Source organism: Patella vulgata, chromosome 3 (assembly GCF_932274485.2).
Source record: "Patella vulgata chromosome 3, xgPatVulg1.2, whole genome shotgun sequence".
NCBI classification, from domain to species: domain Eukaryota; kingdom Metazoa; phylum Mollusca; class Gastropoda; family Patellidae; genus Patella; species Patella vulgata.
In genome coordinates, this window is record NC_065881.2 from 25,314,858 (window position 1) to 25,459,036 (window position 144,179).

The 144,179-nt window shown below is 37.1% G+C and overlaps 1 protein-coding gene across 1 annotated transcript; it reads left to right on the forward strand.

Annotated features, from left to right (window-relative positions):
• The first annotated feature begins 22,193 nt into the window (after positions 1 to 22,193).
• On the forward strand, positions 22,194 to 107,411 carry LOC126814781 (thyrotropin-releasing hormone receptor). The gene is made up of 6 exons (XM_056099683.1): positions 22,194 to 22,737; positions 32,807 to 32,823; positions 40,598 to 40,619; positions 91,732 to 91,757; positions 94,848 to 95,070; positions 106,787 to 107,411. The coding sequence occupies exons 1-6, from the start codon at positions 22,209 to 22,211 to the stop codon at positions 106,885 to 106,887; spliced, it is 918 nt and encodes a 305-aa protein (XP_055955658.1). The 5' UTR covers positions 22,194 to 22,208; the 3' UTR covers positions 106,888 to 107,411.
• Positions 107,412 to 144,179: the final 36,768 nt, after the last annotated feature.

Genomic DNA, 144,179 nt, shown 5'->3' on the forward strand with positions numbered 1-144,179 from the left:
TAAATCGATATTATCGATGCCGTAGATTAATTCATAAACACTTCAGCATAAAAGCTTCTTTGGAATATTATGTTTCATTTAATCATTTAATTGAAAATTTTAGTTAGTTCATATTATAGAATCTTATTATTGTCGACATTTTATTTATTTATTATTATCGTGGACTCATATATATATGACGTCACAAGCCATTCAGATTATATCCATAATGATGAACAGTTATTGCCTATTCACAGAGTTCAGTCTTTAGTTATTATCGAAGATTTACACTGTTACAATAAACTTGTTTTTTTTCCCAAAAAGAACATATTCGGTCTTTTCGTCGTTCAGTTTGGGGAAACTGATTTCCATCCATGTACGAACGTCACAAATATACTTTTCAATGTGATATTTAGATGTATTGAAGTCTCCAGTCAGACAGAGTTTGAACGACAGATACAACTGCGGGTCACCCGCGTAATTTGGAAATGTTTCTCAATAAATTTAGACAATGGGGTGGTGTATATGGTAAACAAAACTGGGCCTAAAACTGGGCCATGGGGTACATAGAACCTCAGATGTATATAACGACAGATTGGGAACGGGTTGTCAAATTAGACTTAAGTAGATTGACAGCTAAAACCCGTTACACCAAATTCACCAGAAAGTCGTGAGGAGAGCACCTTGTGATCAACAGTATTAAATGCTGTCGTAAGATTTAACAGCAACAGTAACACACAACTTTGATTATCATTGGACAGGAAAATGCGATTTTGTACTTTTAACAATGCAGTTTCTATAATGTGATATTGACGGTAAGCGCTTTCGTAGGTGCTGAGAATACAAAATTCAGATATATATATAACTAATCAATTGTTTTGCGATGCATTGGATAATGGCCTATAGTTCTTGATTTGGTTTAAATCAAGCGCGAGTTTGTAGATATCCGGAAATGTTCCAGATCTAAACAAAGGGTTTATGATGTCATAAATCTGTGTTGGAAATGGATCCAAGACACATGATTTTGTTGCCATGGATTTGATGACACGAGAAATATCGTCCGGCGACAATAATTCCGTTGACTTTCTTGGTCGTCAACGGAATTATTATCAAATACATTATTCCTCGTATTACGAATTTAACTTTCAAAATATTCAAAGAATAGAGTTGACATTTTCAAATTATTAACTTGAGGGTGATATGTTGACTCCATGGTTGTGCTCAAGAAGGTCATTTACAACCCTGTAAAGTTCTTTAATATCGGGGGGGGGGGGGGTCATGGTGGCTAAGTGGGTAAGACGCTGGCTTGCTAGACTGGAGGTCGGGTGTATGATTCCTGCATTGGCCGAGAAAGTTAATCCAGATTTTCCGGCGTGGTTCTCCCTTGTCAGTGATGCAGGACGGAGGGCCTGTGACAAGGACAGCTGTCTAGTCGTTCGGATGGGACGGAAAACCGAGGTCCCGTGTACACATTGGCGTGAAGTAGACCATAGTGCCGCTGCCCGGGCAAAATTTCCCTCATAGCACACTGTATGATGGCGTATGCCCGTCTTCATTTTCCCAGAAAATGAGCAGAAAAGTAGGACGTTAAACCCCATTTCATTTCATGTCCTTAATATCGTGTTCAGAGACGTTAAATAAAACCCGCATACTCTATGTATAATTCCAACTAGCATGTACAAGGGATTTCGTTTTATACCCGACAAAGAGTAGAGTCATTTGTTCGGTCTTGTTGGTTTTCTCCGAGTATTCCCTCAAGCGCTTTCTTTAAATAAAATGAACCATATGTTAGTCCCAAAATGACCTACTTTATGTCAAGTAGGTGTGAAGTACTTAATTGGTGACTATCCAATCAGTTGATTAATTAGTACTCCCCTCTTTCCTTCGTACCGTCCCATTTCGCCTACATCCCATTTCGACTACAGCTTATAACAACAGATTATATGGTCTGGTGGGTTTTTTACCCCTACTTATATACCCTCTCTATTGTTAACGTTAAGGCAACGTTGTCAAGAAAAAAGAAAATCCACAACACGCTCTAATGCAATCGAGGGAATTCTTGAACGAAAAATGGTCATCGCATGTGAAAATATACATGGGCGGGTCTCACGATCCAACATTACCAAAACTGCATTAGGTGTGGTCATACCCGAATTGAACATTAATATATCGAAAAAGCTACCAGATGGATGCTCAATCTATACAGCAGAACTAAAGGCAATATCCACAGCTCTTGAGTGGCTCGTGTCATCCACCGTTCAAAAAGCAGTCATTGTGTCAGACTCTCTTAGCAGCATAAAGTCAATAATACATGACAAATTTATTCCCTCCGAAACAAAAATAAAACCGTAGAATTTACATGGATACCATCCCATGTTGGCAAAGCAGATAATGAGTCCGCAGACAATCTGGCTCGCAAAGGACTCCGCCTCTGCGAGACTGAATACTTAAAATATAGCGTTCAGGAATTTAACAGCATCGTCAAAACTAAATTTAAATCAGAATGGAAAATTGAGTTGGCCAAGCAAATACTTTTAGATTCAATTTAAACAACGATCTGGTTGGAGATTAATCACCCATCGCGCAAAATTTGTGGGTTAATCACAAGATTAAGAACTAAGGATTAAATTACCGACCATAAATTTAACCCAGTGAAGTGCGAATGTTGCCACAATTTGACCGTTAATCATGCCATCATTGCGTGCAATAAATTGGACAAGAAAAGACTCCCTGTACGAGGTTTAATGGAAAATGTCAAACTTCAATATACCCTCCAACATGTACCCCCCCCCCCCCCTAGGAATATGTCATATAAAATTTATAAAGGTATCTTAAAATTCATAGCAGAATTGGGAATTAACTGTTAAGTTAGTTGCGTTAAAAGTGCACTAGTTAAAGAAAGATAACTGGTTGTGTAGACCAGGTTGGCCCCTAGCCACCTGGATGCTTTAATAATATCAGAATAAATTACCGTTAAGATAGGGAACTACATATGTAGTTACAAAGAAAGAAACTATTGTTGTAGGACAGAATGGCGGTTCAGCCTGCTGCATGATTTAATATAATAATATACTAAGGACAAATAATGACAAAATAAAGGAATAGGTACCTACACAACCATTATTAACAGTGCGAATGTGGCCATAATGTGGCCATAATTTGACCGTTAATCATGTCATCTTAGCAGAATCGGGAATTAACTGTTAAGTTAGTTGCGTTAAAAGAGCACTAGTCAAAGAAAGATAACTGGTTGTTAAGATAGGGAACTACATATCTAGTTACAAAGAAAGGAAATATCCTCTTGGAGCCCTACGTCCACAACTGAGGACAAACAAACAATAAAATTGACCCCACTTGCCTTTGTAACTTAATCATACAGAGTCTAAAAACCTACTGTCCCCGTAAGTGGACCCTCCTAATGTGCCTTTTGGAACTATCAAGGGAGGTGATCTGAGAACTCTTCATACTGGAGGTAGAGAGGACAATGGCGGATGTTGCTGAAGTAAACAGCATGCTCACTTCATCGGGTATGTTTTTGATTTCATTAAAATTCTGAATTATCACAGAAAATTTGATGTGACTGAAATACTTTTGAACAAAGGGGGTTTCTGAAAACATTCATAGGAATCTCTATCAATTTTCTATTTAAGTGAATTTTGTATTCAAAATTTATGTCCCCATCGAGGGACATTGGGTTTCACTTCAGAATTTTATTGTCCTTATCTGTGGACATCAGGTCATATTGAATTCTCATGGTCGTTGCTATAATATGCATGTACATGATGTTTATCCTTTGTTCCAAAGATCATCATATCTTAATTTATGCTACAAATTTGTGTGTTTCAGGGAGGCCAAAAAGACATGCAAAGCGGCTGAATACAGAAGATGTCCTGCAGATGCTTAATGATTCAGATATCAGTTTATCTGATGGTGACATGTCAGAGGCTGAAAGCTTTGATGACTCTGATGGCGACCCTACATTTGAGCTTTCAGCAAATGACTCATCTTCATAGTCAGAACGGGAACCTGTGGATCTTCTACAGAGGAAAGACGTCTAGCAAAATGCAGTTCCTGGACTTCCGAATGACAGTGGGAGAATTCCTCGCGTACAGTGAAGATGCTGCTGCACCTGCAGCTCCTATGCCAGATGAACCTCCCCGGAAAAGCGTCCCAATACCTCCACAAGCAGCCAGAAAAGCTGGTGCAAAGCATTTGCCGAGATTTGTGGATTTGAAGAATGCTGCTCGTTGCAGACATCCTGGGTGCAAGACGGGGAAGTCTTGTGTAATGTGTACAGAGTGCAAGGTGTTCCTCTGCATGCGTGAATGTTTTGAAAACTTTCACCTGTGACTTGATTCCTGTAGTTGGGAAAACAGTGCCTCAACGTTTTGACACTTGTCAGTTTTGAACTTACATTTAAAGTTTGTTCCAGGAGACCCTTTGTTCTCCTATAATTTGTATCCAAGACAATCATGGTTTGCGTGTCCAAGGCAGAATACAGCATCGGCTGTCGGTTCTATTGTGCTCAATCAAACTATCTTTTAGTATTAAAAGGTTCATGTTTCTATCTTTGTTGTGTTTTTATTAAGAGAAACTGTATTTATAACCTTAAAACAGTCTATTCCAGAACAAAAGCGGTGAATTGTAAATCTTAAATCTAATTTTATATTGTCCACCTGCATGGGCACTGGATACCTTTTGAGCAACATAGGACCTCATGTCCACATATGAGGACCCCCGAAATAATTAAGGGGGATGTCAATGAATCAAAACTATCTCTATCACTTTAATAAGTGATCATGAATAGACAATAAAACCATTACTTTACCAATAATAACAGAAAATTACAATCCTGGGTCCCAGGAGGCTATTGTTGAAGGACAGTATGGCGGTTCAGCCTGCTGCATGATTTAATATAATAATATACTAAGGAAAAATAATGACAAAATAAAGGAATAGGGACCTACACAACCATTATTAACAATGACAGTGCACATCAATCGATTTAATTTAACCTGTGTTTAAAAATGTATTTATTCCGATAATTTGGTTGCTGCTGGCTCTTCTTTTTCGTTTCAGGTAACGTTTTATCCGTGGAAAACGGTACGTAAGGAAAACTCTAATGGAATGCCTACAACGTTTACGTCTTAAACTCTTTAATTAATTTTCAACAATATGGAACTTATTGGACGAACACTTTTATTATGTAAATAATCTACGGGTCCAGCTATGTGGTTTTTACTGCGAGGACTTCGCTTTTCCACACAAAGCCAGCGGATTCTGTTTCCCCACGGTTTTTGTTCTATCCGCTCTGATTATGACGCCAAACATCAGTCAGTTGGACCTCCTGTTTTAACTTTATTATGGATTATGGTTGTACGTGACAAGGGGTAGGGTCGCCTGTCCAACCTCCTCCGGTTTCCTCACACTGCTAAAGACCCCTACGCGCAAGCGAATTATTGAATTAAAATTAAACCATGTTAGTCCCGAAATGACCTAGTTTGTGTCGTGTGGACGTTAAACCCCATTTCCTACTCTCTCCTTAACTGTATTATGACAAAGGGAGAAGATGACCCGCCCTCTCTTCTCTCGACAGCGATTTTATAAGTGTGCTTTAAGGAACCTTTGGTATCCGAGGACCTTTTTATTTATTTTTTTAATTTTTGTTTTTAACAATTTTCAAAGTGTAAATAATCTAATTAAATCAACCTGTCCATAATATCATATTCATTGTATTATTGGACGTTAAATCTGTAATAAACAACAACATTAAGATAGATTCTTCCATAAAACATCCCATTTACGCTACAGCGTATAACAGATTATATCAAAATAAACAGAAAAAAGAATGAAAAATTAATTTATATAGAAATTGTATAAAATATGCAACAAAACATGTATAGACACTCATAAAATTTCTTCTAGGCCGGCTTTGTAGGAACAAAAATATTTTTGCAACGAGAATTTGTAGATGATCACATGTAGAAGGTTTAAAATTCGTTGGTTGTCGATTGTGTTTTTAGCAATTAATCCTTAATATTTTATGGTCTGATTTAAGTGTCCTAATATTATCTACTATGGCTTTTGACAGTTCTGTATTGTTTGGATCGAATTTTGGGACAAATAGAAGAGAGTTTGTACCCCGCCGTTATTGGATATTAAGATTTAACAGATATTATATTTCTGGAATTCGTGTAGCCTATGGTGGTGTATTCCGATTTGAAAACTTTAAAAAATATAGTTCATATAAAAGGTTTTCTTATATAGCCTCCTTTAAGACAATTAACTGCTTGCTTATTGCAGTGAAACTATTTGCCTCGTCTTAAAACGAATATCCATAAATAACATACATGTTAATAAATGATAATTGTTTTAATGTATTCTAAATATTACAGTATTGAGCATTTTCTACACTCCCAATATATGCTTTCCTGAAGAATTCTACCCAGGCAATAAAAATGTCTTAAAACACAATGGTAGAGAAGAATTCTTCAGGGGGCCCGCAAAATGGATATCATACCGTACCATGGTCTGATCGGAGTATCAGATTGGCCCCAAAGTACGCGTGGGGCACGGCCGTTGTTCGGACCAATCATATCTGTGAACCAGCTGCAGGGTCAAGCTCTACGAAGAGTAGCTCTTGGCTTAAAGAGGAACCATCGGAATTTGTCAAGCTCAATAAGGAGACGTACAAAACGGAGTACACAGGATTGGCGGAATTGCCGACACCCGGAAGACATTCTCCTCGATAGCATTGTACACGTGATCGAAGTAAATACCTTAATTTATCTTTGCTTTCAAATTCAACCACTGACGTAACTACTGATTTATACTTTTGACTCGATTTTTGTTACCATCCGTATTTTGCCGATAAACGGTCAGGTTCTCTTGACCACTTATGCAGTATCAACCATTTTTGCATTCAGGCTGAATAATGAAAAAGGGTATGAAAATGATGTTGCTTGTGATAACGTGCATTCTGATTATATCAATATTTATTGTTCCCTTGGGGTTCTACTTTTGCACTATTAACCATTTTTGCAACAAATTAATTATTATTGTAAAATGTGTTGCTACACGCCTTTAATCTAAAACACTACGCTTCAGAAAACAAATTGATTTTAATCTTGAAACCAGTGATCGATTTCACGAATAAGTCAGCTCTGTTGGCATATTTCTAATACATTATTAGTGAGGAATTATAATACTATGTATAAAATAGCTTTATTTAACGTCCGCTTCCACTGAAGTGATATCGCAGACAAATTATTCTAATAAGACTTGCGTTTAAAACATATTTTAGTTTGCTCACTGTTTTACCTCAACCAAATTAAAAAAAAAATATCTTCGCTTTATATTATATAAATAAAGTGAATCCAACACCAATTTCGTGCGTGTTTTTCTCTGATCTGACTATGGCAAATTCATTATTTAACATAAGTTCGGAAAAATATTCCCTATGTTGCGATATAATTACTTGGGGTTACAAGCCGCACAAGTTTGTTTTTTTGTATTATTTTTTTTTTAAATGCACAATTCGTCCCTTTTCTTGAAACACGACATAAAAGTAATAATAAAAATAATTGTGCGCTACATTATGTCCAATGGTCATTTCTAAGCGCTGTTCAGCCACATTGTATATTATGTGGAAAGTATCCCTAGAGTATATTTATGATCACACCTTACTAAATATACTCAGCCAAATTAAAAACTTGACACTCGGGATTTTTGGGACTAGATTTTTAATATTTGGTTTAAGGCAACTATTTTAGTGTTATGTTGTGCACAGACGACCTTGACATCAACAGAAAGCAAGAATACGTCTCGCCGAAAGTCCTTGACATTGATAACGTTCGTGAAGTCACAGTACCCCCCCAAAATGAAATTCACAGACTTGGAGAACAATCGGAATAAAGTGTTTAGTAACGGTTGTGGCCTCCTCTAGCGTCTCGTACTGCCACACAACGTCTTCTCATGGATCTCAGAACATTAGTAAACACTACCCGAGCAAGACGTCGAAACTGCTCAGCAAGAGCATGTTGAAGGTCCTGCAACGTCAGTGGTAGATTCACTTGCTGACGAACACGTCGACCCAGTTCGTCCCAGATGTGTTCAATAGGATTAAGGTCGGGGCTAAGCGACGGCCAATCCAGGACTTGGACACCGGCATTTCTTAAAAAATTCTGGGTAGCAATTGCTGTATGGGGTCGAGCATTGTCGTGTTGAAGGGTTAGTCCAGGCCCATGTCTCTGGATAAACGGAAGAAGAACGGGTTGCAAAATCTGATCCCTGTACTGGACAGCATTTAAGTTCCCTTGGACAACAACAAGAGGAGAACGTCCATGTGCACAAAAGGAACCCCAAACCATGACGCTGCCGCCACCAAATCGGTCAACTTCTCTGACGCATACTTTGGCGTAACGTTCACCTCGTCTGCGGTACACTCAGACCCTGCCATCGGCAAATCTCAAAGTGAATCGAGATTCGTCACTAAAGACAACCGAATTCCACTGTCTTTGAGTAAATCTTATGTGTCTTGTGGCCCACACAAGTCGGTTACGGCGATGAAGAGGTGTCAATATTGGTCCATTATAGGGCCTCCGAGCTCGAAGACCAGCAGCCTGCAAGCGATTTCGAACAGTTTGTGCAGTTACCCGTCCACCAAACATCTCTCTACTAGTGGAGGTTGCAGTGACAAATCTGTTTCTAAGATGACGTAATCGTATTGCTTGATCTTCCTGGAGTGACGTCACACGTGGCGCTCCCGCCCTTGGGCGGTCGGCAATAGTTCCTGTTTGAAGCACTCTCATTCTAAGATTAATTATTGCCTGCGTGAACAATTAAAGGCTCTTGCAACAGTGACCACAGACTGACCAGCATAGAGCCTGCCTATAGCACGTAGACGTTCTACATTTGAAAGGCGCGGCATTTTCTAACAAAGATGAAAATAACAATTTTAATTTGTTTTTCCAGTCCAAGTTACGTGTGCGTGTTCAGTTTAAGCAAACTTGCATCGATTGACCTCACGAGTTTGTGTTTGCACGTGTTTTTCATCTTTATATGCTCAAAAGTCACGTGAAATTAAAGGCTTCTTACTACTTACTATCGTTAGAAACACTTTAAAATTTATTTGACTTACCAGAAAAAAAAATTTGTTGAAATTCATCAGTGTCAAGTTTTTAATTTGGCTGAGTATAGATAAGTTTTTAAAACAGATTTAAATTCTGTAAATGTAGGTAGTTCCCGCATTATTTTTGGAAGATCATTCCAGAGAATTGCACCATTAACAGGGAAAGAATATTTTCCACGTAGCTTATTATATTTCGGTACAAATAGTAATGTGTTATCATTCGAGGATCTGAGGTTGCGGCGTATCTGTACATCACTATACAGTGTAAACATCTGTTTCATATAGCTGGGAGCGGATATAGATAGGTGACTTTTATATACAGTCGTTCGGATTTTATATTCAATTCGCGATCTAACTGGCAGCCAATGTAATTCCTTTAGTTCGTCACTGATGTGGTCACGTCTCGGTGTTTTAGTCACTAGTCTAGCAGCATTGTTTTGTGCAACCTATCCAGAGAGAATTTAGGTGTTCCGGCTAGAAGAGCATTTGCATAGTCAAGTTGGGAAATAACTAATGAAGTCACAGTCCTCACACATACTGATTTGTTCAAATAACATCGGATACTTGCTATTGGTTTCATTTTAAAGTATATTTTCCTAAAATATAGGGAGTTGCAGACATAGAGTCATCCATGACATTACCTAGGTTTTTCGCCTTTTGAATTGGATGAATGAGACTAGAATCCATTCGTAGTTTTGGTATCAATTTTAGGCTTTGTGATTTGGACTGACGGGTTATAAGGAATTCGGTTTTGTCATCATTTAGTTTTAATCTTTTTGGCACATCCACACACGAACATCATCCAGGCATTTCTCTAGTTTGGAGATAGCCTTTTCCGCAAATGATTCAGACAAATGAAAATCCTGATAAATTTGAGTGTCATCAGCAAAACCATGATTGTTGACTCCATGTTTCCGTATAATTGGACCAAGTGGAAGAAATGAAATGGGGTTGAACGTCCTACTGGGCTAATGAAGACGGGCATACGCCATACAGTGTGCTATGAGGGAAATTTTGCCCGGGCAGCGGCACTATCGCCTACTCTTATATCGAATTCCAACTGCCAGGGGATCTTTTACGCGCATTCCAATATATACACGGGACCTCGGTTTTTCGTCTCATCCGAACGACTAGGCAGCTGTCCTTGTCAGGCCCTCCGTCCTGCATCACTGACAAGGGGGAACCACGCCGGAAAATCTGGATGAACTTTCTCGGCCAATGCAGGGATCGAACACCCGACCTCCAGGCTAGCGAGCCAGCGTCTTACCCACTTAGCCACGTGATCCCCCAAGTGGAAGAAGATAAAGCAGGAACAGCAAAGGGCCAAAAACTGACCCTTGTGGGACACCAACAGAAAGTGGAATTTTCGGTCCAAGGGTTGAGTTAACCATGATTTGTTGGCTTCTGTTGCAAAGGTAAGATTTCATTCATGCTTAAGCTGATCCTGTGATTCCTACTTCAAATTCCAGCCTGTCGAAAAGCATAGCATGATCAATGGTATCGAAGGCAGCACTTAAGTCTAAGAGTACCAGTAAGACACTACGATTGTTATCAAGTGCAACATCTATGTCTGATTTGATTTTCAGAAGGGCTGTTTCAGTACTGTGTCCAATTTTACAAGCTGACTGTAAGTTCTCGTGTAAACCATTAGATGTCAGGTAGGATTAAGCTGAGAAGCCACAACCTTTTCTAGTACCTTTCCAAGGAATGGTGGATTGGAGACTGGTCTGTAATTTTTAAATACATCCTTGTCCAGGGTAGATTTCTTCAATAGCGGTATGACAACTGCACATTTTAATGAAGATGGAACAGTTGCCGACTGTAAGGAGGTGTTAATAAAAGTAGTTATTAAAGAAATCAAGACATCCAGTACTGCTTGTTTCTTTAGGAGTTGTGTTGACAATGGATCTAGACCACATGTGGCGGATTTGGACTTCACAATCACAGACCTAACTTCACTTTCAGGGACCCGTTTAAAGCAGTTAAGCATAGAAGTCGCCAGATGAACTGCTACAAATGGATTGCCACTAGGGGTGTCATTGTCCAGTTCACGCCTTATCTTTGATACTTTGTCGACGAAGAAGTCACTGAAGTTTTCAGAGGGTTTTTTATCATTCTCGCATTCAGGAAGTTTAACTGTTGTATCTTCTGTTAGTCGCTTTAGAATACTGAACATGTCCTTCGAATCAGCAGAGGAAAGTTTGGTGTTGTAGAAATTTGTTTTAGCTCGATCGATAAGTTGAGCCACAGCATTGGACTCGGTCTTGTAGATTTGCTTGTCAACTTCTAGGCCAGACTTCGACCACTTCCTCTCTGCTCTCCGGCGTTTCTTTTTGGCATCATGTATAGCGTCGTTATACCACGGCTTCGGATGATTTCCTTTGGATTTCCGGGATTTAAGCGGAGCCAGTCGATCAAGGGTTGTTGCAATCGCAGTATTATAGTGGTCAACAAGTTCACCCGGGTCTGTTGCAGATGTTCTGGAGACTGAATTAATAAGGTCTACAGTAAACGTATGCAAATCAAGATTTTTTAGATTTCGACAAACGAATGTGTTTTGAATGACAACATCGGGAGTTAATGTCAAGTCACACACAATTGGCGAGTGGTCAGAGATTGTATCTTGTACAATACTAACAGAGTTTATAATAGGGTCACTTTGTTTCGTTATTATATAATCTAAGATGTGCCCCTTACGGTGCGTAGGGACTTGTATATGTTGCATAAGTTCATATGTGGATAAAAGATTGATGAATTTAGAAACTGCTGAATCACTGCTGTTTTCAAAATGTAAGTTAAAATCTCCACAAATAAGTATGCGTCCCTGACAAACCAAGATCTGAGAAAGAAAAGTTTCAAATTCTGTTACAAACTGTTCATTTGTAGTTTTATTCTTTTTAGACGGTGGGGGATGATAAATGACAACTAAACGAATATGATTATTAATGATTGTTTGACAAGACTCAAAAGTTGAAAATGTCAATTTAGGACTTACAACTTTGTAATTAATAGCTGATCTGAACAGGAATCCTACACCACCCCCACGAGGCGATTTTCGGTGGTAACCCGTGAAAGTATAGTCACTGTCACATGGTTTATTTATGACCACACTATCATGTTCTTTAAGCCATGTTTCAATAAGTGCTAAAATGTCTAGACTGTTGGTTGCGAATTCATTGATAAGAGTAGGTTTGTTACAGACTGATCGGACATTTAGACAGGAAAATTTGGTTAATGTATTGTAGAATTTTCCAGCCAACTTGGCTGCCGAGCTAAGTCCGCAATGTATTTACCGATTAAGTATATGTGAATATCTGTAAAGCTTTGAAGACCGATCCATTGGCGGTGATGGCTTATATACTGTCCGGCGTAGGAATACGGGAACTCAGGTTGAGGGTTGTGCGTAGTCCCGGATATCCAGTGGAGTCTCAAAATGTATACCGGAAGTCGGTCCAGTCTGTAAAATCACAACACCCTTCTCCGTTTTTCCTAAAGAGGAAAGGCGCTACCTGCACGTCTATTTTTTTTAAAAGACTAGCAAGTCATTCACTCCCACAGTCACTCAACAACGGTATACAAGTACACCAGTAACATTCACTCAGAAATCATTCACTGGCCCTAAGCATTAAAAATAACGGCCTTTTCGTCCCAGTTTTCAACGGGAGTATTACTAACTAAAGTCGGCCGGGGGGACCTTAATAATTCACAAACTCTCCCTGAACTCTAGAAGTAAGGTTATTCAGCATCCCTATCATGCACCTCCGGTATGAGAGGCATGCAGGCGAGTTGAGGGGTTTTAAAGAGAATCTAGTTGTCCGGGGCCAGTGCTTGATTGAACTCATTTGTCTAAGAGCGGGATATTCCTTTTCCCGTATTTGACTTTTCTCGGGTAAAAGTTGCCAACGATTAAAACGTTCTACCATTTCACTTGGTGTCACCCCAAAAATTCTGCATAATACTGTTATACATTCGGCCTTTTTCCCCAGAATTGTATGGCTGGTTGTGTATTCATCCCCAAAACATTCTGGTAGGTGGTTCCTAATGCAATGGAATTTGATTTTCCGGTCCTTATACCCACAGCCAATTAAGGGGCATGTCTGGTTTCGTCCTTGGGTCCGCCTAACTATTCTAGGCGCAATAGTCCTGGGGGTTACACACGTCCGGGTGTATTCCAAAAATAATGGATTGTGTACAATAGGATGCGGGGAGACTGGCTTCTCCGCGGTCAAAATAACAGGTTGTGACTCCCCATCCCTAAAATATTCTCGAAGGAGGACAAAATTGCTGCTGTAGGTTGGGGTGATGGATGGCTTGGCTCAAAATTCCCAAATCCCACGGGTGCTTGGTATCCCCGTCTATTTATAGCGAAACCTCTCCGGGAGTTGTATGGTGCCCACGGGCGTCTTTCTGGTTGGTCCATATTCTAAAAAATAAAAGCTAGCACTGCCTTTACCGTTATAGCGGTAAAGACAGTAACCGGATTAGTTAAGTCCACCCCCAACTCACATATCAACGTCACAACAGATAATTACAGAGAACAATAGGGACAATAATATTCCTTGTCATCCCAGTCTGTACTCGGGTCTATATTAACGCAGCGGTAATGAAACCATTCTTCACATCGGTCACAGCATATCATAGGATGACCGCCATCGGGTTTTCGGCAGATAAAATAAATATCGATATTTCCGGCATAAGTCGGGTTTATACTAGTTTCCGACCTTCTACGGAACCTTAAAATCCACGACGGCAATTCCCTATTATGGCAAGCTTTTATGCGGTCGTGATTTACAACCGTTTCACCCTTCTTTGTCGTGATTCGGAACAAATACTGCGTAATTACTTGCGTTATAACTCCCGGGCCATTCCATGTGGGGGATAGTTTGCGACTTTTGCCCTTTTTAGTAGCGGTGTCCAAAATATAAACTGCATCGTGTAATTGGTATCTTTTCACGTTCGAACGTAAATCATAATCTCGCTTCATTCGTTCTTGGCTCGTATTTAATTTATCGCGGGCTAATTTATGCGTTTCAATTAGAGCCTGTTCGAGTTTGGAAACGAACGAATCAACGTCACCAGCGTTCTCGACGGGTGAACCAAACATTAGATCAGCGGGATGATTAACTTCCCGACCTAACATAAGTTTGTTAGCAGTATATCTTGTCTGTCTATTGGCACTCGATCTCAACGCGCTGTCAAGTTGCGGTAAATAAATATCCCAATCGTTTTGACACCCGTCAATATAACATTTTACAGCTTCCATAAGAGTACGGTTATAACGTTCAACTTGCCCTTTAGATGACGGTCTATAGGGTGTAGTGCGGCCCTTATGTATTTGTAACACTTGGCACAATGCAGTGAACAAATGACTTTCAAAATTCCTTCCCTGATCGGTGAAAACCTGAAACGGACAACCAAACCGCGAAAAGAATTCATTAACTGCTGCCTTGGCAGTAATCTCCACAGTTTGCGACGGTAGAGGCACGCATTCAACTCACTTTGAAAATTGGTCGACCATCATTAGGATATACTCATTCCCAGCTTGCGTAACGGGTAAAGGACCCAAAAAGTCTAAATGTACCCTCTCCATTGGTGAACCTGCGTCATATTTATTCAATTTGTAACGCGCTTTAGCTTGCGTATTTTTATTAATATTACAGATAGCGCAATAAGTGACATAAGCGCGTACGTAATCCGTCATGCTTAATTCGACTTTTTGTTCTTTGAATGCCCTAATGACCCGACAGTTGGGTATTTGACAAATTACTAGGTCGCTTAATGCGAAGAACACAGTTATCATCCAAAACAAATAGATTGCGGTTAATCCAGTAATGTTTTACTGCGGGATTTGTCAATATTAAATCGTTTTCTTCGAGTTCGATTCCGGAGTTTAACCAAGTAAAAATAATCTCTAAATCTTGATCATTATATTGAGCGGTTTTAATCGTTTCCACCGAATAATCACTTAAAGAAATCCCTTCGCCATCCGTGTCGTCATCAATTCCTTCGATAGTTACAACGTTTACTCGGGGGTCTTTCGGATACCCTGTTACTGTTATGCTAACGGGTTCCTCGGTTGAATTGTTGTCCAATAGCAAATTGCGTTTAATACCGGATTTATAAGGCAACGGTATTACATCATCCACATTTGTAGCAAACTCGATCCAATTTTTGTGAGCCCTCTGGCAATAAAGGCAGCCGCCGCACGGCAAATCGGCTAACTGAATGTCTATATTAAAATCGTCGCATGGTTTATCCGACAGTTTCATACGGCTTAAAACATCCGCATTAATATGCAAGCTCGCCTTTCGGTATACGACCGTCATATAATATTGACCCAATTCCTCTAACCAGCGGGCGAGTTGTCCTGTCGGTTGTTTAAATCGTAACAGCCAGGTTAAACTGGCATGGTCTGTTCTCACTATAAAAGGTTTGCCTAGCAAATAGTGTCGAAATTGCCTTGTAAATCGTACAATTGCTAAAAGTTCTTGTCTGGTGGTACAGTAACGACGCTGCTCAGGCGAAAGGGAAAAACTACTATAAGCGATAACTCGATCTTGGCCATCTTGTACCTGTGACAATTCGGCGGCGACAACATTCATGCTGGCATCACAGTCAAGAATGAAGGTATCATTTTCCGTAGGCAACGCTAGCACAGGAGTCGTCACGAGTAAATGTTTAAGTTGATCAAATGCAATTTGTTGTTTATCACCCCATACAAAAGGCTTTTTTACCGGTAATAGCGTATAACGGTATGGCTATTCTAGCAAACCCTTTAATAAATAGTATATGGTAATTCACGAAGCCAAGAATGGATTCGACTTCTTTTGTACAAGTAGGAACCACCCATTTTTCGACGGTTTTGGTTAAATTGTTACCCGCTCTTAGTCCATTTTGACTGACCATACGGCCCAGGAATTCGACTTCCTGCTGAAACAATTCGCATTTCTTAGGCTTCAATTTCATGCCATATTGGCGGAATCGATCTAATACCAATCTTAAATTTGTTAAATGGTCATCTACATTTTTACCCATGACCATCGTATCGTCCAAAAAAGCCAAGGCAATATTCCAACTGAGACCATTTAGAACTAAACTAATACTCCTAGAATACCCGGACACAGCTCCGGTCAATCCAAAAGAGAGTTTTGTGAATTCGAACAAACCGTACTTAGTAATAAAAGCGGTTTTCTTTGGATCCTCTTGCTTAAGATGGATTTGCCAATACGCTGAATTTGCGTCAAGTTTCGAAAACCATTTATTTCCTGCCAAGGCATCCATACATTCGTCAACTAGGGGCAGGGGGAATGCGTCTTTAGTCATAACCGCATTTAATTTCCCTTAATCAAAACACCATCACGTCTTTTTTACGGATTAAAACCGGGTGAGATGCCCAATCGGAATTTGACGGCTGGATCACCCCAGAATCTAACATTTTTTTAAGAATGTTCCTCTTACTCCTTTGCAAAACAAACGGGTGTACGTCTCATATGCTGTTTGATCGGTTTGGCATCGTTAGTTTCGATAACGTATTCCAATGCGGTAAAATTTCCCAAGTCAAACTGATGTTTTGCAAAAATTCCTGGTATTCAATTAACAATTGAGGAAGTCTTAATTGGTCTTCTTCCGGAAGCAATTTCTTGGAGCGTTCAAATAAATCGATTAAATGTTCGGGTATTTTATTAAAACTAGGGTCTGATTGACTAATATCCGGTGGTAACGGATCAACAATGTCGCATTCCCTAAACTCAACAGCCTTAGCTATAGATTCGTTAGTCTCAAGTACTACCTTTTCTTCGGAAGGGTTGATCAAACAAATGCGTGGAAATTCAGTTTCAATATGGGAGTGTATGGAATGGGCTATTAACAACTTCGGGTATTTTAGCGGTTCCACCATATATCGAGGTAAACCCTTATTTATATTGCACCGTACACGCACTACAGACATCGGTGGTACCACTATCCTTTTTGCAATAGACAAATTAACATTCTGGGATTGCTCATCAAATTTACCATAAAACAGGTTAAAAATATCATTGCCAATTTGCATTCTATCATTTAGCATGTCAATATGCACTTTATTTGCGCGCATGAAATCAAGACCTAACAACATGTCATCTTCGATAGGAGCCACATATAAATGACCTAATTCTACTCGAAAAGAGCCCAATTCCAGATTAGCCGACCCAACAATGAATCCAGGAAAGTTTAACTGGCGGCCGGCCGTATGCAATTTCATAGATCGAGAACGTGCTCTAGATCTCCGTATAAAGTCGGCTAGTTTATTAAATTTCCCTTGACAATTCATGAAATTTCCCCATTAGACTGTTAAGTGTACCCTCTAATTGAGTCGAACGCTTTTCCACACATTGGATACGGGTTTCCATGCCTTCGGACTTGGGCGAAACCGTCTCTTTAATTTGTGGCGTGTTTACTGCTCGAACACGAGTCGACTCGTACTCTCGATTGGGGCTACGCATTTCTCGTCGAGAAGAACGACCATAAATAGCAATAGTCCGGAAGGTCTCTGGAAGATCATGGAGAAATTTGGCTGTTCCGGCAAGTTCGTCGAAATCGTCCGTCAGTTCCACGACGGAATGACTGCTAGAGTCCTTGAAGACGGCGATCCATCTGAAGCCTTTCAGGTGACCAACGGTGTCAAGCAGGGTTGTGTGCTTGCTCCAACACTATTCAGCATCATGTTCTCAACCATGATGTTTGATGCGTTCAGAGACTGCAAGACCGGCATCGACATCCGGTACAGGACAGATGGAAAACTGTTCAACACCAAGAGATTGCAGTCTGCCACAAAGGTAAAAGAGACTATCATCAGAGAACTCCTCTTCTCGGACGACTGTGCCATCAACACGCACGATGAGAGGGAGATGCAACTCCAAATGGACCGTTTCTCGGCGGCCTGTGACAACTTCGGTCTCACGATCAGCACGAAAAAAACCGAAGTGATGCATCAGCCAGCCCCTGGAAATCAGCACTTCGACCCGATGATGAGGTCAACAACAGAATCTCCAAGGCGAGCAGCGCATTCGGGAGACTGCGAGAGAAAGTCTGGGACCGGAGAGGTATCAGTCTCAAGACAAAGCTTAAGGTGTACAGGGCGGTTATCCTTACCACTCTATTATACGGCTGTGAGACCTGGACCACCTAGCGAAGACACGAGCGGCAGATCGAACGCTTCAACCTCAAGTGTCTCCGGAACCTACTCCACATTCGCTGGCAAGATAAAATCCCTGACACGGATGTCCTGGAACAAGTCGAAATGCCCAGCGCAACCACCTCACTGCACAAGGCACAGCTGCGATGGTCTGGTCACGTGTGCCGCATGTCCGAAGACAGAATCCCCAAACAACTCCTCTACGGGGAGCTTTGTCAAAGAAAACGAAATGTCGGCCGACCGAAGAAGAGATTCCGGGACAATCTGAAAGCGTCTCTAAAAGATTTTGCTATCAACTCAGAGACATGGGAACAGACGGCGCTCAACCATCTGCAGAGGGGCAAAGACAGCAGAAGACAGCCGAACGCACCTAGCCAGGCAAAAGCGGCAGGTGCGTAAAGCTTCGAACAACACAAAAAAGCTTCGAACAACACAAACAAGTCCCCCTCTCACTTCTGCCAAATCTGTTGGAGAGGCTTCCTCGCCCGGATCGACCTCGCCAGCAATCTCCGGGTCCATAACTGATGATGACGATGTGATTGTCAAATGGTCATCTTCGAAATCGAAGGACGAACAACATACCACTTAATAGCTTGTATTGCCTCTTCTAACGTTTTTGGCCGTGCATTACGGGCCTACTATCCAGCCTCTGCCATAAGACCCCTGACAAAACCTAAGCACTACTTGACTAGTGACATGTTCCTCGGAACAATCCGTAAATGCACGGGTAGCCATTGTCAACACTCGGTCAGCCCAATCATTTAATGTTTCGTCATAAGCTTGTCTTAAATTGTGGAATTGTATCATAGAAGTCTCGGGTAAATCCTGGTTACCGAACCTACGGTCTAGTTTAGCCATAATTTCGAAGAATGTCAGACCATAAAACCTCGCGGAAAATATTGAGTAGTACTCGCTGGCTTTACCTTCTAGACAAAAACATAACTGATCTCTACACTCAGTGTCAGACCAAGCATTTACAGACGCAAACCGTGTAAATTTATTTGAAAAAGCTTGCCAATTTGAATTGCCATCATAAGATAGGGATTTAGGAGCCAATGAAAACCGTTTTGGTCCTGGGTATTGTTGTGTGACGTTACCCGTGTTAGAACGGGAAGACTTATATGCACCGGAGGACGACGGTGTCGCTGCCTCGGTGAAATCAAAACAACAAAAGAGAGAGGCTGACAAATCCATCACTTCCGGAATTTGCATTAATTTCTCACGATCCAATTTTCCGCATGCTTCGCGGGTTCCTAACATCTTGTCAGTTGCTATAGGACTGACAACCATATAAAGTCATCTCTAGTACAGGTGTTGACATTTATTTTGCCAGCCATGTTGTCCCTCTAAATAAATCTAAACCAAAATTATGTAATAAATAAACAAACAACAACCCAATATACCACGTGTAGTTACACGTGTATAGCCCAGACAGTATCTGCACGTGCGATCCGTATATGTACCAGCAAGTGCGTTTAAATAAATAAATTTATCAAGGTGTTAATGAGTCGCATTCGGAAATGCGAGACACGCTCACGAATACGACCCTTCACACTTAGGTTCTCAAAACAATTCAACAAAGTAAATCAATCTTTATTAAACTTTATCTCTTCCTCTCCCTTTTTCAATGAACAAATGTTCAAACAATGTCAATGTTGTAATAAGTTTTTATCGTTCTACCAATTTAGAATTTTCCAGCCAACTTGGCTGCCGAGCTAAGTCCGCAATGTATTTACCGTTTAAGTATCTGTGAATATCTGTAAAGCTTTGAAGACCGATCCATTGGCGGTGATGGCTTATATACTGTCCGGCGTAGGAATACGGGCACTCAGGATGAGGGTTGTGCGTAGTCCCGGATATCTAGTCGGGTCACAAAATGTATACCGAAAGTCGGTCCAGTCTGTAAAATCACAACACTATTTTCAGAAGTGTCATCTTCCGTAGATAACCCTGAGGTCGAGATTTTATTTAAATTTCTCCTTGTACCCCCTCTTGTCCCTCGGAATGACCTTAAAATCAGCAATGATTTTAGTCGATTGAAGAGATCAGCTGAAACTTTAAGGTCACTTGATTTACACAGATTTACAAGCTGTTTAGATGAATAGTTAATCATTAGTATTACCACTGACTATAGTGAGTGAACACTATTTTGTAATAAGTACTGGTCAATGATGATATAATCAAATATTTTTCTGCAATAAGATTAGACAAAATGGCCACCAAACACTGATATATCCATGCATATACAAAATTATTTTCACTGATATTTCACAAATTAAACAAGAATGTGTAATCCAAATTTATCCATGATGATCTTGATGATGTTATGAACACATATATCCAGTTTGGCTTTACAAAACATACATAGTAAGGCAAAAATCACATTTATACTCAATAACTTTTTGTTGCAGCCACACAGGCGCCGTGAACTAATTAAGTATCGAAGTGTAGTAAGTGGAAGCCTCGTTGAAATATGTTTCCAGTAACGCCAGTGTTGCCTGAAGCCTCTATCTTCATTTTATTATAACCCAATCTGTAGTTATCTTCTATTTTGTTGAACCCTGTATTTGGAGCTGGGATAAGAGTTGTTACACATGTGCTACAAGTCAAAATATTTATTCCATAACATTACTTTTGACTGTACCCGATGTCCGTATACTCAAGTGTTTAAACCAGTGGAGTGCACGTTTGCTGATGACCGGAGCCAACTTCTTGATTGTATATCCCCAAAACTCAAGTATAGGGCATAGTATTGAGAAATGCTAGAAGGAAGACAATTTAAATAATTATACATAATCATATGGAATAAAGTTTTCAAATTTAATATAAATCATCCTCATTAATTAAGTTGGGTACCTCAAATGAGATCTGTCAGAAAATATTAGAACTACTTCATTTTTTACAAGTGGAAATCGGGTACTACAGTACAATGTGGTTTGGAATTCGTTTTGTTATGGGAATTATTGATATGCTTCACTGCTAATTTGGATACCTAGCCTCGATCTATCACATTTTTTCGAATAACTAAACATTTCAGTCGTGTCCGAGAAAACCCCCCAGTATGGAATTGAAGACAGCTGGCGGATTTGTTGGTGTTTTATGTTAATAATAGTGATATATATATACTGCACGTTACAATCGAGGGTTATTGATTAGATCAGACGGCTAGCCAATCAGCTATCAGTTATAGAGAATGCACGGTGTATATAGCATTGGAGATTTACCCGGCTTATACATATACCTAGCGTAATCAACACAAAGTAGTTTGAACCATCCAAGTGAAATTTGTGATATGGATGTTGAAAGGGTATATTATCCAATTTAAAAAAGAACCTTGCGTAGAGGTAGATATTATCATAAACGAGCATTAGTTTATAACTAAACAAATCGCATAACAAATCAACTTTCTTCAACTTAAAAAAGGTGAAATTTGTGATCAACAGACCTTATCTGAATGTTGTCTGGCTGTTACTTTACAGACAATAATTAATTGTTCAGTTAATATAAACATTTTATACTTCAAATAGTGTAGTGCGTGACGTTTAATTGGACAACAGAAAGTATAAGACAGAAGGTCTGCGGTATTTTATTAATTTTTGCCGCTGGCAAATGTTTTATTAATGACTCGGATAATGTGCTGATTGTAAATGGATTATTGCAAATGACTGTTTAGGAACGATATTTAACGATACCATGAATCAAAGTATATTGATAAACGAGACGTTGACGGAGTTGTTTGCCCACCACGGAGCCATACCTCCTCTCTCTGAAAATGAAACTTTACAGTTTGAAAACATTACTATGACGCACCCGAATCATTATTCTCCTTTATTCCGACTTATAGCCGCGTCCATCAGCGCTATAATATTTGTTGTCGGATTTATTGGGAATATTTTAGTCGTAGTCGTAATTGCTCGCACTAGAAGTATGCATACTCCGACCAACTGCTACCTGTTGAGTCTAGCAGTAGCCGACGTAATTGTTCTTTTATCAGCAACGTTACCGTCTATTCCGGAACCTTTCTTTCAGATTGATGAGTGGCGATTTGGACGAGTGTTGTGCTCCCTTTTAATATTCCTACAAAATGTCGGAGTTGACGCCTCGTCAGCCTCAATCACGGCTTTCACAGTGGAGAGATACTTTGCCATCTGTAAACCGATAAGGGCGCAGACGATGTGCACGGTAAATCGTGCCAAAAAGATAATCGTCGGCATTTGGATTTTAACAATTTTGTATTGTTCACCTTGGCTGGGATTGACAGATTTAAAACAGATTACGCAGATTGATGGTAATGTCATTGAAAAATGTCAGTTTCGTCTAGCTCGACCCTCATATCTAACTTATTTTATGACAGATTTAGTCATATTTTACATTATTCCGTTCTTCATATCAGCTGTTTTATATTGTTTAATTGGTCGAATTCTCTTCTCGAATAACTTAACAAAAAATATCAGCCGTAATGAGAACAGATGTGATATCCATGCTAAAAGACATTCACAATCTCGAGTACAGGTAAGTAATACACTTAATATATCTGTATCTTAATTCTGCGTCTTCGTCGGTCAGTTTATTTATTTTTTTTTTCAATTTACCCTGATATGCACCGGGACAATCCAATAAAATTGTGTACAAAAGTTTACACACATCTATAGATCTAACGAAAGCGCGTAAAATAATACATTACTGTAGAAGGACAGTGCTTTGGGTTTCAATATATTAAAAAAAGATATTGTTAGAAGAATAATTAGCTTTATTGTCTAAGGTTACTTGAATTCCATATTGTTAAAAATTAATTCGCTTTATTTTGGAATACGATATTTGTTACAAAATTAATTCTCTTTATTTTCTTTGTGTGGCTATTGATTGTTTATTTCTTGCAATGTCTGCGCAGTTTGTCTTGTCTGCAGGTTTCTTTTATCGGTTCCTCTACACCTACTATTTGAATACGATATTTTCAATTTTTACTAAGGCTATGTGTTACACTTTAATTTGGCTGATATCTAAACTTTCAAGGCGTAGTTTTACCTCTTCATTGACGAACACGCAATGCTGTCATCGAGCCAAGAGTCGGAAGTTTGTGGCTTTCTTCTGCCCTATCTAGGTCCCCGATAATGCTGAATACTTATTTAATTAAGGAGACATTACACGTTAATTAGTGCGTACATAACACAGCCTTAGCGCGGAGTGGACATTATCCCACTATATAACAAATATTATGATCTACAGATCGATGTATTACCCAAACGACCACAGCAATGTGGTGGTGATCAGATTAATAGTAAGCAATCGTACTCAAAGATAGGTTTCCAGAAAAGTATTTATTGGGTGGTTATTTCCAATAAAAGTATGGCAATTTTGGTATATATGGAAAGTAGAGATATTCAATCTTACTAGAAAAATACTGGATTCCCTGAAAAACACTCATGGAGCGTATACAGGACAAAAATATCAGGGTCCCCCTAATCGACAGCCCGACGATTAGGAATATCTGCACGCGTGACGTCAAAGGTTGCACGCGGAGATTGAGCGCTTGATGTACATGTTGATAGACTTTATGAAGAGTTAGGCGTACAACACCTGAGATAAAAATCACGGAAAAAGACGCGGGCAGTGGATAATTAGAATTTGATATTTGTAATAAATAGTCAGCGATTAAAGACAACATCGTCTTGTGTATGCAATGAATTCTCCACCGACTTCGCACCTGTAAGTCACGTGACACAAACATGACCTCTTTTGATCGATTTTCGATAGCAAGGTATTCCTTGACAATGACAATTTTTTGAGAAGGATTTGAAGCAAATTTATGATAAATTAATTAGTTTAAATATGTTTTTATACCAAATACGCGGGAATGTATCTTTAAAGGACCACTTCGATATTCATCATTATCTCTGGCTTGTTTCCAGCTTCTGATGGCTGTTTATTGACAGACTTTGGCCCATGCTATAGTCAGATAATCTAGGGATTGATATTTTTTAAAATGATGTTTTCAGTGGTTGGGTCATTTTAAAAAAATTGATTTTAAAATACATCTAAGACTCCAAAACAATAATCCGGCACATTTGAAAACCGGAATGCGTTATTTCATACACCTAGATCACTTAATGTCGACTTAAATACATATGCATTCGAATATTTCTTTGTGGCAAGATATCTTCTAGAGAAGAATGTATAATATTATGATGTAAGTGAACATCGATTCAGATTTCTGAATGTGGGTAATTTATAAAGGTTCTGAAATATGAAACCAAACAAAACGGTAATAATAATAATTTAATACATTTGCAAAGCGCGCAGACTCAAATAATGTGGCGATGGTTTTACAATAACCTGTATCCAAGTACATAGGTCACATCGGCATTAAATGTAGATAAATGAATTTACATATTGTTTAAATATGGGGAGGGGCGGCCGAATGAATAGCACATGCGCGCTGCTTCATAAAGTCTGTCATTGAGTCAACTGCCGCGGATTCGATTGCCCGGTTGTACGTACAAAGGGCTAGGGCCGCCTGTCCAACCTTGTGGGTTTTCTTCGGGTCCTCCGGCTGCTAAAGAAGGACATAAGAAGGCTCTTTGCTCAAATCCAGTAGGCACTCTAGGGATTTACAGAGAGTTCTGGTGACGTTAACATAGAGATCGCGAAGGTCTGTACCGTTGGACTAAGTTTTTAATATATTTGGATAGGTGTTTTTGGTTTTGTCTGAGTCAGGGAATATTTTAACCGGGTTCGTATCGCAATTTGCGACTCAAACGTACGATTTTGCGAATCAAATTCATATTTGATTAGCATCATTAGCATAAAACCCTACTTCAGCGCGAATCAAAGTTTTGAAAATTAATTTTAATTTTAAAAAACCATTCAGTATCGTAAAACACATCAAAACAAATCTCAAATCTCGCAATTTTATTGTCTATATCATCAAGACTTTTTACGTGCCTCTGCAACGGTCCAGTGGAACGAGAGCAGTACATGTTGTCGTCTGCTATTTATAGAACGAGACGTGGTGTTGCTGCATTATTAAAGGAAGATTTTGATTGGTTGATAGTCATACATTGCCTCAACCATAGGCTGGAATTGGCTGCCAAAGATAGCTTCAATGACACTCATTTTTTAGACATTATTAGTATGTTAAACACTTTACACTCAATGTATCAACACAGCCCCAAGAAAATCAGAGAATTAAAGGAACTTGGAGAAATAATGAATGAAACTGTCACAAAACCCGAAAAGGCCATGGGAACTCGTTGGCTACAACATAAGCGCAGTGCTTGTCAGTCATTAATACAGTCATATCCCGTTATTATAAATCATATGGAAAATATGATCGAAGATACATCAAACAATATTAAAAAAGAAGATAAACAAAAATACAAAGGTTATTTAACTAAATTGAAAAGCCTAAATTTTGTTCTATATTTACTGTATTTTGCTAAAATACTGACCCCATTGGCAAAACTATCTCTAACCCTTCAGGGTGACAGTATTGATCTTTTATATGCTTTATCGTGTCTCGAAACATTTTATTCAGTTTTACAAGAAGACAATATCGATGACACAAGTGAACTTGGGTATTTAGTTCAGGATGTGAATAGTGATAATTTGTTGTTTAAAGGTGTTGAACTAAACAAAGGAGCAACATCAGTGCATTCCTTTTTAACCCACATTCAAACTATTAAAACAAAGATAGAATCTTGTGTAAAGAATAGTAGGGGTGTCACAATCGGAACAAAATTTGGGGTCGGGTTGTTTCTGAGGCAAAATTTGTGACGATTATGAGATTATTTCACTTCTGTGACGTCATTTTCGGTTGGGGTTTGTCTGATTTCCAAAATGGCCGCCAGAATTTGACGAAAAATTAATTTCCAGATAGTATGGGTGATTATCACGCAAGGTATGGCTTGTAATATATCATATATAAGGTATTTTAGTAATTAAACTGAAAAAATAATCTCTAAAACTAGTTTCCCCAAATCCAAGATGGCGGAAATTCAAAATGGTGGCCAAAATTTACCTCAAATGGCTGATTTGTCAGATAAAAGTCATTTCACTCTTTGATATGATTTATAATATGTAATTTAAAGGATTTTCAGTGTCACTAAACTTAAAATTAATCTAAATATAACGGGGTTCAAAAATCCAAGATGGCGGAAATTCAAAATGGCGGCCAGAATTTCCCTAAAATGGTCGGTTTTTCGGATAATCGTCATTTTTAAGTTTGATATGGCGAGTGATATGCGATTTAAAGGGTTTTCTGTGTCACTGAACTTAAATACAACCTCAAAAGAAGAGTTTCCAAAATCCAAGATGGTTGAAAATCCAAAATGGCGACCAGAATTTCCCTAAAATGAACGATTTTTCAGATAATCGTCATTTTTTCGGTTTTGTATGGCTTGTAATAATGTCCTTTATTAGGTTTTCAAAGTCCACGAACTTGAAAATAACCTCAAAAATGAATTTTGAAAATGAATATTACCTCAAAAATGAATTTTGAAAATGAATATTACATCAAAAATGAATTTTGAAGATGGTAGATGATTGCTTAAAAATACAACAGGACAATCGTGAATTTTCCTCTTGTAATTGGCTTGTAATAGCAAAGAGTAGTAGTTATTTTGATGGTAACTGGAACTGTTATACTGGATCTCACAAAAACAAGATTTAATATTATTCCAGCAAAACAGTGAGGTATATATATCCAGTTGTTAAGAATTTATCTATTGTTTATACAGAAATGGTTCGAAACAGTGGTTCAGTGAGTAAGACTCGCTAAGAACGAGATCTGGGGTTCGATACCTATGTTTGCTGAAAAAGTACCTTAGGATTTTCCAGTGTGGTTTCTCCTTGTCAGGATGCAGCACCGGGGGCTTCTCGAGAAACCAGGTTTATATGTACACGTTGACGTGCGCATACAACAACCCTAGACAGTTGGAATTCGAAATAAGAGTACACCATAGTACCACTGTCTGGGCCAATTTTCCTCATACACACTGCTTGACGAATATCAATATTTATTAACTTTTGTTCAGAAGACTTATGTCCGGAAACCGTTTGTGGTATCATCTAGACAGATGAATTCATATTTGTCAGTCATGTATTTCATAAAGTGAAAAGTGTAAAATGAATCATCGAAGTCTCTGTGTCCGGCAACTTGTGTGGTATAGTCTAAATATGGTATCCACAGATCATTTTCGTCTGTAATGTAATGCACACCAAGTTCTAAGTTTAAAAATAATCATCACGAAAATAATTGGAAATGCATTTACGACTAGGTATCCCAAAAGTCATCCCCCACGATTTCCTCTTTTCTTATGTATTGTTCTTATATGTAGAACTTGTTGTGAAATACGTCACTGACGAAAATGACCCGTGGATACAACATCTAGACTATACCACAAAAGTTACTGGACACGGAGTCTTCGATGCAAAAACGGACCACATTACCATTTCTGAACGAATAGGAGAACTTAAATTCTTAATGACTGGATATACCACAAATGATTTTCACTCTGGTAAAATGGTGCAAAGACAAAGGAGATGAAATTAAAAATGCGTCAGTTGGCCCCGTTGTATTGTTATGGGGTGGGGGTGGGGGTGGAGAGTCGGATTAACCAGATATTTTCTCCAAAGAATGTTTCAATTCTTAACATTATCATTAGCATCATATGTTTTTATGCATAAAAACAATTAAGCTACATTTAGTGTGTCTTAAGGTTAAATTCTTTGAAATTCTAATTAGCTGACTGGTAAGTTCTGCACATGGTTTATTTATTGACAGGTAGATTCCTGGGTCAGGTCAAATTAAGTTGCCCTTAAAAAACTATTACAATTTGCTATTATAAACCAATCCAAGAGAAAGATTGATGATTGTCCCTTTTTTTCTGAAACAATCATCTTCAATTATCAAATTCAGAGAGAAAGAGAGAGAAATGGGGTTTAACGTCCACTCGACACAAACTAGGTCATTTCGGGACTAACATATGGTTTAATTTTATTTACATAATTCGCTTGTGCGTAGGGGTCTTTACCAGTGGGAGGAAACCGGAGGACCCGGAGAAAACCCACGAGGTTGGACAGGCGACCCTACTCCTTGCCACATACAACCGAGGATTCAAAATCACGTCAGTCGACTCAATGACAGACTTTATGATACAGCGCGCACGCTAACCATTCAGCCATCCACCCCCCCTATCAAATTCAGTGACTCTGAAAACTTAATAGAGGACATATTACAAGCCATATCAAACAGAAAATTGACGATTATCTTAAAAATTGATCAATTTAGAGAAAATCTGGCCGCCATTTTTTAATTTCCGCCATCTTGGATTTTGGAAACTCTATTTTAGATTGATTTTAAGTTCAATGACATTGAAAACCCTTTAAATTACGTATTACAAACCATATCAAAGAGTGAAATGACTTTTATCTGACAAATCGGCCATTTTAGATAAATTTTGGTCGACATTTTGAATTTCCGCCATCTTGGATTTTGAAAACTCTTTTTTTCTTTAGATTAAGGTAAGTTTTGCACATGGTTAATTTATTGACAGGTAGATTCCTGGGTCAAGTCAAATTTAGTTGCCTTAAAAAAATTATTACAATTTGCTATTATAAACCAATCCAATAGAAAGATTGATGATTGTCCCTTTTTTTTCTGAAACAATCATCTACAATTATCAAATTCAGTGACTCTGAAAACTTAATAGAGGACATATTGCAAGCCATATCAAACAGAAAATTGACGATTATCTTAAAAATTGATCAATTTAGAGAAAATCTGGCCGCCATTTTTTAATTTCCGCCATCTTGGATTTTGGAAACTCTATTTTAGATTGATTTTAAGTTCAATGACATTGAAAACCCTTTAAATTACGTATTACAAACCATATCAAAGAGTGAAATGACCTTTATCTGACAAATCGTCCATTTTAGATAAATTTTGGTCGACATTTTGAATTTCCGCCATCTTGGATTTTGAAAATTGACGATTATCTTAAAAATTGATCAATTTAGAGAAAATCTGGCCGCCATTTTTTAATTTCCGCCATCTTGGATTTTGGAAACTCTATTTTAGATTGATTTTAAGTTCAGTGACAGTGAAACCCCTTTAGATTACATATTACAAACCAAATCAAACTGTGAAATGACTTTAATCTGACAAATCGGCCATTTTAGGTAAATTTTAGCCGCCATTTTGAATTTCCGCCATCTTGGATTTGGGGAAACTAGTTTTAGAGATTATTTTTCAGTTCAATTACAACAAAAACCTTATATATGATATATTACAAGCCATATTTTGCATGAAAATCACCCATCCTATCTGGAAATTCATTTTACGTCAACTTTTGGAGGCCATTTTGGAAATCAGACAAACCCCAACCGAAAATGACGTCATAGATAAAAAAAAATTTAAAAATCGTGTTCAGCTAGCAATTTCGCCTCTGGAAATTGCTGGCCTGAAATGATTTGTAAAAAAAATGTCTTATTGTGACACCCCTAAGAATAGATTTGCTGATTTGGAGTCTAACGAAGTTTTTAAAGTATTGTCTCTAATAAACACTTCCATGTGGCCCACTATAAAGAGTGAATTAGACAAATTTGGTAATATCGAAATTCAAACATTCATATCTCATTTCAGAACAATTCTTGAAAAAAACAATGTAGAGATTGAAAGCATTCATTTTGAATGGTTAGTATTAAAAAAATTCTGGTTAAGCTGCCATTCTTCACTTAGCTCCAAAGAATTTTTTCAGGCAGTTTTAACTACATATAATGACAAATTTAACAATATCAAACACATCATATTAATTTTAAAAGCGTATCCAGTGTCTAATGCAAAACTGGAAAGAGCATTTTCAGCAATGGCCAGAATAAAATGTGACTGGAGAAATAGACTTGGGGAAAATATCCTTGAATCTTTACTGAGAATACAACTAGAAGGGCCAACCCCTGATTTATTTAATAGCTCAAACTGTGTTGATGTGTTTTTTTCATCAAATAGACGCCCAAATGTTAAACCTTATGGTTCAAAGTCAACATCTATTGATATTTAACTGACAAAATAAGTGATAAGATTTTTTAAGAATGACAGCCACATACAAACTTACCTGTTAACATATAATTTATATGTTTAGACAAATGTGAACAAGTTAATCCTTTTACATCGTAGCAAGTAGCTGCAACTAATTTTATTTTGTATATGTGTATATTTGCAATGTTTATGTGCCAAACGAACTTTACGAACAGTGTTTGCAATGTGTATGTGCCAAAAGAACAGTTTTTGCAATGTTTATGTGCCAAAAGAACAGTTTGTTCTTATTTTTGACGGTTTTGTTCTGAAAATAAAAACTCTTAAAACATTCACATACTTTTTATTTTTATTTTATATATAAATATAAACAACAGTTTGGTAATACAAATAATATGGTATTGTTATTATTGTCACATAATTATGTGAAATAAGAATTCTATTACATACTAAAAAACTGCTAATCAATTGGTAAATTTTGCTACTCAATTATACAATTGATTAGCATTCTTACACAATTTTTCTGGAAACTGCTAATCAAATGTAAAAAAGTAAAATATTCCCTGGTCTGAGTTTAGGTCCACGGATTATAATAATCAAGTAATGGCCAGGTACAATATGATCTTCTTGAATTACACCCGCTGTTTCTATATTATCTCCATGCTTAGAATAGTCTACAAAATGAGTAGGTCTAGTAATGCGCGATTCTTCAAAAATATATATCTTTATATTGTGACACTATTTGATTGTCTTAGTTATCAATGTTTAAGATACAATATCCAGAAAGCAATTATCAAGTCGTAATATTAAACTGCGTTTGACCCGATCTAAAATTATCATTATTATAAACTAATCTACTATTAATCAACATTATCTGATTGTTTTCCTTGTCGAGAAGTCGCACTGAAATAGATTGTAATGGTTTCCAACGTCCTACTGACTTGATTATTGTTCCAAGTGGAATCTTGAAGTTAATCCCTCTTAAGATAAAGGTTATGTGTTTTCAAGATGTAAAATAAGGAAAATGTCCATCATTAAATATGTTCATTCGATATTACATGTTGTTGATGATTATGATTACCTTGGAAGTAAATTCAATTATAACGGAAAGTTCGGCAAAGCCATCAAGTCACTACATACAACAGCTAGTAGCGCCATGTTTTCACTGTTGACCTACCCTCCTCCCCCGCCCGCCCCAAGAATGGATGGTGGCTTTGGAATGAATATATTTTCCAAACGTTTTTCGAATCCGAAATCCCCGAATTTTACTGACGAAAAATATTGACCTATCTGTAAATTGGTAAATTTTGCTACTCAATTATACAATTGATTAGCATTCTTTACACAAATTTTCTGGAAACTGCTAATCAAATGTAAAAAAGTAAAATATTCCCTGGTCTGAGTTTAGGTCCACGGATTATAATAATCAAGTAATGGCCAGGTACAATATGATCTTCTTGAATTACACCCGCTGTTTCTATATTATCTCCATGCTTAGAATAGTCTACAAAATGAGTAGGTCTAGTAATGCGTGATTCTTCAAAAATATATATCTTTATATTGTGACACTATTTGATTGTCTTAGTTATCAATGTTTAAGATACAATATCCAGAAAGCAATTATCAAGTCGTAATATTAAACTGCGTTTGACCCGATCTAAAATTATCATTATTATAAACTAATCTACTATTAATCAACATTATCTGATTGTTTTCCTTGTCGAGAAGTCGCACTGAAATAGATTGTAATGGTTTCCAACGTCCTACTGACTTGATTATTGTTCCAAGTGGAATCTTGAAGTTAATCCCTCTTTAAGATAAAGGTTATGTGTTTTCAAGATGTAAAATAAGGAAAATGTCCATCATTAAATATGTTCATTCGATATTACATGTTGTTGATGATTATGGTTACCTTGGAAGTAAATTCAATTATAACGGAAAGTTCGGCAAAGCCATCAAGTCACTACATACAACAGCTAGTAGCGCCATGTTTTCACTGTTGAAGAAAGCAAATAAATTACACTTAGATATTGATACACAACTCCAACTATTTGATTCATTAGTAACCCCAATAGAATTGTATGGAAGGAAGGTGTAGGGTAATGGAGATATAACTTTATTACAGAGATTACAATTGAAATTTTGTAAAATATTCATAGGCGTAAAACAACTCTACTCCAAATGTAATGGTATATGGCGATATATATGGAAAATTATCACTGGAAACCCTAACGAGTTTACATATAGCACTATGTTGTTTATTAGTACTGTGTATAATAATTTTGGTTGGATTAATAACGTCAAATCGATCCTAGATGTATGGCACTAACAGGGTCAAAATGTTAATCGCAAATGGTTAAAGAAAACGGTATTAGAAAAGATGAGTTTGTGCAGAACTGGAATACAAAAATATCAGAAAGTAGTAAATGTATCAATTATAGAATATTTAAGAAACAATTTGAATTAGAAGACTACATGTTAAATATGCCCCCAGAATTTCAAAATTGCGATGTAGAAGTCATAGTTTGCCTATTGAAACTTTATCATACACGATATGTAGACTAAATATAGGAGACGAATTTCATTATTTGTTAGTGTCCATTTTTTGCGAACTACAGATCTCAATATGTAAGGATATACACGTAAAATGAACGAGTTATTGCATGTTAATGGTAACGAACTATTAAAATTATGTCAATTCATTGAAAATATATTGTCATTTTTCTCGGTCCCATAAATGTAAATATTCTTAACAAATAGTCAATCGTTTTTTATAGTTCAAAATTTCGTTTTACTTGTCTTTACTACACTAGGATCTGAAAGAGGTGTTATATCACCGGCGTTTTGATTGAAGTGAGGGATAAGCCAATGAAACGGTCTTGTTACTGCAACTTCTTGGCGTACAATGCACGGATCTGTGGGTAAACCACTAGAAACGTCAATGTCTGGCGTCATTGGGTCAAAAGCCGCCCGCATCACCCCTGCCATGATCTTCGAGTACAACTTGTTAGATCTTCATGTAGTGTAGGCCATCGAAAGTATAAAAAAACTGAAACGAAATATCAATCTTATTCGTTTATAGTTTGATGTGAAATGAATGTATGAATATAATGAAAATGTAAAATGAAATTTAATGAATTCTTGTAACCTGATGGTTTTCGTAAATAAAGATTATTAAGCTTATTGTTTTTAAGATTATTCTTATTTTGTGTTTTTCCTGCCAAGCTTATATCTCAGAATCTAACCATAGGATCTTTCTGAAAAGTTGACCTACCCTCCTCCCCCGCCCGCCCCAAGAATGGATGGTGGCTTTGGAATGAATATATTTTCCAAACGTTTTTCGAATCCGAAATCCCCGAATTTTACTGACGAAAAATATTGACCTATCTGTAACTTTGTGACTATTTGACCTATTTTACTAATTCTTTCTTTGAGTGCACTGAAAAAAAAATCATTAACAACTACAATTTTAAAAATTAGCCCGATTCTTCTGAAATTTGGAAAGTAAGTACATCTGACTGACGTGACTTCAACGATGTCATTAGAAATTTTTAAATTTAGCTCCCCTTGAAATATTTTTTCTGTACTAGCTAAGAAACTACTGATGCGTACACAAAATATGAGGTTTGTGAACGGAACCGGAAGTGCAGACATCTTAAAATATGAAAAACAACATCGAATTTTACTTACGGACACGGGAATTACATTTTCTGAATCACTACAGAACTGCCGAATTTTGACGCCTTTTAGACTTGAATATGAAAAATAGTGACAAATTCACGCTAACCGCTTGAACATAAGCACAATAGACTGTGGTTTGAAGTATGTGTCTCCTATTACCTAAGTAAGTACATTTCAGGATAGCCCGGCTCATGGTAGAATTTTTGGTATTTGAATATTTTAAAATTTCGAACTTCGCCTTTGACGTATTTCGTGCCGACAGAGTTGTTTACATAGACCGCCGTTTCGTGAATTCGTTTCCTATTTCCGAAATTAATACATTTCTAGACAGCCCCCTTTCATAAACGGGTGGTGACTTTGGAATCAATATATTTTTAAAACGTTTTACGATTCCGAAATCACCGAAATCTACTTATGAAAAATTTGACCTACATGTACATAGCTGTAACTTTGTGACTATTTGACCTATTTTTATTCTTTAAGTACTTTCAATCTGCTATTTCCGATTTTCGTAAAATACGTCATTGACATCACATCCCGAAAGTAAAATCCAACATGAAAACTTCTTTAATATTAGTACGATTTTCATGAAACTTGGCATGTATGTAGACCCGACTGATCCAACTTAAATTGATAACTCCTTTGACGTTTTTCGTGCCGACAAAGTTGTTTACATAGACCGCCGTTTCGTGAATTCGCTTCCTATTTCCGAAATTAATACATTTCTAGACAGTGCCCTTTCAAAAACGGGTGATGTCTTTGGAATCAATATATTTTTTAAACGTTTTACGATTCCGAAATCACCGAAATTTACCGAAGAAAAAATTGACCTACATGTACATAGCTGTAACTTTGTGACTATTTGAACTATTTTATTTTCCAATAAGTACCTTGAAATAAAATCAAACCAAGTACGAACAATCCAAACCATTAGACAAAATTCGAAGTCCTAAAAAAACGGTATAGGCAAAATAGTGTAATCAGCATATGGACTGTTCACCGTGTACAAAATACACGACAAACAATGGTAACAGGTGACCGGAAGAGTAAGCTTACCCTGCCTGGCGCCACACCCGCCATAGCTGCATCCAAACTATTAGGCGAAGAAGAATAGGTTAAAGAAAGAATCTTGTAATTAATGGAATGAGATATTGGGATAATAGAATAAAACAAAGTACGAACAATCCAAACCATTAGACAAAATTCGAAGTCCTAAAAAAACGGTATAGGCAAAATAGTGTAATAAGGCAAAATAATGTAATCAGCATATGGACTGTTCACCGTGTACAAAATACACAACAAACAGTGGTAACAGGTGTCCGGAAGAGTAAGCTTACCCTGCCTGGTGCCACACTCGCCATAGCTGCATCCAAACTATTAGGCGAAATCTCGGTAAAATAGCGTGATTGGCCAATAGACTATCGGTATGCAAAATGCACGTGATGATCAGTGTTAACGATGTAGTAGACAGACATAATCAGGGAGATTGTATACGCGTCAATTAAATATATCTAGAATAATAGCCGAGAGAGACATGTTATATTTACCAATCAAGTCAATATGACGCCCATAAAACTTAAGTTTAGTTCGCAAGTATCCCTGTAGTTGAAGCTTAGATGACAAATGCCTCGATCTACTTAAAAAATCAGAATAAAATGAACAAGCTCTCGCGTAACGAATTAGTTGAGACACAAACACTCCATAAGCTGGTGATATTGGAATGTTACTACTAATAAATGGAAAGTTAACAATCGGAAAGTCAAAGTCATCACGTTTATCGTACAATTTAACACTAAGTTTATGGCAATTGTCAAAATCGAGACGCAGATCCAAGTAGGAAGCGTAATTGTCACTGTCAGTAGTGTTTTTAATTTCGAGCTCATCAGGATATATGAATTCCACATAATCACTAAATTTTGGATTATTCAGTGATAGAACATCATCGATATATCGATAAGTGAAATTAAAATGTCTGACTAATCGTTTATTTGATTTTACGAGTGCCTGTATGTAATCGGCTTCGTAGGAATAGAGAAACAAACCAGCAAGCAAAATGAAACATTTACTTTCAATCTGCTATTTCCGATTTTCGAAAAATGCGTCATTGACATCACATCCCGAAAGTAAAATCCAACATGAAAACTTCTTTAATATTAGTACGATTTTCGCGAAACTTGGCATGTATGTAGACCTGACTGATCCAACTTAAATTGATAACATTAGAAATTTCTAACTTATCTCCCATTGAGTAAATTTAGGATCAGGTTTTCAAAACTGTTCATGAAACTTAAATTGATAACATTAGACATTTTCTAACGTATCTCCCCTTGAATAAATTAAGGATCAATGTTTTCAAAAATTCGAAAAATGTAGGTCAGATTGCCTTCAAAATTTATTTTCGTACTAGATATTAAATTACTGATACATACACACAATATGGAGTTTGTCGATCGAACCGGAAATGACACCATCTCGAAACGGTAAAAAAAAAACCGAAAGGATTTTGCGATAATTTATTTACAGACATGGGAGTTACATTTTCTGAATCCTTGACGGAATGCCTAAAAAATGTTCAGAGCGGAAGTTTGATTTCGGTCAACTGACCGTCACCATTTTGAATTTTGTGTACTAGATAAGACACTACTGATGCGTACAAATAATATGGAGTTTGTTGATCGAGCCGTAAGTGCCACCATCTTGAAACGTGAAAAATACCCAAGGCTTTTGCGATATTTTACTTACAGGCATGCCTAAAAATCTATCGGAACAGTATTTTTATTTCTGTCAACTTATGGTCACAATTTTGAATTGAATATATAAAAAAGTGAAAAATCCACGTTGACGGACGTGAAAATGAACACAGTAGACCGTAGTTGAAGAATACCTCTCTTATTTCCGAAATAAATCCATTTCTGTATAGCGGGGATCAGGGTCGAATTTTTATGTTTTGATTTCGCCTTTGACCTTTTTCGTGAAATGAAATGGGGTTTAACGTCCAACTGTTCTGCTCCTAACCTGGGCTAATGAAGACGGGGACCTTTTTCGTACCGACAAAGTTGTTTACAAGACAATTTATTTCCTTAATTTTCAAAATTTATAAATTTGAAGAAGTGTTAATTGGTCGCCAAATTAAAAGCGGGCATGAAATTTTTTTTTTTTTCTTCTAGAAAACAGTTATATTAACACTGAAAGAGTGTTATTTATTGCGTTAGAACGTATATCAGGGTATTTATATTGACCGCATATCAGTGAAATGGTATTTTAGAATTATGACTTGAAATTTCAATGGAGCGTGTTGTAATACTATATGTATGGAAGCTTATAAATACCATTCGTTATTTCTACTTTTTTCCCCTTCAGAACGCCAAAGTCGAAAAATTGAAGTTACCACGAAATGTGAGGCGCCAGCACGCTACACAATCCAAACTCGAGAGATAGACACAGCGATAATAGCACCCCTCGTTTTGTCGTGACTTATACTTTTCGACTTGCATTTTGACTTGTGTAGCGTGATGTCGACTTTCGACTTTGTCAGATTTTAGTATTTATTCATGTCAGTAAGGAGCCAACATGCATAAATAGCCAAAATGCAACTTGATAAGTAGGAATTAGGAAATTTACACAACGCGATATTAGCGACCTATCATTTTGGCTTGTCGTGCTGTCGACTTTTGGAGTTTCGCCTCGGAAGTGTTGTAGTCTATACAATCCATTTTACATTTGAATGATCTGTGTGATAGACGGTTGACGTTTAAATGCCTTGTTACTTTATTAACAGATCACAGTTGCTTTATTGTTGTAGAAAATATTATTTTCTATACTAATATTTGTGACTGTCGTTTGTCTGTCTGTCTGTCTGTCTGTTCGGGGTTGGCGGCTACACTAGGTCTGCCCCGAGTCTGAAATCTTGGGTATAGGGGTAGCTCGGACCGGGGAGTAACATAGGCCAGGTGGCGTTAGTCACCACTTCCGGTTTCGGGGTTATGACCCCCGAGCGAAGCCGGGCATTCTTCTAGTACTATATAAAGATAATTTACATTAAAGGGGTAGTTTTATAATCAAAATAATATTCAATTCAATCGCCGGTTCAACTTATATATTGGCGCGACTTTGAACTTTCCTTTACCACCGATGTCCAGATGGGGGCCAAACCTTATTCTATAGTGCAGAAAAGTAGTAGTTGTTCACTAACAAATTAGGATGGTATGAGTGTGAGAATCCGATGAAAGTGGTTAGCAGATTGTTACGACAATTTACACCGAATATTACAAAACAGGTGTAAATTATTGTAAATGTATTTCCAGTCAAAACCAACCTCAAGTTCCGCATAATTAAGGCAACATTTACAATACGTGGCTCTTTGTGCATTTACTTGAACGTTTGTGTTATTGAATGAAAATAACATTTTCAATATAAATACTTAGCACCATTTCTAATTATTTGGGGGCAAGCAAGACTGCGATTTGTAATCCAGCACTGTGTGAAGACTGTTTATAAATGTGAAGACGAGCAGTTAAACTCCTTTCAATCCAAACTTGATACTCAAGATTTTGAGGAACTGGTAGGTAAGACTGAATGATAAAATTGATGAAGATAAAACCGTGTTATTAACACTATTGGAATTTTTGTTCGGTCTTTTGATTATTGATTGTATATCAGACACTTGAAATACACCGGCCACAAAACCCTGACTTCGTCTCACTGTTAATTGCAAAAAGTCCCAGATCATGTTGTTATTATATCTTAGCTTTGAATGAAATAAATTTCACAACAATTATCCAGCCTGCTACACATTGGTTGTTTCGCATTAATTATTTCTATTAAATAAGAATTAGGGGATTTTATTGAAGGATAATAATGTGTTCGATTCGTGCCATATTCAGTGGTATATTAAATGTAGACTACATAAACCTGTCTTATCTATTCGTCTGCCTGCCACACCCATTAGGGTCACATATTGTGCTTCTAAATTAAGGTATACTGTTCAGACTTAGTGTAGATGTTCATTAGACAATTGCCTTGACTCGATGATACACGTTTTTGCTAGGTCTAAGCAAAGATAAGCTATTTGATTTGATGAGAATAATAAAACAACTAACGACGTGTCAGACAGTACACTTTACTATTTTCAGAATATTCTACTATACTGGAATTAGTAGGAAACTACATCTGGTTCAGATTGTACATCAACTGCTATAGAGAACAAGGCGGGGACTTAGTTCGTATGCTCCATCCACCCGCTTTTATCTTTTATTTAAAAAGAAATTACAATCATTCGAACGCTTTCCATGGTGGTGCAAGTACTTTTAACACAGTACTTTGTTTCGCGCAGCAAACTTTATACTCCTCAATTTATGGGAGTCATGGCGGTTCGGTGAGCAAGTGGCTGGCTCGTTATACCGAGGTCCTAGGTTCAATCTCTTTGTTGGCAGAGAAAGTAAATTCCCAAACAGCCACCTATTGTAAATGTTGTCTTGCTTATGCGGAACTTGAAGTTGGTTTTCATTTAAAATAAATTTACAAAAATTTACACCTGTTTTGTAATATTCGATGTAAATTGTTTTAACAATCTGCTAACCACGTTCATCGTCGATCTCAGTCAGTCAAGAGTCAAGACAGTCGTCTAATGAACACCTACACTAAGTCTGAACAGTTTACCTTAATTCGAAGCACAATTATTGTGATTCTAATATGTGTGGCAGGCAGACGAATAGATAAGACATGTTTAGTAGTCCACATTTAATATACCACTGAATCAGTAATCAACAGACCGAACAAAAATTCCAATAGTGTTAACAGCGCGGTTAATTGCTCGTCTTTATATTTATAAACCGTCTTTACACAGTGATGGATTACAAATCACAGTCTTGCTTGCGCCCCAAAAATTAGAAATGGTGCTAAGTATTTATATTGAAAATGTTCAGTCTTGCTTGCGCCCCAAAAATTACAAAGTATTTATATTGAAAATGTTATTTCCAATCAATAACACAAACGTTCAAGTAAATTCACAAACCTATTGTAAATGTTGTCTTGCTTTTGCGGAACTTGAGGTTGGTTTTCACTGGAAATACATTTACAATAATTTACACCTGTTTTGTAATATTTGGTGTAAATTGTTTTAACAATCTGCTAACCACTTTCATCGGATTCTCACACTCAACTACTACTTTTCTGCACTATATAAGACGGGTTGGCCGCCAGGAGCATATAACTTGGATACGAATGTCCTGTGGCGTGAGACGAACCTCGTGTTTTTACAATTCTGGGTCCCAGAAACTGCACCCAGAAAACAGGACAATCCATTAAGTAGCCATCTGGACATCTGTGGTAAAGGAAAGTTCAAAGTCGCGCCAATATGTAAGTTGAATTTCATAAATGAACAAATTGGAAGCCAAAGAGAACAGGCTTCTAGAGTTATTTTCTCCTAAACTGAACCGACGATTGAATTGAATATTATTTTGATTATAAAACTACCCCTTTAATATAAATTACCTTTATATGGTATAATAATATTTTCTACGACAATAAAGCAACTGTAGTCTGTTAATAAAGTAACCTTAATAAAGAGTTAAAATCACAGAATATTGGTCACTGCAAACCTAAGAAAGACGAATGCAATATTTGCTGTGCAAAAGAGTTAACATTTCGGAGGATGAATACCTGCTTCATACTGAAAGGAAGAATCAGAATTGAGAGGAAAAAGAATCTGACAAAACACTAGCTTGTTAGCTTGTGAAGATACACCGCTGAAGGGTTAACAATGAATCTGCAGGATGTTCTTCTGACACCAAAGGTGTTTGCCAATGCAAATTATTTAAAGACAAAACCTAGTTGTCATAATTTCACAACCTATAATTTTAACGATAGATATGTAAGTTGTTACTTCTGGCATGAACGACACGGGGAAGTAACTGGAAATAATTTTGCCTCCTGCATCATAGACCAATTGGAAAATCTTAAGATGAACAAGTCTGAAATGAAAACAATAATTTATATATATAATGGTGGTTGTTGTTACCTAAACAGAAATAATTTGCTAGTGAATGCATTGCTTCATTTTTCATTCAACCACAAAGTTACAGTCATCCAAATTTTTTTTAGAAAAAGGTCTAACATGGATGGAGGTAAACTCTGTACATTCAGTCATTGAAAGACGACTAAGAAGATCATGTCAGATTTATTGACCTTCTGAGTATATAGTCTGATTGGGTTTGTTACATAATTCCTATCCGTCGGCCTTTCGGGTAGAAATCGTGAAATAAGCTTTATTTTGAAGGTTTTGATGTTTAATGATAGAAAAACAATTTTGACATTTTTTCTGAGTAGGTCTCGATAGTATGGGAGGGAGGCCATTATTTGAGGGTAGCCATTTTGCGATAATATTCCAACTTATTTTTTTTATATTTTTACCTTATATATGTTATCGACATATCAACTGTGATTTGGCAATGTATTAATATTGGCAAGGGCCGTGGCAATATTTCAGATTTTTTTCTATCACTTCATGAAGATATTTCCAAGATGGCGGCCATTTTTGGCGGGAAAATAGGACGATGTGCTTATTTCGATTAAGTATTAGTGTTTGGTGTCAATAAATATTTTTTCATAGGCACAGATTCCATTTCTCCCAGCTACAAGTGTGTAAATGATCACATGTACATCTATTTTGCATATTTCCAAGAAGATGGCCATTATTGGGACAGTGTTCTGATATTGATTAAGTAGTCGTCTTTGGTGTAAATATATCTGTTTTCGGGTCGCAGATTCCATTTCTGCCGTTTACAACTGAGTAATATGATAACATATTCACACATTTAGCACATTTCTAATATGGCTGCCATTTGTGGCGGGAAAATGGGACGATGTGCTGATTTTGAAACGGCTTCTGAATCCAATTCTGCTATGTATAAGGTTGTAGCATGTTCCTGGAAGCCATTGCCGTGTTTTACCTATTAGGTATATTATCCAACGATAAAAATTTCTCATCCGAGTTGACCATTGAGCTAATATCGATTTTCCAGGAAAAAAGTGCATTTACTTGGTCGATCAGTCTGATTTTAAGACTTGGTGGCGCCATCGAGACTTTCAGTTTATGTTGTCTGTCAGTTATAGATACAAAATTAACGATGGTTAAAAATGTGAGACTTTTGAAAAGGTAATTAATAAATTTAAAAGTAGAACAGAAATGTATATGATATTAAATATAAAGCGGTATACACAGAAATAAAAACAAGGACTGCAAATGAAATATTAACACTTGCTATAAAAAAAAACTTTTTGGCATAGATTATATTATCAACTGACATAAAGCTGCGCGTGGAAGTAGTCGTCCAAAGGAATGCTGTTGCAAACAAACTATATCATCTGTATGACCCGTCATCTATGACATCACTGCCATCACCACTGAAAGAACTGGTGGTAGTGATGTAAAAGTAGCCAGTCACGTCGTTGTGAAAGTGATGACATACTCTCTGTTTCCAACGCAACAGCATTCCACATTCAGCTTGGAAGTCAGTTGATAACATAATCTATGTCACGAGGGCTTCTTAGCAAGTATTTCATTTACAGCCACGTCCCCACCACCTTCAACCACGTTGCCTTTAGGCTGAAAAGAAGCTCCTAGCCATATGCTTGCTACGCTGTTACGACCTTTTTGTTTATATAGGGAAGGGACTGAGCCTCGTCCATCAGTTCCAGTCTGGCATCCTAAGAGGAAACATCAAGAAACTAAAAAATGTTCTTGATTGCTTGACGTTTGGTTGTTCTCTGCTTTGAAAGTGAATGAAGACGGAGTGAGCATGGCGCATTCACTATGGCGAAAAGGCGACTTACGCCGGGTAGGCACGTCACGGGAGTGTAGTGAGAACGTATCCCAGTCTGACTGCTAACCGCGAGGGCGCGTAGCCAGAGCTTGACCATGAGCGCACTGAGCGTAGAAAGCGCTTGGTGTGGTTGTGGCAGGAGTATGATGGGCGCGTGTCAATGTGGCGCAAGCCCCACGCTGCCGTTACGCTCTTTTCATGCCAGGAGACCAAGTGACTAAGCCTTTTCTTTCCCAGGAAAATCGATATCAGCTCAGTGGTAATCTCGGATAAGTAATTTTTATCGTTGGATAATATACCAAATGGGTCCGACACGGTACCGGCTTTCAGGAATGTGCTACAAGCTAATAGTCTAGGTAGCAGAATTGGACGCAGATACGTGTAAATGTATGATAATTATAGAAAACGTTCTGCCGAATTGAATATATGCTAACTTGATCATTGATCATTTTACGCAGTTGTATATAGCAGAAATCTAATCTGCGCCACCGAAAACATATATATTGACACCAAATACAACTTCTTAAACAAAATCAGCAAATCGTCTGATTTTTCCGCCACAAGTGTTAGCAATATTAGCAATATGCTAAATACGTGAACATGTGATCATTTTACAAAGTTGTAAATGTCAGAAATGAATTCTGCGCGCCCGTAAACATATATATTGACACCAAACACTACTACTCTCCCAATTCCCGCCAAAAATGGCTGCCATCTTGCAAATATGCTCAGTATGTCACCATATGATCAGTTTACAAGGTTGTTAATGTCAGAAATGGAATCTACGACCCCGAAAACATATAATATATTGACACCAAACACTACTACTTAATCAAAATTTTCACATCGTCCCGCCAAAATATACTAATTAAGTGAACATGTGATCATTTTACAAGTTTGTAAATGTCAGAAATTGAATCTGCGACCCCGAAAAAACATATATTGATACCAAACGCTATTCTTAATCAAATTCTTCACATCGTTCCATTTTCCCACTAAAAATGGCCGCCATCTTGGAAATGTCTTCATGAAGTGATGGGAAAAAATCTGAAATAGAGTCATGACCCCTGTGAATACTAATACAGTGCTTATTCACAGTTGATATATCGACAACATTGTAAATAGGGTAAAAATGAAAAAAAAAATAAGTTGGAATATTATCGAAAATGGCTACTCTCAGATAATGCCTCCCATACTACGAAGACCTACTCAGAAAAAATGTGAACATTGTTTTTTCTTCTTTAAACATCGAAACCTTCAAAATAAAGCTTATTCCACGATTTCTACCCGAAAAGCCGACGGATTTACACTAAGGGTCGAACTAATATACATGTAGCAGCATTTATTGAAGCACGACGCCAACAAATTCTTCACATCGTCCCATTTTCCTACTAAAAATGGCCGCCATCTTGGAAATATCTTCATGAAGTGATTGGAAAAAATCTGAAATAGAGTCATGACCCCTGTGAATACTAATACAGTGCTAATTCACAGTTGATATATCGACAACATTATAAATAGGGTAAAAATGAAAACAAAAATAAGTTGGAATATTATCGAAAATGGCTACTCTCAGATAATGCCTCCCATACTACGAAGACCTACTCAGAAAAAATGTGAACATTGTTTTTTTGTCATTAAACATCGAAACCTTCAAAATAAAGCTTATTCCACGATTTCTACCCGAAAAGCCGACGGATTTACACTAAGGGTCGGACTAATACACGTGTAGCAGCATTCATTGAAGCACGACGCCAAAACCCATATAATGTGAAAGAATTGGATCACAAATTTTTCAAGGATTTCTCTGATCTACATTACTGCTCAAGCATTCGTCCAGGGAATCGTTTCGGTGATCCTCAAGTGGTAGATTTGCGGGCACTGAAATACTCTGAAACTGGAACTGTAGAATATAAACTCAAGCTTTCCTAGAAGAATAAACAACAACCATTACAGCTCCAAAAGCTTGTACAAGCAGCCACTAAAAATTAAATTATCCAGATGGCTAGATTTGCAAGAACTGAAAAGCTTGATTCCTAAAACATATCACACGTTTTATGACAATCTTCCGCATGAAACCGAATGAGAAATTTTGTTGGTAGCTTTCAGTTTAAAGAGTTTAAATGTTTTGCATTGCTGCTCCAACTTTGTGGAATGAGAAACACTTGAACACTTCCATAATTTCATAAATGAACAAATTGGAAGCCAAAGAGAACAGGCTTCTAGAGTTATTTTCTCCTAAACTGAACCGACGATTGAATTGAATATTATTTTGATTATAAAACTACCCCTTTAATATAAATTACCTTTATATGGTATAATAATATTTTCTACGACAATAAAGCAACTGTAGTCTGTTAATAAAGTAACCTTAATAAAGAGTTAAAATCACAGAATATTGGTCACTGCAAACCTAAGAAAGACGAATGCAATATTTGCTGTGCAAAAGAGTTAACATTTCGGAGGATGAATACCTGCTTCATACTGAAAGGAAGAATCAGAATTGAGAGGAAAAAGAATCTGACAAAACACTAGCTTGTTAGCTTGTGAAGATACACCGCTGAAGGGTTAACAATGAATCTGCAGGATGTTCTTCTGACACCAAAGGTGTTTGCCAATGCAAATTATTTAAAGACAAAACCTAGTTGTCATAATTTCACAACCTATAATTTTAACGATAGATATGTAAGTTGTTACTTCTGGCATGAACGACACGGGGAAGTAACTGGAAATAATTTTGCCTCCTGCATCATAGACCAATTGGAAAATCTTAAGATGAACAAGTCTGAAATGAAAACAATAATTTATATATATAATGGTGGTTGTTGTTACCTAAACAGAAATAATTTGCTAGTGAATGCATTGCTTCATTTTTCATTCAACCACAAAGTTACAGTCATCCAAATTTTTTTTAGAAAAAGGTCTAACATGGATGGAGGTAAACTCTGTACATTCAGTCATTGAAAGACGACTAAGAAGATCATGTCAGATTTATTGACCTTCTGAGTATATAGTCTGATTGGGTTTGTTACATAATTCCTATCCGTCGGCCTTTCGGGTAGAAATCGTGAAATAAGCTTTATTTTGAAGGTTTTGATGTTTAATGATAGAAAAACAATTTTGACATTTTTTCTGAGTAGGTCTCGATAGTATGGGAGGGAGGCCATTATTTGAGGGTAGCCATTTTGCGATAATATTCCAACTTATTTTTTTTATATTTTTACCTTATATATGTTATCGACATATCAACTGTGATTTGGCAATGTATTAATATTGGCAAGGGCCGTGGCAATATTTCAGATTTTTTTCTATCACTTCATGAAGATATTTCCAAGATGGCGGCCATTTTTGGCGGGAAAATAGGACGATGTGCTTATTTCGATTAAGTATTAGTGTTTGGTGTCAATAAATATTTTTTCATAGGCACAGATTCCATTTCTCCCAGCTACAAGTGTGTAAATGATCACATGTACATCTATTTTGCATATTTCCAAGAAGATGGCCATTATTGGGACAGTGTTCTGATATTGATTAAGTAGTCGTCTTTGGTGTAAATATATCTGTTTTCGGGTCGCAGATTCCATTTCTGCCGTTTACAACTGAGTAATATGATAACATATTCACACATTTAGCACATTTCTAATATGGCTGCCATTTGTGGCGGGAAAATGGGACGATGTGCTGATTTTGAAACGGCTTCTGAATCCAATTCTGCTATGTATAAGGTTGTAGCATGTTCCTGGAAGCCATTGCCGTGTTTTACCTATTAGGTATATTATCCAACGATAAAAATTTCTCATCCGAGTTGACCATTGAGCTAATATCGATTTTCCAGGAAAAAAGTGCATTTACTTGGTCGATCAGTCTGATTTTAAGACTTGGTGGCGCCATCGAGACTTTCAGTTTATGTTGTCTGTCAGTTATAGATACAAAATTAACGATGGTTAAAAATGTGAGACTTTTGAAAAGGTAATTAATAAATTTAAAAGTAGAACAGAAATGTATATGATATTAAATATAAAGCGGTATACACAGAAATAAAAACAAGGACTGCAAATGAAATATTAACACTTGCTATAAAAAAAAACTTTTTGGCATAGATTATATTATCAACTGACATAAAGCTGCGCGTGGAAGTAGTCGTCCAAAGGAATGCTGTTGCAAACAAACTATATCATCTGTATGACCCGTCATCTATGACATCACTGCCATCACCACTGAAAGAACTGGTGGTAGTGATGTAAAAGTAGCCAGTCACGTCGTTGTGAAAGTGATGACATACTCTCTGTTTCCAACGCAACAGCATTCCACATTCAGCTTGGAAGTCAGTTGATAACATAATCTATGTCACGAGGGCTTCTTAGCAAGTATTTCATTTACAGCCACGTCCCCACCACCTTCAACCACGTTGCCTTTAGGCTGAAAAGAAGCTCCTAGCCATATGCTTGCTACGCTGTTACGACCTTTTTGTTTATATAGGGAAGGGACTGAGCCTCGTCCATCAGTTCCAGTCTGGCATCCTAAGAGGAAACATCAAGAAACTAAAAAATGTTCTTGATTGCTTGACGTTTGGTTGTTCTCTGCTTTGAAAGTGAATGAAGACGGAGTGAGCATGGCGCATTCACTATGGCGAAAAGGCGACTTACGCCGGGTAGGCACGTCACGGGAGTGTAGTGAGAACGTATCCCAGTCTGACTGCTAACCGCGAGGGCGCGTAGCCAGAGCTTGACCATGAGCGCACTGAGCGTAGAAAGCGCTTGGTGTGGTTGTGGCAGGAGTATGATGGGCGCGTGTCAATGTGGCGCAAGCCCCACGCTGCCGTTACGCTCTTTTCATGCCAGGAGACCAAGTGGCTAAGCCTTTTCTTTCCCAGGAAAATCGATATCAGCTCAGTGGTAATCTCGGATAAGTAATTTTTATCGTTGGATAATATACCAAATGGGTCCGACACGGTACCGGCTTTCAGGAATGTGCTACAAGCTAATAGTCTAGGTAGCAGAATTGGACGCAGATACGTGTAAATGTATGATAATTATAGAAAACGTTCTGCCGAATTGAATATATGCTAACTTGATCATTGATCATTTTACGCAGTTGTATATAGCAGAAATCTAATCTGCGCCACCGAAAACATATATATTGACACCAAATACAACTTCTTAAACAAAATCAGCAAATCGTCTGATTTTTCCGCCACAAGTGTTAGCAATATTAGCAATATGCTAAATACGTGAACATGTGATCATTTTACAAAGTTGTAAATGTCAGAAATGAATTCTGCGCGCCCGTAAACATATATATTGACACCAAACACTACTACTCTCCCAATTCCCGCCAAAAATGGCTGCCATCTTGCAAATATGCTCAGTATGTCACCATATGATCAGTTTACAAGGTTGTTAATGTCAGAAATGGAATCTACGACCCCGAAAACATATAATATATTGACACCAAACACTACTACTTAATCAAAATTTTCACATCGTCCCGCCAAAATATACTAATTAAGTGAACATGTGATCATTTTACAAGTTTGTAAATGTCAGAAATTGAATCTGCGACCCCGAAAAAACATATATTGATACCAAACGCTATTCTTAATCAAATTCTTCACATCGTTCCATTTTCCCACTAAAAATGGCCGCCATCTTGGAAATGTCTTCATGAAGTGATGGGAAAAAATCTGAAATAGAGTCATGACCCCTGTGAATACTAATACAGTGCTTATTCACAGTTGATATATCGACAACATTGTAAATAGGGTAAAAATGAAAAAAAAAATAAGTTGGAATATTATCGAAAATGGCTACTCTCAGATAATGCCTCCCATACTACGAAGACCTACTCAGAAAAAATGTGAACATTGTTTTTTCTTCTTTAAACATCGAAACCTTCAAAATAAAGCTTATTCCACGATTTCTACCCGAAAAGCCGACGGATTTACACTAAGGGTCGAACTAATATACATGTAGCAGCATTTATTGAAGCACGACGCCAACAAATTCTTCACATCGTCCCATTTTCCTACTAAAAATGGCCGCCATCTTGGAAATATCTTCATGAAGTGATTGGAAAAAATCTGAAATAGAGTCATGACCCCTGTGAATACTAATACAGTGCTAATTCACAGTTGATATATCGACAACATTATAAATAGGGTAAAAATGAAAACAAAAATAAGTTGGAATATTATCGAAAATGGCTACTCTCAGATAATGCCTCCCATACTACGAAGACCTACTCAGAAAAAATGTGAACATTGTTTTTTTGTCATTAAACATCGAAACCTTCAAAATAAAGCTTATTCCACGATTTCTACCCGAAAAGCCGACGGATTTACACTAAGGGTCGGACTAATACACGTGTAGCAGCATTCATTGAAGCACGACGCCAAAACCCATATAATGTGAAAGAATTGGATCACAAATTTTTCAAGGATTTCTCTGATCTACATTACTGCTCAAGCATTCGTCCAGGGAATCGTTTCGGTGATCCTCAAGTGGTAGATTTGCGGGCACTGAAATACTCTGAAACTGGAACTGTAGAATATAAACTCAAGCTTTCCTAGAAGAATAAACAACAACCATTACAGCTCCAAAAGCTTGTACAAGCAGCCACTAAAAATTAAATTATCCAGATGGCTAGATTTGCAAGAACTGAAAAGCTTGATTCCTAAAACATATCACACGTTTTATGACAATCTTCCGCATGAAACCGAATGAGAAATTTTGTTGGTAGCTTTCAGTTTAAAGAGTTTAAATGTTTTGCATTGCTGCTCCAACTTTGTGGAATGAGAAACACTTGAACACTTCCATAAAAAGTGCCAAAACATTACTTGACTTTAGAAAAAGTTAAAAACCCACCTTTTTCAACATGCGTATCCAGAGTTACATTAGAAGCGCTTAGAGCACGCCTCGGCATGGAATAGGCGCTATATAAATGACTTGATTATTAAGCTTTCATATTACATATGAAAGCTTATTAAGCTTTCATATTACATATGAAAGCTTATTGTTTCTGTTAAGATTATTATTGTTATTTTTTTTTTTGTGTTTTGTCCACAAATCGGATTTCTCAGAATCTAACCATAGGATCGTTCTGAAACTTTTACCTATCCCCCCAAAAATGGGTGGTGGCTGTTGATTAAATATATTTTCAAAACGTTTTACGAATCCGAAATCACCGAATTTTACGAAGGAATGCATTTGACCTACAATGCTGTAACTTTGTGACTATTTGACCTATTTTACTAATTCTTTTTTCTTTGAGTATCTTGAAACATTTACTTCAAATCTGCAATTTCGGATTTTGGCATTTCGAAAATTCGTCGCTGTCATTTCGAACCGGAAGTTATTACCAATTTGACAACTTCTTTAATAGTTGTGCGATTTTCGTGAAATTTAGAATGTTAGTAGATCTTGCCCATGCGACTTCAATGATGTCCTTGGAAATTTTCTAAATTATCTCCCCTTGGTGAAATTAAGGATCAAAGTTTTCAAAAAAATCGTCGAAATATAGGTCAGAATGACCTAAAAAAAAATTAGATACTAGACAAGTAATTACTGATTCGTACACAAAATATGGAGTTTGTCGATCGAACCGGAAGTGCCACCATCTTTAAACGTGAAAAATCAAAAAGGCTTTTTTGCTATTTTACTTACAGACTCGGGCGTCATATTTTCGGAATCCTGGAAGGAATACCTAAAAATCTATCGGATCAGAATTTTGATTTCGGTCACGTGATGGTCACCATTTTGAATTGAAAATGAAAAATAGAAGCAATTTGAAGGGCCGGGACTTTGGAACACAAGAACTCTCCTTCTAATTAAGCTAGAATGTTCAAACTTGGTGTAGGCGTTCACTAGGTCAATGTCATGATTGAGTTCAAAGATGAGCATTTTTTGCCTAGGGTAAGCAGAGATAAGCAAGCTGATTTGTTGATTCTTTAGGGCACGATGACATTGGTTATAATGAATGGAGGGCGATGAAACTCTTGTCAATCGAGAGGCTAATAGCTGGCCTGTTGTGTGAAATCATTGTATCATTTTTTATTCGAATTTCTCCTTTGATGTTTTCCGTGCCGACAAGGTTGTTTTCGAGTTTAGCTGGATTTGACTTCGTGCATGCGCTACGCTGGAACCAAAGGTACCATGAGTACTAAATTCCGGCGAGCAACTTTTCACGTTGGTACCTAGGTACCCTGAAAATTTCAAGGTGATACCTGCATTCGTTCAAGTCGTTTGTTCTTGTCACCTGCCTTTCGTTGGTTTTTTTCTAAGTCAATTTACGGCTTCCATGAGGGGAAAAAAGTGGAATTTCGCCGTGACACCGGCACCGATTGTCCGAAAACCATGAAATTTGGACACAATACGTCCATTACCACCCGGACTCTGTGCCTTACCCCCATTTTGATCCCATTAAAAAAAAAGAGTTTTAGCAAAAAAACGATTTTCGGAATTTAATATTGGTTTTAACCCTGTACCCAGACAAGATATAGATATTATTATAATCCCTATGAAATATTTTAATTATTTACTGCTATAATATGAATTATCACTTATTCCCCGTTAAATAAATATCGGTCACCGGGTGCAGCTGTACAACTTCAAGGACCCTGGCTTCAAGTCAATTTACGGCTTCCATGAGGGGAAAAAAGTGGAATTTCGCCGTGACACCGGCACCGATTGTCCGAAAACCATGAAATTTGGACACAATACGCCCATTACCACCCCGGACTCTGTGCCTTACTCCCATTTTGATCCGATTAAAAAAAAAAAAGTTTTAGCAAAAAAACGATTTTCGGAATTTAATATTGGTTTTAATTAATTTTGAAATTGCAAATGCAAAGAGATTTTATCGCCTCTTCCGTATGTGATAGGTACTGGTACTATACACATTATCCTTAAAAGACAATTTTTTAAAATGACCGTAACGATGTATCGACACTAGAAACCGAAATCGCCTATTTTGACCTTTTTTGACTGCTGAGGCATCATTCCGGTGGTACAAATCTCTGGAATTTCTAGCGGTTGGCTGCGCCGCGATGATATTTATCACATACTAAATTGAGAAAAATCCTCAGATATCAAGAACAATAAAAATTCGATAAAATACGGCAATTTTTTAAGCAAAAAACCTTTGATTGTTGGGGGCGGGTTTTGAATTTATTTTGAACGTTCTCGGAATCCAACACTCTTCTATTTTTAATATGTGATAGCTAGAATCCCAAGGTACATTCTGTGCATATTTGAAGGCAATCGGAGCACAGGAACGTTGCCTGGGCAGAGCAAATCAAAGGCTTCTTCGTCTTATGACCTTAAACACTGCGTATAAATTTAAAGTCAATCGGATATTAACAGCAAAAGGGGGGCGACGACAATATACGACCACATTTCAATGTGGGCCTATAAAAAGTAAATCATTGCCAATAGAAAAGACCCACCTTTCCCCCAACAACAACCATGTAATGCACTAGCTATAATGGGGATTTTTCTGGAACACAGCGAAATGGGTCTTTTAAAATGTTCACAAGTGTATCACAAGGAGGGTTTGCTTCTTCTCTATGGGACACCCGATACCACTTCTCAACGAGGAATTCAGTCACACAGCCAACACCATTTTGTATGTTTGTGTAATCTTTATTCAGTATAAATCAAGTAATACAAATAAAAAAATACTTGGATTGATGAAAACATAATTTTTGAGAGTTATTCATACATGTAGCATAATTGTTCTTATTTAAAAAATGTACATGATTACATGTTTGTCATAAACAACATTAAATAAACAATCATGTTTCTTCACGATAACAGTAACAGTATAACAATTGTATGAAATATATTTTCCTTTCTTTTTTTTTATTTTTAGAAAGGCCACTTCCTTGGTTTAAAATATATCATAAATTGTAGTTATCTAACATATACTTCCATGTATGTTTATCTAACAGATTACCACGTCGCCTTATCTAACAGAGAGTAAATGGTATACAATATCAAATTATAATCTACCAGCATTACTTGTTTCAGTAATTTAATCGTGTGTTATTCTTGTATTTAAGTGAGAAGAGTGAATAAACTATCATGGGTTGAAACAAATATATTGGAGTAGAAATAAACATTGTATATTGGTTTGTAAATAAATAATTGGTACAGATAATGCAATGTCATACAACATACTTTTTGGATTCGGTACAAATACAACCTTTTTATCATCAATGAAAATAATGTGATTTCAAAGTAACGATGAATAAAAAAACATTGCTTATATAAAGTACATGTAATTGGGTTCATTTAATTCACTTTGTATCTATAATATACATGTAGTATTAAACAATAAATATATTGATTAATGCCAATTCTATACAAATCTCATAGTTGTATTCATGTTTTCTTTACCATAACAAGAAACAGTACAACAGATTTAGTAACAATATATTCCTTTCTACATCCGTCAGAGTGGTTGATGATTCATAGATTCTAATAACCCCTTTTGAAGTTTATATGAAAGCTTTGATATCTGCTATGCAGATCTAGTTGTTTCTGTTAAGATTATTATTAAGCTTTCATATTACATATGAAAGCTTATTGTTTCTGTTAAGATTATTATTGTTATTTTTTTTTTGTGTTTTGTCCACAAATCGGATTTCTCAGAATCTAACCATAGGATCGTTCTGAAACTTTTACCTATCCCCCCAAAAATGGGTGGTGGCTGTTGATTAAATATATTTTCAAAACGTTTTACGAATCCGAAATCACCGAATTTTACGAAGGAATGCATTTGATCTACAATGCTGTAACTTTGTGACTATTTGACCTATTTTACTAATTTTTTTTCTTTGAGTATCTTGAAACATTTACTTCAAATCTGCAATTTCGGATTTTGGCATTTCGAAAATTCGTCGCTGTCATTTCGAACCGGAAGTTATTACCAATTTGACAACTTCTTTAATAGTTGTGCGATTTTCGTGAAATTTAGAATGTTAGTAGATCTTGCCAATGCGACTTCAATGATGTCCTTGGAAATTTCCTAAATTATCTCCCCTTGGTGAAATTAAGGATCAAAGTTTTAAAAAAAATCGTCGAAATATAGGTCAGAATGACCTAAAAAAAAAATTCGATACTAGAAAAGTAATTACTGATTCGTACACAAAATATGGAGTTTGTCGATCGAACCGGAAGTGCCACCATCTTTAAACGTGAAAAATCAAAAAGGCTTTTTTGCTATTTTACTTACAGACTCGGGCGTCATATTTTCGGAATACTGGAAGGAATGTCTAAAAATCTATCGGATCAGAATTATGATTTCGGTCACGTGATGGTCACCATTTTGAATTGAAAATGAAAAATAGAAGCAATTTGAAGGGCCGGGACTTTGGAACACAAGAACTCTCCTTCTAATTAAGCTAGAATGTTCAAACTTGGTGTAGGCGTTCACTAGGTCAATGTCATGATTGAGTTCAAAGATGAGCATTTTTTGCCTAGGGTAAGCCGAGATAAGCAAGCTGATTTGTTGATTCTTTAGGGCACGATGACATTGGTTATAATGAATGGAGGGCGATGAAACTCTTGTCAATCGAGAGGCTAATAGCTGGCCTGTTGTGTGAAATCATTGTATCATTTTTTGAAAATGTCCGGGGTAGCCGAAAAAAGGAGATCGAAATCCAAAAAGTCGTATTTTTACGATTTGGGGCATTTTTAGAGGTCGTGTAAAGTAAAATAAAGCATGCATATACATATATTATTGATATTAAATATATCATATAAAAAACTAAACAATGAATCAGCTGTCATTGACAGATTTTATATTATAAGCATGGTCAGTGGAAGGTCAGCGTATTGTCTAACTTGAACTCACTGACTCCGTAACATTATTGTGGGTATGGTATAAGCTGAATTTGATGAGATGCACATATCTCGTATGACTATTTGGTACTTACAGTGTTAGACTTTGTCGTAATGTTACGGTCTCCATTCATCAAATCGTCGTTGGGCCTATAATACGATTTTGAATCAAGTTATTTATCACTGAGGGACTCAAAATTAGGTTTGATGTAGCTCTGCTCATTTACAGTGGCGAATTTAACGGGCTCATGGGTTCCAGCTCCCTCCTCTAGAAATTTCACAGCACCCGCATGGATTGTGGCTAATTTTGTGGCAGAATTTTATTTTTCTGGGGGAGGTACTTCTAAATGGCTCCGACACAAGTGCCTGAAATGCCATGAAATCACGTTTTCGGCCTCCAATTAAAATTTCTTAGCGGGAGAACCCCCTGACCCGACCCTCTTGCGGGGCTTCACGGTCGGTATCAGCCCCCCTCCCCACCACCATGGTTAATCCGGCGTTGATGTTCCCTCTTGTGCAGCTGCAAAAGAATGTACAAGTTCATTGCCTCATTGTCAAAGATCCCACTTTTCTACCCCAGTTCGGGTAATGAGGTCGAGCGTATATTGTATAGGGGATATTAAACAAGCAAACAGTATGGCTGATGTCTCCCGCCAAAACCCCAAAGTAAAAGATGACACATTAATTAATCGCACTTTCATATTTTTTTCAAAAGTATCGAGCAATCAAACTATACTGTAAATTTCATCACTCTCTGTCAGATAGAAATCAAGGTTATCTTGTCCCAAAGCATCGACCAATGAAATTGCCAAGCTGTAGCTCAAAATGTTCAGTCAAGACCTGATGAACATCTACACCAAGTTTAAACATTCTAGCTCAATTAAAAGCTGGGTTGTTATGTTCCAGTACTTCATTATAACCAAAGTTATCATACCCCAAAGCATCAACCAATTCAAAGTCCCGGCCAATCAAGTTGCTTTGCTTATCCTGACTTTGCTTATCAAGGTAATATGGTCAAGGTACTAATGTAATGAAACTATACACAAAGTTTCATCAAATTGCTTATCTCTGCTTACCCATTTTAATAGTCCCCTGCCAATCGAAAAGCCCCCCGACCCACCCACTCCACTCCCGTGTAATACATTAGGTTATAATTGTGTTACAAACGTATCACAAGGAGCATTTGAATATTCTCTCTGAGGCATCTGATACCACTTGTCATTGAGGTGTTCACACAGCCAACTCATTTTTGTTTGTTTGTGTTATCTTTATTCAGTATAAATCAACTAATACAAATGAAAAAAAGTACTTGGTTTAATGAGATTATCTTTTGAGAGTTGGTCATACAGGTATCACTAATCATAATTGCTCTTAACTTCAAATATATACACGATTATGTGTATTCTAAATATCAAATAAAACAATGATGATTTCTTTACAATAGCAGTACAACAAATTTATTCGCAATATTTTCCTTTGATCAGTTGATCAAAAACCTGATTATATTTACAATATATTCTAGGTCTTTGCTCTTTATTCCATTGGTTCAAAATATGATAAAAGAGGCTTATCAAAAAGTTTATATCATGTAGTCTTATATAACAAATAGAACAATGACATACAAGATGTTTCAAATCATAATCTATTTGCATTATTTATTTCAATAATTTGACCTGTGATATTCATGTATAAAGCAAAATAGTAAACATTGAATTTCATTCACTTTTATGTATAATATAGTATTAAACCGGTTAATTATTGTATACAACATTTATTTAATTTCATAGCAACATTTTATACTATTGTATTCATTGTAGTTTTTTGTCATTATTAGCCCAGTCCGTGCATAGCATTATGATGTGAAATCCCATTTCATTTCAATTATAATAGTCTTCATCTAGAAACAATATTACTATTTATATTGGTATGTTACTACCAAGATATAACAATAAAATTAGCAAAAGTATGTATAAATTAATAAAGTTCTTTTTAGTATCTTTCATGAATAGTCAATTGTTCAATACCATTATTTCTCTTCACCTCATGCAAATAAATTGAAATGGGATTTAATGTTCAACTGTTTTACTTCACAACTTACATAAATCATTTGGTGATAAAACAACATACATTTCTAGTATTTTTTTAACATAGTGTACTATACTATGCATCATTATATAGAAGACATATGAATGAATAAACAAAAATATGGCAAAATGAACAACATGAGAATGATTGTAGAAGTATAAGAACAAAGCAATTGTTTAATATTAAAAATATTTGATTTTCTTCTATTTTAAAGTTACATCCTTTACATTTGTATTTATACATTGTATGCAAAACATAATTAGAGAGAAATGGGTTTAACGTCCACTCAAAACAAACAAGGTCATTTCGGGACTAACATATGGTTTAATTTTATTTCAATAATTTGCTTGCGCGTAGGGGTCTTTAGCAGTGGGGGAAAACCAGAGTACCCGGAGAAAATCAGGAGTATGGACAGGTGACCCTACTCCTTGCCACGTACAACCAGGGATTCGAGACCACGCCAGTTGACTTAATGGCATCATAAGCTTTCCAAAAATGTATAGTTTTTCTTTTATGGAAGACCGTGTAGCGGAGTTGTGTTTCTAAGCTAGCTAGAAATTTTGGCTGCAGGCCTACACCTCCCAAGCTAAATTTCCCTCATGTCATCCTGTATAGCAAAGGCATATGCCTGTCTTAATTAACCCAGTACTAAACACAATTTACTTGTTTAATTTTTCCAGCATTTTTCAGGATAGCTGATGGGATGCGGGTCAAGTTATGCCACTTGTCTTTTTAATTATTTACCAGTGAAAAATCGAATTAACTTCACCAAATTTTTACTCATTATAATGATTTTTTTTTTTCTGTTCATATTATTTCTATGACATGTGACAGTGACTGTGAATATGAAAGCTTTAATATCTGCTTAGCAGATCTAGTTGTTATTTTTTTTTTGTGTTTTGTCCACAAATCGGATTTCTCAGAATCTAACCATAGGATCGTTCTGAAACTTTTACCTATCCCCCCAAAAATGGGTGGTGGCTGTTGATTAAATATATTTTCAAAACGTTTTACGAATCCGAAATCACCGAATTTTACGAAGGAATGCATTTGACCTACAATGCTGTAACTCTGTGACTATTTGACCTATTTTACTAATTCTTTTTTCTTTGAGTATCTTGAAACATTTACTTCAAATCTGCAATTTCGGATTTTGGCATTTCGAAAATTCGTCGCTGTCATTTCGAACCGGAAGTTATTACCAATTTGACAACTTCTTTAATAGTTGTGCGATTTTCGTGAAATTTAGAATGTTAGTAGATCTTGCCAATGCGACTTCAATGATGTCCTTGGAATTTTTCTAAATTATCTCCCCTTGGTGAAATTAAGGATCAAAGTTTTAAAAAAAATCGTCGAAATATAGGTCAGAATGACCTAAAACAAAAATTCGATACTAGACAAGTAATTACTGATTCGTACACAAAATATGGAGTTTGTCGATCGAACCGGAAGTGCCACCATCTTTAAACGTGAAAAATCAAAAAGGCTTTTTTGCTATTTTACTTACAGACTCGGGCGTCATATTTTCGGAATCCTGGAAGGAATACCTAAAAATCTATCGGATCAGAATTTTGATTTCGGTCACGTGATGGTCACCATTTTGAATTGAAAATGAAAAATAGAAGCAATTTGAAGGGCCGGGACTTTGGAACACAAGAACTCTCCTTCTAATTAAGCTAGAATGTTCAAACTTGGTGTAGGCGTTCACTAGGTCAATGTCATGATTGAGTTCAAAGATGAGCATTTTTTGCCTAGGGTAAGCAGAGATAAGCAAGCTGATTTGTTGATTCTTTAGGGCACGATGACATTGGTTATAATGAATGGAGGGCGATGAAACTCTTGTCAATCGAGAGGCTAATAGCTGGCCTGTTGTGTGAAATCATTGTATCATTTTTTATTCGAATTTCTCCTTTGATGTTTTCCGTGCCGACAAGGTTGTTTTCGAGTTTAGCTGGATTTGACTTCGCGCATGCGCTACGCTGGAACCAAAGGTACCATGAGTACTAAATTCCGGCGAGCAACTTTTCACGTTGGTACCTAGGTACCCTGAAAATTTCAAGGTGATACCTGCATTCGTTCATGTCGTTTGTTCTTGTCACCTGCCTTTCGTCGTTTTTTTTCTAAGTCAATTTACGGCTTCCATGAGGGGAAAAAAGTGGAATTTCGCCGTGACACCGGCACCGATTGTCCGAAAACCATGAAATTTGGACACAATACGTCCATTACCACCCCGGACTCTGTGCCTTACCCCCATTTTGATCCCATTAAAAAAAAAGAGTTTTAGCAAAAAAACGATTTTCGGAATTTAATATTGGTTTTAACCCTGTACCCAGACAAGATATAGATATTATTATAATCCCTATGAAATATTTTAATTATTTACTGCTATAATATGAATTATCACTTATTCCCCGTTAAATAAATATCGGTCACCGGGTGCAGCTGTACAACTTCAAGGACCCTGGCTTCAAGTCAATTTACGGCTTCCATGAGGGGAAAAAGTGGAATTTCGCCGTGACACCGGCACCGATTGTCCGAAAACCATGAAATTTGGACACAATACGCCCATTACCACCCCGGACTCTGTGCCTTACTCCCATTTTGATCCGATTAAAAAAAAAAAAGTTTTAGCAAAAAAACGATTTTCGGAATTTAATATTGGTTTTAATTAATTTTAAAATTGCAAATGCAAAGAGATTTTATCGCATCTTCCGTATGTGATAGGTACTGGTACTATACACATTATCCTTAAAAGACAATTTTTTAAAATGACCGTAACGATGTATCGACACTAGAAACCGAAATCGCCTATTTTGACCTTTTTTGACTGCTGAGGCATCATTCCGGTGGTCCAAATCTCTGGAATTTCTAGCGGTTGGCTGCGCCGCGATGATATTTATCACATACTAATTGAGAAAAATCCTCAGATATCAAGAACAATAAAAATTCGATAAAATACGGCAATTTTTTAAGCAAAAAACCTTTGATTGTTGGGGGCGGGTTTTGAATTTATTTTGAACGTTCTCGGAATCCAACACTCTTCTATTTTTAATATGTGATAGCTAGAATCCCAAGGTACATTCTGTGCATATTTGAAGGCAATCGGAGCACAGGAACGTTGCCTGGGCAGAGCAAATCAAAGGCTTCTTCGTCTTATGACCTTAAACACTGCGTATAAATTTAAAGTCAATCGGATATTAACAGCAAAAGGGGGGCGACGACAATATACGACCACATTTCAATGTGGGCCTATAAAAAGTAAATCATTGCCAATAGAAAAGACCCACCTTTCCCCCAACAACAACCATGTAATGCACTAGCTATAATGGGGATTTTTCTGGAACACAGCGAAATGGGTCTTTTAAAATGTTCACAAGTGTATCACAAGGAGGGTTTGCTTCTTCTCTATGGGACACCCGATACCACTTCTCAACGAGGAATTCAGTCACACAGCCAACACCATTTTGTATGTTTGTGTAATCTTTATTCAGTATAAATCAAGTAATACAAATAAAAAAATACTTGGATTGATGAAAACATAATTTTTGAGAGTTATTCATACATGTAGCATAATTGTTCTTATTTAAAAAATGTACATGATTACATGTTTGTCATAAACAACATTAAATAAACAATCATGTTTCTTCACGATAACAGTAACAGTATAACAATTGTATGAAATATATTTTCCTTTATTTTTTTTTATTTTTAGAAAGGCCACTTCCTTGGTTTAAAATATATCATAAATTGTAGTTATCTAACATATACTTCCATGTATGTTTATCTAACAGATTACCACGTCGCCTTATCTAACAGAGAGTAAATGGTATACAATATCAAATTATAATCTACCAGCATTACTTGTTTCAGTAATTTAATCGTGTGTTATTCTTGTATTTAAGTGAGAAGAGTGAATAAACTATCATGGGTTGAAACAAATATATTGGAGTAGAAATAAACATTGTATATTGGTTTGCAAATAAATAATTGGTACAGATAATGCAATGTCATACAACATACTTTTTGGATTCGGTACAAATACAACCTTTTTATCATCAATGAAAATAATGTGATTTCAAAGTAACGATGAATAAAAAAACATTGCTTATATAAAGTACATGTAATTGGGTTCATTTAATTCACTTTGTATCTATAATATACATGTAGTATTAAACAATAAATATATTGATTAATGCCAATTCTATACAAATCTCATAGTTGTATTCATGTTTTCTTTACCATAACAAGAAACAGTACAACAGATTTAGTAACAATATATTCCTTTCTACATCCGTCAGAGTGGTTGATGATTCATAGATTCTAATAACCCCTTTTGAAGTTTATATGAAAGCTTTGATATCTGCTATGCAGATCTAGTTATTATTATTATTAAATTTCAAAACTATAAAATGTCAGATTATTTGTTAAAAGTTGAATATTAGTTGTTTCAATTTTGAAAGAATATTATCCAGACATATTTTGCTCCAGAAAAGTATTTCAGGTTAAACTATTATGTTTACGTTATTTTTTTTTAATACTTGAAATAATAAAATCGAATATCTTTTATTATTAAATTTGATTTAAGCAGACTGTTTAAAAACTAGTAAATAAAATTCCATGACAAACTTTTTTTTATTAATTTCAAATGTATAGGGGTTTTTGCTTGGAGATAATTATGAAGAACACACAGGTAGAGAAGCCCCCCCCCCATTCCTTTTAACCGTATCGTCAAGTACCAGGACACGAGGACCAACTATTGATGAAGTGAGCCACCCCATTCACCTGCGCTATAGGTGTCAACTATATTTCCACGGACCCTTACTTCCATTGCAATGGCAGCATGTTAAAGATCCCCTGACATGGAAATAGAAATTAAGAGTAGGTGCCTCAACATTTCCCTGTATGGCGTTGGCACCTTCACTTACCGTCCACCACCGAAAATATTTTATAATTTTTAAGCACTTCGTTGTAACCGAGAAAATCTTGTTTTGTGAACTATCCATGTGTGTATTAATATATAGGTCGACCAAAATACGTCTTTTTCCCAGAACGGCACACCACGAATATGCTTTTCGTAAATTATCAATAACAAATGTGAATGGTGTTTACCGCCCTACTTGTCTGTACCGCATGGTCTGGTAAAGACAGGCATGGGCCATTTAGTGGGCTACAGAATACTTTAATTTCTTATTCCAACTGCCAAGGATTGTTTTACATGTACGCCAAAGTATACCATCAGACCTTGGTTTTTCGTACCATCTGAATGACTAGATACTGACAAGGGGGGGGGGGGGGGCACGCCAGAAAATTCCGAAGAACTATCTCAGCCAGCAAAGGGATCTTATTACACAGACTTCCTGATTAGGGAGCTTGCGCCTGACGGCACACCACGAATATGGTTTTTGTAAATTATCAGTCACAAAAATGAATGGTGTTTAACGTCCTACTTTTCTGTACCGCATGGGCTGGTAAAGACAGGCATGTGCCATTTAGTGTGCTACAGAATACTTTTATTTCTAATTCCAACTGCCAACGATTGTTTTACATGTACGCCAATGTATACATCGGACCTTGGTTTTCCGTATCACCTGAATGACTAGATACAGACAAGGGGAACTATCTTGGCAATCAAACGGATCTTACGTACTGAGCCACCGCGGCTACCAAATATCAACCATAATATTACATCAAACAAACAATTGAAGCGGGTTAATAATATTAATATTGTAATTATTGAAAGGATAATATTATGATAAACTCGCAAATCAGCTTTTGTGTTCATATTTTGAAATTTGAAACCGCATAAGTACAAAATTCCCCTATATTTAAATTATGCCACATTAATTTGCTTAGAAATTTTACAAAGAACAATCAAAACTGTGTTTGAGCAACATTTTCTGCTAAATTTAATCCTAGCCAAGAATGCAATTAAAACAAAATGTTTTTTGTGTTTTTCTCAAAATCATGAAAAATGACTTGCGAGGTTTTTCAATGTCACTGACTTATTCAACAGAATACCCAGTCTTCATTAGTCAAGTCGGTGCAGAACAGTAGGACGTTAAACCCCATTTTTGTTCATTTCAGTGCGACTTTTCGACAAGGAAAAAAAATAACCAGATAATGTTGATTAATAGCAGATTGGTTTATAATAATGATAATTGTAAATCAGGTTATTTATCCGGTGCGCACTGTATGGCGTGTGCAGTAGGCTAGTTAAGTTACTGGTTAATAGGTAATTATGGATTAGCGTGTTTAAATGAAAGTTTCTAGGCCCATGGGCAAATACAAGACATTTTGTACGGGTTGGCCTGCATGTAAAAGAACCCTTGGCAATGACGTTGCCAACTGTGTACCTTTACATGCCGATTTGTTTCTGTATTCTTACGAAGCCGTTTATATAATGTCACCCGTAAAAACAAATAAACGATTAGTCAAACGTGTTATTCTATCACTGAATAATCCTAAATTTAGTGATTATGTAGAATTCAAATATCCTGATGAGCTCGAAATTAAAAACACTACTAACAGTGATAATTACGCTTCCTACTTAGATCTGCGTCTCAACTTTGACAATTGCCATAAACTGGGTGTTAAATTGTACGATAAACGTGACGATTTTGACTTTCCGATTGTCAACTTTCCATTTATTAGTAGTACATGTACAATTCCACTATCCTAAGCTTACAGAGTGGATGTGTCTCAGCTTTTTTAAGTAGACCGAGGCATTTGTCATCTCAGCTTCAACTGCAGGAATACTTGCCCACTAAACTTACAAAAACTTATAAAAAAGTTTCATGGCCGTTATATTGACTTGATTAATAAATATAACATGTCTCCTTCGGCTATTATTCTAGAAATATTTAACTGACGCGTATACTATCTTCCTGAATATGTCTACATCTGTTATCACTGTTCATCATGTGCATTTTGCATAAGGAAAGTCCATTGGCCAATTACGCTGTTTTACCGAGATTTCGTCTATTGGTTTGGATGCAGCTATGGTGGGTGTGGTGGCAGGCAGAGTAAGCTTACTCTTCCGGACACCTGTTACCACTGTTCGCCGTGTATTTTGGACACGGTGAACAGTCCATTTTGCTGATGACACTATTTTGCCTATACCGTTTTTTTAGGACTTCGAATTTTGTCTAATGGTTTGGATTGTTCGTACTTGGTTTTATTATTATTATTGTCCCCCGCCTTTCGAAGAAAGCAGGGGACTATTAAAATGGGTTCGTCCGTCTGTCTGTCCGTCTGTCTGTCCGTCACACTTTTTGGGACACAATAACTCTCTTCCTAATTGAGCTAGAATGTTCAAACTTGGTGTATGTGTTTATTAGGTCAATGCCTTGATGGAGTTCGAAGATGAGCATTTTCCGCTTAGGGTAAGCAGAGATAAGCAATTTGATTGGTTGATGCTTTGGGACACGATAACTCTCTTCCTAATTGGGCTAGAATGTTCAAACTTGGTGTATGTGTTGATTAGGTCAATGCCTTGATGGAGTTCGAAGATGAGCATTTTCCGCTTAGGGTAAGCAGAGATAAGCAATTTGATTGGTTGATGCTTTGGGACACGATAACTTTTAATTGAGCTAGAATGTTCAAACTTGGTGTATGTGTTTATTAGGTCAATGCCTTGATGGAGTTCGAAGATGAGCATTTTCCGCTTAGGGTAAGCAGAGATAAGCAATTTGATTGGTTGATACTTTGGGGCACGATAACTCTCTTCCTAATTGAGCTAGAATGTTCAAACTTGGTGTATGTGTTGATTAGGTCAATGCCTTGATGGAGTTCGAAGATGAGCATTTTCCGCTTAGGGTAAGCAGAGATAAGCAATTTGATTGGTTGATGCTTTGGGACACGATAACTTTAGTTCTAATTAAGTGAGATTGATGAAACTTGGTGTATAGTTTCATTACAGTAATACCTTGACTAAGTTTGATAATGAGCATTTTCTGCTCAGGGTAAGCAGAGCGATACGCAATTTGATTGGTCGAGACTTTGGAAAACAATAACTCATCTACGATTGTTCAATACTTTGTAAAAGATAATTTGTGATAAATTTATATGTGTCCTCTAATTATTTTCCTATTTCGGCGGGGGACATCAGCCTCACTGTTGGCTTGTTATTACTCTATAATTATAAAGCGTATCATTATAACAGACTCCATGTTCAAAATTCAGCACCTCTCTCCTGTATTGCAAGTACCTAAACTGGCCCCTAATTCATAAAACAATTAATTTTAAATTACTCCTCTTTGTTTTTTTTGTTTTTTTAAAAGTCTTGCAGAGCGCTATACCATCAGCAGAAATCTCCGTTCTAAAAACAGAATATCCTCTAAACTCGCCAAATATTCACTTATAAATTGGAACAAGTGCCCTTTCCTATGTCGATCCTTTCCTCTGGAATAAACTACCACAGTCAATGAAACACTTAAGAAGAGTGGGCCGTTTTAAATCTCAACTAACACTATCCTATTTCAAAACCCTGATCTGAAAATAATCACTGAATATAACAAACATAAAACCTTAGAAAATGTTATCCGGTATTCACGCGTTTTTAAATATGACGATATTATTATTATTATTAAAGAAATCAGTTTTGTTATTCCACTTATAAGCAGGTGGCTCCCAGTTACACTGTGATTTTAATTGCATGTTCACTAAATATAATCCTGAAACCTGTATTGCAGATATTAGATACAGGATGCCACAAAAGTTTCGTAATTTGAACGAAGGAATAACGGGAGACCTTTTATAAGCTCGAAACTACCCATGATAATGACTAATCAACAATTCAATATAAGCACAGCACATAATATCGGCGCAATATTTGATTCTAACGTGGATCTGAAAGCTGATGTCATAACCTTTGTAAACTTTGCTATTGCCATATGCTCAGACTACCTAAATTTAGATGATATACCGAGACATCATTACTAATACAGCGCACTTACTTATCATCAACTGGTTGTACAGGTCATCTTATTTACAAGCGCAGTTTTTTTTCCAACAAATTACCAATTCAAAGTCGTAAAGTCACTTCTATTGCTACTCTGAAACTTAGTGAAAGACTTATTTATTTAAATAGGATTTTATCTAAGTCATTCATTTAATACTTTATTAGATGTAGTGTGTAGCGCTATTGTAATTACATAGTGGTACATAGGATATTTGTCCGAATATTGTAGAGCATGGCCACTTGACTGGAAATTATTTTAGATACATTGTTGTTTCTCAAGGTGTCTTGGGAGGAATTTTGTATGTCCATGTAGTATCTCTTTCATGTTGTAGACAAAGATGACAGAATACATAGGTATATACGAATGATAAATTATACCGGTTTTTGTAATTTTAATATAAAGAAAAGAAATAAAGACAGTAATAACTGTGACGGAGAGGATGCCGGTTAGGACAGGAATACATTTAATTAACATGAACTTCCTGCTATTCGTTAATTAAATTCAACGTTACCATCTACTCAATTTATATTCGGGTATTAAATAACATTATATTATTTTCGTTGACTGGGGGTCTTCCGTGCTAAAGCATCCATTTTGAATATATGAAGAGCCTAGAGCACAAAGGGCATATGTGCTGCCATCTATCCGTTGTAACCATGCACTAATAGCACAATTCCGGACGAATAATCAAATTCACATATTTTTGTCGATGGTCACAGTGTACAAAGGGCACAATTCACTTGGGGCTGAAATGTGACCTTTGTGCACTAAGCGAGCAGAATCCAAGATGGCGGCGCCCATGGGTAAGGTAAGTTTCAGTTGTTTATTTTGATGAAGTGAAGTATATAATAGAGGTTTCTTGTGGAAACCAAGATGTTATCATGATTATGTTGTATTGTAGACAATGTATTTGACTTGTAATTCGTGCTTCATCGCTTTTTAGATACTTGTTCGGTAATTTTTGGTAAAAATCTGAATTGTGTCCTTTGTGCACTAAACAGTATGCACGTAGTAATGTATTACCAATGATCAATGTAAGTTCAATGGGTTGTGTGGTTGAGTTGTTGTCCATAGCCATCATAGCTGTGTGCAGGGTACCTATGTAGGTCTACCTGGGTATCTAGCTCGTATCCTGAAAGTTATGCCACAGCAAAAAAACAAGATTACTTAAGTATTCTTGACTGTTAACCCTAGGACTAATCCAAACCTCGCCCTAACAATATTGGAGAATTTTGATCTTTGATTAATTTTTTTCAATTGTTCTGAAAATGTCATTCTTTCTTTCAGGTCATGGGGATCCACGGATGTCAGTGGATGATGTTGTCAATCTTTTGATGGCTGATGGAGACATCATTGATGATGCCGGTAGTTCTGACGATGATCGAGGGGGTTCAAATGTTATTTCTGTTGCTCCGGTTATTTCATTCGAACAGTCATTTCAGCTAACTGACGGAAGCGATATAAATAAAAATGGCGTGGAGGGTATGAGTGACAGTGAAAACTCCGATGAAAACGACCCTAGTTACACACCTGATGAGGAGGAGGAGACAACCGAGGGAGGTGAATCTATGGTCGTGTCCTATGACAAAGAAAACGGTCAGAAATCTGACACTATGGTTCTAGAACAAACAGTATCGGACGTGGTAGGACCTTGCGGACAAAAACATTCAGCAGGCTGTTATCATCGGTCTAACTAGTAACGTACCAGTCAAACAGCGATGCGAGAAAGTTGGAGACAAATTCGTGAAAGTTCCTTCTAATGAGGATGCTGTGTTACTGGAATCCCGTCATTCCTATACCTACAATATCAAGCGAGAAAATGGTTCTCTAATCTCAGTGTGCAAAAAGCACTTTTGTGCAGTTTATACAACTACACGGGAGCTAGTTCGAATTCACAAATTAGAGGGCAGCAAAGTAACAGATAGGCGCAAGGGTCGCAAAGCACCAAATCTCACAGAGCCGGAAGTGAAGAAACTGATCAAAGACCATGTAGATTCGTTCCCGCGTATGTCATCGCACTACTCACGATATAAAAATCCGAACCGCCGCTATCTGAACCCTAATTTAGGGAGCGTCCGACAAATGTGGCTGAATTTCTTACAGAAACACGAACCTGACAACGCAGATAATGTCAAGAATGATACAAAGTACATCTACGTCGGCCAATCCAAGGAGTGGTTGTATTGTGACATATTCAATGAGTTGAATCTGAGTATAGGTTTTCCGCGCACAGTTACATGTGCACAGTGTGATAAGTTTGTGATCGCGCTTAAAGATGCGGAAGCTAATGGTGGACCAACAGATACAATTCGTGTGGAGTATGACCTTCATTTAGCTCAAGGAGTTGCAGGATACGAAGCAAGGAGGTTGGATAAGCATATGGCGTGTAGTAGCTGGGGTGATGGTCATACTGATGAGCCCAAACCACCTCACTCGCAAGATGCAACGGACATGTACACTTTTGACTATAAAAAGAATTTCTTGATTCCAAACTTGAGACACAATGATATATATTACCAAAGACAGCTGTGCATTTATCTGTTCGGAATACATGACTGTGTGAGAAAGGCAAGCCCGGTGTACTTCTATCCGGAATCGGAGGCCAAAAAGGGAGGATCAGAGGTTGGTTCGCTGGTGTACGATGCACTGTGCAAGGCAAAAAGACTGGAGCAAAGAAATTCATTTTCTACACCGACGAGTGTGGGGTCCAAAACCGTAACAGGGATGTAATGACAATGTTTCAGGTACTGACGGATGATCCTGAAAAGAAACTGTTTGATCAGATTGACCACACAATATTACTTAGGGGGCATACTAGATTGCCTAATGATACGGACTTCACCTCACAGGTGAAGTTGGTGCACTCATTCAAGGAGCAGTGAGAGAAAGAGTTCGCTTTGTCACAATAGAAGCAAAACAGGAGATGATCTTTGACCTAATAAAAACTGTGTAAAGAAACAAGAAAGGCCACATTGAAGGACATAGATAACAACAAAGTGCTAATATCAGAGCATCGATGGTTTAGTTCCGGTAAAAGTGAAGAAATCGTGTGGGAAAGCAACGGGCCGAAAGTCGTATCACATGACCATCCAGGTGAGGTCTGGATGAGAAAGGCTCTTGATGAGAAGGAACCATGGACAAAGGTGAGTGGGCTATAATGGGGCGTTATGTGTTTTGCATTTAGATATATCAGTCCAGCAGTTTTAACAATCTCGGTGTCTCATCGTCATGAACAAAACTGAGAATAAACTCATGATTGTAAGGCCATGTTGGAGCAGTTGATTTTGCTTTTTCTGCAGCTGGTTGACAAAATGGGTTCCTACAATCTTAGCAAGCATTTTGTTTTCCAGGTACCAACCAAAAAGAGGAATGAACCGCTCAGCACAGACTTCACCCCGAAGTACGATGGAACTAAAATGGCACTTACAAAGGCAAAGTGGGATGATTTACAAAAGATCAGCAAATTTCTGCCACAGGAGAAGAGAGGCTATTAAAATGGACTGTTGCACTTAGGACAGGTTGGAAATGTTAATGACAGTGACGGCAGTGACAGCGGAATGAATTTTGATTAATTATAAGTTAGTAGGCTTACATCATTGCCTTGATCCGTCCTTTGAATAAGTAAAGCCTAATTTATTTCTAGTTCTTGTTTGATGTTACGCATTTTATACTTTTAGGCCTAGTCAGGCGTGTTTGATGTTTCTCGTTGGATGTTTATTTGGACTACAAAAGATGTAAAAAGGCAGTTGCCTAATTTATTTGATGTAGCACATACAAATTTTGATAGCATGACTTTTATTTCATGTTTGTTATTGTACTCATTTCAGAGGCCTTGAGTAGGGGTTTGTTCTCTCGACATTTTATTAGGCTTAAACACATTATACATAGGCCTATATCATTGTTTGATGTTGGATGTATTCTAAAGTCTTCCGTGATTTCAAGTTATGGCATTTTGTGATTGTTATTCCACTGTTTGATGAATGCTTTTATATGTCCCCATAAAAAATTTCATGTGTTTGCTGATAAAATGTTTATCAAATAAATTGAATTTTAAAAGAATTCGCTTAGTTTTGTATTGCTTAATGACACTGGATACGGGTATACTATAAACCAGAGACTGTATTCATGTTTATGCAGAATCGACCTTCTTTGATACGCAAAACCAGTTTAAGGGATTCTGGTGGCAATCTGGTGCTAGGCATTATACCTGACATCCCTCAGCTTGTTTTGCCTAACAAAAGAATGCTGATATAAAGCAAACAAGGCAGTTTATATTATGGTATCATTAATATTGTTCATTTTCCCCTGTATAAGTGCACAAAGGGCACAATTCATAGACATGAATTATTACCTTTATGCACTAAGTACACCCTTATCTTAGTGCATATTGGTCACAAGTCATGAATTGTGCCCTTTGTGCATAACCCAATTTTATTTTCCTCACCCCACCCTCTATTAAGGCAGTCTTACCATTAATATTGCTAGTCTTCATGAAAGAAATATACTACAGACTATTTCAAACCATTTGCAAAGGTTTCAGCCCATAAATATAAAAAAATCAGTTTTCCCCAATTTTCTCAAAAGTGAAAAAATGGAGAGAGAGAGAGAGAGAAATGGGGTTTAACGTCCACTCGACACAAACTAGGTCATTTCGGAATAACATATGGTTTAATTTTATTTACATAATTCGCTTGCTCGTAGGGGTCTTTAGCAGTGGGAGGAAACCGGAGAAAACCCACGAGGTTGGACAGGCGACCCTACTCCTTGCCACGTACAACCGGGGATTCGAAACCACGCCAGTCGACTCAATGACAGACTTTATGATACACCGCGCGCACGCTAACCATTCAGCCATCCAAGGACATATGCCCTTTGTGCTCTAGGCTCTTCATATACTAAGCAGCAAAAGAACGTCAGGTTGGTATGTTACTCTGAATAGACGCATTGTATAAAACTTGCCAAATATTTGTGATACATCCCCATCTTTACCTGAGCAATAAGGCTCCTTCACAAACACAGAATTGAACCCAGGAAATGTTCTCAAAAACGCAACCTGACTAGCTGATATGCAGATAAAGCGCATTAAATATATGTTCCCAGATTCCATAGTTTAATGATAAATGATCTCCATAAATCGCCCATTTAACAAACTGTATACACAGCGTGTTACAGTACCTGGTATTGTGTTCTTCATGATTTTCATGTAACTCATGCTGCACGTGCTGTTCACCGGGACCAGCCCTATAAAATGCACCCCCACCCATACCTGGTTGAATCATTCACACTACAACGTCAGCAGCATGCCACGACCCACGAAAGCTCAGAGCAACCCGGCGCTTAGAAGACTCGACACGGGCCACACTGCCCAAGCCGTTGCCAATCACTTCCAGGTCAATATTCGGACCATCACATGTTTCAGCAACGCTTTCGGGCCACCAACACCACGGATGATCGCCCCCGAACTGGTAGACCAAGGGTTACCACAAGGCGACAAGACCGCAATATTGTGCGACAGCACGTGCAGAATCTTTTCACACAGGCATCTGAGACAGCACGTCACACAGTGGGAATACACGGAAGACTCATCAGTACCGATACAGCGGGCCGACGTCTCACAAGAGAGAACATCCCTTTCCATAGACCTTACCGTGGACCGATCCCCACCCCTCGCCATCGACTTGAACGTCTACAGTTTGCCCAACAACATCAGAACTTGGGATACAGGCGATGGGGAACCGTTCTGTTCACACATGAGAGTCGGTATTGCGTATCAACTGCAGGACCAGAATATGGCGTCGACGTGGCCAGCGTTATTCTGACCAATATGTCATGGAATGAGACTCATGTGGAGGTCCAAGCATAATGGTTTGGAGTGAAATCGGCCTGAACCAGAGAGTGGGTCCTGTGGTGTTCCAAAATCTTGGACCAGGGAGAGGAGGCGGCATCAAATCAGTGCGCTACATCGATCAAGGTCTCGGACCCCACGTCATACCACATTTTGCACGTTTTCCAGCATGACACCACTCTGGTGGCCCATGGTCGCAATAGCGTTTTTTGGGTTATTTTTGGTATTTCATTTAAAATAATAAAACTATTAGTACAAAATAAAAAAAAATAATCTTTTAAAATTTAAAAAAAAAAATCTTTTTAAAAATTTAAAAAAAAAAAAAAATTTTTTTAAAAATTTAAAAAAAAAAATCTTTTTAAAATGAAAAAAAAAAAAATCTAAATAATAAAATATATTTTAAAAAAAATAAAAAATAAATAATATTAAAAAAAAAATTAAATGAAAAAAAAAATTGAAAAAGAAAAGATGAAAAATAATTCCCGACGTGGCCCATCGTCGCAATAGTGTCTTGAGTATCCAGACCCAGTATACAGCTATCATTAGACTAGAGCGACCAGAAACATTTTGTGGCCCATTGTTGCAGTAGTATCTCGATAATTATGTGTGGGATCTATGAAGAACGTATAAACTCGAACGACAAGAAACGAGTCTGTAGTTATCTCACGTCAACATAATTGTAGATATTTCAATTTTGATTAGCTAAGCACTAAAATAAATCTAATATTATCTATTATCCAATCAAATACTAAAATCTGAATTTTATCTTAGTAAAACAGGCCCCAGACGAAGTCCACGTAGGCTATCATGCTCTATTTTGTCTTTGAAATTGATGTTGTCCGCCATCGCACTTTCGCACCTCTTACCCGTTCCTGTGGTCGTAGCGGGGGACTAGCGATGACCCCAGGGAGAGCAGGGGTTTCACAAAAACTGAAGCTAAAATCACTAACATAGATTTTAAAATCAAAGTGAAATTTTAAATTTATGCGTTTCACGAAGATCGATTGTAACTTAAAATTTAATTTTAATAGATTTTAGTTAAAATTACTTGTGCCTTGATGTGAGGTAACTATAGACTGGTTTCTTGTCGCTCGAGTCTATACCATACGTTCTTCATAGATCCCACACAGGATAATCTGAACGACAGACCCACGATGTTTGACAGGTCACCCTACTCCTTGTCACGTACAACCGGGGATTCGAAATCACGCCAGTTGACTCAATGACGGGCTTTATGATATGACAGGCTTTATGATACAGCGCGCACGTGCTAACCATTCGCCCCCCCCCGGCTACTTAGTAGTAGTAGGCCTATACTTCGAGGATTAGTTTTAAAGTTGTTAACTACTTTTGAAATTCGACCTCAGGGAGACCAAGTGTTTTAAAAACATTACATAAGCCTTTTGAGGGGAGAATAGGCCTTGCGCACTAGTAGGCCGAATGGTGTCATTAAAGTCAATGACTTCAAACGTCATTATGTATGTAGGCCTAGTTCTAGTTAGACTGGATAAACTAGTCTAAATGACGCTAGGCTTCTATAGTCTATTAATTATACATTTCTATTGACTTGCATATGTATAAATACATATATCCAAGTCCATAGACGTCATGGGTGGAAAAATTGTGTTTCACGTGTTGATGTCTGTTTACCTTTTTCCTTTCGGAAGGGGAGATAACTACAAACTCGTTTCTTGTCGCTTGAGTTATGCCACATAGGATAATCGAGACACTATAGCAACAATGGGCCACGAGGTATTTCTGGTCACTCGAGTCGAATGATTTTATACTGAGTCTGGATAATCAAGACACTATTACGACGATGGGCCCCGTGCAGAATTCTTTTTTTGATTTTTTCTATTTCACTTATTTTTTTTTTTTAATTAAAATGTTATTTTTTTTATAGATTTTTTTAATCTTAAATATTTTATTAATTTTTTTTATATAGATTTTTTTTTATTTTAAAAAGATTTTTTTTTTCTTAAATTTTAAAAAGATTTTTTTTTCTTTTTAATTTAAAAAGATTTTTTTTTCTTTTTAATTTAAAAAGATTTTTTTTTCTTTTTAATTTAAAAAGATTAATTTAAAAAGATTTTTTTTACTTTTTAATTTAAAAATATTTTTTTTTCTTTTTAATTTAAAAATATTTTTTTTTTCTTAAATTTTAAAAAGATTTTTTTTTATTTTGTAAAACAAAAGAAAAAAAAATGTTTCTTTTTTTTTACTTTTATTTTTTATGATTTTAAATGAAATACAAAAAATAACCCCCAAAACGCTATTGCGACCATGGGCCACCATACACCACCAAAGTTACTCTGGACTTTCTAATGCAGAGGGGTGGTGGGGGTGGATGGCTAAATGGTTAGCGTGCGCGCGCTGTATCATAAAGTCTGTCATTGAGTCGACTGGCGTGGTTTCGAATCCCCGGTTGTACGTGACAAGGAGTAGGGTCGCCTGTCCAACCTCGTGGGGTTTTTTCCGGGTCCTCCGGTTTCCTCCCACTGCTAAAGACCCCTACGCGCAAGCGAATTATTGAAATAAAATTAAACCATATGTTAGTCCCGAAATGACCTAGTTTGTGTCGAGTGGACGTTAAACCCGATTTCTCTCTCTTTCTACAGCAGAACGGTGTCAACGTTATGCACTGGCCAGCACTTAGTCCGGACTTAAACCCCATGAAACATCTTTGAAATGCAATTCAGGGGAGACTTAACAACGTGGTACCGAGATCAAACACAGCCGATGGATTGTGCCAGGCTTTTTTGAGAGTGTGCTTCTAGGTGCCAAAGGCGTTCATCAATCGTCTGGTCCACTCCATGTACAGACGCTGCGCTGCTGTTATTGATACTCGCGGTGGACACACCAGATACTGATGTATAGACTGTGTTCAGACTCTAAACCTTCTCGTAATGTGATGAATTATAATCACTAATGTGTCAACATACTATTAACAAAAAATTACTTTGATCCATTTAGTAAGTCGTTTTCTAGAATGATTTGATTAAAGTGCCTCTGATTTTGAAATCGTTCTGACGTTGTTTTTTTTGCTGGTTAGTGTATGCGTGGATGTTCGGTTCAGTGTATGTGCGTGTGTAAGATATATCATTTCCTGAGCACACGAATAGAAACCCACTGTTCAGCGAATGATTGCAAAATGTATTGTATCGTTTGTAATATTTTGTGCTGCCCACTGCCATCCCGCCCTTGCAACAATTGGCGTAGGCGAACGTACACGCCATGAGCACTTTTGCCGTGACAGCTTTGCTTGATGAGAACTTTCGCAGTGACAAACTTTGCTTGTTGGAAAATAGACTCATGTGCACATTGTTCAATAAAAACGTTCGCTCAACTAAAATATACCTTGGGACCCATTTCACAAAGAGGGCATGAATTTACGTGCTGGTAAGTTATATTGAGTGGCGTAACAGACTGTCCGATTTACACTGATCGTATTTACAAATCATAATTATTATCAAGAATTCTTCATCCTGAGGAAAGAATACCGATAAGACGTGCTGGTAAGCTATGTTGAGTGGCATAACAGACTGTCCGATTTACACTGATCGTATTTACAAATCATAATTATTATCAAGAATTCTTCATCCTGACGAAAGAAAACCGATAAGTCGATAAAAAATATTTAGAATATTACATCCTGGTCTCTCGAGTTGGTCTTTAAGACCAGCGTGGGTAGGAATACAACCAAACTAGGATTGATTAACTTGTCTATATGTTATTGTATGGCTTATGCTAATCTAGTAATTAGCGAGACATAGTGCCATGAACAGGTACTTGTAGACACATGCCATTTAAGGCAGATATGATAATATACAAGTGCAATTCGTGTATAATTGTTACTCCTTGACAAACAGATATCACAAAGAAATAAAAATACTCTGATTTACTGGTTCACAAAAAATATAAGTCTGTTCAACTAAGTCAACTAATTAACTTTTCAGATGACACGGGGGTAAGGTGAAAGTTTCAGTTTCTCCACCCAAAGGTACGAGAATAGTCTAGTCAAAATACGGCAATATGGGGCTCAATCCACCACAAATTCCTTTGGAAGGTTTTTTGGTACCAACATGTAAAGGGAAGTTCCCTGTACATCATACTAAAAATCCACCTAGGGTTTTATGGATTACCGACGTGACAATTTACCGTTCAAAATTCAATGAATTTTGTCCAGAAGAGAATATTCATGGAGACCATGACGTATCAGGTTTATGAAGGCACACTTTTCTCACTCTAGGGAAACCACCAATCTGAACTACAGACACACCCTACCTGCAGAGAAAGCCAGCTACCATTTAATTTTCGTACGTTAGTTACCTACGTGGAAATCACATGCGATTGCTAGTTGGTCTGGGTTCGTGTATTCATCAAACCGAAAAACACAATGAAATGTCAAAAACCAAGCGTGCAAAAGCTGCCATCATTTCTTTTCGTATGTTATGCGAATCTAATAGTAAGTGCAGGGGGACGACACCACACATAATTACACAAAACAAATCTACGGACAAGACACAATACGCGAAAATCCCAAACAAACGTATATATCAGATTAAGTAATGGATCTGTGGGCTAGTAATAATGGAATCGATTAAAATCATTCAGCGCTCGTCTTTATTTTTGGCACAATCAAGAGTTCACATTCCCGCCAGTATAAGAACAACATGACACTTCTTAATAATATTAGAAAAACGTATTAAAAGATTGTTATAGCTGTCGCAGAACATGTGAAATGTGATGTATCATGGTCAAGTTGTCCTGGAAGCTTAAGAACCACTATTGTAATACTTATAATTTATGTATTATGTCGTACAAAAAAATCAATGATCGAATTTTATTATAGGCTATGCTGTATAGCAGAAACAGATTTTTTTTAAAAAGCCTTATATTACTACAGTGGACAAATTATTACAATAGGGGTTATGCTTTATAGCCCCTCCGTTTTTCTACTGTGACACGCTGAAAAACCCATCGTGTCGTGTGTATATCAGATACTACTACTGGTAATCCTTTAACACCCAGACACATTTGTATACGCCCACATTTTCATGTGGACGTATTATGCCGTCGCCCCGTCCGTCCACAATTGTTTGTGGACTCTCTACAGGTCACAATTCTTATCCGATTTTAACGAAACTTGAAATGTAGGTTTACCCCCAAAAGATCTCGGTTCCTTTCGATATTCGCGCATATCGTACCGTAACTTCCTGAATTATGGCCCCTGATTGTACGAAAAATCGCGTTTTTAGCTTGTGGACCCTATAGAGGTCATAATTTTTATCCGATTTAAAAAACCGTATTATTATATCCCCGTTACACCCTAAGGATGGCTGAGTTCGAATTTCGTGAAAATCGGCCCAAAATTGACAGACAAAATTGCCGCCGTTCGTTCTCAAATAGCGTAAAAATATAGTATATCAAGCTTGTGGACCCTATAGAGGTCACAATTTTTATCCGATTTTGTTGAAACTTGAAATTTAAGTTTATAACCCAAAGATCTCGGTTCCTGTCGATATTTGCGCATATCAGACCGTAACTTCCTGACTTATGGCCCCTGATTGTACGAAAAATCGCATTTTTAGCTTGTGGACCCTATAGAGGTCATAATTTTTATCCGATTTAAAAAAACGTATTATTATATCACCTTTACACCCTAAGGAAGGCTGAGTTCGAATTTGTGAAAATCGGCCCAAAATTGACAGACAAAATGGCCGCCGTTCGTTCTCAAATAGCGTAAAAAATATGGTATATCAAGGTTGTGGACCCTATAGAGGTCACAATTTTTATCCGATTTAAAAAACCGTATTATTAGTCCGGTGGCTGAAGGGGGGGGGGGGGGAATCGCCACCCAAGCTGTGAATTTATGAGACCAAATTTTTCTGGACGAGTTTTTTGCGTAGATTCCGAATCTGGCTGGTGATCAGGCGTTGGAGGGGGCGTTTTCGAGATATAGGGGGTCAAATGTCTACAATGGGGGGGGGGGGGGGTGATGTCATTATGTTGACATAATATATTAATAAAACATAAATTTCTAGGACTGCCCATCTATAAATAAGTGTTTACGATGCCCCTGGACAACTGTTTTGATTTATGGGGAGGTGGGGAAGTGGGGTGGGGATAAAATTGGTGAGGAAATGAATTCACGTTGATTTAAATGATGATTTTCTAAGAGCTTGATGAAACATCTCTAAATATGTTTATAAGATTCCTATTGTATGGGGGTGACGCCGGGGTGAGTGGCCGCCGTGGGGGGGGGGGGGCGGTGCGGGTGATGGCGGGTGGCAACGGGTATTTTGTGGACAGAACTCATTTTGTTCATAATTGAGCTTAAAGTGGTATCTCGTTAGCGTTTTCGTTCAAAATATTAAATTATAATGGTACTTTTCAAGAGATCTGGAAATGTAAATCAAAAACACATTAACTCAGAGATATGTTTAGTTGTTAGTTTATTCTTATTAGTCTTCATCAGAAGATTCAAAATCAAAAGTTCCTATGAGCGAGGTAAATATTTTCTTGGTTGCTGGCCAACAGCTCGCATATCCTTTGGATATGCTTCAGGAACCAATTCACATGGTAAATTTCATTCCAGTCATGCAGCAAAAGACCACGTATACGGCAAGGTGGTAATATAGAAAGGTCTGTTATTTTTTCACCCAGAAAATCTTTTTTCTAGCGTCATCTAGTGATGTAAGTCGTCTTTCGCGATATTGTCCACTATTGCCCGTCTCATTATCGATCAAAATTTGTATATTTGGATCATCGTTTGCGAAGAGAATGATTGGGATGTCTATTTCGCCCGAGCAAGAATGCAAAATACAATTTGTTTCAGCACCTCCATTAATTTGCAATGCGAAGAGGAGTAGGTAAGATATTTTGGTGTCCTTGTGATAGGTTGTCAGTTCTAGGATATTCTCGACACTTTCAATACTAATCTTGATATTTTTGATCCAATCAAGATTAGTATTGAAAGTGTCGAGAATATCTCGGCCTACGGTACATGCTTTCAGTGGTAATGACTATCTGTCTTTCTTTTTCAAGATAATCCTAACTTTCTAAGAATTTTTAAAGAGCTGGGATAGACAAATGATGCTTCTGATGACGTAATTGCTGGTTTAGAAAAAATTGTTTGTAGATGACACTAGAAGAAAGATCTTCTGGAGAAATTTTAATTGTGATGAAAAATAACAAAACTTTCTTTCTTTATTACCATCTTGCCCAAGTAGTCTTTTGCTGCACATTAAACGCAATAATTATGTTGCAACAATATGGAGACAGGTTGCAAAATAAATGATGGAACAAGATGAATGGGTAACTGAAGCATATCCAAAGGATATACGCAGGCCGTTGATCAGCCATCAAGAGGATATCTATCCCGCACATATTATAAGAATAAACTAATATCTAAACATGTGTTTTTTTATGTAAATTTCCAGATCTCTCGAAAAGTACCATTATAATTTAATATTTTGAATGACGATATTGGCACTGAACGAAAACTCGAGAAAACACTTTTCAGGTCAATTTTGAACCAAGTGGTTTCTGTCCCCCAAAATACATTTACCCTCCCCTATACAACGGTAATCGTATACACATATTTAGAGATGTGCAGTGGAATTAAAAATAATGTTTTTACCAAGCTCTAAGAAAATCATGAACGTGAACTCACTTCCCGCCAAATTTACACACCCCCCCCGCCAAATTTACACCCCCCCCCATCCACACACGCACACCTGCTACCCCCACCCCACCTCCCCACATATCAAAATAGCTGTCCAGGGGCATCATAAACACTTATTTAAAAATGGGCAGCCCTAGAAATTTATGTTTTATTAATATATTATGTCAACATAATGACCCCCCCCCCCTCCACACACACACCTTATACCTGCTGTCCCCACCCCATCTCCCCACAAATCAAAGCAGTTGTCCAGGAGCATCTTAAACACTTATTTATAGATGGGCAGTCTTAGAAATTTATGTATTTTTAATATATTACGTCAACATAATGACATCAGCCCCCCCCCCCCAATTGTAGACATTTGACCCCCTATATCTCGAAAACGCCCCCTCAAACGCCTGATCACCACCCAGATTCGGAATCTACGCAAAAAACTGGTCTAGAAAAACTTGGTCTCATAAATTCACAGCTCGGGTGGCGATTCCCCCCCTTCAGCCACCGGACTATATGATATCACCGTTACACCCTAAGCACGACTGAGTTCGAATTTCGTGAAAATCGGCCCAAAATTGACAGATAAAATGGCCGCTCCTTCGTTCTCAAATAGCGTAAAAATAGGGTATATGAAAGTTGTGGACCCTATAGAAGTCACAATTTTTATCCGATTTTGTTGAAACTTGAAATGTAAGGTTATAACACAAAGATCTCGGTTCCTTTCGATATTTGCGCATATCGAATTGTAATTTCCTGAATTATGGCCCTTGATTGTTGGAAAAATCACTTTCTTCTTAGCTTGTTCTCTATCCATCTCTCGAAAATGTGGGCGTATCCTGCCTGGCAGCCGCTGGTTAACCTCTATTGTATTAAATGTTAATTGTGACTCATATCGTAATATATGAAATGCATTCTCTGAACAACACTTCTTCTACGTTGTATTTTATTTATCAAGAGCTTAGATCATCGTTTTTATATTAGATAATAACTATGTTTTTTTTTATAAAATACAAGAAAAGTCATACGCTAGAAACATTTAATATCCGCCAGTACAATCTGATAATTAATTACTATAAGAGGTTAAAATGGGTTCGTTCGTCCGTCTGTCCATCTGTCTGTCCGTCACACATTTTGGGACACAATAACTCTCCATCTAATTGAGCTAGAATGTTCAAACTTGGTGTAGGTATTTATTAGGCCAATGTCTTGATCGAGTTCGAAGATGAGCATTTTCTGCTTAGGGTAAGCAGAGATAAGCAATTTGATTGGTTGATGCTTTGAGACACCATAACTTTAGTTCTAATTAAGTGCGAGTAGCGAAACTTGGTGCAGAGTTTTATTACATCAATACCTTGACTAAGTTCGATAATGAGCATTTTCTGCTCAGGGTAAGCAGAACGATAAGCAATTTGATTGGTAGAGACTTTGGTACACAATAACTCTCATTCTAATTGAGCTAAAATGTTCACACTTGGCATAGGTCTTTATTAGGTGAATGCCTTGATGGAGTTCGAAGATGAGAATTTTCTGCTTAAGGTAAGCACAGAGAAGCAATTTGATTGGTTGATGCTTTGGGACACGATAACTTTAGTTCAAGTAAGTGAGAGTGAGGACACTTGGTGTATAGTTTTATCACATCAATACCTTGATTAAGTCCGATAATGAGCACTTTCTGCTCAGGGTAAGCAGAGCGATAAGCAATTTGATTGGTCGAGACTTTGGAACACAAAAACTCTCCTTCTTATTGAGGTAGAATGTTCAAACTTGGTGTAGGCGTTCATTAGGTGAATGCCCTGATCTAGTTTGATGATAAACATTGTCTGCTTATGGTAAGCAGAGATAAGCAATCTGATTTGGGACACGATAACTTTGGTTATAATTAAGTGAGAACGATGAAACTCTGAGTATAGATTCATTATATCATTACCTTGACTAAGTTCGATGATGAGAACTTTCTGATCAGGCTAAGGAGCGAAAAGCAATTTGATTGGTCAAGACTTGGTTCCTTTTGATAATCACACATATCCGTACGTAACTTCCTGGATTATGGCCCCTGATTGGTCGAAAAATCACAGTTTTTATCCAATTTGGATGAAACTTTAAATATATGTTTTTATCATAAAGATCTTGGTTCCTTTTGATGATCACACATATCCGAACGTAACTTCCTGAATTATGGCGCCCGATTGGTCGAAAAATCGCATTTTTCGCTTGTGGATTCTTTAGAGGTCACAATTTTTTTCCATTTAGATACACCATAATGAAGGTTTAATTGGAATTTCTGGAAAATCGAAATGCAAATTGTGTTTAAGTATGTAATACAAAGGTTGTGGACCCTCCAGAGGTCACAATTTTTATCCGATTTTGATAAAACTTAAAACATATCTTTATATTCCAAAAATCTGTCCCTTTTGATATTTGCGCATTTCAGACCATAACTTTCTGGATTATGGCCCCTGATTGTTCAAAAGATTGTTTCTGTTTTTAGCTCGTTCTCTATTCATCCCCTTCAAAATGTGGGCATATCCTGCCTGGCAGCCGCTGATGAAACGTAAGCATACTTTGCAATATATTCCAATAATGAAGTCATTCTCTTAAACGTTTGTACCTTTGTGTTTTGGACCTGTAAAGAAACTATATGTGTAATTAAAAGCTAGGTATATTCTGATCGTCGTGTTTATTAAATATAGACTGGTGTTCCGAGGGAGTAAAGTGCACATCACTTACTCTGTACATATTTCTATTTTAAATAAATTAGTGTCCTAATTTCAAAATACTATAACACATCACTTCTAATTTATAAAGTTCAGGTTTCACTTTAAATTCTATATTTGGTAAATTGGTAAACCAGTTCTTCTTCTTGGAGTTCTATTGGTCTGTTTCAGCTACCATAGTCTCAAGTTGAAAAGCTGAATTGCCTATATTAGACTTTACTCGACTAAAACCATAATTTTGAAACTTGGACAAGGATCTGAAAATTATATTAGCTCTACATAACTAAACATATATCGAAATAGCGGATTCAGCGGAGAGGGAATCAAGAAAATTATATCCGTTAATCACGCAAAATTCAATTCTTGACTCCGCCTTTCCCCTAGATCCCGAGACAACATTAATTCCTTATTTTATTGCCTATCCGTTACCATTATTCCTTGGTTCTGTTAAAAAACCCTACCCCCTATACCCACTTTAAATTAGATTTTACTCCAGGTCATGAACGTATCCTATTTTCTACATTGAAACATACCCAGCTAGTCGTATGTTTATAAACCTCTCTATCAAAACTTATGAATGCCTATATTCTATTCTCTATACAGTTGCATTTTAAACATTTATTTAATTTTAATCTTATATTGATATTATGTGATCTGTTAAACAACTTAACACGTTTAATTTTTCAGAAAAGATGTATTTACCCATTTTTGCGAATATTTACACCAAAATAAAATGTTTTCTTGCGCCAGATTTTTTTCCACCAGATTTTTTCCTGTTGCTGGTTTGTACGGGTTTTCATCTAGACAATTCTTCCCCTTAAATGTCGATTCCTGGTCTGGCGCCAAATCAAATATGTAGATCCCTTGAAGGTTGACCCTGGTCATGGCACCAAATCAAATATGTAGCACCATGGGTCTTTTGTCAGACGTGGAGACCGGACCACGCTAAACCCATCGCCACATCCTACGTATGACCCAGGCGTCTTTTTTTACTACATATCTTAGTAGCCTTGTGATCGTCTAGTATTTTCACTTGTCTTTGCTTCCACTTCATGTTGTGTATTTTTACTTATTACTGTTTTCTCAGTTAAAACGTTTTTCTTACCAGGAATAACAATGCAACAGTTCGTTTTTACATTTTATATATCATAGCTTGATACATTTAAACATACTTTACAATAGATTGCAATAATAAAGTCATACTCTCAAACCCTATCCAGCCATACTCGCCCAGCAAGTCTGCTGATAGAAATTGCTACATCTTTTCCCGTCCAGAACCAAGCTGCTGTCTGAGGATTGCTCACAAATATGATAGTTTTGTATCCTTTGTGTTCTGGACCTTCAGTTACTTAATTGGTCAAATATTCTGTAAATAATTATAGAGATTGGTTAATTAAGCCAAATGATGCAATCGTAATTTTCCGATCACGTGTTAAACATGATATTCTCATTCCCACGGAACCAGCAAATGTTTACCAAGTTATAATTCTTTTTTATATATCAATCTGTCACCCATTCTTGAGTGCATTAGATACGACTTAGCCAAGAAAAAATTCTACAAAAGTCTTACATTCGGGGGATTTTCAGTATGATTTACAGGGAAATGTCCTCTTCAAGTTGGTACCAGAAAACTTTCTAAAGGAGTTTGTGATGGGTCTTTCAGTATTAAGACTAGACCAGTTGTGTTGAATGGGCGTGAAACCCCCGCCATGTTCGTCTGTTTTATAAGAAGCGTGTGTTTAGAATATTAATTGCAATATTATATAATTTACATTACAAGTTTGGCTCAGTCCGGTCAATAATAACGTCAGCTGCAGACTCTTGGGCCCTATTGTCTAATTAATATTGTGGACAGACAAACGTCATAGAATTTGTAAATGAGTTTTATCAATACGCGTAAGCTGTGTTTAGAATATCAGTTTGAAATTAGGTATATTATTAAGAAAGTCGCACAACGCCTGGAAAGAAGAGATTATCAAAGACACCAGCTAATTCAAAAGAAAAACTTAGATGCTGGTCCAAGACCTAGAACGCTGAAAATGAACTGGACTTTTCCTCTATGATCCAAATGCTTCATGCCAAATTTGAAAATGAATAGAGTCATGATCTCATAGTCCTAATGCTTGAAATTTGAAAAAAAACTGTTGCCACTATCGGCTTCACGATTTTCGGAAAGGGGTGGGTACTCACTTGAACGGAAGGTCAAGGAAAGCTGAATATTGATAAGTTTCGCAAATAATTAAGAAAATAAAGTCCGCTATAAATTGTAGCTCCATCGCGTTAAGGGCTAGGTAAAGTGACAAAAATTGTCACAACACCTGAAATAGGGGTCCTCAAAAAATCATTCACAACACCTTTAGTGCCTTTATTTTGGTGTATAGACGTGCTTGAGATGATACTGAACAATAAAAAATGGATGAAAATCAAAAATAATGACTTTGGAATTTGTAACGTTGGAAAATATGAAGCAAATATTCCATTTAGCACTACGCAGCTACAGGGTAAACAACTCAACATGGAAAATCACAAAGTCTCACAGAGATACCTGAATATATACACTACCACCATCAAGACTTCAAATTTTGAAAACTATCTTTGTTTTAGCACACCATGTCCATATAATTAACCTTTAATTTTTCAAATATCCTCCATTTTTTTCAAGGCACTACTTTCAGAATGTTAGTATGGAGTACCATCATAAACATCATTTGGATTAAATTTTCGAATCTGTATGGAATATTGTAAATACTGCATCACAATTTCCTTGAAACTGCTTTTGGTTTTCAGCAATTGTTTTTATAATGAATTAACATTGTTATCATTTGTATTACTTCTTAATTCACCCCTTGAAACTTTGTGCCAGGAAGCATAAAGATGTACTGACAATTAAAGATTGAACATTTTTACTAAGTTTTACAGTAAAATAATAGTCCACTATTGAATGTGGAAAAGTCCGGCTGAATGATTGATTAGAAAATATGATGTGTTTCAAATGGTACTCCATAGAATTTGCCCCACAAAAATTATATCTAGGTAACAAATTCTGTATCAGACCCTCAAAATGATTATTATTCTAACGTAAATGAATAATAATCTATCCAAAATTTAGAAACAAGCCTTTTTGCTAACATTTACCAACACTTGACAACGGCAACCATGATAGCTTGGATTTTGACAGTTCTATTGTCATCGATTTGAAATGAAGTGAAATGGGGTTTACCGTCCTTCTGTTTTGTCATCGATTTACAGAACGGTCCATATGAATAATTTTGATATTAAAAGATGTGACAGTTCTTGCAAATGAAGCACAATTGTCTATTATATTACGATTTACCACCAGATGTAAGGATACTTGTGATAGTATTAGTCAAAAAGTATTTTCTGCATTTTTATTTACCTTTCTGTGTTAAATTACCGCTCAAAGGAAGTGTTGCTCGCATCAATGGGTTCATGCATGACTTATGACAACTCATTTGTATTTTGATATGAATTAATCATATTCCGCAGTTGTTTAAATTAAAAAATGAAAAATTTGTTTTTAGAATTAACACTTTGCGCATTGATATTAGCATAAGGTCAAGGACATACCAGATATTCGGACACGAAGGCTACCTAGGAAACATTGTTTACATTTATACAACGGCAAAATGTGTTATTACTAAAGGGAATACGACATAATTGTATGTATGGTGGTGTAAATGAAACCTTTGCATATCTATACAATGTTCCGCTAAGCGTTGTCAGTTTAAATATTATTCGCATCACTCGTCTAAAGATATGAAGGGTCATTTTCAAGATTGAAAAAGAAAATGGCGGATCCAAACCCCGTGGTAGCAAGGCGTGGAAATCTCACACTACTAGGAAATAGGTCTGACATGTGCACGCCATTTGTATTTGTATTCACTATGTGACAGTTAAGTGGGCAGATGATTCACATACAGCATAATATACCCACCCTGAAATGCGGACGCACAAAAATATTTGACTCTTGTGGTTCAACTACAAGATATAGAAAGTAAAACGGAACGGAATTAGGTCGGACATGTGTTTGGCCAGGCACATTTGTATTCACTATGAGACAGATGAGTGGGCAGATGAATCAATTACCAGAATCTTGCAGGTTTGTCTTTATGCCTTAAATGTTATATAAGTTATTAATTAGACATTAATTAACTTCCCAAGACCATAATCAACTCAATGCCAGAAGATACTCTAGATTTTGAACAGAATTAAATACGATTTCAGTGAGCTGAAAATCGTCTGTGTAGCTATTAAGCCCGTTTTTCATGTATGCGTATTTGCGGCGTTTCCGCCGGCGCAAAAACCGTTTTTAAAACCAGTTTTGTCAAATATGGTGGCCAAAGGAAGTGAAAACTGAATATATTGTTATTTGTTTTATACTATTATTAATTTGAGGGATACATAATTGAATTCTCTCAATACATCACATAATAATAATCATGTAAATGCGTACCAATTGAACACGATACAATCTGGATGTGTAAATACATTAACAAGAAGCCTGATTTGATAACATTACGCTTCATCGCAACGATCCATCCCGAAATGTGGTATCAAATTAACCAGCATGACCCCATGAATGTTTTAAGCCATCGAATTTGGGTCGCGGGCGAAAAACGCTTCGTCTCCCACATATGTTGTATCAAATTAAACCAGCGTGACCCTGTGAATGTTTTAGGTCATCAAATTTGTGGCCTCAGGCTGTTTTGGGCCCCCGGACAAATTTTGTCTCCTGACCAATTTGAGCCCAGGGCGAATTTGGGCCCTGGACAAGGTCGGGTATCCTGCTAGTATACTTATAAATATCTGACTTATTCCAGTTATTCCAGATACTGTCCATAAAATGACTGACAAGCGAGATTTCGTTGATTATGGTGTCAATGGTACTTGACAATAAGGAATATAGCTATCTCTGTCAAAACTTCAAACATTCATAACTTTGTTACAAGTACAGATAACGTAATCTGACTAAAATTGTTAATATATTCATATCATTCATTATCTATTTTTGAACTATTATAGGAAGTACATCTAGCTTCTCTAAATCACGCATATTGTACCTGAAATGTTTTAGCAGGTTTAGTAGAGGCCAAAATCTTTACACTTTTAATAGGCCATCCACTCTGACTTCACATTACACTGACTGATATAGGAGACCGGAACCTCTTTGGGAGGACACCGAATAAATACAACTAACTCAATCTTATTACACCGTGATTAGAAATATGTTACATTATTGTGTTGACAATTCTCTTTAAATGAAGGAACGACAACGAGTCATTAACCAGGGAGTTACGCTCTGATATGAGCGAATATGGAAAGGAACCGAGCTCTTTGGGATATAAACACATATTTTGCAAGAGATGAATTGAAAACTAGCTAAACAAAAAGCGATTTTTCGTACAATCAAGGGCCATTATTCAGGAATATCGACAGGAACCAAGATCTTTTTGTTATAAACATGTATATCAAGATTATCAAAATCGGATGAAAATTTTGACCTCTAGAGTACCCACAAGCTAAAAACGTGATGATTTTTCGTACAATCAGGGGCCATAATCCATGAAGTTTCGATCCGATACATGCCAATATCGAAAGGAACCGAGATCTTTTGGAGATTCGTTAAAAACGGATATGAATTGTGACGACGGACGGACGTCGCGACGACAATATACGTCCACATGAAAATGTGGGCGTATAAAAACAACAGCATTAAGAGTTACCCAGAGGTTTATTCAGATAGTTACTTGGGATTATAATAAAGGGTTCTTGGTGCCTTTCCCGTCTTCATTAGCCCAGTTCGGAGCAGAACTGTAGGACGTTAAACCCCATTTCATTTCATAGTGCCTTTCACGCAGTTTTATTTAGATGAATATATGTAGTGCTGTTATTGTAGAACATAACAACCATGCGAAAAATCCAGTGAATCCAAGACCATATTATTAACGACGGGGCTCATGTACTCTTTCTAGAACACCCGATGTCACTTATCCTATTGGTGATCACACAGCTAATCTACTTATATTGTTGGGTTGTACGGGTATATATTAAAAGAAGGTCATATATGTATTAACCAATAAAACGTTTGTGTACACAATCATCAAAACATTCAACTAAAACAACAAAAACCATAACAGAATAACACATACAATCATTACCAGAAACAAACACAGGCAACTCCATCAGGGCATTGACCTAATAAACACCTACACCATTATCGAACTAAGTCAAGGCATTGATGTAATGAAACTATACACCAAGTCTAATCACTGTCACTTAATTAGAACTAAAGTTATCGTGTCCCAAATCATCAACCAATCAAATTGCTTATCTCTGCTTACCCTAAGCAGAAAATGGTCTACTTCGAACTCCATCAGGGCATTGACCTAATAAACACCTACACCAAGTTTGAGCATTCTAGCTCAACTAGGAGAGGTATTGTGTCCCAAAAAGTGTGACTGACAAGACAGACAGACGGGCGAACGAACCCATTTTAATAGTCCTCTGCTTTCTTCGAAAGAGAGAGACAAAAAAGAGAAAGAAAACTGTTGATTGTAATAACGTGATTGTAAATTCCTAGGTCATGGTGATGTAGTGAGATCATTAACATGACATCTGCTTACTGTCGTTGATTTGTGTAAGAAGACAGGAATATTTAAAGTAGCTAAGTCTCTAACTCAGTATCATCCGAATTCTTCGACATTGAAAACACGAATTATTTGTCAATTTAAATCCACATTGATGTTGTGATCTTACCGGAAAAAAGGTGGGCTTCCAATATCCAATATTTAAGACAAGATAAACATTTTACCATTGGTATACGAATCGTGTACCATAATGCGTTTCAGCGTCATTTGTAAGAAGGGGCTCGAAGAACGAGGCTAGACATATTGCATAAGTCATGTCAAACGGTGACGCTATCTTCTTATCTAGAGAGCATGCGCAATAAATAATTTCGGTGTAGATTGGTATAACCAGTCTCTGGAAATAGCCATTCGATTCAGATTTCAGGCGTATTACGCCGAACTTAACTGATTAGAAATTACAATAAAGGCAGAAATGATTGAATGTTAATCAGTTTATATACATTCATATGGCAGTGTGAAGTTAGCTCGATTTTCGTTTTTTCGATATTGGCGAATAACGAAAAACAAGGAGAAATATCAGTTTTATGTGAATCCACTGCTCAGGCATCCTCATTTATGATATCTTTAGTTCGTTTTACAAAACTGATTTAATCAAATGTGTTTTGGAGACATTCTGCTTTTTTGAGATTCAAGTTTGAATATCTAAAAACGAGTAGCTTGTTTTTCGACATTCGCCAATATCAAAAAACAAGTAGAAAGAGTAGTTTTTATGTGAATTCACTGCTCAGGCATCCTCATTAATGATATCTTTAGTTCGCTTTACAAAACTGATTTAATCAAATGTGTTTTGGAGATATTCTGTAGATGTAATTCCTTTAAATCTGCTTTTTTGAGATTCAAGTTTGAATATCGAAAAACGAGTAGCTCGTTTTTCGACATTCGCCAGTATCAAAAAACAAGAAAAAAGAGTTTTTTTATGTGAATCCACTGCTCAGGCATCCTCTATTACGATATATTTAGTTCGTTTTACAAAACTGATTTAATCAAATGTGTTTTGCACGAGTAGCTCGTTTTTCGAGATTCGCCAATATAAAAAAAAACGAGGAGAAATATCAATTTTATGTGAATCCACTGCTCAGGCATCCTCATTTATGATATTTTTAGTTCGTTTTAGAATACTTATATAATCAAATGTGTTTTGGAGACATTCTGTATATATACATGATTAAAATCTGTATTTTTGACATTCAAGCCTGAATGCCAAAATCAAAAAACAAGAAGAAAGAGCAGTTTTTATGTGAATACATTGCTCAGGCATCCTCTATTACGATATATTTAGTTTGTTTTACAAGACTGATTTAATCAAATGTGTTTTGGAAACATTCTGTCGATGTACATCCATTAAATCTACTTTTTTGAGAAAGAGCAGTTTTATGTGAATCCACTGCTCAGGCATCCTCATTTACGATATCTTTAGTTCGTTTTAGAAAATGTATTTGTAATCAAATGTGTTTTGGAGAAATTCTGTAGATATACATCCATCAAATCTGCTTTTTGAGATTCAAGCCTCAATATCAAAAACAGGTAGAAAGAGTAGTTTTTATGTGAATCTACTGCTCAGGCATCCTCATTAATGCTATCTTTAGTTCGTTTTACAAAACTGATTTAATCAAATGTGTTTTGGAGATATTCTGTAGATGTCATTCCATTAAATCTGCTTTTTTGAAATTCAAGTTTGAATATCGAAAAACGAGTAGCTCGTTTTTCGAGATTCGCCAATATAAAAAAAACAAGGAGAAAGAGCAGTTTTTATGTGAATACACTGCTCAGGCATCCTCTATTACGATATATTTAGTTCGTTTTACAAAACTGATTTAATCAAATGTGTTTTGGAGACATTAAATCTACTTTTTTGAGATTCAAGTTTGAATATCGAAAAACGAGTAGCTCGTTTTTCGAGATTCGCCAATATCAAAAAACAAGGAGAAATATCAGTTTTATGTGAATCTACTGCTCAGGCATCCTTATTTATGATATTTTTAGTTCGTTTTAGAATACTTATATAATCAAATGTGTTTTGGAGACATTCTGTAGATATACATTAAAATCTGTATTTTTGACAATCAAGCCTGAATAGCTCGTTTTTCGAGATTCGCCAATATAAAAAAACAAGGAGAAAGAGCAGTTTTTATGTGAATACACAGCCCAGGCATCCTCTATTACGATATATTTAGTTCGTTTTACAAAACTGATTTAAACAAATGTGTTTTGGTGACATTCTGTCGATGTACATCCATTAAATCTACTTTTTTGACATTAAAGTTTGAATATCGAAAAACGAGTAGCCAATATCAAAAAACAAGGAGAAATATCAGTTTTATGTGAATCCTCTGCTCAGGCATCTTCATTTATGATATCTTTAGTTCGTTTTAGAAAACGAATTTTATCAAATGTGTTTTGGAGAAATTCTTTAGATATACATTCATCAAATCTGCTTTTTTTAGATTCAAGCCTGAATATCGAAAAACGAGTAGCTCGTTTGTCAATATTGGCTAATATCAAAAAAGCAGATTTGATGGATGTATATCTAAAGAATTTCTCCAAAACACATTTGATAAAATACGATAAAATATGAGTAGTTTTTATGTGAATCCATTGCTCAGGCATTCTCATTAATGATATATTTAGTTCGTTTTACAAAACTGATCTAATGAAATGTGTTTCGAGACCTTCTGTCGACGTACATCCATTAAATCTACTTTTTTAAGATTCAAGTTTGAATATCGAAAAACGAGTAGTTTGCTTTCCGAGATTCGCCAATATCAAAAAACAAGGAGGAATATCAGTTTTATGTGAATCCACTGCTCAGGCATCCTTATTTATGATATCTTTAGTTCGTTTTACAAAACTGATTTAATCAAATGTGTTTTGGAGACATTCTGTAGATATGCAACCATCAAATCTGCATTTTTGAGATTCGAGTTTGAATATCGAAAAACGAGTAGCTTGTTTTTCGACATTCGCCAATATCAAAAAACAAGTAGAAAGAGTAGTTTTTATGTGAATCCACTGCTCAGGCATCCTCAGTAATGATATCTTTTGTTCGCTTTACAAAACTGATTTAATCAAATGTGTTTTGGAGATAATCTGTGGATGTAATTCCATTAAATCTGCTTTTTTGAGATTCAAGTTTGAATATCGAAAAACAAGTAGTTGTTTTTCGTTATTCGCCAATATTGAAAAACGAGTAGCTCGAGTTTCGTTATTCGCCGATATCGAAAAACGAATAACGAAAATCGAGCTAACTTCACACTGCCCATTCATATTACATTATTATATGCGTTGTGACGCATTTGTGTCAATTTCTAGGTCCTAAATATTAGCGACCTAGCTCCGTTAATTAACATTTGTTATGACTTGTTAACGACATGATTAAAACCTTACTAAATATCTGATACCGAATAATAAATCTCGATGGCAATGCTTGAAGATCCGTGTTCTCAGTTGAATTTCACAAGGGTTATTGACATTGAGAATGTTTATCGTTTGATAAGTCAGTATCGGATAAGCCATTATGAGTTTCACCAGGAAAAAGAATGTAATTCTTCGCAAACTACAATATTGTGAAAGTTTAAAAATCTAAATATCAATCCAGCAATGATTCAATTCCGTTCAGTAGTTACAGAGATACGATTTTAAAATATACAAGCCAACAGTGAGGCTGGTGCCCCCCGCCGAAATCCCAAAATAAATAGATGACACATATCAATTAATCGCACATTTATTGTTTTCAAAAGTATCAAACAATCAAACTGGTTATTAACTATACACTAAGTTTCATCACTCTTTATCAGATAGAATCAAAGTTATTTTGTCCCAAAGCATCGACCAATGAAATTTCTTAGCGTTAGCTCGAAATGTTAATCCTTGAACTCAGTCAAGACATTCACCTGATGAACATCTACAATTTTGACCAATCAAATTTCTTATCGCTCCTTAGCCCAATCAGAAAATTCTCATCATCGAACTTAGTCAAGGAAATGATATAATGAATCTATACTCTCACTTAATGAAAACCAAAGTTATCGTGCCCCAAAGCATCAACCAATCAGATTGCTTATATCTGCTTACTGTTCACCCAATGAAAGCCTACACCACGTTTGAACATTCTACCTCATTTAGAAGGAGAGTAATTGTGTTCCAAAGTATCGATCAATCCAATTGCTTATGGCTCTGCTTACTCTTCGCAGAAAACGCTCACTGTCGAACTTAGTCAAGGTACTGATGTGATAAAACTATACACCAAGTGTCCCCACTCTCACTTAATTAGAACTAATGTTATCGTGTCCCAAAGCATCAACCAATCCAATTGCTTATCTCAGCTTACCCTAAGAAGAAAATTCTCATCTTCGAACTCCATCAACCGATCAAATTGCTTAACGCTCCGCTAACCCTGAGCAGAAAATGCTCGTTATCGAACTTAGTCAAGGTGTTGATGCCATGAAACTATACATCAAGTTTCATCACTCTCACTTAATTAGAACTAAAGTTATCGTGTTCCAAAGCATCAACCATCTTATCTTCGAACGTCATCAAGGCATTGACCTAATAAACACCCACTCCAAGTTTCAACATTCTAGCTCAATTAGAAGGAGAGTTATTGTTTCCCAAAAAGTGACGGATAGACAGACAGACGGACGAACTCATTTTAATAGTCCCCTGGTTTCTTCGAAAGGCGGGGGACAAAAAATGATATATACAAGCTAGCGCTATCTACGATTTTCTCTGAAGTTTTTTGATTGGCATCTTTTAATCCAACCCGAAATATTATCTACGGCAGATATTTTGATTTCCTAATTAAATGTTAAAGATACATTATGGGAGATAAGATAAAGATAGGGTGACCCACCATAAATAAATATCTCCATATATCTCGACAATTACGCCACAATATTTATATATATGCCACGCCTCAAATCAGTTTCACACAATTATAGTCACTAAATAAACGATCATGTTGTACTTAATAAGCTATGACCATTAATCATGTATAAATAATAGACTGAAAACTGGTTCCAAGAGTCGTCCATAACATCCAGACACTTTTGAGTAAAAGATAGGTTACGTGCCCTTGTTTTGAAATTAGTCTCGCTTAACCAGTCTATCGACCATTCTACGTGTGATTGACAGGTCGGGATAATCAAGACTACTTTTTTACGAAACATAACAGAAAGCTAGAACAAGAAATTGAATTTAGAAATAAGCACGTTAGGTAGCTCAACAATCGTTTTAAGAAGCTTGTAAAAGTAAAATGAAACTACTGCTAGTATCATGTTCCTGTCTAACCCGAGTGATTCAGAGATATTATTTGTACTATACCAAAAGATGCCGCTCTTAACGGTACAGTTAATGATAAAGCGATTTAAAAAATGAAACGAACGTAATTTCTAAATCTGCTGTAATAACCAAGAAGCTTAATTTTACTGCTATTCAAAATCGTCAACAATAAATTTTTTACGGCTGTAATAGTTGATAGATTTGTAGAGAATTGCACGTGCCGTGGCTATTTATAGTATCATACTGTCAGAAAGTTGGTCTCGGCACGGCGAATGTGCACGCTTCAGTGGTAGTCTCGAACTATCAGCGGTGGACTGTATTTCTGTGAGTACATGGGTCACCCTAATAAAGAGATGGCAGTTCTCGCTATAATAGTTAAAAACTAGATAGTGTAAAGGTAATTTGCTGAAAATTTCAGTCAAATTGATCCACTATGAGCCGAGAACGAAGCGGCTGAAATTTTCGCATAGTCTCGGTCACCATTACTAAAATCATTAATATAAACAGCATAGTCTCGATTATCCACTGTTTTGATTTAATTATCAATGACCGTTAAGCGGCATATAGGAATCTAATCCAGCTAACATCGAAGGCTAGCCTTGACATCGAGGGTTTATTATGGTCTGGATAAGTTAATTAATGTCTAATTGATAATTTAGATAACATTTCAGGCCTAAAGAAAGACTTGTAATAAGCAGATTTTGCTCTTGCATAATGCATATTTAAGTAATCGGTGGATTACACCGTGAAAAAGTATATATTGTCCGACAGATGCAAACAACAATCAGCGACTAATGGCCCAAGTGTTGTTCTTGTTTGGTTTTGCTTCTTTGCCACCATGCATGAAATATTTACCATGATGTATTAATTACTAATAATTAGTTAGCTAGGCGAACATCCCAAGTGTTATCTGGATACAAGCCCCCCTACAGTTATTTTGTTAAATTGTTATATATTTTCAGGTTGTACGAATGTTATTTGTGGTTGTGTTAGTATTTGCCACTCTATGGATGCCATATCGAGTCATGGTGGTCTATAACTCGTTCGCCAAACATAAATTTATGGACTTGTGGTTTCTTCTCTTTTCCCGGTCCATGATCTACATCAACAGTGCCATTAATCCAATCCTCTACAACGCCATGTCAGTCAAGTTCAGACGGGCATTCAAGAATCATTTGTGTTGTGGTAAGTATATTTATAATTTTGTGTGTTCATTTCCTATTTAGAGATTAGAATATGTGAAATGGTTGTGGTTAATGAAGGCCCCAACAGTTGGGTTGGAATACAATGTAATTTTTGTTTTTTGTGTTTTAAGAATTTAGTTTTAATCAGTGCCAGCTAAAATAAAAGCTAAACTAAAATTAAAGGTAAATGAGAATAGTAAATGAAAATAACCTCACAAAACGTGGCGCGCACAGGCGAAAATAGCCCTTGAAATACGAAACTCGCAACAATATTCGCAAACTGTCTGAAAATCAAAGAAGCAAGACACCGACGACTCATGTTTCTGTGTATACTAGACATGGCGTTTAACGCCATTATCTAGGTTAGTTAATCTGGAGAGGGTGAGAGGGTGGTCATTTATGAATTAATATGGATATTTCACCAGAATTCACATTTAGAGTTGCAATTATAGTTTTATCAAATCGTGGAGAAGCTGATGTAATAGACCAGTGCAACGAGTTGACTCTATACACTACTTGGAAAGACTCAAGTAGACCAAATAATAATAACTTTTCTCATTCCTAACTCGTTGGCGATAATGTGCTCAACCCTCTCATGAGAGAGATGCCCACAGCACTGGCAATGTGTTGAGAGGTCAATCGTCGATTAGCCATCGCCATGTTATGCACCCGGGTAATGTTTTCCTGAATGGTTACTGCCTCGATCGCTTCAATTCCGCAACCGACTTCTTAATGCCCCCGTCAGACCGGAGTGGCGTCCTTTCTGCGCTGCTGCGACCGTACAGCGACCCCAAAATGCAAACTTGAAAAAAGTCGTGTTCTTACAGCTTTTCAGGTCAGATCGCAGAACCCTGGCGTTTGTTTTGTACATGCTCAAAACAAACGCCGTGATTCGGCGACCATGGAGACCACAACACGATATCTGGCGTTTCCACCACGCTTTTACCACGCTTATGGGACCATTTTCCGTCGCCGTAGCGTCGCAGTAAGGACGCCACCCCGGTCTGACGGGGGTATTAATCTTTACCGTGGAAAAAGAAGGGGCATCAATCCTAAACTGGAGACCATGTCGGCATGTATCTGTGTTGGAATCAGTCCTTTCAATTGCGTGTCAATGATGGCTGTCTGTTACGAAGACAATAATAACAATACAATTGCATTTCTTATGTCTATGATTCATTCAATGATTGTACTTGTTGGTGACAAAAGTATGTTTCAACCCAATTGGTCTATCTGTTTGAGTTTTACAACTTTTCAGCCAGTCCTCGTATGTTAAGGTTAACTGTAATTTACATGAGACTTCATGTAATTGACGAGGTGTCGACGGATCTGTCATACACGCCGTTTAACGAATTCTTTCACAACTTGAAATAGACATATGGTTATCCACAAGGTGACTGGGTGACTTTAATTCTTCAGATCCCAGGGGACAATGGATGTAACAGACTTTCAATTAAATATAATAGTCAGAAATAGCATAAAAATGTGCAATTTGACACGTACAAATAGGCTTAAAACTTGGTTTGGTCAGGAATATATTCATCGCAGATGACTTGTTTTTATTTTCAAAAGACATTTTACACAAGTAAGTCTATAGAAAATCATCCTTCAGTATTTTGGTAAAGAAATAATCTTATTTAAGGCCCATAACAATCTATGTTTTAGGTTACTGAAGCATTAAAGCGCGATATTGTAATGTACTGAAGGCCCCTTTTCATTCAGTCACGCATTACCCTATATAAATTGTTTCAATGTTTTTAGTAATTGAGCTGGACATACACAGGACACAATTTTGTGGAATATAATTACAGTTTATACCTGAGCGACTTCGATACACTAAATCTTCCACTTCTTGCATAGAGCTGATCGTAATATATACGACATTGATCCCCTATTCATGTTTCCCATTCTGGGAATTGTATCAGACCCTTGCCTACATTGATTCTAATAGACAATAAACGTTAATATACCCGTCTTCATTTTGTAATAGATTTATGTGACTTCAGCCGTTTGCACACTGATTCAAATAAACAATACACAGAAAGAGTTTTGTGCCGATAACGTTTCTTTTTTATTATGGACTAGCCGCATATTACAAGTTAAAGTCGCATACCACCAAAGATGTAAGAAACGTAAATAACACTATGCAGGTAGTGATATGATAAATAGTCATCGACACTTGACAATGACATGCTTTGGGAGTATGTTTACAGATGAAGAACCGGGCCCGGCGGAGAAAGCTCCCCCCCCCCCCCAATAATTTGGCCGCAAGTAGACAACCCACTTTTCCAGGTAATTTCAGCCATGTAACTTTTCATTTAGATCTTAAGGCCTGATGTTAACAAAGAAAAAAGAGGCGCTAAATTCCGACTTTAACACAGAATTTAAACATATTTAATTATTATCTTTCTAGTTGCTAGTTTTTGTAATTTTATTTAAAGCAAGAAGTAGACTTTCATAAGAAAAAAACCCCTGCTATCTTTATACTGATCCCTGAAGAACCCCCCGCCCCTAGTTGGGTGGTTGCGATTAACTGATTCGTTCTTTCGGCTTAACTACCTTAAGGCTACTGACTTGGATAATATCGAAGATAAGAAGTGTCTCCCAAGAAACTTGCCAGAGAAGCCTTATTGTATTCTTAGACTAACACGGGTAGGAGACGTCATTGGTTGTCCCCAAAAAGAAAAACGCCACCTTCCAGACCAATCGACATCCCTTCACGTAGGTATGTCTAACTAGCGTTAACCCGGGATTATCCCTTATGGCTCCCATCCGTTGGGTATTGAGGTAAACCTCAAGTCGTCAGGGCCAAACCATAAGGTCTTTGATACAAATTTCACACACGAAATCGTAGAGCAACTCATGAATTAGTGTCTGTTTACCCTAGGGTAGAGTAGGTTGGAAACATTGAAGGTTGTGTTAGCGGAACCTAGTTTGTCCGTGAAAGATCTGATTTTCTTTCGAATAGGATAATATGCGGTGGAGATACGTTCATGCTGCGGTTACAGCTTATAGGCTTGACATTACGATTTCTGAGCACCTTTTTCACCTTCAGCTTTGTTATCCACCCGCAGATATTTCTGCTGGGTAATTAACGTTGTATCTATGACAGATAAGGTAATACGAAAAAAGTCGGACGGGATCGCATTTTTCTCACATTTTTTTCTTGCGTCCCGTATCTATCAAATAATTTTCTGCTATCAGTTGTGGCCAATAAAATAAAATGTGATACGTTTATGGAAACTTTAAACTGTAAATCGGTGTATGTTTCTACAATACCTAAGGATTCCTAAAACGATCAAATACCCGCAGCCTGTTTTCATTGTTTACGAATTCGTTGGCGACTTCTATCAGATCGATAGTCAGTAAGCTCTTTGTGTATGTGCAGCAGCAAGCAGTGATTTAAGCGCGCTTGATTCATCGTCGATCTCAGGTACGTTTTGCAACGGCGCAAGGCTGAAACCGATGGCATTAGTGGCAGGAATCCGCAACAGTAACTTGAGGACTTTAACTACCTCTGATACGATGATTCTCTGTGGAATAGACATTTTTCCACTAAGCCCAGAACATCCCTCCACGTAGCCTTTCCACTGTGGGCTTCCAACTGCGCTTTTACATACGTCATCTGCACCAGCAAATAGCGGGCATCGAAATCACCATCATAAGTCTTGACCGCTGTTTGAATCTCTTCTTCGATCGTGTCGCCATTTGCACCCTTTTGTAATAAATTTTCGAGGTTTTTAAGCTCTTGGTAACCAGGCTGGTCGAAACGTCGTTTGATACCCTCCTTTGCTGTTTCAAAGATTTCATTCCATATTCGGTGAAAGTGACATTCGGGCGTGGCTGGATATACTGGTCCGGCTGTGCCATACTCAAATCTACCAGGTCTTCTTTTCTATCATGGTAAAGTGGGAGTTGGAAGTCCTAGTTTTGTGGTTTCCTGACAAACGAAATTCCAAAATGCATCCCACTCAGTGTCTGATCTCATCTTTTCGAGTGCCAGTAATGTACCTTTGGCTAACTCCTGGCCATCAGACGCTGACATGTATCCATGCTGCAATGTTTTCGAAACAAACATTGTCTGTCATTTTTAGAACAAGACATGCTGCTTTCGTACAGAAATAAAACGAGAAGGTTTCCATCTGATGTTGAACTCCAATGAGTCTTGCCTTAACATCGGACTCAAGTACCCTTTCGTCTAAACATGTCTGCCATAATGATCGCAACACGTCGTAGTTATCCAAGACGCTTTGCAAGGTCTTCTTTTCTATCATGGTAAAGTGGGAGTTGGAAGTCCTAGTTTTGTGGTTTCCTGACAAACGAAATTCCAAAATGCATCCCACTCAGTGTCTGATCTCATCTTTTCGAGTGCCAGTAATGTACCTTTGGCTAACTCCTGGCCATCAGACGCTGACATGTATCCATGCTGCAATGTTTTCGAAACAAACATTGTCTGTCATTTTTAGAACAAGACATGCTGCTTTCGTACAGAAATAAAACGAGAAGGTTTCCATCTGATGTTGAACTCCAATGAGTCTTGCCTTAACATCGGACTCAAGTACCCTTTCGTCTAAACATGTCTGCCATAATGATCGCAACACGTCGTAGTTATCCAAGACGCTTTGCAAGGAATTGCCGGAAACCGTCCAGCGTGTTGGACAGAGGACTCGGAAACCTGGGGTGTCGGGAGCCAGGAGTCGTTTTAGTTTGTCCATGAGTGTGTTGCGCTTAGGAGAGTACTTAATTAACTTTGTTATTTTTGTTATTTCTTGTATAATGTCAAAAACATCCCTTGCTTCTTTGATACCTTTCATTGTATCACTTATAGCTAGCTGTAGGCTATGACCATAACAATGTGTGAAAACAGCCCTTGGTGCTTCCATTTGGATTAGCGAGGCTACCCCGGTTTTACAACCTGCCATGTTAGCAGCCTCATCATAGCACTGCCCCCTGGCGTCTGCCATTGAAAAGTTAAGTCGAAGGAGCACATCCTTTATAGCGGCCACTAACGTGTCAGACTTGATGTTATCCACATGGTACATTCCAATGAATGCTTCCTCTACCCCCAACTGGTCATTGATCCAACGGATGCAGATTACAAGCTGTAGTCCGATCGTTAATGTAAATCCGTCGGCTTTTCGGGTAGAAATCGTGGAATAAGCTTTATTTTGTAGGTTTTGATGTTTGATTACAAAAAAACAATGTTGACATTTTTTTTGAGTAGGTCTTCACAGTATGGGAGGCCATTATTTGAGGCTAGCCATTTTGCGATAATATTCCAAATTATTTTTTTTTTCACCTTATTTATAATGTTATTGACATATCAACTGTTATTTGGCAATGTATTAATATTGGCAGCATTCATGACTATATCTCAGATTGTTTTCCATCATTTCATGATGATATTTCCAAGATGGCGCCCATTTTTAGCGGGATAATCGGTTGATGTGCTGATTTCGATTAAGTAGTAGTGTTTGGTGTCAATATATATGTTTTCGGGGTCACAAATGACATTCCTGACATTAACAACTTTGTAAAATGATCACATGTTCATATACTTAGCATATTACCAAGATGGCGGGCATTTTTGGCGGGAAAATGAGACGATGTGCAGATTTTGATTAAGTGGGCGTGTTTGGTGTCAATATATATGTTTACGGGGACGCAGAATCAATTTCTGACATTTACAACCTTGTAAAATGATCACATGTTTACATATTTAGTATATTTCCAATATTGCTGCCACTTGTGGCGGGAAAATCGGACGATGGGTTGATTTCGATTAAGTAGTCGTCTTTGGTGACAATATATATGTTTTCGGGGAGGCAGATTCGATTTCTGTCATATACAACTACGTAAAATGGTCGTATGTTCACCAATTTAGCATATTTCCAAGATGGTGGAAATTTTACTAAACACATTATTAGCATTTATTTATCATCGATTTTCCTGGGAAAGTAAAGCCTATTCCTGGCATAAAGGCAAAAAGAGCATAGCGGCAGCATAGTGCTTACGCCACGTGCCCATCATGCGCCTGCAACGACCACACCAAGCGCTTACTACAATATCTTTCTACGCTCATAGCCAAGATCTGGCTGCGCGAAAAGTGTTCCCACCATGATCTCGCGGTTACCAGTCAGACCGGGATACTTTCTCACCATACACCAGTGACATGCCTACCAGGCGTAAGGCGTTCTCTCGTCACGCTTATAGAGACTGTGCCATGCTCACCCGTCCTCATTCACTTTCAAAGCAGAAAACAACCAACAGTCAAGCAATCAAGAACATTTCATAGTTTTCTTGAGGTTTCCTCTTTGGGTGCTAGACTGGAGCTGATGTACGAGGCTCAGTATCTTCCCTATATATACATAAAGGTCGTAACAGCATAGCAAGCATATGGCCAGGAGCTTCGTTCCAGCCTGGCAGCAACGTGGATGATAGTGGTGGGGACGTGGCTGTAAATGAAATACTTGCTAAGAAGCCCTCATAGCATAGATTATGTTATCAACTGACTTCCAAGATGATTGTAGAACGAACATGTGGAGTTCAACTACAACATTGTTGGATAATATACCTAATGGGTAAACTCGGCACAGGCTTCCAGGAACATGCTACAAGCTTATACATAGCAGAATTGGATTCAGAAACCTTTACAGTATAATGTGTTTAGAAAACGTTCTGCCACAAACAAAAATATGCTGAATGTGTGAACATACCACCATTTCACGCAGTTGTAAATGGCAGAAATCGAATCTGCGCCCCCGAAAAACAAATATTGACACAAAAACGCGACTACGTAAACGGAATCAGCACATCGTCCCATTTTCCCGCCCGACATGAAAGCCATGTTGGAAATATGCTAAATATGTGAACATGTGGTAATTTTACACAGTTGTAAACGGCAAAAATGGAATCTGCTCCCCAAAAAATATATCCTGGTACTATAGACGACTACTTATTCAATATCCGCACATCGTTCCATCTTCCCGCCAAACAAATGGCCGTCATATTGTAAATGTGCAAAATAATCATTTTACACAGTTGTTACTAACCGAAATGGCTTCTGTGTCCTTGAAAACATATATATTGACACCAACGACGACTACTTAATCAATATCAGCACATGGTCCTATTTTCCCGCCAAAAATGACCGCCATCTTGGAAATATGCTAAGTATATGAACATGTGATCATTTTACAAGGTTGTAAATGTCAGGAATGGAATCTGTGGCCATGAAAACATATATATTGACACCAAGCACTACTACTTAATCGAAATCAGCACATCGTCCGATTTTCCGCCAAAAATGGTCGCCATCTTGGAAATATCATACTGAAATGATGGAAAACAATCTGAAGTATAGTCATGAACCCTGTCAATATTAATACATTGCCAAATCACAGTTGATATGTCGATAACATTATAAATAAGGTGAAAATAATAAAATAAGTTGGAATATTATCGCAAAATGGCTACCCTCAAATAATGACCTCCCATACCATGAATACCTACTCAGAAAAAAATGTCAACATTATTTTTTTGTAATCAAACATCAAAACCTACAAAATAAAGCTTATTCCATGATTTCTACCCGAAAAACCGACGGATGGGAATTAGGTAACAAACCGAATCCGACTACTGCTCTTTGTTTGAAACATCAACAGCCTCATCACCCATGATTGTATACCATACACCTTAAAACGCCGAGTGCCATAATTTGAAGTTGCTCGTTTTGAATATCTTTTGAAATGTAAGTATCGGTAGGTTTTTTCAACCAATCCTGAACACTTTGATCCGTCTGTTCATGGAGTTTTAGTAATTGCCAAAGATTGCTTTCCTGGTCGTCGTCGCCCCTTAACGGTAGACCCTGGCGCGCTAAAAAAAAAAAGTACATTACCAAGAATTTTGAGGAGCCCTGTGACAAACTTTTTTGGTGTTCATCAAACTTTTCAATCGCCTTTATCCAATTACCGAACCCTGTCTTTAAGAACCTATCATCCTTTTTAGTACAGCCTAGAAGAGGTGATTTGATGCAGCGGTAGCAGATGACCATATCAGCCATTTCGCAGTAGTGTAACCACGGATACTTCTTGAACCGAGATGGTACAAAAGCTCTATACTAGCTTCCAAACTGGTGTTTCGGAAATGTCCTGTCAAATGGTTGATGAAGCGGAGAGGATAGAAATGTTACTGGTATCACTTCGGTTGTATTCCCATCGTCTTTGCGCCCTTCTGCCAACACTGGTATCTCTAAATCAACCGACAACTCGGCGTTGTCAGTGTATACGGCTGATGTGGATTCGACTAAACAGGACGTCCCTTCAGCATGAACAGGAGATGCGTTAGTTACAGGTTTAGGTTGAAAGAACATTCTCATTGATAACTGTTTTTTTCGAGCTACTTGTACATCTTTTGGTTCTGAATTGTGGCGCTTACTCTGTTTCGCCCCTTTGGCCACAGTCCTTTCCTCGTCATAAGTAGCCATCATGACACAAGCACTGCCTCGATGGCGATACTATATATAATCAACTGTATGAGTGTGGAATTGGTCAGTGATGCAGGACGGACGGCCTAACAAGGACAGCTGTCTAGTCATTCGGATGGGACGAAAAACCGAGGTCCCGTGTACTCATTGGCGGGCACGTAAAAAATCCCTTGACAGTTGGAATTCGATATAAGAGTAGGCCGTAGTCCCGCTGTCCAGGCAAAAATTTCCTTCATAGCACACTGTATGACGTATGTCCGTCTTCATTAGCCCAATTCGGAGCAGAACAGTAGGACGTTAACCCCATTTCTTTTTATTTTTCATTTCATTTCGTCATATAATCTGTAATTACAGTAACGGATTCAGTCGTACAAAATCATAGAAACGACCACAAAAGATTTTTATGTGATGTAAATCAAACATTAAAACCTTTTCATTACTTGATTCTCGACGGGATTCTTTTCAGTGATTTTTTTTTATCTTTTTTTCTTCAGAATTCGGTATTAGTTCTTGCATTATCAACTGATTTTTTTGGTAAAGTCTAGGAATAACTGATGTTATTTCGTGGGGATTAAATAGTTGAACATGGTCAGATTAGAAAGCTCGTGTAGTTTTCATTCATTTCAGTTCTCAGGTCACATCACACTTTTTAGCCTTTAAAGCTGTACACCATGGATAATCGGGGCTGTAATTAGTGCCGTCCATTCAGTCTGAGCTATTTGTAATTATTTGATCTACATATAACGACCAAAAATAACAGCATAAGATTTACATATATATTTATAAAACCATATACCGTGTATATTGTACACAATCAAACCCATCATCTTTATAACTTCAGATGTGGTTTACTGTGGTCTATTGATTTCACACCACTATCTTCATAGTGATAACAGTTATAAATACTCTTAAAAAAAAGTGGGGGATATTGAAATGCAAATACCTATGCAGGTTGTGATATGATAAATAGTCATGGACACTTGGCATGCTTTGAGAGTATGTTCACAGATGAAGAACTTATCGCTCCAATGGCAATAGAACCACTCAGCTGCATGTGCGACACGCAATAGCGCCATACACGTGGGTGGTTCATTGTCAAATTTGACACTTGAAGGAAGGGTTGATGAAAACTGCCGCTTGCTGGTTTATCCTATCCATGTTTGCTTTCCTATCGGTTCCTGCATAAAATTTACTGTTTAGCATATCTTTGCGTTAGTGTGTTACGTTTTATTTGATCGGGAGACGTGTTCGTCGACGTCAACGTCAACCGACAACACTGCAAGGATTGGCCATGGCACTGCAAGAGGAGTGGGTCAGATTGCCCCAAATCGTGATTGGGCGGTTGATTAGGAGCATGCCACGACGAATTGCTGAATGTTTGGGGATTGGTGGAGCAATTACTCATTATTAAGACAAAAATCAAAAACGTCAATTTTCACTTTTAACGGTGTATCTCTTTGCGGGTGAAATGGGGCCGTCAGATAAGCCGCCCATATGAACTGTTTATGTTCATGTGTAGGCAATTGGCCTGTTATTAACATACACTGGTTACCTCTAATAAACACAGCAGTGCATTTCCGCAGTTTTGTATCGTTTCTGAATACCCCCTACTTTTTTTTGAAGAGTATATATTTTTTTATATTATACAAGTCCGACCATTCTACACGAATGTCTTCCCTTATTCAAATATGATTTTAATTACATACTTTTGACGTTTCAATTATATGTGAACGATTTGGCTTTAAGATTTTAAGATTTTAATACCAAGACCGATATTCGATTCTAGAACCCGTTTGATCTTTGAAACGAGGAAGACGCTCTGGTTACCTATGTTTTGTTTAGTCAAGGGTTTGAAATGTGATATGTTTCTTTCAATTATACGTTTGGAGTTACTAGGTAATAGCAGCCATTGTTATCTTTATTTTTTATTCACAACAATGTCACGGACTTCCTTTATTTGTCATCAGATTTGATCTGGTAGACTCTACGTTTTTGGCAACTCTTTACACAAAACACCCATAAATTCAATCTGGTCACAGTCTACTTCGTCAAGAGCATTTCTTTTATTGGCTTTTTTCTTAAACATACATTATGCAAGAGCTAAATCTCCTTATTGCAAGTCTTTATTTAGGCTTCAGATGTTATAGAAATTATTAATAAATCTTTATTTACTCGAAATCGAAAAGCTCAAAATCAACTCTGTAGACCCACGGAGGGCTTGGATACAGTTCAGATTTAAACAGTCATCCATTTAAAATTAAATCAATAAATAGCGGACCAAGCTAACGTTTACCATTAGTCGCTGGTGTCACTACCGAAAACTGGTAATGCAAGGCCTGCTAATTGAGCATGTTACTTGATAATCAAGAATATGTAGGTGGAGTTATCGTCTGTCAATCAAATGATCGCCAATTCTCACTGACGGTGCAAACACAATTGATGCCTATTTCTAGTCCAAACTTCCAACAGTGACAATTCCGTTCAAAACAAAGTAATTTGACTGAAATTTTCCACATTTTCTTTTTTTTATCATCTATATTTGAATTATTATAGCAAGAATGGCCAACTCTTTATAAAACTCTTAACTTATGTTTCTTTAAGTCATGAAATATAGATGGAACTCATATTCAATTGAGAAACTATTTTAAAAGCTATCATTATATTATTAACAAAGGGCGTCGCCATTTGCTGGGTTACAGTAGAGACAAAGACATTTAACAACTAAATTGATAACTGCGCTAGGATCGATAGTATTTTATTTAATTCAAAGTCTCACATAATACCAAACCGCCCCCTTAAACTAATTTTAAGTGTATTGCTATGATTCTCTCTGCCTCTGACATGAACTATAGTACTACACGCTATCTCACATGTTCCAAAGCCAATATTTTCTGTTCAAATCTTAATCGCGGCACGTAACTATCTAATCACTTATTTCAATTAAATTACCGATCTTCAGGATGTAAAATGATTGAGTAAATCGAATGACAGGTTTAGAATCCCTAGGTAACGTTTCTTGATCTGGAGTTAAATCTAAAGTTTGATCTGAAATTATTCACTAATTCCGTGGGCCATCAAATAATTATTTTAATATCCATTTTCCCACACATAATGTTTACAGTGTAAACATAAGATAAATTAATAGCAGTCAAGATATTCCATTATTATAAATCTCCAAGGAGAGATGTGGGTGGGGGTACTTGACTCACTTTTATATTTCTTTAATTTGCAGAGCCAAGTTGTCAAAAACCAGAGACCTGCAGACAGGCGGCCATAGTTCGTAGTAGTGCACATGAAAGATCCTTTGGTGGTAGGAATTGGAGTGTAAACTGAAACGCCGCTATCCAGGAATATTCTCTATCTCGCATTGTACACTAAAGAACCTCACCTTTTCGTATTATCCGAACGACTATACAAGCTTTCAGTGTAATATGATAATAATATCATTTATAAACCACGTTAATACCGAAGCAAAATTCCATTAACGCTGGTAGTTTATTCCATAGAAAGGCCTAGCTTAAGAAAAGGCACGTTTTGGAAGTTTAAGTTAATGGTTGGAGATTTTAGAAGATGTTTTTCTAAGAACGGAGAATTCTGCTTGTATTATAGGGTTCAACAAGACGTTTTATATAAGATGGAGCTTCGCCGTTTAACGCTTTGGAGACGAAAAGCAGTAACTTAAACTTTGCGGAATTAGGTACCAATGTAGGAATTGCAATACAGGGGAGATGTGTTGATGTTTTCTAGTGTTAGGCGCCGTGTAGGAATTGCAATATAGAGGAGATGTGTTGATGTTTTCTAGTTTTAGTGAGGAGTCGAGCTGCTGAATTTTGAACATGTTGCAGTTTGTTAATCTGATGGTCTGGTAAGCCATGTAGTAAACCATTGTGGTAATCTAGTTTAGTTGTGATCAATGTTTCTTTATTTTCATAATTGGGATAGCGTTGAATTTTTCCGATTCCATATATATAATAGAACATCAATAGTTCGAGATTTTTTGCTCCGATTACTAACAGTTCTGTTTCATTTGGATTTAATTTTAAGAAATATTCTGTCATACACTCAAGACTTTCTGTGAGACAAAAGTTCTATATTTTGTACTTAAACACCTTGGGATGTTATTTCCTTTGATCTCCCATACATGCTATGAAACGTACCAACATGTTATGACGTCATCAGAGGACCACTCTTTAAGAAAGACCCCTACACTGTAAATAATATTTGTGTATTTTTACCGTAAATTGACTGGCAGAAAGCTGCCACTAAACTGACTGTATTTTAACAGTGACTTGTAAAATTACACATAAGTGGTAGATTTAAATTTACAAACGACATGTAAATTTACAGTGAGTATAAAATAACTTGTTCTTGTAAACAGAAAGTGAGGTAAATTTACATTCACTGTAAATTTACCCCAAAGTTACCTTACACTCACTGTAAATTTACACTGTGGTTGTAAATTTACCTTAAAGTTATTTCACAATCACTGTAAATTTACGTTGTGTTTGTAAATCTAAATCTACCATTTAGGGCTACATTTACAAGTCAGTGTTAAAATACAGTGATTTTACTGGCAACTTTTTGCCAGTGATTTTAAGGTAAAAATACAATTTGAAGTGTATATTTACTGTGTTTTAATCACATTGGCTGATTGTAATGGGTTTCAAGGTTGTTGGAATAAATATGATAATTTAACTGATGTAGTACACACTTCTCTAGTAGTTTTGAAATGTAAGATATATTACTGACTATCTGGATCCATGTTTGATTTCTTTAATAATGGTTTAACAATGGCTTTTGCTAGTTCCGGGTGAAAGTGACCAGATGAAAGAGATCGGTTAATAATTTCCGATATAATGGGTACAAATAGATCAACGTGTTTCTTCAATAGTTGTGTAGGTATCATCTCTATATCACATGTTTTAGAAAAACTTTCTGATTATGACGAGCTTAATTTGCGCTTGAGTCAGATTGGTGAATGACGACATCAATGCTGCTGATTTGTTTCTATATGACGGCACAGATTGAGCATTTGATTTTATTTCTAATATATCATATCGTATTTTAACAATTATATTTGCAAGTTCCTGTGTAGAACTGTACTCTGGAAGTGTGCTTGCTTTATGGCATGGCGAATCCTTGATGTGATTTCTGATTATGTAACACGTGTGATCATTGGCTGGAATCAAAGCAGTATTAACAAATTATATGACATAACAATATGTATCGGCGTACCCCACCGCATCCAAACGTAAAAAAGGACTACGAAATGCAATAATGAAATACAGTATCATACGGTATTTCATTAAAATGCAAATAAACACGAGGACACAAAATAAGACAAAACACGGACATTGTAAGCCCCCGGAGAACCAGCAAATGCAGTCATGAAATCAATCCTCTACATTGTTTACTGTGATGTTATTTAAAAAGCATTGCACCTATATCATTCACATTTCACATATGGTACAATACGGATGTTCCCAACTTCATTCCAAATTGCATGCCCACTTCTCAAATAATGTTACCATGGAATGAATGTGTTTTAAAAAAGAATGTCAAATCATGCTCTATCGGACTGAGGGGTCATATCGCGCTCACATCAGTTTTACATGTTAATGTTATCGGTACAATGCTTTTTGAATTACACCACTTTAAACAATGTAGTCGTTTTTTCTGGCCAATCCGATATAGCCGCGTAAATCCCGAGTGGAATATAGTCCCAAGAATATGTCTGAAATACTGTGATACGCTTTCAAAGAAATACCAATGTCCAGTTTTATGTTGACGTTTCCAACATTTGCGAAAGTCGACTACAGAAACAAAATTAATAGCAAGTAAATGTTCAAGCAAATCAGACGTATACCCACTTCAATTCATTGTTGTGTGTTCTTTGTTCTTTCCTGTAAGTTCTGAAGTTTGTTTGTTTGTGGACTTGCGCGATCCCTCGTTAGTGGTGAACTATTTATTATCTTTTACAATTGTAGTCCGAATAAAAATTTGTCAAATCATAATATCTGTATGTTAATTATATATGGTATAACGACCCCCCCCCCCCCCCAACACTCGATAATAAAACTAATCCCCTCATCACACTTATTTGTTAGCGCACTCCCTAGACGGGTGATTCGGTTGTCTGTCTGTATTTACTTTGATCCACCGGCAACTCCTCTGTTTAATCGGATGCGCAAAAGACACCATGGTATTGTGTTGAACTTAAAGACCAGCTGACACCAAGGATTATTTGCCACCAATAGCTTCAAGGACATTGTTGGTGTCAGCCAATATCAAATATGTGATCGAACTGGTTAAATACATTCCAAATATAATTTTAACACATAGACCTTTACTACGGAAGATGCGTTACGAAGCTAGAAACCGGAAGTGGCGCAAACAAAAGGAAAACACGGGTTATCCTTACATATATATAACTGACTGGAGAAGAGAGCGATAACAGATACACTGAACCGATTTCTATTCATGGTGATGGGATCTTGTTCACGTGAATTAATATGATCTGCGTGTTTATTTGGAAAAGTTAAGAAAATGTTTTTATCAAATTGGTTCAAAATTTCGGATAAGCTGTTTTCTATTGATGTATTATTTTCGAGACATGGCTGCTGTGTGAGCGTTATTTCCACGTTCTGTCTGTGGATTTTCTACTTTACATGCTAAGACTAAATCTATAATAATTATGTACCAATAAACTGATAGACGTCATTAAATTTTTTTCCGGTATCTAGGGACATAACTCCTACATAATATACTAAATAGCAAAAAAAAAAACCGAAAAAAAAACCGAAAAAAAACGTCAGTACGATTTCAAAATAAGAGAGCCACTTTACTCAAATCATTCTAGAAAACGACTTACTAAGTCGATCAAAGCAATTGACACATTAGTGATTAATTCATCACAATTCCAAGACATTACTAGAAGGTTTAGAGTCTGTACACAGTCTATACATCAGTAACTGGTGTGTCCTCTGCGCAGCGTCTGTACATGGAGTGGACCAGAACGCTATTGGCACCTGGAACCACACTCTCAAAAAAGCCTGGCACAATCCATCGGCTGTGTTTGGTCTCGGTACGACGTTATTAAGTCTCCTCTGAATTGCGTCCCAACTTGCTGGCCAGTGCATAACGTTGACACCGTTCTGCTGTAGAAAGTCCAGAGTAACTTTGGTGGTGTCATGCTGGAAAACGCTGTTTCGATGACGTGCGAAATGTGGTATGAGAGCTTGATCTATGTAGCGCACTGTTGTTGTGATGCCGCCTCCTCTCCCTGGGCCAAGAGTTTGAAACACCACAGGACCCACTCTCTGGTTCAGGCCGATTTCACCCCAAATCATTATGCTTGGACCTCCCCATGAGTCTCATTCCATGACACATTGGTCAGAATAACGCTGGCCTCGTCGACGCCATATTCTGGTCCTGCCATCTGCAGTTGACACGCAATACCGACTCTCATCTGTGAACAGAACAGTTCTCCATTGCCTGTGTCGCCAGTTGGGAAAACTGTAGCCGTTGACGAGGGTTGAGGATCGGTCCACGGCAAGGTCTACGGCAATGGATGTTCTCTCTGGTGAGACGTCGGCGCACTGTATCGGTACTGATGGGTTTTAGTATGTCCCCACTGTCTGACGTGCTGTCTCAGACGCCTGTGTGAAGGGATTCTGCACGTGTTGTCGCACAACATGGCGGCCTTGTGGTAACCCTTGGTCTACCAGTTCGGGGCGATCATCCGTGGTGTTGGTGGCCCGAAAGCGTTGCTGAAGCCTGTAGATGGTCCGAACACTGACCTGGAAGTGATTGGCAACGGCTTGGGCAGTGTGGCCAGCGTCGTGTCTTCCAAGCGCCTGGTTCCTCTGAGCTGTCGTGAGTCGCGGCACGCTGCTGACTTTGTAGTGTGAATGATTCAACCAGGTATGGGGGTGCATTTTATAGGGCTGGTCCCGGTGAAGAGCCCGTGCAGCATGAGTTACATGAAAATCATGGAGAACACATTACCATCTCAGAAGTCAGGTTGCGTTTTCGAGAACATTTCCTGGGTTCAACTCTGTGTTTAGGAAGGGGTCTTATTGCTCAGGTGAAGTTGGAGATGTGGTCACAAATATACAATAAAAAGATTTGGCAAGTTTTATGCAATGTGTCTATTCAGAGTAACATACAAACCTGACGTTTCTTTTGCTGCTTAGTATATATCCATATAAAATTTAAAATACTATAATTGTATGCTGTATAACAAGATCCCTGATCCCTAAATGTTTATAACAAATTAGTTATAAATACCCCTGGACATAATCATATCAAATAATTGGACGCAGACCTACATCAGGGGCACAGCTTCCAAGTCCTATTCAGGTACTGTAACACGCTGTGTATACAGTTTGTTAAATGGGCGATTTATGGAGATCATTTATCATTAAACTATGGAATCTGGGGACATATATTTACTGTGCTTTATCTGCATATCAGCTGGATTCAATTCAATAATCATATTGTTTAAATTTAATTTTTCTCGTTTTAATGAATCCCAATGAAAGTGGATCGATTTGATCTGGTGACAGATTGTGACAGGGCAAACGATTGATGGTGCTATTTATGTTATGTTTGGTGAATATTCTCTGTCTTAATTGCCTCTTTGAATTTCAACTGCCAAGTGTTCTTTTACGTGCATACAGCAATGACAAGCGGAACTTTCTTGACCAACGCAGGGGTCGAACGCAAGACCACTTAGTCAGTGAGCCATTATATTTACCTTTACGTTTGACTTACACATGAGGAAAAGTTTTTAATTTATGTAAATTTACCAGAAATGAGCAGTATTTTTAACAGGTCAGATTTACGTTAAATTGTACTTCTTATTTAAAACACAAGTGTTATTTGGTATCCTACAGTGGGGTAAGATTTACGTTTAAATTGTACTTTTTAATTAAAACACAGGTGTTATTTGATATTGCCTATCAATATACTACAGTGGGGTAGAAATGAAGGCATTAGAAGTTACGATTATAATTATTTGAGAATCTCGTTTCCCTGCTTTCATCCCCTAAATGATATAATAATGCTTAAACCCAATGCATTCAAGATAATGTTTATCATTAAAGAAGGAAATAACTGGCATTGTTAGACAGATAACTGGATCTACGAGATTCCAATTATTTGTGTATATAATGCACCTTTAACGGGACACGGCATCTTCGATATGATTTACAGTGTCATACAAAGTTTTTAAAAAAAGCAACGGTTGATCATATTCTAAGATACCTTGTATTGGGATTCGCGCCATAGACGTTGGAGGTTTCGAATGCACATCAGTAGACAATATGATGAATATATTGAAACGAAATTCATTTTCTGCATGTGTTCTGTGTTGTACAAACTATTAATGACCCCCCCTCCCACACAAACGCAAACGCACGCATACACACAGAGAGACACACGCGCTCCGTAAATATTATTATCACATATTATTAGAAAAAATACTTATGGACTCATTCTAAAATTGTGTAGCTCTTCTCCTATTCTTAGATAAAACCACCAATCACAAACAATAACCATCACGCAACACTAACAAAGTAATATAACTTAGCACTTTTTAATCTAGCTATAATTTACTTGTTTGCATCCAATAAAACATCAAATATGCATTATGCAAAATTTAGATAAATAGCTGGTCATTCCTGCTATAATAGTAAAAAAATAGATAATGCAAAATGAATATTATATTGAAAATTTCATTCAAATTACTTTATTCTGAGCGAAGTTATCACTGTTTGAAGTTTTGACAAGATGTGGCATTGGTTGTTTATTATCGTCGCAACGGTACATGTTAATCGAGACTAAGCCTCAATTCACCATTTTTAAATTAAATCATTAAATGGCAATCGTGGTTCAATCCGTTCAAATCTTGACCATCCATAATTTCAAAGAGTTGATTATCGCATATGCGAATACATGTCTAATATAATAGTTTATACAACTTTTAAAGACATTTTTATATTTATAGATAAATCAACTTTAGTAATAACCATTATCTGCACAAATAGTTCCAAACTGTTTCGATCCGAACCTGCTTGTGTCCAGTAATGTTGCCTAGAACCTCGACAAGCGACAAAACAACTGACAAGGATTACAATATGCACAATGTTTCATTTTTATGTCCGAATTTACCCCCCCCCCCATCCTAAAAAAAACACCCCCCCCCCCCAAAAAAAAAACAACAACAACAAAACGGTTTGCTTTTTTGACGATTATTAATGCCACAACTAGGCAATAACTAAACAAACATGTCGATTAAACGAAAGGATACGTACGTGTTTTATGCCTACACTTCCCCAAATAAAACATGTTTAATTGACTTCTAAAAATCCATATCAAAGCTATAGGCCGTGGACTGGAGCGAGTTATTGTTTGCGCTCGTGGAATGGCTTAGTCCTGGTAATTTTTCTGCACAGACTAATTTAAAAATACATAAAATAAATAATGACATTCCATGATCAGAGATTGCTTCAAAATATTTTTATATCTTTTAATTATTTTGTTTTCGCGGACTTGGTCGTTTTCACCGCCATATTAATGCGCCGATGAAAAGCTTGGGGGAATTTGCAACTAAAGGTTTTGGGTCCAGGATTTCAGCCAATCAGCAATCAGAAAAATCGTCATTACGGACACCAATGTAAATATCAACAAAGACGCATGTTCGATTATTTTGTCAATGTTTGACGAATTATGAAGTGCTTTATCCACCAAACAATCAAAAATCCTTGCAAATTAGTCTAGTTTAGTGATACCAGTTGAAATTCTGTTGCGAACTACACTTCTCAGTGGCAAAATCTCGACGGAGAGGAGCAGAAAATTGCCATTTCTTATATCGTGATGTGTTTGAAGGTAAAGTAGGCCTACATTAATTTTCTTTTCTCTCTCTCTCTTACACTGAAATGACAACGGATTTTATTCTTTACGTGTATGCCTAATTCACACAGATACATGTTTGGTTTAAACAGTATTTAATATATAATTGCACTGAATATACAATGAATAATAAATGGATTTGGAAACAAACTATAAAGCTTAGAACTTATATTAATCCGTCGCCAAATGGTAACAAATAAATAAAATAAAAATGGCACGTTGTAGATATATGTTTGACGCAATATCTAAACTTATTTTGATATTGCAGGAGATCTATTTCATACTGACCAGATACTTTAAAATGTTGACAATTAGGTCGTGCATTTATTTTTTTCAAAATGTAAACTTTATTCACAGGTAGGCTGTAATTTTTAACTTTTTGTAGGCTCAAAAGAAAAGGCCTTGAAGATCTATGGTTACGACTCCAAATGCTATCTCGCTCCTGTGATAAGCAATGGGTCTAACGTTTGGAAAAGAGAGTCATAAAAAGGACCGTCACATCTTCTACCACACTGTAACTCGGGTTAATTTCGTTGCAGATCAGTACGCAGTTATAGGCATCAAGAATGCCGAGCACAGTAGACGAGCTAATAAAGGTGTGTCAAAATTTACAGCAATGACCAAAACATTCCACAGCAGTGGTCAAATTTTATTAGTAATGGAACAAACAAGGAGCTATAATTAATCTGTATGTTACCCATGGAAATTTATGTACCAAATTTAGTGCTGATAATGATGTCCTAAAAAGAGAATGTTCCTGAATTATACCCGGATCATGAAGAGGCAGACACTTATTCTTCATGCTAACCATGCTTCAACTCAGATGTTTACAGATATAATTATCAAAATCACCGATACATATGTAGCAATCATTTTACTTTCCGTTATTGTGGACATTGTGGCAAATTTATTATTTTACACCGGGACAAAAAATAAAAGTCGAATAATAACCTTACTAAAAGTGTTTAAGTCACATGGGCGTGAAATTTCATTAGCCTTGGTTGGACTTCATACACTCACTGGCTGTGAATCAAAAAGCCTTATGAAGTAATGATTAGGAATCAGAAATATGTTCAGGCCTTCATAAAACATGGAAGTAGTTTCATCCTCGATAAAACCCTCACATCACTTTAATTTGTGATTTGTATAATAAAGATGCCTTGGTTTTACACATTAAAAGATGTAACTAAGCTACCAGGCTTAAATCCATAGGCATTCTATGAAAAATGTTATTTCCCTTCCACTCCCGTCAGAGCATGGGTGAAATATAGCTGATCATGACATTTCAATAAAATGGATTACACTTGATCCAGCGCCAGGGGACATTTTAAAATATGCACATTGTAATTGCAAAAGAAATTGTGACTCTAAAAGATGTTCATGTAGACTTGAAAATCTCTCCTGCACCAATCTTTGTGGATGTAGGGATTGTAATAATACTATGCTTACGACAACAGAAATTGGTGCTGATGATTTATCAGATGATGATATTGATGAATATTGATCATGAGCTTCCTGATTGAAAAACATCAACATGCAATAATAATAAATGTCCAGTACTTGAGCACCAAATCACCCATAAGCATGCTCAAAGTTCTTTTACGAGCAATAAACTATATACATGTCTATTCAATTTTAGTCTATATAAGATTTTTTGAACAAATGAGTTCTTAATTGGATTTTGTTATTGTTGTGACTGTTTTTCTAGAATTATCTCCCTGTTGGGCTTGTTAATAAATACACAATTAACAATAGTTTTGGTCTTATTTTGTGCATTGCCCTTAGGGGATGTCAGTTGCTACATACTCTTTTCAACTACATGTAGCATTGTTTTGCCTATCAAACTTAGACACGAGCAATAACCAGTGGTTGATTGAAGATTCTTCAATCTATTCATGTTGGTTTGCCATGCCCCAACTTATTTTTCAAAATGATGAGAAATAAATTTTAGTAAAGAGGCCTAATGATAGTTTGGGGACTCACGGGTTCATTTGACCCTCTCCTACCCCAAAGGCCAGCCACAAAAACATGTTTTACTCAGATAAGAGTTTAGTCAAATTTAGTGTAGCATCAAAGAATTACTTAGTTAATTTTTGTCCAATATTCAGATTCAAGCTAGTAAAAATCCGTTCAAATATGAATTAATTTTCAGCTGAGTGAAAACAGAAAAGTAAAATAAATAATGTTTTATAGCTCTGGGCCATTTGTCCCCAGGCCTTCCCCAATAATTATTGAAACCTGCATGATTATCTTATCGGTGAGTGTACGCATAGATAGTTTGAAGCTCAAATTCAACGTTTCTACGGTTTCATATGTGACCGATTATCCTGTATCCATTTCTTACCAATCACGGCACTGTTTATCAACAATGATCACGTGGCTAATCACATGCCGCAATCCAACAAGTTTCATTAGTACAAAATTTTCCGCACAGAAAGTTAGTCTCGACACGGCGAATGTACCCGCTTCAGTGGCTTGTCTGGAAGTGATTTCTCGCTTACTTCGCAGTATGATAATACTCAAGCGGTAGAGTCTATGATACTATAAATAGCCATCGCACGTGCAATTCTCTACACATATATCAACTATTACAGCCGTAAAAAATCTATTGTTGACGATTCTGAATAGCAGTAATATTTAGCTTATTGGTTATTACAGCAGCTTTAGAAATTACGTTCGTTTTATTTTTATACGACCACATTTTCATGTGGACGCATTATGCCGTCGCCCCTGTCCGTCCGGACGTCTGTCTGTCTGTCTGTGTCCGTCCGTCCACAATTTGTTTGTGGACACTCTACAGGTGACAATTCTTATCCGATTTTAACGAAACTTGAAATATAGGTGTATCTCCAAAAGATCTCGGCTGCTTTCGATATTGGCCCGTGTTTGTACGAAAAATCCCGTTTTTGGCTTGTGGACCCTATAGAGGTCACAATTTTTATCCGATTTTGTTGAATCTTGGAATGTAAGTTTATAACCCGAAGATCTCGGTTCCTTTCGATATTCACGCATATCGGACCGTAACTTCCTTAATTATGGCCCCTGATTGTACGAAAAATCGCGTTTTTAGCTTGTGGACCCTATAGAGGTCATAATTTTTATCCGATTTAAAAAAACCGTATTATTATATCACCGTTACACCATAAGGACGACGGAGTTTTAATTTCGTGAAAATCGGCCTAAAATTGACAGACAAAATGGCCGCCGTTCGTTCTCAAGTAGCGTAAAAATATGGTATATCAAGGTTGTGGACCCTATAGAGGTCACAATTTTTATCCAATTTTGTTGAAACTTGAAATGTAAACATATGATATATCAAGGTTGTGGACCCTATAGAGGTCACAATTTTTATCCAATTTTGTTGAAACTTGAAATGTAAGTTTATATAACCCAAAGATCTCGGTTCCTGTCGATATTCGCGCATATAGTACCGTAACTTCCTCAATAATATGGCCCCTGATTGTACGAAAAATCGCGTTTTTAGCTTGTGGACCCTATAGAGGTCAAAATTTTTATCCGATTTAAAAAAACGTATTATTATACTATTCAAAAAAAGTAGGGGATATTTGATTTTTAAGTGTTAATAAAGTCACCTAATGAAACTGACGAAGAAACAAATGACAAAATGAAATGAAGTTCACATTAATCGATTTATTCCAAATGATCGTTAGACTAAGTAAGGCTGACCATTATAAGGGTAAAATGATACCCGGGGTCAAACAGCAAAGTTACCACAGCATCACAACCAAGTCAGTAACGGGTAAATCCTCCTCTGTTTGCCAAACAAGCATTGATCCGACGTGGCATACTCCTAATGAGACGTCTAAGGTCATTTTGGTCCAGATTGTCCCATTCCTGTTGCAACGCAGCAGCAAGTTCTTGGACATTGGCAGGGCGTTGTTGACGTTGACGTAACCTCTGTCCAAGCATGTCCCAGACATGCTCGATGGGGGAGAGGTCGGGACTCAGTGCTGGCCAAGGTAATGTGGTGATGTTCTGTTGTTGGAGGTAACCTGTAACGATCCTGGCCCTGTGACATCTTGCGTTGTCATCCTGGAAGATGAAAAGGTGGCCATGACGTCGTGCGAACGGCACAACATGGACTGCCAAGATGTTGTCCCGGTAGTACTGGCCTGTAACACGCCCTGCAACAACATGTAAAGCCGTTCTTCCAGCAACAGTGATGCCTCCCCACACCATAACAGAACCACCCCCAAATCATGACGTTAACGTCTTGAAAGCGCTCGTTTCGACGACGCCACACCCTCCTACGTCTGTCCAAAAAATCAACAGTGAACCTTGACTCATCTGAAAACATCACATTGCTCCAGCGTCGATTATCCCAGTGTTGACGATCCCTACACCAACGACGTCTTGCCTGAATGTGATGATCTCTCAAACAAGGGATCACGCGAGGACGTCGGGCGCGAAGGTGACCCCTATGCAGTCGATTCCGAATCGTCTGGCCACTCACTCTCACACCAGTGTCTGTTTGAAGACGAGCGCTGATCTGATTTGCTGTGATGACACGATTTCTCAAGGCCAAGGTACGGATAAATCGATCCTGGGCTTGAGTTGTCGCCCTTGGTCGACCTGAGCGTGGTCTGTCCTGTACAGATTGTGTATCACGGTATCTGGACCATAGCCTGCTTATGACAGACTGAGAAACATTCATCGTCCGCGCCACAACCGCCTGTGTTGTGCCGATCTGTAGCATGCCAAGGGCACGTAACCTTTCATTTTGGGTAAGCCGACGCATATCAAAATTTGTTTTCTGGTCACTAAAACAATTAAACTGATGTTTCCACCCTGGAATTCAATACCACAATGACTGTAACATTCAAAGTCAGAGTCGTGCAAATCTTGGGTTGGACCCCCATGATGATCCCAAGCATCACCTGCATTCCATGCGGTAGCTATTGGTGCGTTTGGGCGTCACATGTAACTGGAAATGTTTCTTCTGTTAAGTTCTATAGTGACTTTTTTCGTAGTCATTTGCATATTTTAGTATTATGCCCCCAAAATCAAATATCCCCTACTTTTTTTGAATAGTATATATCACCGTTACACCATAAGGACGACTGAATTCGAATTTCGTGAAAATCGGACTAAAAATGACAGACAAAATGGCGGCCCTTCGTTCTCAAATAGCGTAAAAATATGGTATATCAAGGTTGTGGACCCTATAGAGGTCACAATTTTTATCCGATTTTGTTGAAACTTGAAATGTAAGTTTAAAACCCAAAGATCTCAGTTCCTTTCGACATTCGCGCATATCGGACCATAACTTCCTGAATTATGCCCCCTGAGTGTACGAAAAATCGCGTTTTTAGCTTGTGGACCCTATTGAGGTCATAATTTTTATCTGATTTAAAAAAACGTATTATTATATCACCGTTAAACACTAAGAACGGCTGAGTTCGAATTTCGTGAAAATCGGCTCAAAATTGACAGATAAAATGGCCGCCGTTCGTTCTCAAATAGCGTAAAAATATGGTATATCAAGGTTGTGGACCCTATAGAGATCACAATTTTTATCCGATTTTGTTGAAACTTGAAATGTAAGTTTATAACCCATAGATCTCAGTTCCTTTCGCTATTCGCGCATATCGGACCGTAACTTCCTGAATTATGGCTCCTGATTGTACGGAAAATCGCGTTTTTAGCTTGTGGACCCTATAGAGGTCATAATTTTTTATCCGATTTAAAAAATCGTATTATTATATCACCATTACACCCTAAGGACGGCTGAGTTCGAATTTCGTGAAATTCAGCCCAAAATTGACAGACAAAATGGCCGCCCTTCGTTCTCAAATAGCGTAGAAACATGGTAAATCAAGGTTGTAGACCCTATAGAGGTCACAATTTTTATCTGATTTTGTTGGTTGAAACTTGAAATGTAAGTTTATAAACCAAAGATCTTGGTTCCTTTCGATATTCGCGCATATCGGACCGTAACTTCCTGAATTATGGCCCCTGATTGTACGAAAAATCGCGTTTTTAGCTTGTGGACCCTATAGAGGTCATAATTTTTATCCGATTTAAAAAAACGTACTATTATATCACCGTTACACCCTAAGGACGGCTAAGTTCGAATTTTGTGAAAATCGGCCCAAAACTGACATACAAAATGGCCGCCCCTCGTTCCCAAATAGCTTAAAAATATGGTATATCAAGGTTGTGGACCCTATAGAGGTCACAATTTTTATCCGATTTTGTTGAAACTTGAAATGTAAGTTTATAACCCAAAGATTTCTGTTCCTGTCGATATTTGCGCATATCGAATTGTAATTTCCTGAATTATGGCCCTTGATTGTAGGAAAAATCGCTTTCTTTTTAGCTTGTTCTCTATCCATCTCTCGAAAATGTGGGCGTATTCTGCCTGGCAGCCGCTGGTTATTTAAATTGCTTTATCATTAACTGTACCGTTAAGAGCGGCATCTTTTGGTTTAGTACAAATAATATCTCTGAAATACTTGTGTTGGGCAAGAACATGTGATACTAGCAGGAGTTTCATTATACTTTTACAAGGTTCTGAAAACAATTTTGTTGGGTTGCCCAACGTGCGTGTTTCTAAATTCAATTTCTTGTTGCAGCTTTCTGTTATGTTTCGTAAAAAAAGTAGTCTTGATTATCCCGGCCTGTCAATCAAACGTAGAATGGTCGGTAGACTGGTTCAGCGAGACTAATTTCAAAACAAGGCACGTAACCTATATTTTACTCACATGTGCTCGGATGTTATGGTCGACACAAGTAACCATCTTTCAGTATATTATTTATAGATGATTAAATGGTCATAGCTTATTAAGTACAGCATGGCCGTTTATTTAGTGACTATAAATGTTTGAAGCTGATTTAAGGCTTGGTGTATATATAAATATCGTGTTGTAATTTTCGAGATATTTGGAGATATTTATTTATGGTGGGGCACCCTACTAATGTCATTAGTCAATTACTTGACTTCGCAGCAACTTTATGTTGTGGCGGGAAAAAATATAATTCTTATTCAGATAATTTTATATAAATATAATACACACTGACGGCGACATGTGAAATGTGTTAGTTAACATCATTTTTGCTGTATCTATCAATTTAAAACATTGGAAAGGCAGCCCCAGCCGTTTTAACGAGAGTAAAGATCTAAATTCTAAGCCATAGGCCTATAATCTTGCCCAGTCCACGGCCTACTATCCCCGAAATCATTTTGAAGGAAGACACCGGAAACTTAGGAGCTACTGATCTGGCGAATTTACTCATTTAGACCCACCTGTGTACGCATTGGTAGCAAGAATCATCGGCACAGACCGGGACAAACTATGTGCACATGAATTGCACACGTAATCAGTGTTTATTAAAAAGGCATATGTTAGTCTCCAAATGATTCAAACTATCGATATGCTAAACTTGTCTCATATCATTACCATAAATGCAATGCGTGACTTGGTGAGATATTTCTCCACACATTATACAACGACTTACATGTAAATTGTTTCAATGGCATTGAGTAATTGACCTGGAATATATGGGTCTCAGTTCTATTGAATACAATTGTTGCTTATTTTAGTTTAACGAATTTGCAATTTCCATTGCTCCACTTTCCCAATGTCACAGTGTAATAGATACAGAATACACTTTTCAACAATACTAAATACAGTATAATAGTTTTTTTGTACATTACAAATTCACAATTTCCATTGCTCCACTATACAAATGTCAAAGTGTAATAAATACAGAATACACTTTTTAACAATACTAAATGCAGTATAATAGTTTTTTTTTGTACATTACACTTCTCCATTCTGCATTTTGCATAATAAACAAATGCATGATAGAACTTAGCATATTATATACCTTATATGGGATCTACGACCAAGCTCATTTGCATACGGAAAAAAGTCCGGACTAGGACGGAAATTAATAATTTACGCGATTAATCTACAAGGTCAAGGTTGGTACAAGGGGGCGGTACTCATATTTACAGACCTTCGGAAAACTATCAATAAAATGAAATGAAATGGGGTTTAACGTCCTACTGTTCTAGTCCAACTGGGCTAATGAAAACGGACACACGCCATGCAGTGTGCTATGTGGGACAATTAGCCCGGACACGGCGCTATATACCACCTACAGTACTCTTATATCGAATTCTAACTGCCAAGGCATCTTTTACGAGCACGACAATGTATACACGGGACCTCGGTTTTTCGTCACATTCGAGCGACTAGACAGCTATCCTTATCAGGTCCTCTTTTCTGCACCACCGACAAGGTGAAACAACGTCGGAAAATCCGGATATACTTTCTCGGCCAATGCAGGGATCGAACACGCCACCTTACAGGCGGCTAGCGCGAGCCAGCGCCTTACCCCCTTAGCCTCCGTGGATCCCTACTTTGAAAAAAAGATTAATGTTGAAGGTGGGGGTGGGGGGTAATGAAGTCAAAATGTAGGACTTATCGAAGGCTTGGATAAGCCATACTGACGCATGATTTCACATATTCATCCAGCGAATTCCTTATTGTATGTCAGCTTGATCTTGACCTTGTAGATTGATCGCGTTAATTATTAATTTCCGCCCTAGTCCGGTATATATTAGAACATAAGGTATATGTTCTAATATGCTAAGTTCTTTTATGCATTTGTATATTATGCAGAATGGGGAAGTGTAATGTGCAAAAATATTATTATACTGTATTTGTATTATTGAAAAGTGTATTCTGTATTTTAGCACTGTGATAATGGTATTGTGGAGCAATTATGGCGTATTCTGAACTGCTGACATATACAGTTTGTACAGTGAACATAGAAATAATATTGGCCACGTTTTCCTTCCATAATTATCAAGCACGCACACAATTCTAGATATTATATAAAATACCAGTGGCGTTTTTAATTTAACATACAAGTCTTCGATCGTGATTGGTGTGTCACAAACAACCTTATAATATCTCGGTCGATAAATTTAATAAACTAAATATATTTATTTATTGTGTATTATGAACAAATTAGGTTGATTTATAAGGATATCAGAAACCAATTACAACCGTAACTAATCTAATTATATAAAAATAAAGAGGTAGAAAAGCAACAATTTTTTATTTACTAACTAAATTATTAATGAAACCTGTCGAATACACAACGCGATTTATTTCTACGACTGGATACATTCATTGAGCATCGTTAAAATAATTAAAGGAGCTAAGTCTCTAACTCAATATTATCCAAAATCTTCAACATTGAAAACACGATTTATTTGTCAAATTAAATCAACATTCGTGTTGTGATCTTACCGGAATAAGATGGGCTTTTGATATCCAATATTTAAGACAAAATAAACATTTTACCATTGGTACACGAATCGTGTACCATAATGCGCTTCAGCCCCAGATGTATCAAGAGACTCGACGGACGAGGCTAGACACATTGCACCAAATCAAATGGCGTATGTAGACTGGAATAACCAGACGCTAGAAATTTGCACTCGCTTGAGACTGCTGGCTTATTTCGCCAAACATAACTGATTTGAAATTGGAGTAAAAACGGAAACCATTGAATGTAAATCAGTTTATATACATTCATATTACAGTATTATATGCGTTGCGACCCACTTTTGTCAATTTCTATGTCCCAAATGTTAGCGATTTAGCTCCTTTAATCACTACATGTATATATTAGAAAAATAATTAATGTACGTACGCAATAGAACCAAATATAAAATTAACTAGACCTGTTCTCGTAACAGGTTTGATAATTTTTATATAACCCAATCATACACTTATACATTAATTTCAACATCTAGTAGATTATGTTTTGTTGTCCTGTTTTTATTTTATTTTTTTTCCAAGAATCTTAAAGTAAAAAAGGATTATTAAAATCTGTCAAAAATTCCCTATTTTATATAGCAAAAACATTTCAGCAAGCAAAATTTCCTGGGTTTTTTTTTAAAAAAAACAAGCGGTTGCCATACAAGATACGCCCACATTTTGCAAGAGATGGACAGAGGACAAGCTCAAAAAAAGAAGTGATTTTTTCGTACAATCAAGGGCCATAATTCAGGAAGTTATGATCCAATATGTGCGAATATCGAAAGGAACCAAGATCTTTGGGTTGTAAATATGTATTTCAAGTTTCATCAAAATCGGATCAAAATTGTGACCTCTATAGGGTCCACAACCTTGATATACCATATTTTTACGCTATTTGAGAACGAACGGCGGGCATTTTGTCTGTCAATTTTGGGCCAATTTTCACGAAATTCGAACTCCGTCGTCCTTAGGGTGTAACGGTGACATAATAATACGTTTTTTTAAATCTGATAATAATTATGACCTATATAGGGTCCACAAGCTAAAAACGCGATTTTTCGTACAATCAGGGACCATAATTCAGGAAGTTAAGGTCCGATATGCGCGAATATCGAAAGGAACCGAGATCTTTGGGTTATAAAATTACATTTCAAGTTTCAACAAAATCGGATAAAAATTGTGACCTCTATAGGGTCCACAACCTTGATATACCATATTTTTACGCTATTTGAGAACGAACGGCTGGCATTTTTGTCTGTCAATTTTGGGCCGATTTTCACGAAATTCGAACTCAGTCGTCCTTAGGGTGTAACGGTGATATAATAATACGTTTTTTTAAATCGGATAAAAATTATGACCTCTATAGGGTCCACAAGCTAAAAACGCGATTTTACATACAATCATGGGCCTTAATTCAGGAAGTTACGGTACGATATGCGCGAATATCGAAAGGAACCAAAATCTTTGGATTATAAACTTACATTTCAAGTTTCATTAAAATCGGATAAAAATTGTGACCTCTATAGGGTCCACAACCTTGATATACCATATTTTTACGCTATTTGAGAACGAACGGCGGCCATTTTGTCTGTCAATTTTGGGCCGATTTTCACGAAATTTGAACTCAGTCGTCCTTAGGGTGTAACGGTGATGTAATAATACGGTTTGTTAAATCGGATAAAAATTATGACTTCTATAGGGTCCACAAGCTAAAAACGCGATTTTTCGTACAAACAGGGGTCATAATTCAAAAAGTTACAGTCCGATATGCGCGAATATCGAAAGGAACTGAGATCTTTGGGTTATAAACTTACATTTCAAGTTTCAACAAAATCAGATAAAAATTGTGACCTCTATAGGATCCACAACCTTGATATACCATATTTTTACGCTATTTGAGAACGAACGGCGGCCATTTTGTCTTGTCAATTTTGGTCCGATTTTCACGAAATTCGAACTCAGTCGTCCTTAGGGTTTAACGGTGATATAATAATACGGTTTTTTAAATCAGATAAAAATTATGACCTCTATAGGGTCCACAAGCTAAAAACGCGATTTTTCGTACAATCAGGGGGCATAATTCAGGAAGTTATGGTCCGATATGCGCGAATGTCGAAAGGAACTGAGATCTTTGTGTTATAAACTTACATTTAAAGTTTCAACAAAATCGGATAAAAATTGTCACCTCTATAGGGTCCACAAGCTAAAAACGTGATTTTTCGTACAAACAGGGGCCATAATCCATGAAGTTTCGATCCGATACATGCTAATATCAAAAGCAGCCGAGATTTTTTTGGGATAAAGCTATATTTCAAGTTTCGTCAAAATCGGACAAGAACTGTGACCTGTAGAGAGTCCACAAACAAATTGTGGACGGACGGACGGACGTCCGGACGGACAGGGGCGACGACAATATACGTCCACATGAAAATGTGGGCGTATAAAAACGCAAAACAAATTGCACATAACTTATTTTTACAGACCGTTTGTTGTAAAACTTTCAGAATAAGCACCAAATGGCCTAGTTAATCGTTTACATCAACATTTTACCCGATTTTAAAGTTTGACATTCCTTGTAAACAAGCGGTTGCCATGCAAATTACGCCCACATTTTTCAAGAGATGGACCGAAAACAAGCTTAAAAAAGAAACGATCTATTGTACAATCAGGGGGCATAATCCAGGAAGTTACGGTCCGATATGCGTGAACCTACAGGAACCTAGATCGTCGCAATATAAACATATTTTAATTTTCATCAAATACATAATTTTACACGATTTGAGTACAAGGAGCGAACGGTCATTCTGTCAGGCAGTTTCGATCCAACTTTTTATGAAATTCAAACTCAACCATCATTATGCATTATACTGTAACGGTGATATATTTAAACGGTTTGTAAAATCGGATATAAATTGACGGTCTACTCGTATTGCGAATTAAAACTGCCAAGGGTTCCTTTTGTTGCACAGCAATGCGTACCTGGGACCGAAATTTTTGTACCATCTGAACGACTGGACATTGTACCTTGCCAGGCCCCCCAATCTGCACCAGGGACATGAGGAAACCATCAGGAACTATCTCGGGGCAATAACGGTAGCGAACCTGTCTGGTTAGTTTTAATGGTATTGAATGAAGACGTCATGTATTCGATCGAAAATAATTACCTACGCAAATGACTTATGTTCGCTGTAGAAGCCAAAAACACATATATTTTGGTAAACAGTTAAATTAAACATAACCAATATTAAAGGCTGTGCCATAATCTATCAGATTAATCTTCTTTTAAAGTTGCACAGAACTCAATTTATCGTTTGTCATTGACATTTTACCTGATTTCAAAGTCTTACACTTTTATGAAAAAAAAAATTCAATTTTATGACGTCACTTTACAAAAATCTAGATCAAATATCAAATTTCTACTGCGACAATCGATTGCGGATAGTAAATGCTTTCCAAAAATATCAAGCTATTGACATTCAGATAAAAATTGTAGGACGAGTAGTATTTTGAAGATTGACATTTTTTTAAAAAAATGTTGGCACTTCCGGTAAATTTTAATTTTATGAGATTACTCTAAAAGTTTCAAGTTAAACTCTTCAAAAATAGAAAAGTTACGCTCAGAATTTTCACATTGGATCTTAAAATTGGACAATACGCATGCGTCGTAGAGGCCACAATGTCCAAAATAACAATTGAGAAATACAAACAGCTACAAATTAACCTTTTTTGCGCGGAACTGTGGGTAGACATTAGCGGCAATAGAAATCAAAACAAAGCAAACGTAGATAAAAAATACATGGCGGTAGCTAATTGGTTAATCGAATGACTGACGTAATCGGGTCAAATGTCGCTTGCTTGGTACCTGACGTCATAGAACGTGAACTCCCACTAAACCGTGTTAGATCTACATGTAGTGTAGGCCATCGAAAGTATAAAAAAACGAAACGAAATATAGATCTATATTTTAATTAGATTGATATGTCTGGTGCCCACCTCTTGTAATCAGTTAATGGAAAGTTCAGATAATTCGGCTGCGCGGAAAAGTCTTTAGCAATAGCTACTGATTTATCTTTTTCTAGCCATTCCCGGCAGTTCGGGAATTTCTGTGGGTTTTGCTTTCACCAAAATGTAATAATTTGAAATCAGAAACCATTCATAAAACATAATCGCGCACAAACAAAATAGTTCGAGTTTCCTGAGAATTTCTCAAATTAACCAACACTTAAACATGGGATTTCTCTCACTTGAAACACTAAGATCTTTCGATACTCATTTAATGTGTGAAATAAAAACGGTTTAACGTGCTATTGTAATACAATATCATTTGAGACCTACAATTTAATATTGTATTTGAATCTATGTCAGTATTTTATATTTTTTTCATTCTTTCCTTATTTTTGACATTCTAATAGACAGATTAATTACAAGTTTAATCTTATGTAACAGCTGATAGGTGGTACTCACTTGTATGCTCGGAGTACCTATATGAGATAAGATTTAAGCACAACAGATATTGACACCTATTGTTTAAAGTTAGAATGGGTGACCATTAATAATTAGTTTCATTGTTAATTACCTGCGTTGTATAAACTTCTAATTCCGCACGCCTTTTATCTGTATCAGTCGTAGACTTAAGACATAATATTATGTAAGACGTGATAGCTTGTACAAACGTGTATCAGTCAGAATCCATGACAGGTGTTAACATTGTTGCTTTAGAGCTTAGAGGTGCGAATTCTAGTAATTAGTTTATGTTGGATTATCTTACTGTCAATCAAACTCAATGTGACTACGAGTTAGCCAATCAGTTTAATTGTTTATGTAACCTGTAAACCAATCAGGATTCAGGCGGCAGAGATGACACTACGTTATTTAAGATTGGTTTTGAGAGTCAAAGGGCAGTTGGGTTTTCTGTGACCTAGGGAGAACTTCTTTAGTTAGATATCTCCTGATCCAACCACCATATGTATATATATTATGCAGTAATAAAACATCTGTTTAATAAAAAGAGTATGTGTTATGTTACACTATGTGGAATATTTTATCTGCGAAACGACGTTTCCGCCTACGTTTCACCGAATTCCCAGCAACACAAGTTCATATAGTAAAACGAAAGATACGGATGTGATGAAGCTTTTTATGATTTACTAGTTTACAATGCTGACAAGTTGGGGGCGCTGAGCGCAAACAAAGATTAGCCAGACTTTGCGCTTTTCGCTAATCATGGCCTTACCGTGGGTCCGCAACTGCTACGTTGATCGCTCTTGTAATACCCCCGTCAGACCGGGGTGGCGTCCATACTGCGCTGAGTACTACGCCAAGACCGCCATAAGCGTGGTAAAAGCGTGGCGGAAATGCCAGATAAGGTGATGTGGTCTCCATGGTCGCCAATGACCACTGAATCGCGGCGTTTGTTTTGAGCATGTCCAAAACAAACAACAAGGCTCTACGATCTAACCTGGAAAGCTGCGAGAACACGAGACAAGCGTGGTAACATCTCCATCAACGTAGTATACGCGCAGTACACACGTTGTAAATTGTACTATTTGCAACGCCGACTTAATAGCGTCTTCACCACGACCCTCGCAAGACTGCCACAATACTTCAAGCGTTCGGATTCCTTATGGCGTTGTCATGGCGATGTTACCATGGTTTCACCACAGTTGCACGATTGCACGACGTACTCATGGGGCTCTCAGTGCTCCTATGGCAATGTTATGGGGTTCCCACTGCGTTTATGGGATTCCTAATACAAGCATTTCGCGGTTACCAATCTTGATATCATGGCGTTCATGATATCCATGTGCGACTTGCTATAAAAACACGTGTATGTCGTCTTCATCAACATGGCAGAATATATCTAGAACTTGTTAATACTACAACAATTGATTATTGTGCAGCAACAGGCAGACAATAACACTGCAGCTGGAAACATCACCTAACGGCGAAGGAGGAGGAGGGCAAGGCGAAGAAGATGTTGGGTTAGACCATGGTTTGGGCGCACTTCAATCGCCGGATGCTTGAGTTGATACACGCAGTTCCTGCATCTTTCCACAATTTCCCCAGAATTCCACCAGCTATGTTTAATGAGCTGCTCGCCGGATTTCCAGCATCATTCTTGAAGACCCCCTCTGGTTTTGAGGCTGCAGCTGGTGAGGTGGATACTGTTCTAGATGCCAATCTGTCTTGGCCACTGCCACGGCCTCTGGTAGCATATTTCTCCGGCATCGTGTTTCTGCTACACGCACAACAGTACAGTATGAATGCAAAATGATCATCTTGAAATTTTCCAAAATCTGACCAGCATATATGGTCGCCGTTAACAGTCGTGATACACGTAGAAGACGTGTAGTAAGAACCACATGAGCGTGGTTAGAGCGCCGCGTGTTCGCCGATGATTGTCGTTGCCAAGCCAATAGATCTCAACAGAAATGTCATAAGCGCGGAGGGGTCGTGACGGACGCGCCTGGAGAATGTGGTATAATCGTACAGGTCGCGACTCTTTTTTTTATAATTTTTGGGGACATTTTCCTGCGTTGTGTTCACGTTTGCCAGCGACCTTGTGCATTTTCTGGTCGCAGCAGCGCAGTAAGGACGTCACCCCAGTCTGACGGGGGCATAAGGATGGAACATTACTGTCGATCTCCAACTGCTACGTTGGCTTCTCTTTTAAGAATGGAACTGTAATTTCGCTAATCTCGACCTTACCGTCGGTCAACAACTGCTACGCTGACTGCTCTTTGAAGGATGGAACTGTAATTAGAGCCCACTGCTCTATTTAATATCTGAATGATTATAGCCATTAGCTTTTATATACATGTAATTAGTCTTAATCATCTAGAATAAAGACAAATCCTTATACCCCAACTAACGTACCCGTGGTCCAAGGCTAAGACCAAGACATATGTTCATTTTGCATGTTTGTTGTACGAAATCCTTAGCTTGGATTTTTATATTTTAGCATTTCTCCTTGTAAATATTGGTTGTGGTGGTGGTGGTTGCTGACCAAATTTAGATTTTAATTTATTTATTTGTAAATCCCAGTGGTTGTGTCAAAATATTTTATCAATATAAAGAAAAGGCTGAATTTTTATTTATTAAAAATTAATGGAGCACGCAACATTTAAATAACCGTCAACGAGTAACAAAAGAAATAATCTATATCGGGTTTAAAACATATAAAAATAAAAACTTGACAACTAAAACAATTTATTCAGTGATAAATGAAAAATAAATAGAACTCAACCAGTTTTAAATTCATCTAAATTAAAGAAATGAAATGAAATGGGGTTTAACGTCCTACTGTTCTATCTAAATTAAACAATATTTACACAGAGATCATTATAATACATGTTTTATCAATGAGATAAAGTATCCAACACACTCCCTAATATTGTTAACATCGGTCTGTTTTAAAATATAATTTAGTCTTAAATTAAAATCTGTATATAAATTTGAAAGTGTTGAAAATGCAAAATTTGAATAAGTCACAAATAAAAAAACCCATTGAACCAGAACGTTCAGTTCATGATGTTCAAAATCTAAATACTTTTAATATTAGTTTACATGAATATTCCAGACTAAAAGGAAATAATATACCCTTAGCCCATACACCAAAATAAGTAACTCTATCAGAAGACATATTTTGAAAATCGAACAATCCTAATATCTCATTACTTTCTACTGAATGTCACTTAAAATAACTCATTTCTATCTATGAACAATGTGGTCAAGATGACATCTTTAGGTTTTGTTTTAAATTAATCGTCTAGATTACTATCCAAAGAATATCATTTGTGTTAAATTCAAATAAGGAAATAACTGTTAGGTTCGTATTGAGCCTTTAACTAGGAGTACAAATACATACTTGCGGGTAAAATATACCAAAACACTCATGGAACAAAGAATACAATAATGCAAAATGGTATCATTAAATAAATATTCCCATAACAATATACAGGCAATTTAATGTAAAGTATATATTTAAAATGGTATATTTTAATTTAAAAATCTGTATTTAGTAATGTAAGCATGTGCCTATATAAAGATCATATCAAACGATGTATAATTGTAATGTTCAGCTATTTCTCGGTAGGTTTACGTCTAAATAAATATAAAATAATGGAAATCCATTAAGTAGAAAACCTAATTAAAGTAACGTTATACGTAGAGTAATGTCACGCTGGAGTAATGCTAATTTTATTGTCAGTACAGAAGAACTGGTTCTAAGATATAACTCACACAATGCAATCAAGTAAGACTGATTCAAAGTAATGTTCTATTTGAGAAGCACAACTGCGATTCAGATTATTATACTTGAGTAATATTTATGCAACACAACTCCAATTGTCTATTAACATCAGCTTGATATTCTAAGTAATATTTATTATTCTAAGTAAAATAAGGTTGGTATTCTGAGCAATACTTATGTAACACAATTCCAATTTGTATGTAATTTATGCTTAATATTGATATTGTAAGTAGTATTTATGCAATGCAACTCTCAAGTAAACTTAATATTCTAAGTAATATTTATGCAACGCAACTCCAATTCTCACATAAAGTAACTTAAAAGTAGAACTTATTAAAACTTAATATTCTAAGTTTTACTTTATGTAACACAACCTCAAGTATCAAGTAATGAACACTTAATATTATAAGTAATACTTCTGTAACACAACTCCAATTCTTAAGTACGGTAAGGTTAGTATTCTAGTTAATACTTATACAATTCCTATTAGTAAAGTAAACTTAATATTCTAAGAAATACTCATATAACACAGTAAAGTAAGCTTGATTTTAAGATAATAAACACTGGAATAATTAAAATTCTAAATCAAATACTAAATTTGGTACTCTATTTGTTGTAGGTACAAAACAGCCACGCACCCCTACCTATGTTTACAGTGAGATGGCGTCCGATCTAACGGTGAAGAGGCCAACTTTTAAAGAAAAACAAAGACTACGTTTGGGTGAGCCGGATACGGAACAGGAATCCTTAAAGTGAGCAATTAAACAGGTGACTTATACCTCGTTCGCACACCACCTTAACCATGACATGTAAATATACATAGATGTGCAAATCGTGTCATGCGAACGCAATTACACACGCATGAAAATTTGCACAAAAAAGAGTAACTTTACATCAAGTAAGGAGGAAGTGCAGTGTGTATTTACACATGTGCATATCGACATCTTATCCCAATAGTGTCAGGCAAACGCACGATAAATGTACATGTAGATAGGTGCTTTATATACGTGTCCATATGATGGTCAGTTAAGCCATGTATATGTATATCTATACTTATTACACGGGGGGGGGGGGCGAATCCTTTTGCAATTGGGGCGGGGGGTGTCTACCTTGTTCTCTACAGCAATTAGCCCAAAATTCGGCTAATAAGCAGGAATTATCTTCTTATCCTACGTCGGTAAGGAAGACCAAAAATGAATGGACATATTTGGGATAATATTTTAAATTAACACTTGATATTTACACACCCTCCTTGAAACTCATGCGTCATATTTGTTACGGCTAGTTAAAAGACAGATTACTGACAGAACATTCATGTTATCTTACATCATTAACCGCGAGTTTTAAAATTTTAATAATGGTATAAAGCCTGTTTTAGTACCCCAGGGGAGTTCTTAAAGTTTAGCAATGAGTCTAAGCAAGTCGGAATAATTGGTCATCATTGAACATACATTATAAAGGGCGAAATCTGTCTATTGCAAGTCTTTCTTTAGGCCTGAAATGTTATCTAAATTATTAATTAGACATTAATTAACTTATCCAGACCATAATCAACTCTCGATGTCATCGTTAGCCTGTGATATTTACTGGATTAGGATCCGATCTGCTGCTCAACGCTCATTCGGGATTAAATCAAAAAGTGGATAATCGAGACTATGTTTTTTTTTATCGTACCGACATTAGTAATGATGACCGAGGCTATGCCCAAAATTCAATCGCTAAATTCTCAGTTCAGAGTGTCTCATTTTGACTGAAATTTTCGGCAAATTCCCTTTACATTATCTAGTTTTTAACTATTATAATGAGAACTGCCAACACTTTATCTAATCCGCCATAATATATCTTTAATCAAACTATACGTTGAATATTTATTTTACGCTTCTTTTTTTTTTACATCGAGCCCTTCCGAATAATATCCACTCCTTAGCTCTCAGTAACATCGCTAACAGTAATTCGGTGGCAATCTGGTAACCCGGGCGTGAATCATTTCAGTAATTTATAACAACATTACTTGAACAAACAAAATAACAGACAATACAACACCGACTAAAAATGCAAAAAGGTTCTGGTTACTGTCTCGTTATGAAGTTACATATACTTGTATATCACAGATATAAAACATCTTAATGTGATGAAGTTTGTTTTGGCCTACAAGATCTAAGACCATTGGTTATAAATAAAAATAATAAACAAGAAATAATTAAAATCTCTGTAAGCATATCACTACCTTTAATTTCACGTATGGTGTTAAATATTTCCCTGCTCATTTTCGTTCAGGTCATTTAGAGACAGGATAATCAAATTCCTAGCCCTAACCCTGGAATGTCATTAACCCACAGCTAGGAGACAGTGGAGAACAGGATGGCCCTTTGAATACTAATCCCTTAAAATTATCATGACTGTTTCCTAGATAATTGGGGAGCCACAACAGAGCACACCTAGCTATGAAAAACGCTTATCATACTGTTATTATTGTGAAGGGGGGTTGGATGGCTGAATGGGTAGCACGTGCGTGCTGTATCGTAAAGTCTGTCATTGAGTCAACTGGCGGGGTTTCGAATCCCCGATTGTACGTGACAAGGAGTAGGGTCGCCTGTCCAACTTCGTGGGTTTTCTCCGGTTCCTCCCACTGCTAAAGACACCTACGCGCATGCGAATTATGGAAATAAAATTGAACCATATGTTAGTTCCGAAATGACCTAGTTTGTTTCGAGTGGGCGTTCAACTCCATTTCTCTCTCTCTCTCTATTATTGTGAAGAAGTAGACCATATACTGGTACCTCCACCCCACCCACCTACAGTAGACATTATAAACCCAGCAGATGAAACAAAATGATAAACGTTCGCATGAATAATCTTTTTGATAAATGTCATGTTAATAGATTGTCTCACTTATTCCGGAAGTAGCTTATTAATACATAAAACGCCTTGGACGCTGGAATGGACATATGTCTGGCGTTTAGGAAGTGGGGTAGGTTACATGTATAACGTCCAGGAAGTCGAATTGAAGACATGTCTGAACGTTCGGGAAGTCGGATTAGTTATCCAGTTGTTCCTGTAATCTACAGCCTAATGTAGCACAGACATAAAGGTGTCGATCTCTTCGTCGACTATAAAATAAATAAACAAAATAATGAAATAGGAGAAAAAAAACACCATTTTATATCCATTTAAAATGACTAGAGAGGAAATTCTTGTCTAATGAATACCGTTCTTTAAATTATCGTGTTTGTTGAAAGGCGCCGCAAACCCACGTTTTCTTAAACCTAAAGCTGAAGTGCGACCTGTTCAAAGACCCCTGGAGAAAAGGCTAGTAATTTGATAGATTATTTCTAACTCACTGCGAGACAATCAATTGACTTTCTGATCCGATCGTTTGTCAAGTGAAGTTTATTTCTTCCAATTAAAACATTTTTTTGTGACAGCACGTCTTGAAATTTAAACATTTCACAGTTAGATAAACTCATATTGCCTTATTTCCTTTCAACCTGTACAACGCCTTCGTCTACGTCTCTAAATGGATTTAGTTTCAATATCCCTATGGCTGTATATATCATGTTTGTATTTTAAAATCGGGTAAGTGGAATAGCGCGCGCTGTTGATCATACAGTTTGCTATCAATACGATTCAGGCTGGATTCCTCGCTTGTATTTTTAAATGAGAAAGCCCACTAGTTTTTGGAAGTTAGCGAATTATTGAAATAGCTTGCGTTGAGAGTGGGTTCTCTCGATGGCCATCCGAGTTAATTATAGGTTTGTTATGTTAATAAATGTTTGAATAATAATTTATATAACATTTGAAGATATCAACAAAAAAAAAGAAAAAAAAAGATCTACATTAAGATCATTAGAAAGTTAAAACAATCAATGTCATAGGCCAAAACATTGAAGTAAAAATAAAATGTTATAGTTAATGGCGAGAGATTACAGGTTCGATCCTCATTAATTACAAAAGGTTGAAAAGGTAAAAGTGTCGCCTTTAATGATGTGTTATATAATGAATTCTAATTAGTACAGAATCCCCATAAGATTAAACGAAATTAATTGACCTCGTTTTGTGTTTAAGTTTAAAACCAACCATTTAGTCAACATCTTTCATAGTCTGAACTCGTGTTGTTCTTCACGCAAAGTAAATTATTATATTATCGAGATATCTGTGAACCACCTGGCACCACGCTGATTATAAATAGTTTGATTGACATGCTGGTGGCCGTAATTAGTTCTAGCAGTGATGAATCAGATGTTGTAGACAAATTTATCGGAAAATCAGATATATAAATCTTAAGTAACATGTAGGAAAAAAGATGAATTTTGTTTTAAGAAAGACATCATGGTTTCTTTTACTGTTATTGTAGGGATGGGTCAATACCTCTTGTTCAAAATCATACAGCTTACTGGCTCTTCTTTTCCTGTAATTTCGACTTGAAATAGCGCCCTAGTAAATAACCTTACAGCTTATGTTTTTTTACGCACAAACTCAATACTTATTTTGAAAATCGAGAATTTCTTGTAACGTATTTGCTCAAAAAGCGCAGTTACTGTAGATGGTGATTTATCTTTCTCTAAGTAAGCCAGTCCTTGGTTTACTATCAACAGATGAGTCCATGGTATATTTTCAATATCAAACTATTACTTCTCTTCATTAAATTTGAGCTATTTTCTATTGGGATTAGTTTCTACTGATACCACACTACGCACTCCTATAATTCATTTTTAAAATAACATGATACTATTTTTATATTGGTAAATTCACACACTATTTCTATATGTTTATTGTATTTGAAATAAATATCCTTTGCCAAAACGTTATTATCGTATTATTATAGCAGTTAAGTAGTCGGATTCTTTAAAAAATCCTCACAGTGAAATGATAAACATTTGTGAGTTTTTATGTACCATCTGAAAGTTTGGTTGGGTTATTTGACTGAGAATAGCCCCGTCAGTGTAGTTAGTCAGGAAGTAAATCTAATTACCAAAATAAAGCTGGTGTGATTCGTTGTTTTGTCACAAAAGAAATATTATAGTTTGTTAGATTTAAGGACTATTCAAATAGAAAGAGGTATCAGACGATTTGGAAAGATTTGTGGAGATATTTTTGTCTTTAGAGGTAGATATAGTGTTCCAACTTTTCATAAGTTCAAAATATTGATTGAACCTTAACTACAACAGGAACTAGACAGGCCAATCAATCTTCTCAATGTAGTTCGTGTTATTTCTAGCCTTTCCCTCGAGGCTCCGTAATCAGTGTTGTTTTTCGGTATTTAGGGGTTTTCCATTTTTTGGGTGTAATTATACTCTTCAAAAAAAGTAGGGGATATTCAGAAACAATACAAAACTGAAAACTGCGGAAATGCACTGCTGTTTTTATTAGAGGTAACCAGTGTATGTTAATAACAGGCCAATATGGGCGGCTTATCTGACGGCCCCATTTCACTCGCAAAGAGATACACTGTCAAAAGTAAAAATAGACGTTTTTGATTTTTGTCTTAATAATGAGTAATTGCTCCACCAATCCTCAGACATTCAGCAGTTCGTCGTGGCATGCTCCTAATTAATCGTCCAATCACGATTTGGGGCAATCTGACCCACTCCTCTTGCAGTGCCACGGCTAATTCTTGCAGCGTTGACGTCGACGAACACGTCTCCCGATCATGCCCCATACATTCTCTATAGGGGAAAGGTCAGGACTCATGGCTGGCCAAGGCATGTGGACAATATGGTGACGCTGGAGGTAGTCATACACGACACGAGCGCGGTGGGCATGAGCTTTATCATCTTGAACGATGAAACGTCAACCTGCACGTTGAACAAAGGACAGAACTATCGGTGCCAGGATGTGGTCACGGTAGTACACACCAGTCACCCTTCCTTGAACAATATGCAAGTCATTTCTGCCAGTCATGGTGATTCCTCCCCATACCATAACAGACCACGCCCGAATCTGTCATGCTGTCTGACGTCAGCGTTAGCATGGCGCTCATTTACACGCCTATCTGTGAAATCCAGAGTAAATCTGGACTCATCTGAGAACATTACACGCGTCTATCGACGATTTCTACGCTGCCTACACCATTGACGCCTGTTTGCCATGTGCTGGCGAGTTAATGGAGGCACAACACGCGGTCGTCAATTTCGCAGAACCTGTGTACGAATGTATCGATCATGGGCTTATGTAGTGGCTCTAGGACGACCTGCATGAGGTCTATCATCAACATTGTGTGTTTGTTGGTACCGGTTCCACAGTCTGCTGATCACAGACTGTGACACATTAAGCATGTTGGCTACTACTCGCTGTGTAGAACCCATTTAAAGCATGTCAATAGCACGTAGACGTTCATCATGTTGAAGACGTCTCATTGCAAATTAAACGTAGCACACTTAAGCAAAGATACGCTAAACAGTAAATCTTAATGCAAGAACCGATAGGAAAGGAAACATGGATAGGATAAACCAGCACGCGGCAGTTTTCATCAACCCTTCCTTGAAGTGTCAAACTTGGCAATGAACCCCTCCCACGTGTATGGCGCTATTGCGTGTCGCACGTACAGCTCAGTGGTTCTGTTGGTGCGATAAGTTGTTCACCTGTGAACATACTCTCAAAGCATGCCAAGTGTCTATGACTATTTATCATATCACAACCTGCACAGGTATTTGCATTTCAATATCCCCTACTTTTTGTGAAGAGTATAGTATCAAAAAAGTTTTTTCGGTAATTAGTATCACAAGAGTTTTTTTTCAGTGTTCTTTCGGTACCTTTCGGATTATTTCGGTATTTAGTACAGTCCGATGCGGCCACAAAGCCATAATCTAGAATGGAAATGCGATATTCGATGACGTGATTTACTAAAGAAACAGGTTTAAGGGAGAATGATTTTTACCAAAATGGCCATAACTAATTCCAAGACCAGGGGAACTTTCGATTTGCACTTATCAAACTAGAAAAGAAGATATTGATATTCTGGCCACAGTGTCTCAGAAGTTAAATGTTTTGGAACAATTTTCACCCGACAAATCACCGCAAAGTCATTTTGTTTAATGTGTTTATTGCAATCTGTCTTGTTTAATAGCCTGCATTGGGCAATAAACGTCGCAACACACGCCACCAAATAAAACAAAACCGATAAAATACTCCGAACCATCCAACAATAAACGCCATTTAATCTGTTCTTTGTTTGAGATTTATTTGTGAGATTGGGGAATTTTATTGCCCGGTCTTAACGAAGGTTATTAGAAAATGACATTAAAATAAAATTGCTTCATCGATTTGTTTTATTTATATTATTTATTTTATGACGAGATTGCATACTAGTTTTTATGAGCCCCATGGATATTATCGTCACGTTCGTCCGGTGACAATAAACTTATGTAAACGCAACAGGTCAGAGTTCCTAGTCGGGTCACCCCCCCCCCCCCTCAGATCCGTGACCATTTCTCGAGGAACAAGGTTTGACGATGGTTTCTGATAGAAGGGAACCTAGTGAAAATATTTGTAGTTAGCTACCTCTGAAATCTACGGGCTAACTCCAGGAGAACCGAAAATCCAAGATGGCGGCCAAAAATGGTCTGAAATTGACCTTGACAAACATTGTTGGCGAAATGACCCGTGTAATATATCATTTTATAGGTTTTGATGGTCACCCGACTTATTTTAGGCATTTTCTGGTTCATTTCACAAACGGTTGGTTCAATTTATGGCCACCTAAATCCAAAATGGCGACAGACATTGACTCGAAAAGTATTCTGCTAAACCAATAGCAACATACATGCGTGATATGTCGTTTCCGGGGGACGGGGAACATTAATATGTCATTTCCAAGCTGATAGAATTCATTTGAAAGGAGATAGCATACAAAAATTAAGCATTTTCGCGACTACCGATCAACACGTGTCTTAAAAACAAACAGAAATTGTTTCAGACATCCATGAATCTTATCCTGCATATATTTCAGCCACTATAATACATTATAATGCAATATATAATAATTTATTCCGCAGTATGCCTCTCAAATCTCAGAAAACATGTGCAGTGAGTCTCAGTATTTTGAGTCATCTATCGGACTTGTGTACTCAGATTGAGAAGTATTGTTATTTTGGGAGAAATTGGCTCATAAGTGTTTTGAAGGGACCATCCCGATTGTAACAGAGTCTCGGAAATAAAAGTCCGTGTGCGTATGAAATTTAAGAGCCAAAACATAGAGGAATTGTGCATTTACCTTGTCTGAACATTTCAGCTCAAAATATTGAGTCGTTTGGACGTGAATGTCAAAACCGCTAACCCTTTTATACGGTGGCTGATAAGGGATGAAAAATAACATCATTTATTTTTCTTTACTAATCCCCCTTATTCAATTTTAATATTTGGTTTTTTTTTATAATTTTCACCCAAGTCAATTTTAATTTCCATCCATGTCATTTGAAATATAATTTGTTTTTTTTATAATATTTACGGAAGCGTATAAGTATGGAAGCGTATAGGGGTCATGCAAAAATTTTGTAGAAGGTCTGGGTGCGAATTAAAATTATAAAAAAAAACAAATTATATTAAAATTGACTTGGGTGAATATTAAAAAAATAAATGATATTATTTTTCATGTCCCTTATCAGCCACCTTACTTTTAAGATTTTGAGTAAATTTTTTCGTTGGGTGACCTGATAATCTTTTACCGTTCCTTTTCCTTTAGAGGTCAAAACAGTGCGTGATGAATGCTGTGAACGGTAAATTTCAGCTAAACGTTATTTTTATGAAATAAAAGTCTGAGTTTTTTAAGACACCGTATAATACAGCATGGGACACCGGTCTCCATTTCTCCATTTCCAGATGAAGACTGACGGGTTTAAGTTGTTTGAAAACGTATCACGTACATTGAGTTAGTTGCTCGGCCCTAAGGTAGAGGCTTTAAAGCGCTTTTCACACAAAATTAAGCAGTTTTATTCTCCAAAATATAATCGAGATTGACCCTTTAAAATACTTAAGACATAGAGCATCTGTGTGTATCATATAGAGAAACACTCCCTATTCACTACTTTCCAGCCATTCCAAAGAGGCGATGGTGTATTGTGGAGTCGGTAATGCAGCATAATGTCGGGTTGATAGTTAGCCCCTTTGACCTTTAGGAAACTGTCCAAAATAAGCCGGGTGACCAATAAAACCTATAAAATGATATCGTACACAGGTCATTTCGCCAACAATTATTGTCAAGGTCAATTTCAGGGATCACGTAGCTAAGTGGGTAAGACGCTGGCTCGCTAGCCTGGAGGTCGGGTGTTCGATCCCTGCATTGGCCGAGAAAGTTCATCGAGATTTTTCGGCGTGGTCCCCCCTTGTCAGTGATGCAGGACGGAGGGAAAAGGACAGCTGTCTAGTCCTTCGGATGAGACGAAAAACCGAGGTCCCGTGTATACATTGGAATGCACGTAAAAGATCCCTTGGCTGTTGGAATTCGATATAAGAGTAGGCGATAGTGCCGTTGCCCGGGCAAAATTTCCCTCATGGCACACTGTATGGCGTATGCCCGGCTTCATTAGCCCAGCATAGGAGCAGAACAGTAGGACGTTAAACTCCATTTCATTTCATTTCAGACCATTTTTGGCCGCCATCTTGGATTTTCGGCTCTCCTGGAGTTAACCCGCAGTTTTCAGAGGTAGCAAACTACAAATATCTTCACTAGGGTCCCTTGTATCAGACACCATCGTCAAACTTTGTTCCCCAAGAAATGGTCACGGATCTGGGGTATTATTTTTGTAAATCTGTAGGGATTGCTCAATTGGTCAAAATGAAATAATATGGGGTTTAACGTCCTACGTTGGTAAAAATGAAGAAGCGGTGGCAATTAAAGATGGTTCAACAACAGTCCCCACATATCTTAGGTTCAATCATATGAAAACTTGTAAGCGGTTTACATAACTTTGTTCTTCAATGATTCTTTATTTAAAAATACTCGGTAGAATTCTGCATTAGGGCTAAAGGAAAAAAAACTATCGAATTGTAAATCTTGACATCGGTTTTTCGCAGGCACCTTTCCGTGTTATATTTTGACTTTTAAAGCTGGGCAGATTGAATCGTCATATACCAACATTCTCAAATTATAAGATTGCCAATGGTGGTTTAACGTTACTATACTAAACAGCAAAAATACCGTCAGTACGATTTCAAAATCAGAGAGGCACTTTAATCAAATCATTCTAGAAAACGACTTACTAAATGGATCAAAGCAGTATTTTGTGAACAGTATGTTGACACATTAGTGATTAATACATCAGTACCTGGTGTGTCCACGGCGAGTGTCAATAACAGCAGCGAAGCGTCTGTACATGTAGTGGACCAGACGGTTGATGAATGCCATTGGCACCTAAAACCACAATCTCAAAAAAGCCTGAAGCAATCCATCGGCTGTGTTTGCTCTCGGTACGACGTTATTAATTCTCAACTGAATTTCATCCCAAAGATGTTCAATCGGGTTTAAGTCCGGACTAAGGGCTGGCCAGTGCATAACGTTGACACCGTTCTGCTAGGGAAAGTCTTGAGTAACTGGCGGTGTGGGCAAGGGCGTTGTCATTCTGGAAAACGTTGTTTCTATGACGTGCGAAATGTGGTATGACGTGGGATCTGAGAGCTTGATCGATGTAGCGCACAGCTGAGATGTCGTCTCCTCTCCCTGGACCAAGATTTTAGAACACCACAGGACCCACTCTCTGGTTCGAGCCGATTCCACCCCCAAACCATTATGCTTGGACCTCCCCATGAGTCTCGTTCCATTACACATTGGTCAGAATAACGCTGGCCACGTCAACGCCATATTCTGCTCCTGCCATCTGCAGTTGATACGCAAGTGTTTGGCAACGTCTTGGGCAATGTGGCCAGCATTGAAGTCTCAACAATGGAGGGATTAAGAACTGGTCATTGACCAAACTCTCTACAAAACGAACTATTGTTTTAGATTTCAACCGAGGAGCAATATTTTATAGCTTAATTGCCAGTGTGTCATAATTGTCTATTATATATTTTGTACAACTGTATTTTAAACAGAGAGTGAGCTAAGGTCTAGAACGGATCGGATCTCTGTCTTTCTTGTAAATATTTGTTAAATTATCTATGTTTAATAAATCACATAGAAGTTACTTGGACTCAGTCTTAATTTAATAAGACCAAAAATAACGTGGTCACAGTACTATACTTTTAAAAAGTATTAAATTGGGCAGATATGATTTGCTATTTAGATTATTGGACTAGCCTACATTGCTATAAAAATGAACACTCATTTCGAAAGATTAAACATAACCGAAAGCTGCATCTTGTTTGCTAATTTATACTTCATTTCGGACTCACTCTGTAGAATCAGGAACACACAGTCGATTATATCTTTACACTGAAGTTATAACGGAGGTAAACATTTAAACGAAAAGTAATAGAAACCAGTGGGAGTATCATTTTAGGTTTTCTGTCTGTCGAAATTAGTGAGATTACTAGCAATAAAAACCGTTTTGTCTACAACCTTTCAACGTACACAATGACGTCCATTGTTGATTGAAACTATGTAGAGTAGGTTACAGCTATTAACACCATAGACGTCATTATGATCACTAATTAAATTGGACTGGGACAATTGTCAGACTTTATCTTCTATCCAGTAGTTTCAGTTTTTTCCTAAAATACCTGTTACCATTGCTCATTTGAGGAGTTGTACAGTTTTATTATAGCAGCTAATTATTTGCTTTCGAACTAGTAATTACGATAATACGACCCGGCCCGTTAATTACCAGTTGTTGGTTGAAGCAAATTCTTGAAATTAACAGTCCTGGGCTATCGAATTAAACTGTACAGAATGTTATTCCGGAAATTATTACTCTCACTTTGTATAATTATTCATTATATTAGTTTTGATTATGTATTTTCAGGCATAGTGAGACCTCCACCTAGGACGGAATTTAACGAAGAGATGTTTGACTTTCTTGCCATGAGACCTAAACCAAAGTCATTCTAGAGGTGCACGACGAAGCCTGTTACAACGAGTGATGTTTGTGCTTTTCGCTCCGTTTATTGCGTCAGCTCTTTTCGTGCTTTTAATAATTGCCACATCATTATTGTCCCTCATTTCCAGATGGCACATTTCCTGATCGCACAAGCCGTTCAAGAACATAAAGGACTTTTTAACTTAAAAT

Bases quoted from the DNA above. Each gene is read 5' to 3' on its own strand.
- LOC126814781 (XM_056099683.1), top strand. From the start codon at position 22,209: ATGCATACTCCGACCAACTGCTACCTGTTGAGTCTAGCAGTAGCCGAC. The intron at 91,758-94,847 runs GTAGTTGTTTTT...ATATATTTTCAG, and splicing joins GTTTGAATATCGAAAAACAA to GTTGTACGAATGTTATTTGT. The intron at 95,071-106,786 runs GTAAGTATATTT...TTTAATTTGCAG, and splicing joins CAAGAATCATTTGTGTTGTG to AGCCAAGTTGTCAAAAACCA.